Source organism: Quercus robur, chromosome 1 (assembly GCF_932294415.1).
Source record: "Quercus robur chromosome 1, dhQueRobu3.1, whole genome shotgun sequence".
Taxonomy (NCBI): Eukaryota; Viridiplantae; Streptophyta; class Magnoliopsida; order Fagales; family Fagaceae; genus Quercus; species Quercus robur.
Genome location: NC_065534.1, coordinates 27,623,868 through 27,734,952, shown reverse-complemented (window position 1 = coordinate 27,734,952; position 111,085 = coordinate 27,623,868). Strand labels below are relative to the sequence as shown.

Below are 111,085 nucleotides of genomic sequence, written 5' to 3'. Positions count from 1 at the left end.
TAAAGAAAAAAAGAAGAGGATCTCGGTCAGAGGACATGCAGTAAGGATCTTGGGCAAGACTAGAGGACATGCAGTAAGGATCTCGGCCAAGCCAAAGGATATGCAGTAAGAAGAATCAACATCAAGGCCCTATGTATGTTCAGATTTCCAGCAAAAAGGCCATTAAAAATCCAGCAAAATCCAGTGAAAGAACTGGGCTAGGATACCCAGAGGCTGCTAGAGGCTCGGGATCCTCGGAACGTGCAGCAAAACTAAAGTGGGATTGAGACAGCTCAAAAGGGGTACCACGAAATACAAGAAACGAAGAACATATATGTCTTTCTCAAGCATCCAATGGTGCAGCAAAGAACTAGAAAGCTTGGAGAGTGACAATTCATGAACAAAAGACCGGTACCTCGAGGAACTCAAAATGAAGAACTATAAGGGGAAGTGGCTGGGAAAACCTTCAACCTAACAGAAATGGTTTCCGCTCACTTGGGAAAAATGACAGCAAGGAAAGACAACCAAAAGCTGAGTCTAAAAAGTAAGAAACCTTGAAAGAAGAGAGATTGAAGGTTAGCTGCCCAAGGACGCCCCGGAATGGAAAGTCAGCAAATGACTTTTAGAGAAACAACACTAAAAGATGAAAACTGATAGGCCATAAACTGAATGACCCCTTGTGATAGAAATTAATTAATTAATTAGCCAAGTTATTAATTAATCAATTTATCATGCAAACGAGTGGTAGCACAAACAAATCACCAATAAACTAAATATGCAGCAGAAAATAAATAATACGGTGATTTGTTTACGAATGGGGAAAACCTAATGGCAAAAACCCCATCGGGTGATTTTCAGGTCACCACTCCCGAAATTCTACTATTATCACAACAAGCGGTTACAAGTAAAGGAATCTAAGTACCTTACCAACCTACAGTTGAACCCTTACCCCAATACCCAATTGGACTTATTCTGTAATGACAGTTCCCTTTTCAAATGCACGACTCCCAGTACGTGACTAACCAATTGCGTGGATCCCAGTACGCGACTTCAATCACCAACTAAGAAGGTTGTTGGTTGCAAAGTTCTTCAGTTCATCCACACGATGAAGATCAAGAAGATGCTTGGTCACAAAACCCTACGGTGCACATACACAGCAACTTCTTCAAGAGAAAGAGATGAACTAGGGCAAGAACTTCGTCTCCGGTCACAATTTGCTTGAGCAGAGTTTGCTCAAAGCTTATGCAACTTGTGAACACTTTGACAATCCTTAAACTGATCCTTTTATATGTCTAGGTTTAGGAGAAAAGAAGGCCCAAAGACACATTCACGGATCCTAAGAAAATCATATTGAAATTCTGAAAATCTTAAACCTTGATAGATAGCAGGTGTCGAGCAGCTATCGATCAGGTATCAAGCACACCGAATGAAGAACAGCTTCCTTAAGCTTAATAGATGCAGCTGTCGAGTTTTAATGATTTTGCACTCTGAACTTGTTTTCTTGAACAGACTTGAAAGTTTTAATACTTGATCTTGAAACAATGTTTCTTGAAGTATTTAAAACATCCTAAATCTACCCAAATACAAGTAAAGTGCGTTTTGTCAAAGGATAAGCCAATTACATAAAATCATGACATATGTTCTTAACAAGTGAAACACATATGTCCTAACAATCCACCCCTTTGGCAATCTGTGACAAAACCACAACAAACAAATGAACATATGAGAGAAGTCATAAATCACTCAACTCATATTCACTTGTTGAATACAATAAAATTTATCCTAACACAAATTCTTGAAAAACTTTGCAAGAAGAGAGTTTATGGCAAGTAGACTTTGATAACCTGTATTTCTGAAACACTTTTAAACAAAACTCATCAAGACATCTTTGTATGAAACGAAAATAATAGATTGCATACAAGTATAAGAAATATGTGTATAAAGAGAGAGAAGAAACAACACATGAAGGGGTAGGTGAAAGAAAAACATACATCAATATAAATAAAGAGATAAGTATAATATATGTCTAGAAATGGTCACAAGACCTCATGTACAAGAGTAATGTATCTAAAAAGAAAGAAAAGAAAAGATACATACTATCCTCACTACATCCCTAAAAAATGTATCAACACTCCCCCTAACAAAATGATCCTATACTAACTCTCCCCCTAAGATAGACTATTCTCATACCAAAACTACTTCCCCTTTTTGTCACGAATGACAAAGGGTAAAAGTGTCAAGTAGACATCTCATCGGCAGAGTTAGCATCTCCATCATCATCATCTGAAGTATCATCATCATCACCATCATCATCTTCCTCATCCTCAGAAGTAGAAGCCACGGAAGAAGGTGGTGAAGGAGTAGCCTCAGGAGTAAAGCCACCCATAAACGCCTGTCGTCGTGCAATACGACCGACACGAACGTTCACCTGATACAACTCCGTAGAGAGTGTATCGAGGTGAGCATCTATGCGCTGCAGCTGCGCCATGATATCTCTTAGAGACACATCGCCCGAAGAAGAAGGAGTGGAACGGGATGGAGTGGAACGGGATGAAGGAGTTGTTGAATCCGATTGCCGCGACCGAAGCTGGGCCTCGCTACATTTAACGGTAGCGTAATCTATGGCACACATGACTGTAAAATGGTCGGATGAGGGAAAAGGAACAGAAAAATGGTGTAGAATCCTCGTGATAGCGGAAGGAAAGATGAGCTTATCACGGGTCGTCGAATCTAGATGAACATCTATAATAGATAGAATGAAATGAGAAGAGAAGTCTATGGTAAGATGCTCAAGAAGAGACAACAAAAACCGAGCATGAGGCTCTGTGATGGAGTTATAGTGAGAGAGGGGATGCAAAACAAAAGTCATCACCATGTTCATGAATCTAGGACCTTTAGCAAAAGGTCGACACGGTGTAAAAAGACGCTCACCCCAAGAAGTAGGGCACTCACAGAAAGCAGACATGAGCTCATTCCTGGACACAGTCCTCAGACGCTCATAACCAGGATAGTCAGGAAACTCTATCCTAGGAACCCGAAGCACATCCGCAACTAACTGCGGTGTGATAGGAATGCGCGTACCCCGAACGCGAGTGAAGAAAAGAGGTACTAACTGATCAATCCCGTGCATGTTGGAGTAGAACTCCTGGATAAGCACGAGAGGACAGGTGATCGGGGTGTCACACAGTGACTCCCATCCCCTACTGTGAATGACAGAGGGAAGGTCGGTGTTTGCAAAATCTGTCAAGATGACTTGGCATTTTGAATAAATGCCTCTTCTAGAAAAGTTGCCCAAAAATGCCTTAAAGGCATCATCATCATCATGGAACCGGATATGAGATAAGGTAGGATCAGACGAAGAAGAAGCACCGGAACGAAGAGGGTTCCGGGCTGGAGTGGATTTACACTTAGGTTCCATAGACACAACTAACGTAAACAATAGAGAGGGAAAGATAGAAAGACAATCAGAAAAGTCCCAAACATTTTCAAATATATCAAATATATTGAAAAGAAATACGTATGCATGGGAAATGCATGAACATGTGACATGCAAAAGAAATTGCATCATGGGCTCAGCCCAATTCAAACCTATCAGCACACAAACATATAGCACATATCTAAATGCATGGCAAGACCATTATAATGCTAATGTGATACAATGTATGAGGTTTTAAACACATTTAAGTGAAAACCCAACCCAAAATTTCAATGAAATCTCATCAATTTTGAAAAACTCCAAATCCTAGGTTTCAAAACATGAAATGCATGAATGAGAAAGGATTAGAAGCTTACTAAGTAAAGAAAAACTTGAAAAACCTTGGAAAATCCTTGAGAACCAAGATAGGAGTAAGATTGGAGTGTTTTTGGGAGAGAAACAGAGAAGTATCGAGAGAGAGATCGATGGAAATGAGATCCGGATTGTGCAAGGGCTTTATATAGGAAAGCCAGTAAATCTCGACAGATGTAGGTATCGACAGGTATCGAGGGATCTGTCGAGGAGGTGTCGAGAAAATACTCTTCGACAGCTGAGGTGTCAAGAAGGTATCGAGGATCGTCACACTAGAATTTAGAACAGAAGCTCAATCGATCCACCAGGTATCAAGAAGCTATCGAGCATACAGACCCAATCTCGATAGATCCACTAGGTATTGAGGTGCAGGCGAGATTGCGATAAGAAAAAGCTTAAGGAAGCTCGACAAATAGCTAGCTATCGAGGAGGTATCGAGGAGGTGTCAAGCCAGCTTTTTAAAAAAAAAAAAAGTTTTTCGAGATGTGAAAAACACAAACATGAATGCAATCTAACATGCAACTCAACCAACGATCCAATCAACATATTAAACTCTTAAAATCATCTCTCAAATGAAAATTTAAGCACATGGATTTTCACAAACACACACACACACACACTAAACAAGTCTAACCAATTTTATATTTAAAAAAACAAGTCTAGACAGTTTAGTGAGCATACATTAAAACATGTAAAACCTCGTGATGGCCAAATCACATTGTAACTGCACATGTATCAAGAATAGCAAAGAATATTGCGTGTTGTGTGTGAAAAATATCGCAAGATTGCATAAGTGTATGCATGTTATGACGATTTGAGATATGAGAAAATCACTTTAACTCACACACAATCATAACTACTTGATGGGAACTATCACCGTTGAGGTACATCTTATAACTTCCACATCTCCTAGAATACACGTTTGCAATCATTTTTAAAGCATTTTTTATCTTTTTGCTTTTGAATTTTCTTTGCATATTTTTCTTTTAAGCATATCATGCATGAGCTTATTTGAGAGAGAAAAGAAATACCCAATGATATTTGACATTCAAATTTTGCTATGCCTAAGCACACAAATGTCATTGACACTGCACTTTTGCTATGCCAAAGCATACATGTGTCTTATTATGATTGGCGGGCAACAGTGGTGAGATGGTTATTTATGCCTTTCTCTTAGGAATTTTTAGTCCTTCCCGTAAAAAAGAGTGATATGAGTGTTAAGTTTAAGAGATAACTTAATTGTACTCATCACAAACACAAGCCACAAAACTCACTTGCTTAGTTGTACATAGAGATGCTCATCTAGGCTACAAAAGATACAAAGTTTAGAAGACTTTGTTTCAATGGCCATCCAAGGTACACAAGTACCAATGTACACAAAACATACACTATTTTTGTATTTTTCTGATTTTTCAATTTTTATTTTTATTTTTATAATGAAAAACAAAACAAAGCAAAAACTTGAAAAATAACCAAACAAAAACATTTTAAACAAACAAAGTATAAAAACTAGACTGACTCAAAACATGAAAGCAAAACACATAAGTAATGCACACACAAAAACAAGAAGAGAGAGAGAAAAGTGACAGAATTACTTGGAGCCTTTTTCCTTTCATACCTTGGAAAAACCTTTCCATCTAGCAAACCCTTGAACCGGCAGTGAAGGGGAAGAATTAAAACCGTTCAAGTTCGAAAGGAACATGAGGGCTTTGAGAAGATTACCAAGGGGAGCAAGAGAGGATTGAAGCTGATTCTGGTTCCCAGATGCTATCAAGCCGTTGCTCTATTGAGTGGCAAACCACTTGTAGCAATTTGGTCGAGTATGACTGGCAGCTCCACAATGATGACAGAGATGCTGCTTCTTTTGTTTAGGCTTTTGAGAGTTAGCCTTCTTAGCCCTAGGATTTTTAATATCTTTCTTCTCAAGCTTAGGGGGTTCTCCTAAGATAGATTTACCCTTATCTAAGTTCTCACTAGCTAATTCAGTTTTAATCTCATTGTTCTCAGTTTTAACATTATTAGTAAGAGGAACAAAAATAGTAGTACTAGAAGAGGCAGTGTTAGAGGAAGAAAGACCATACCCTAAGCCTGTTCGATCTGAAACAGATTTCTGAATGCTTAGCATCTCATCCAGCTTTGTGCTTGAAGTCCTCTCCAATTGAGCTCTGGCTTGAAATAGCTCCGCTTCAAGCTTCTTGGTCTTTTCAGCCAAGAAATTGTTCTCGAATCTTAGTGCTCCAATCCAATAGTCTGATTGGCCTCATCAAACTTTGTGGAAAGCTCCTCACGGTCAAGTTTCACATCACTAAGCTTCTTGGTGGTTAGCCTATATAATTTCTCATGCTTCTCAGAAAGTTTATACAGCTTCTCATAGGCTGTATGGATGTCATCTTGGTTATCCATCTTCTCAAACTTAGATTCCACCAGTTCCTCTTCTTCAACCACATCTTCAACAATCCCATAAGTAGGATTGACTGTGGCCGTGAAGGCATTTAAGATTCTGTCATCCTCATTGTCGGAATCATCCTCAGGCTCAGTGTCGCTCAAGGTAACAGCAAATGCCTTGCTCTTCCCAATGCTCTTAAGGTATGTAGGACACTCATGCTTCATGTGACCGAACCCTTGACACTCAAAGCACTTAGGTCCAGAGGAAACAGTGTACTAACCACCTTCCTTAACATCCTTCTTCCCTTCGTCTTGGCCTTTAAACTGAGAAGAAATGGATTGTCTGCGATCCTTGTCAAAACCCTTTCCATTGGCATTCTTCATGAACTTCTTGAACTGCCTAGTGATGTAGGACTTCATCTTGGAATCTTCATCATCAGAAGATTCATCTGTTTGACTGCTCTTAGCCTTCAGTGCCATACTCTTGCTTTTACCTGACTTGCCTATTCTTGTCAACCCTAGCTCGTAGGTCTGCAAGTTTCCAACCAGCTCAATCAGAGGAATCTTGTCAATATCCTTTGATTCCTCTATTGCTGTAATCTTGGCATGAAATCTCTCGGGCAGAGATCTGAGCACTTTCCTCACAATCTTGGGTTTAGGAATGGTTTCCCCAAGATTGAAGGCTGAGTTCACTATGTCCTTTAGCTTGGCATAGAACTCATCAAAAGACTCATCCTCCTCCATTTTTATCTCTTCAAAGCTTGTAGTGAGCCTCTGAAGTTTTGAGTCCTTGAAAGCCTTTGTACCTTCATAGGTTGTTTGGAGAATGATCCAAGCCTCCTTGGCAGTTTCAGTGGAGGATATTTTCTTAAACTCCTCATTGGTGACAGCACTAAACAATACATTCAAAACTCTGCTGTTGAAGTTTGCCGCCTTAATCTTGGCATCATCCCAGTCGGCTGGCGCTTCTGTAGGCTTAGTCCAGCCTATCTCACAGCTTGCCACACTTTTTCATCTAAAGACTGTAAGAAAGCTCTTATGCATACTTTCCAGTATACTTAGTTAGTGCATCAAATAAAGGAGATATGATTAATGACTGTACTCTATCTATGACAAATAGGGATCAATGGATTAACACAGCAAAGATTACACCCTAATCAGAGCGTGTCTGCTCTGATACCACTTGATAGGCCACAAACTGAATGACTCCTTGTGATATAAATTAATTAATTAATTAGTCAAGTTATTAATTAATCAATTTATCATGCAAACGCGTAGTAGCACAAACAAATCACCAATAAATTAAATATGCAGCGAAAAATAAATAACACGGTGATTTGTTTACGAATGAGGAAAACCTAATGACAAAAATCCCACCGGATGATTTTCAGGTCACTACTCCCAAAACTCTAATATTATCACAACAAGCGGTTACAAGTAAAGGAATCCAAGTATCTTACCAACCTACAGTTGAACTCTTACTCCAATACCCAATTGAACTTGTTCTGTAGTGATAGTTCCCTTTTTAGATGCACGACTCTCAGTACGTGACTAACCAATTGCGCGAATCTCAGTACGCGACTTCAATCACCAACTAAGAAGGTTGTTGGTTACAAAGTTCTTCAGTTCATCCACACGATGAAGATTAAGAAGATGCTTGGTCACAAAACCATACGGTGCACGTACACAGCAACTTCTTCAAGAGAAAGAGATGAACTGGGGCAAGAACTTCGTCTCCGGTCACAATTTTCTTGAGCAGAGTTTGCTCAAAACTTGTGCAACTTGTGAACACTTTGACGGCCCTTAAACTGATCCTTTTATATGTCTAGGTTTAGGAGAAAAAAAGGCCCAAAGACACATTCACGGATCCTAAGAAAATCAGATTGAAATTCTGAAAATCTTAATCCTCGACAGATAGCAGGTGTCGAGCAGGTGTCGATCAGGTGTCGAGCACACCGAATAAAGAACAGCTTCCTTAAACTCGAGAGATGTAGCTGTCGAGCTTTAATGATTTTGCACTCTAAACTTGTTTTCTTGAACAAACTTGAAAGTTTTAATACTTGATCTTGAAACAAGGTTTCTTGAAGTGTTTAAAACATCCTAAATCTACCCAAATATAAGTAAAGTGCGTTTTGTCAAAAGATAAGCCAATTACATAAAATCATGACATATGTTCTTAACAAATGAAACACATATGTCCTAACAATAACTATGAGAAACAGGGAAAAAACCAGCCATTAAAGTGACTGACATAACAGGAGCTTTAGTACTCAGGGAGCCAAGGGGGGAGAATCAGTGGTATCTGAACCCTAGAATGACACTATGAAAGAGGGGAAGCAGCCAACATTAAGGGGCATGATTTAGTAGGAGGAAATCATAACAGAATCATTGAGAAAATACGGTCTGAAACTCAAAGAAAGTAGAAAACAACGCTTGGTATCCCAGAACAACCACTATAGAATGTACTTGGATTTAACGGGATTCAAACTTTGCAAGTCTTAGAGGCTTAGATAGCCATCTAAGACTGTAATTTTTGAGCTTATTTAGGCCTTGTAACACATCTTAGTGAGCACATTGTAATTCACAATTAAGAAAAATAATGAAATATCTCATATTGATTTGAGGATCTCTAACAATTATTTCGCATATTTCTTTATTACATTGTCTTCCTTTACTGTTTCTTGCTACTCAATACATATATTCTTGTTTGTTAGTTTTCCTTTTACTCAGCCAAAAGTTGAGTCTTTTTACCGAGGTCCTCACTTCAACTTGGGTCTTGGACACACTTAGCCTCCAAAAAAACATATGCCAAAACATGCACACATTAGATATCACTCTCTCCCACAAAAATCCTTCTCACCTAACTATCTTGGAAGGCAATGCCCAAGCAAAGCCACTTGGACTTGACTTCCAAATCCCATAAGTCTTGTGCAAAAGCACTAAGTCTGTGAGAATTGGGGCTAGGATCCTCGTGATTAAATCATTCTCATGAAATTCATTTACATATATGTATATGTATTAAAATGTATATCCTAATCTAAGAAACTAACAATTATTTGAAGATATGTGTATTGTACAGTGTGTTCTTATGTAAGACCTATAGAGGTAAGGGAAAGAGCAAAACTTCATTGCATAATAAGCATGAAGAAAGATCGTGTAGTTTAGAGAATTAGCATTCTAGGTTTTTACAGGCCTAGTACCCCTGGGAATCATGATAGTACATCTGAGATACCAAGTGAATGAACTTTTTTAAATGTTTACACAATAAAAGTTAGGAAGAATTACATTTTGTCTTGAGGAGCTTTATGTGACTTGTGCACAACTTGGTTCGTAATCAGCCCCTATTTGACTGCGGTGAACCAAGCCCAGTCCATCAAAACAACAAGTAAAGAGCCCAAGATCCTTGTTAAAGGGCCTAGGATCCTTGTTTCTACTTGGGCCTAGGTACTATCCAAAAAAGGACCCTCACAATGTCTTTCATGGATGGTTTCTCTAGGTACAACCAAATCAAGATGGCTCTCAAGGACATGACCAAGACCACTTTCACCATAGAATGGGGAATCTATTGCTATACAGTGATGCTGTTTGGGCTTAAGAATGTAGGAGCGACTTATCAAAGGATGGCCACAATTTTATTACATGATATGATCCACAGTGAAGTAGAGGTATATTTTGATGACATGATAGTGAAATCCAAAGATAGAGAGGGCCACATAACCAACTTGAGGAAATTCTTCGAAAAAATTAAGGAATACAAGTTTAGGTTGAACCTACAAAAGTACACATTTGGAGTGACTGTCGGAAAATTACTAGGCTTCCTAATGAGTGATAGGGTGATAGAAGTTGACCTATCAAAGATCAAAGCCATCCTGGACATGCCTCCACCCAAGAGTGAAAAAAAGATAAGAGGGTTCCTAGGTCGATTACAATACATTAGCCAATTCATTGCTAAGCTCACCTCCACTTGTGAACCTATCTTCAAACTTCTGAGGAAGAACGAACCCCATACATGGAACGAAGAGTGTCAGAAAGCTTTTGGACTGTTAAGGAATACCTTCTCAACCTACCTATCTTGATACCTCCAGAGACTGGAAAACCTTTACTCCTTTACCTTTCAATCATATAGGATGTCGTAGGAAATGTGTTGGCTCAAGAGGATGATGATAAGAGTGAGAGAGTCGTGTACTATTTGAGTAAGAGGTTGCATGATTATGAGAAGTATGGAAAGTTGCCAGAATGGATCTTTTGAAGTAATTATTCGAGAAACCCGCTTTAAGTGGAAGATTGTCAAGATGGTTAATCTTATTTGCCGAGTTTGATTTGAAATACATGTCTAGGAAGAGCATTAAAGGGGTGCCATATTAGACTTTTGTGTTGAGAACCCCGTAGAGGTAGAGGGTAGTAAAGAAGATTTTCCCAATGAGAACATATTGAATATAGAACTTGGAGCATGGAAGATATATTTCGATGGAGCGGTGAACCAATATGGAAATGGGATAGGAGTATTATTGATTACCCCTGACAGATCCCACATACCTATGGCTGTCAAGTTAAACTTTGGTCATAGCATAAGTACAAAAGTTGTGGAAGGTGAAAGAGGAACACCTAAAGTCTTACCAACAATACTTGGAGGAGTTGACAAGGACCTTTGATGGGATTGAATACATTGTCATCCTTAGAGCTCAGAATCAGTTTGCAGATGCGTTGGCTACTTTGGCCTCCATGGTTGAGAAACCTGAAAGAGTACGGACACGACATTTGGAGTTTGAACAGAAATGCCAAATAGTGCACAAGGAGAAAGAAGGCCATCTTGGCCAAAGAAGAGTAAGGAGTCCTTTGGTATTACAACATCTTAAAGTTCCTAGAGTTGGGAATCTATCCTGATAATGTTGGCAAGAAAGAATACTGCCCAGTGAGGATGATGGCAATGCAATACATTTTGTGTGGAGGTCAGCTCTATAGGAGTTCCTATGGTGGAGTACACCTTCGTTATTTGAAGAAAGAGGAAGCTGAAAGGATCATGGAAGAAGTTCACTAAGGAATTTGTGGCCCTCATATGAATGGAAAGATGCTAGCGAAGAAGATTTTGAGGATGAGATACTACTGGACTACAATGGAGACTGATTGCATAAACTTTGTGAAGTTTTGTCATGACTGCCAGACACATACCAATCTAAACCATGTACCACCTAGTGAGCTACCTTTTCCCATGTGGGGCATAGATGTGATTGGAAGAATAGCTCCTAAAACCTCGAATGGACGCGAGTACTTTTTGGTTGCCATCATTTGCTTCACTAAATGGGTGGAGGCAACCTCTTATTTTGTGTCGAAAGCCAAGCATGTGGCTCGATTTATAGAGAAAAACATTATTTGTCAATTTGGAGTGCCACAAGAGATCATCTCTAACAATGGGTCTCACTTTGAAGGGGAAGTCCAAAGGATCATGGAATTATACAAGATCGAGCATCACAAGTCGTCGCCATACTGACCACAGACTAATGAAGTTGTAGAAGCAGCCAATAAGAACGTCAAGAACATCCTAGCCAAGATGGTGGTAACATACAAGGATTGGGCCAAAAAGCTCCCATTTGCTTTATGGGGGTATAGGATATCCATTCGAGCATCAACTGGGGCAACCCCCTACTCTTTGGTGTATGGGAATGAGGCAGTACTTTCCATTGAGATCAAAATACAATCTTTGAGAGTATTGGTGGAGACTAAAGCCTAAGAAGGGGATTGGATGAGAGAGAGATATGAACAATTATCTTTCATAGATGTTTGCAGAAGTTAAGATGCTTCAAGAGTTCAGTGAGTGCAGTAGGTTCCATCTCTTTCATCTCAAGCTTGCGATCACGATAATGCTTCGGTTGCTACCAATTGAATGGAACGAGGGGATGATGAATCAATTTAAGCTTCTCATACAACCATATCCGAGGGAGAAAAAAGAGAGCATGAGTATTGAGTGGAAAAAGAAAAAAAAAAAAAGGAAAAAGGAGAGATATATATAGACGATATAAGGAGCATCGATGGGTTGAAAACTAAAAGGTAATCCATGCAAAAATTAGAGGAATCCTGCTAGGTTAGGAAAACCTAAGCAAAAAATTTGGGATCATACCTGAAGAAGAAGAAGACTCCCCGCAAAGAAAGTTGCTTCCTCCTTATGGATGACATCCAAACCATTGAGAGTTTCAGCCAAGATGATGGCTACTGGGTTTTCGCTTCCCAAGTTTTTAACCACATGAAGAATTCTAGGATCCATGTGAGGTGTCTCATGCACAAAGAAAAACCTTGCAAGAATGCAAAGACAAAAGGCGTTGAGATGATGAGATTGCCCTATTCCAGTCAAAGGAACATCTTTCTTGGAAAATTACTTGAAAACCCATAGAAACATTCAACTTGTTGGACTTACACCACCTCTTGGCCATAGATAGATGGACTCCCAAAAGTTGGTGAGCTAATTTAGAAAGATTCTCCTCAAGAGTAGGAAGGATGATGGCACCAAAATCATACTCACCCATGATTGCACCAAATTCTTCAATAGTAGGGCACAACTCTACGCCATTGAATTGAAAGACATGCCGAGTAGGGACCCAAAACTTAGGCGCAGCACGCAGAAGAGGCTCATCCACTTTGGTTTGATGGATATGAGAAGTGTAAGAGGGGAATGAGAGCATCCTTGAAATTGAGATTGAGCTTGTTGATCCACAAAGAGACCTCAAAAGGAGTGAATTCTGCCATTGGGAACCTTGTAGAAGGCTTTTGTAGGCTTAAAACACGTTTTGTGAAGGTTTAGGAGCTCTCACGGTTGTTTTATAGTGAAAAAAGTTGGCTAGGGATTTCTGCTTACGAGTATGCGTGCGCATAGTCGAAGTACGTGTGTGTACAGTCCAAGTATGCATATGCATGGTCACTTGGGTTTTCAAATTCCTTTTCCTTTTTTGAGTGTGTTTCCTACATCAAGTCTCTTTTTTTAATGTTTCCTATGGTCTAAAGGATTGTCCAAGACAGATTCGGACTCAGAATTTCATCCAAGAGTATAAAGAGAGAAAGAGCAAAAATGAAAGAGAAGAGAAGGGAAACTATAGCATGCATACGTGGCGCGTGAACAACATGTGTGCAAAACAGAGGGTAAGCTAAAGAGCTTCCGATGCTTGTGTACTTTGTGTTTGTGTCTAGATGAGCATATAACAGAGAAAAAGAAACAGTCCATTGTAGAGAGTAGAATCACAAAGATTTTTCCAGAGACAATCAGGTCTTCCTTGTTAGCCTGATCCTTATTAGTGTAAGACCGCCTTGACTTATAAGTAGTGCAGTTTTTGCACAAAATTTGGGGCAACAAAATGCAAAATCACATTCTTTATCCAACAACTCTCACTACAATTGAGATATTAGATAAAGAAGGGGTAATTGTTGATACTGTATTCTGTCTGCCCTCAATTCCTCAGAAATTCCAAAATAATCATTTTTTCACTAGAGAACTGCGGGAATATCTAGATTATCATGGTTTAACCCGTTTGGGCATGGGAGAGTACTCAAAGTGCCATTTTAGGTTAAAAAGACCAAAATGCCCCTAGTCAACCCATAGTTGACCGAATGTCAAACTTGGTCAAAACTCTACCAAAATGAAATTTTCCATGTTTTCACATCAAATCTGAGACTATCGGAGATTTTTATCAACTTTGACCAAATTTGACCTAATGTTGATTCCTAGTGACAACCAAAAATGAAATTTTGATTCGATCGTTGAATTGGTATAAAAGCAACACCATTACAAAGAATATTATTAGAATTAGTTTTTGTTGTCTGGAAGTAGTAGTCGTAGTAAGTTGTTTTTGTATGACTTTGTGTGTTATTTCCTGTGTCTACGAGATTATGTGTATAACTATGTGGTCATTGTGTGATAAGTTGTTATGATATATAGCTTTTTGTTATTTGGCAGCTCCAAAACATTTTTTTTTTCTTAATTTAAAAAACTAATTATTTTTAGTTAAAATAATATTGAACTTATAATGAAATAATCAATGTCTTTTATTTGATTGGTAGACTATGAGAAAGCCAACTACAATATGTGACTTTTTAAAAAGAAATATACAAAATATTTCAGAAGCCAATACTAGTGATACAGTATTACAAATCTGTAATGGCGATATTCCAATTTTTGAAAATCCTCAAAAAAAATTTCATAAATAACTCTTTGATTATGAAAGATGATTTTCTATTAGGTTCTTTAATTCATGGAAAGGGAAAGATGGTTGCTAAATTTAGTACATGATAAATCATAAATAAGTTTTACAAGTTAAAAGATTATCAATTTCCATTTTGATAGATGATTTAGTTCAAATGTATTAGAAAAAAATGTTTTGTGTTTCCATTTTTTGATTTAGTTCAAATGTTTTGCTAACTAGTTTGGATTCTCATTATAAAAATAAAAAAATTAAAAAAATAAAAAAAATTATCACTTTTGGCACCCGAAATTTAAATCTGGGTTCTGTCCCTGATGTTGCACATTTGGTCCAAAAGTATTTACTCTTATAAATTTCATTGTTCATCACTCAAAGCCTGACTTTTTTTTAAACAAGTTTGCCTTGCCAGATTCCTTCCTCTCCCTGAAGTTAAAACCTCACAGTCACAGGCCGAGAAGCACATAGTAGAGAATTGCTATGGGCAAGGCAACCACCATTCCAAAGGTAACCCTGAGAAAATTGAAAGATGAGAAATAAATATAAGTTTTTTTTTTTTTTTTTTTTTTTTTTTTTTTTAATTATAAAAAATCAATTTCATCTGTCATTTCATAATTTTCTATTTAAATTTTGTGATGATAAATCTTTCTTAAAAGGGAAGAGACCAATAAACTTACGAAGTGCTAAGTATGTCTGCATGGACATTGTACTCCTTGGCAAATACAAAGGAAACGATTGCTTGTGGAAGGGCAGCCTGCATTCAAGAAAATATGAATAAATAATTATAGTGTATAAATGGAAAACTATAAAAGCACAAAGTTAATATATGTTTACAACAAAAAAAAATTTTAAAACTTTTTTTTAAATATTATTCTTCATATAGTTATAATATGCTGCTAATCTTGCCGCTTAAACTCTTTCACCCTAAACCTCCAGACACTTTATACATAGAAAAGTGTCAATTAAATTACAGGTCTCTTGATTAATAAAACTAATATATGTGCTATAAATATTTTTGTTTGATGGGTATATATGTGCTATAGATTAGCTACCGGTTAACTAGCACCTTTTTAGATTCTTTTATGAACTAATGGCAGAACTTTCAATGATAAAATGTTACTTGAGAAGTAACGCATATTAAGACGCATATTAAGACGCACGAATACAAATCATTTGTCCCATTTTTTATGTACCACTTCATACTTCACTAATTATGGTTTGTTATATATTTCAATTTTTTTTCCATTTTAAATTTTGGTTACTTTATAAGAAAAGTGAAATAAATACTTTTTTTTTTTTTTTTGAGAAAGAAGTGAAATAAATACATGACAAATTGTGATTAGTAAAAAATAAAGTATTATATAAAAAATGGCACATAGGATTTGTATTCCTAATGCACGCTTATATATTGGGGAAAAAAATATTTGCATGCAAACCTAATAAGTGCAGAAATTAAAATAAATAAATAAAACTCAAAGGATTTGTTAGTGGTTTTTAAGGCCTTATGATATCCACGAGATCTTGGATTTAAAACTTCTTGCCAACATCTTAGGGCCACTCCCAAAAATTTATTCCTTGTAATAACCTAGTGTGTGGAATGAGAGGACATCATATACTAAATAGAATTGTTAGATATTCGAAGGGTCTAAATACATTCGTTATTAATTTATATATATATGTAAGGACTCAATTTGTAACGACCCCAAATTGGTATTAGGTTTGCACGTTTAAGGCCCAAACAATATAATTTGTAGAGCGTGGGTATTCAAGAACTAGATTAACTTTTTAAAGTAAAACGATTCAACCTCACGTTTATGGTGGATTAGAACCAATATAACAATTTGTTTTACTTTGTAACTAATACAGCACTTTGGTTTCTTAGTTTTTTTCTTCTAAGTGTTCTTTGTGTTTTTCTTTATGTTCCGATCCTTTTCTGCATGCTTTTCTTTCATGTTATATACCGCCCTCCTCATACCATCTTCACCACACACGTGTAGGTTGGGTTCAGGGGATCTCTTTATGTTCCATCTAACACCTTCTAGAACCTCCTACTAGCAGCTGTAAGGCTGCTTCATCACTGTTTAGGCATCACTTCCACATTAATGCGGCTAGAGAGTTGGTTGAGAGGCAATTAATGTGGAGGCAGCTGTTGCCATAGATATTTGTTTGCCTTCTCTCTCTTACCTTTGGTCCCTTATCCCACTTTTAGTGGTGACGTAGCTCCGAAGTACGTTTGTAACAAGATGGCGCTCTGATCGTCCTCGGACTCATATTACCGAGAAGGATTTTGTCCTCGGATGAATACTAAACTCATCTTTCATGATATTCACTCTTCCTTTCGTTTGGTTACCCCTTCAATCTGATATGGGCCTCCTCGGACAGGTTTGCATCCTCGGATGGGCCACAGGCCCAATTAACTTGACTTTAATAATTTTAGTGACTGACCGGCCCCCACAATATATATATATATATATATATATATATAAGAAAAACGTTAAAGTTACAACCAATTCTACTATAAAATATTACATATTAACATGACTAGTAATGTGATTGGTATCATATCAATAACATTATAAAAAAAATATTAAATTAATGCACTTTTGTTTTGATACATTTGTTTGCAATGCTTATGTATGTTGTTAAATTTGTATCTCCATTGTTAATCCTAAACAAAATAAATAAAAAAATAAAATCATTTAAGATGAGATTTGGGATGGTCTACCTGAATGATTGCAACTTGCAATAGAACTCCACGAAGACCAACGGCTATAGAGGTTAAAGCAATCACTGCTGGGCCTGCCAGGAACCGAACAGCCATTGAGAATACTGCCAAAGATTTCCCACAAGCAATGATCTTTGGCTGTAAAGCCATGAATAAACCTACCAATCATGTACAAAGGTTCCATAAATTATTAATTAGCTTGCAAGAAATTAGTGTCTCATGTTGTAGAGTACGAATTACATATTGATGATTATATTAGTTTTTGAGAGAAATATATACCTAGAGCAAACATAGACATCCCCAGACCAGTATCAGATATTATCCAAATGGATCCACTAATAATAGACGGCATTTTGATGTGAAACCTAATAGAAAATAAAAGATGAAATATTTGATTAGTCAATAGTAGTGGAATTAGCAACTATTTGAATTATGTGACTATTAATGTACAAAAGAATTAATGAAAAGAAAGTAATGATAGTTTCACAATACTTATTATACGCTTTTTGTACACATGGTACAACATATCCAAAGAGAAAACTAAAATTTTATCTGAAATTATATATGGCATTGTCACATAGCCAATTATAAGTGATGATGTAAAATAGAAAGTGTGTAATAAGATTTTCTATGAAAAAGAATTGAAATTTTCTGGACTAGCATGGTAACCGGTAAATTATTTTATTTTTTTATATAAAAAACATGGCAACAATTGAATTCAGGGACGAAATCAACAAATTAATTTTAGGTAAAAGAATATTCTTCCAAACTAGGTGAGAAGCATACATACGCTTCTTACCTAGTTTGGAAGAATATTCTTACCTAGTTTTCAAAATCGCTAGAAAAAAACGTTGGTGTACGTCAGACGAGTTTTTTTTTTTTTTTTTTTTTTTTTTTTTTTTTTTTTAATGATACACAGACTTTATAGTTAAACATAATAATAATAATAATAATAATAATAATAATAATAATAATAATAATAATAATAATATTCAAACATTATCATGATATGAGGAGTAATTATTGAGTACTTCCAGAGTACTACAAATATGTGCTCCTTTCTTTTACATAACTGTGGGTCTCATTAATTAAATTTATGGTGAGACTCACAATTCATGTGAGAAAGAGATTTATGATACTCCCAAAATATTCAATAATTTTCCCGAAATTAAAACATAACAACAAACTTAAAAAGGTAGTAATAATTACAAAAGTAATTTCTTTGGAGACTTTAGTGAGCTTCATTTGAGAAGAAAATTCTTTGAGAAGTGTGAAGGGCACATGCTTATAGAATAGAGACTCTTGGAGTACCTGGGAGATATGAGAGACCATGCAATGCCTAAAACACTTGAATAGGTGTTAGGGTTTCTAATGAGCTTCCTCCAAACCATGATGAATATGAGCTTTGTCATGACACTTGCGGGAGGCATTTGGTGGTTCTTTCCGCCATTTACTTCATCCATACCTTTTTCTCCACATTTAATGATAAATAATTTAGAAATACAAGCAATTACTTAAGAATACCTTACCAAGAGGATCAATGAGAACATTGGTACACATGAACAAATTTCTGCTTATTATATTTTTGCAAGGAATAATTAATGATAGGGACACAACATTTTACATATTTTATGTTATAACGGTTAACGTGATCTTTTGCCATTAAAGTAATATTATTTTCACTTATGTTTGAAATTGACACTACTTTTGTTTTGCACTAATCATAATAGATCATTTTCATAGTTTTGTAAAAAATGTTATGTAACTAAAATTATTGTTTTACTAAAGACAGTTAAATTGAAGGTAGTATATGTAATTTAACATATAAATACCTTAATCTCGACAGTAAGGTGACTACCTTCAGTTTCAAATGCAAATTAAATTAATTAGTAGAAGACAAATATGGTGAAGGGTTGGACTGTGAATGCACCTATTGAAGGAGTTTTTCCCTGTTCAATTTCAGCCTCTGAGTTCTCGATTATGAACCCAAAGTCTGTGGAGCTGGCAGTTCCGTAGTTGATAGGAGATGATGCAGTTGGGCTCCATGCAAACATGTGAAGCTGATCCTTATAATGCTCTGAACTCTCTCTCCTTATCTTCCCAGTTTTCAACATCTCATCCTCAAAATTCAAAGAAGTTCTTGGTGTCACTCCTCTTGAAGATGGCAAGGAAAAAATATCATCAAGAGGTCCAACTTGAGAACCATTTGCATATCCACGGGAGGAAAAATCTGCTTGGTTAAAGCTTGGAGCCCTTGTTGATTGTTCTCGGAATGATTGTAGTGAATATATCTCGACACCAGATAGGTTAGAGGCTCTTGGAGGCATAGAAGATGCAGATGATTTCCTCACCACTACATGAAGATTACCATCCTCACGGATCTCAGCATCAGCTTGTAGTGGTTCAAGACCATCTAATGAAACAACATCAGAGTCAACTTGGAAGGAAGCAATGGACCCTGCATTCTTGGGGAACTTCTCAGTGATGAGAATCTTTGCTCCTCTGTATTCAAACATAACGAGCAAGAGAGTATTCCACGCTACACCCTGAAATACTACAATTTGGACCATTAGAGAGGCTGAGAAATCTCCATACATGGCCTTCAGGAGGGGGATGCCCATGACTAGAGTGTTTGGAAGAGTAGAGAGAGAAAAGAGAGTAATCGTCCACTCAAGGCTACTTTTCTTGCTAACGATTTTCCACAGAAAGAGGATAACAAGAATTACTACTTTTTGTAGAGAGTCAGCCGCGATGAATTGATAGTGCATTTTGTAAGGGTTATTGGAAGCAATGAGTTTGAAGGAAAGAAATGGAATAGCAAAGACAGCAACAAACCTGTTAATGCCCGCGCACTGTTCCGGTGTGAAGAGTTTCCACCACCTTACAGAGGCGTAGGCTAATGTCATAGCAACATACAATGGCACAAGTGCCGCAAGGACATCATAAACATCCTTGCCGGTGATCATTGGCACTAGATTAGTTGCTAATGATCAAAGATACAATGTGTGGATGTCTCACTGTGTGTTTGTTCATATTTTAAACCGGAAGAGAAGGAGGCAAAGTTGAAGAGATACTCTTTGTCCTCTGAAAACGAGAACAATGTGACGAGTGCAATGATTTCATTGTCCTCTAACAGATGGGTTCATTGAATTCAATCAGCACTGAGAAAATGCTTCATTTAATTTGATAGTTCTTATATCTTGCCAAATGTAGTTTTTTAATAAACCTTGCCAAATGTAGTTAGATGCATGAAAACTAATCCTTTCAAAATTTATAACGTGTCAGTAGAAAGCGTTGATATAGTTCAGTCCTTACCTCATCATTTCAAAACCGCTGACCGGTTGACCTCTGATCTGTTAAAGCCATGGTTTTAAAAATTGATATAATCAAAAAATCGAAAAATGACTGGTTATCGATTTTTTAGTTTAATTGGGGTTGAATTGATGGTTTAATAGGTGATGTCATAAATATTTATTTTATAATTTTAAAAATACTTAAAAATGAATATTAAGTTTACAATTGATAATATCTATTGAAAAATAGCTATTTAAAAAAAAAATATTAATGTTGTGGGGTCATAGAGCCCAGTAATATACATCCACCTTTTGTACTGAGCTTGAGGCCCATACCGAGGCCCATAATCACATATGAAGAAGACAGTGGTGATCATGGCAACTCAGGAAACCGTGCAAGCCAAAGCCGAGGTAGAAGAAAAGTGATTTACCGACAAACACAATCTTCCAAAACACTCCTAGGAAAAAGATAAGTATAACAAGTAAGCACATTGGAACATGGCGGTAGAGCAATTCTAGGAAAAACTGCTGCCTCCACATTAAATGCTCCACAACTAACACTCTGGTTGCATTAATGTGGAGAAGACCCCTGAACAGTGTTGTCTTGGCAACCGCAATACACAGAAAGCCAAAAAGGGATGTCCGATGGGACAGGTACCCAAGTAAGAGCTCAGATGATCAACAAGTGTGAGATCAGGATAGCTCAGACTCAGAGGGGACTATATAATGGGAGAGACCCTCCATGAGAAGGGGATCAGAGATTTTACCAGAGAAAACACTGTAGTAATCTGAACTAACTTTGTAACCATTATCACTATCACTCAAGAAATAATAAGTTAAAACTCCTCGGACTAGTGCCGAGGATTGAATTGCTTGCTCAAGTCCATATTTGTTTTACTTATTCATTCTTTAAATCATCTTCAACTGTTGTTACACTTATCAAAGTCTAGTTCTTCTATCCACTCTCTACAAATATATTGTATTGGGCTTGAATTCACTTATCCTTTAAGAATAGTGCTTAAACCCCGTCTCTACAAATGTAAAATTGAGCGAAAGAATTAAAGAAACCTAAAGTGTTTTTAATTACCTTTATTTTAATTGTATGAAAGTTTTGTTTTCATTAGTTCGCCAGGTTGTAGGAAAAATAAATATTTTTTTTAACATCAGGAAATACATACATTGGACAAGCTTAAATTGTTATTATTGTTATTACTTTACTTATTAAGCACTTGAACAGTTGAGCTTCACTTAAAAAATAAATAAAAATAAAAATTTATAATCGGCACTGTTAACCACACCTATCACTCTCTTCTCTTGTCTCACAAAGCCACCGCCTGCTGATTTTATTTTTTAATAATAAATAAAACACAACCCATTGTTTTGACATTTGTGTCATTAATGTTGTTGTCTTACACTCACACCTACCCTCCACCAACTCTTATCACTCCATCTAGGGGTGTCCAAACTAACCTAGACCCAATCAAAACTGATCGGACCAACTGGACCCATCAGATATGGGTCGACTCCAAATAAATTTCAGTTGACTATAGGTGTAAGCATTTAAATCCAACAAAACTCGGTTCGGATATCGGTTTTGTATAATGGCAACCTGTTATAACCGAACTGACCAACTCTCATGAGATAAGTAACTCTTTCTATATGTATAACATGTGTCTCTACTTGGTTGGCCTTTAAAATTCTACCTCTTTGCATGATTGATACGTACCAAGCCTTATCTCTTTCGTTCCCTTATTCTATGCAAACTTATCTCTTACATTTTAAAACTTATCTTTTATCTTTACCAAACATTACCTCTGATCTGAAGCTATAACTCTTGGGATTTCTCTTTGAAATTAAAAGCTAAAAACCAAATTCATCTCATTTGCAAGTGTGAGTACTGAGTTCCTTTGCCATCGTTCTCTTTGAAATAAAACACAACTCATCCCTTTCTACTTTCACTTACTCTTACTTATCACTTTTGCAATCTTTCGATATTGTAAGTGCAACAATTGGCCATGGGTAATATGAATCTGGTGAGGTGGCTGTGGTGCGATTTGATGTTGTGAATTGTACTGTGATTTGGGGTTGTAGATCTAAAGCCAACTGCCAGCCCAACTGAATCCGACTGTAAACCCGAAGGCAAATAGCGGTCGAAGACCTGATGATTCTCGGTCGACGGCAGGTGACATACTTCAACACCCGATGAGATCGGGTCGAGTCATGGGTTGATCCTCAACCCGAGTTCGACCAACCTATGGACACCCCTAACTCCATCAAAACAGAAAGGCTAATTTACGATCACCATTCTTCCACCGTACAGAGTCGATAATCTTTTTCTCCTAAAAAATTCTCAATGCGACTAACAAATATGTTGTACTCACCCATTCAACCTAGTAGATCTGGGGAAAAAAAGTAGGGTTTTGCTAAAAACAAAGTACCATTTTTTTATCTTTTTCTTTCATTTAGCAAAACCAGTTAAACCAGTCCAGTTTCCAGTTAACACGGTTAATTAAAACGGACGGTCCTAGTTAAACTTACTTTTTAAGCTATTTTCGGTTTTTAGGCATAACTGGACCGAATTAATGTCCAATTTTCGGTTGAACCAGTCAAACAGGCCAATCCGATCCGATTTTTAAAACCATGGTTAAAGCAATCATAGCATGGTACTCAAAATAACATTTAGCCAAATATATAGCTAAACTCACCAAAAAGTATTGTGTGCCAGGCTTAATATTTTAATGTGTAAAACTAATAAATGAATAGTACATCAATACATTTAGTTTGATATTTGCTGGGTTATAAATAGATTGACCCCTGCTAATTATTTAAATTACCCAAGTTGATTAATTATCTAAATTACATGCAATATTGTGGAAGCATGAATAAATCACCAATCTAAACTAGATTACAACGGAAATTAAATTGACACAGCAATTTGTTGACTAATGAGGAAAACCTTTACAAGGCAAAAACCCCCCATCGGATGAATTTTAGGTTGAAAACTCGATATTCTAAATGCTAGAGCTTGTTTAGACCCCCAATTCTTAATTACAGCTTGATTAAATTTATGCTTAACACACTTAATGCGGAATATACATGATTACCAAATTAATCAATCGAAACATTCAACAATTGCATGGATGAACATATAAGTGCAAGGCAAATATGTAAAGGGCAGTAGGGAAAGGAGACTTAAACCTAGGATAACACGACGATGTGTTATCGAAGAGGAAAACCGAAGAACTAGGCGTAAAAACCTCTCTACGGCCCTCCAAGCCGAAATGATCCATTAGTGAATAAGTTGGAGTATATAGATACCAAAAAAACTCTCTAAGCCTAATCTACCCAAAGTACTTGTACCCTCCAAGCTCTAGCTATCAAAAGACTTCTCGGAGTCTTGTCTTTATTAGCTTCCCGAATCCCGCAATACTTTCTGATTGCACTGCCAAGCCTCACTGGCTTATTTTGGCAAAGACCCAATACTTCCCAAGCTCCAAAACACTCTCTACACCCTGAATAGGTGTGGATTGTATTTGGGTACAAATCTAAGTATTAAAATCCCCAAAAACATAATCTAAGGCTTATTGTGGATTGTGTTTGCACTTTCCAACCCTCATTTGAGAAAATCCCAACTATGAACACAAAACCCCCTAAAAACATAACCTAAGGATTAAAATCAACGAAAAGTGTTAAAGTTTATCTTAGAGATGTTAATGGAATGTAAAAAAATTGAAATTGGTTGGGTTTTGATGTAGAAGCATTGAAAAAGAGGATTTGGAGAAGATGGAGTCATAATAGAGTCATATGAGGAGTTTTGGACCGAAAACTCACGTAATACCCATGTAAACACTGATCTAGGCATTTCACGAAACCTACTGCTTGATGACCAAAAATTGCCAAAAATACATTTTTCAGCTTAGAGACTCACGGCCAAGTCACGAATGACTCACGAAAGACTTGGACCCCTATTTTTCAACACTAAAATAAGCTTGAAACAATGAAAAACAAAGTAAGTACAAAAATTAAAAACAATGAGTGATAAAAATCACTTCCAAATACAAATAAAATGATAAAGAATCTTTTTGTTTCAATCATGATAGACTTAAGCATATACACATCATATTCAAACACTTACAATCACACAAATGAAATAAATATTCATTGAACATTAGACTTGTATGTTACGTGTGATTATCAAGTATGAATTAGTCCATAGTCTTGTAGACACTGCATTTTGTACTCCTTACGACTTAAGCCCCCGTTCTCCAATAATGTTGAAATTCTAAAGCCTAAGGTTGGTTTAGGGCTCGATCAAACTTAAATTGACTTAAGGAAGGTTTTTCTATGGAAAGTATAACTCTTTTATAAACAAAATAAAGGCCATGGAAACCCTAGGGTATGCGTACACATACACGCGTATGCATACTCAGCCCTGCATATGCATGCTAGGGTTCAAGAAGTTATGAAAGGCACAAAGGAGTAAAAGAAGAGTTTGAAAATAAAAAAGAAGGATAAGGCGTAGTAATAGTAGAAAGATTAATTTCTTGGATCCATTGTACTAGAGCAATCCGAGAAGAATGATTAGGATCATATTCTATCCTTTCCTACAAGTTTGAATGTAGTAGGAGCAGATCATACTCTCCTTATTATGTCAGGCAGAGGTCATACTCGCCTTACTATAGCTGGCGGTCATACTCTCCTTACTACATCAGGTGGTCAAACTCAAGGCGTAGAACTAGATCTCCTTACTACAGTTGATGCAGGTCCTACTCTCAATTTGCCTATCCTCACAGTCAATCACTTATTAGCCAGCATGATTAGTCTTACTCTCCTTATGATTCAAGGTACCACTACAATTCTATCTCTCGAAGCATGTCACCTAGGCCAAGAAGGTCAAGGCGGAGCTACTCAAGCAGTGTCTCACCCAGGCCTAAGAGGAGCTCTGGGAGGAGCTACTCACCCAGTTTTTCCCCAAAAGGAGGGACCTCTAAGAGTTATTCTAGAAGCGTTTCACCTAAACCAAGGAGCACAAAGATTCGATCGTAGGGTGGTTCGTCCAGGCATGGATACTCTAGAAGCTACTCTAGGAGTCCAAGTGGGAGTGTGAGTCCAAGTTCTAGATCGATTTCAAGGTCAAGGTTTGCGTCTGCTAGTTCTAAGTCTCCTTTCGGGTGAAGAGTGAAATGTCTTGCGCATCTAGCATGCTAGGAGTGACCCATTGAAATGTTGGCGTGGACAAACTAAGTTACTGTATTTTGGGTAGTTTATGGTTTGTCTATTAACTTATGAGGTATATGACTCATTTTCTAAAAATAATCAGCAGCTTTTAGTTTTGCGAATGATCTTTGTCCAAATCATTTGTTTGTGTCAAACGAAGTAACTTTCCATTACTTAGGTAGTGTTGGGTACATATCAAAAGGAATATTTAACTGGGTTTTCCAATTACAGAACCAGTTAGATTTAATTTGGGACATACCTTCTCAGTGTCATCCATATTCTACGATACCTATCTGATAACGATCAAGGGATCAGTGAATTTAATAGCACAGATAGTGATGATGTTGAGGGCCTGAAAGATAAGAAACAAGAGATCAAAGGTGACCGGTGAAGACCGACCAAAAGTCCTCCGATGGTGAAGTTAGTGAACTTGGATTTCTCTGTAAGAAGGGAGTGATTTCTTAAGTAAAAATGTCTGAATGTCTTACCTTCTCATTGAAGAATCCTTATATAGCATGTGTGGAACGGTTATCTGTTTAATAACCGTTCCTAATGTCGAGGAGTCCGGAGAATTTGGAGGTAACTTCCATAACCGCCATGGAAGTTACCTCAGTTAGACTTGCGTTCCATGGAGAATTTGGCACTTAGTAGTTCAATCAAATGAGCTCGTCCATTCTTCAGAAAGGACGGACGATACTATCAAGGACAAGTCGTCCTTGTCCAAATGATTCTAAGGATGGACGAGCTTCCCATGCTGATCTCGTTTGTCAACAGGGCAGCAAAGTACAAGAACCTCATGGCTAGGCAGTATGATACAATGGTGAAGCCAAGGCGTTTCAACATAGGAGATCTTGTCCTGAGAAAGGTCTCTTTGGCAACCAAAAACCCAGCACATGGGAAATTGGGCCCAAATTGGGAGGGACCCTATAGAGTTATTAATTGTAAAAGGCAAGGATCCTACTACTTGGAGGCCCTGGACGGGAGAAAATTGGAACATCCTTGGAATGTGGAGCACCTGAGGAGGTACTATCAGTAAAAGTGAGCCTGGACGAAGTATTACTATGGACGAGCTTGAATCTTGTCCGTCTACTTACGTTCTACTTATGTTTGATGCTGTTTGTGTTTGCTACTACTTATGTTTGTTGTTGTTTGTGTTTGATACTACTACTTTATTGTAATGTTGTGTCATGGTTATAGACGAAGTTATGGAGTACTTAGTAAATAAAAAGGCATTAGTATGCATGTGCCTTATCTGTAAACGATATTTATGTTATGTACAAAATGTTGTGTGAATTTTAAATCTCCATGCTATTCTCGTTCAAAGCTAACCCACAAGGTGGCTAAAAACAAAATTTTTAGTAAGACGAATAAATTCTCTGGACGCGGAGATGTAACGTCTAAGCTTTCCTAAGGGTAAAGCAAAATAAAGGCACCCTCGTCCAGATCAAAGGACGATGTAAAGCCAATACCTTGTGCAAGCCTAAGGCATATTCGTCCATAAGGGTAAAGCAAGATCAAGGCACCCTCGTCTAGATCAAAGGACGAAGTAGAACCTATAACTTGAATAAGCCGAGCCCAAGGCATGCTCGTCTATACAATGGGCGAGGTAAAGCATAATGCACGTCCAGACCATGGACGAGAAAATCCATAGACGAGTGTTTTGAGCTAAAACCCAATCCGTGGGCGAGCAGGGTATATGTCTCATCCTCATTAAATATGGAAATCAGCTTAGTCCAAGGACGAGTAATTACCATTTTATAAACAAATTACATTTGGTGAAGTTCCAATAAAAATGGTAAAGTACACATGTAAAATATGGACGAGTCAAAATGAAAGGTTTCGTCCATGCATGTATGAAAGAGAAATAATTGCATTCATTCAATTGTTTTAAGGGCGGATGACCAACGTCCAAACACCCTTATGACTCGTCCTAAAACCATGGACGAGCTTAATGTATTTGAGTTACATCAAAAGGTCCCACAACAAAGGACTAAACAAAAAAAAACAAAAAAAAAAAAAAAAGGAAAAATACAAAGTTTTGTAAAATCTTGTCCTTAAGCAGGGGGGGCATCCAACTTGGGATCTTCTTTGGACGGCTAGGTAGAGGCACCGTCCTCAATGTTAACATCCTCGGAGCTGGTTTGGAGAAGAGAACTGGTAGCAGCGTTCAAATTAAGCTTGATGGAGTTGAAGTCTACTTCAGGGAAGTTTTCAACAGCGTCCAACCTGAAATCCTCAAAACCTACTGCGTAGTTGCGATCCAATAAGTCTGTAAATTCTTTGGACGCCTTGAACTCCGCAACGGCATCTTCTTTAGCCTTAGAGAGAAGAGTACTCAACTCGTCGTTCTTCTTTTGAATATGATCAAGACGAGTATCTTTCTCCACTATATTAGCTCTCAACTCCTTGATTAAGTTTTGATGCTCCGTTGCCTTCTCCTTAGCCTTAGCAGCTATCCCAGCCCATTTCTTACTCTCGTCCCTCACATTTTGGATGGTCGTCTCCAGTAAGATCCTCGTCTTGTCCAACTCAGTAGCCTGCCTAGACGCTGTGATGAATTTGGACATGGCCTACAAGAGAAAAATACTTGGTTAGACGGCCAAAAATTATGAAATAGTAAAGACGAGACGAGACGAGAGTAAAGTTACCTTAAAAAGATCATGAACACCTGAATGTTCAAAATCTTTCAGGGACATGTCATAACAAGCATTTATGTCTTCGTCCTTCACAGCTTCCCCGAAGCGTTCCCAAGCCAAATCCTCATTTTCAATAATGTTCGAGGATACCTTCGAAGGAGGCTGAGACGAGACAGATGTAATCGTCCTAGGAGGGGTCTTGGATGAGGTAGTCTCAACAGGTGGAGACGCATCCACGTCAATTGTTTGGACGGTAGGATTGGACTGAGGAAGGTTGGGCTTGGTTACCTTGGACGACACATGCTTAACCCTTTTGTCACGACGGCTGGGGAGACTTCCCAAATCCAAATTTTTTGGCAGGGACTTCCTCTTATCCCCAGCAGACGAACGAGTCTGGGATGGAATCTCAGGACGAGCATCCCCAGCCTCAGGACGGTCCCCTTCACCTATAACCTCTTTTCCTTTGTTTCCTTTCATTGTTGCCATTCCTTAAAAAAAAGAGGAGAAAAAGAGAAGTTTTTAGAACTAAAAAAAAAAAAAAAAAGGGAAAAGTGTGTAAGGGACGTTCTAAGTTTAAAACTTACTTCTCCTAATTGTAATCTCGTATGCAAGTGCCTCTTCAAAAGGATTAGGGCCTAACCCCCACTTAGCAAGTCGTCTAAGCGTCACTAAAGAATGAAAATTCTTATCTGCGTGTAGGGGAGCTCTGTGGACGCGATTACGGTGAAACTTGCTAAGAGAAGGTCGTCCAACAGCTGTAAAGGAACAAGTTAGAATATCAAAAATAATAATATATATATAAAAAAAAAAAAAAAAAAAAAAAAAAAAAAAAAAGAGGAGGGACTTACCCTCAGGACGAAGGTTCCCTAGGTCCCCAGTATAATGGCCAAATGTGTTCTGGCCAACGTCTGAAGGATTTCCAGCCCAGAAGCCGGAGACGAAGAAAAACTCCGTCTTCCATTTTCTGTCAGACGAGGGTAGGGACCTAATCATTCTACAATCTTTGCCCCTAGCAGTGAACTGGTAAAAGCCAAGGGATTGGTGGATTTCTAAAGGTTTATAGCAGTAGAGGAACTCGTCCACCGTAAGAGGACGGTCCCCCCCGAATACCTCCCTTCATAAAACTTGCATAGAGATGACTAATCTCCATGCATTTGGATTGAATTGACATACTCCTAAACCTAGCCTAACTAATAACTCCCTAGTAAATGCATTTAAAGGAAATCTCAAACCCCCCAGAAAATAAGCTTCATAGACACCTATCCCAAAATGAGGATCACAGCACCATTCTCCACAGACGGGCAACCTAGGGTTAAGCTCGTCTGGGATTTGGTACCATGTCCTTAAATTATTTAGTCTTTGCTTGTCTGTTTTGGAAGGGATATCTATTGCACAACTGTACACAGTTACTTCCTCCTCGTCCAAAGGGACGGACGGAGGGACTTTGGACAAGGTGCCTGCCTAGGACCCCGAGGCCTTTCTAAGCTCTTGTTGTATAGCCTCCAAGGGAAATCCAGGGACGCTGGAAACATATTCCTCGTCCGTAGAGTTCCCCCCATCACTACTACTAGAGCCACTAGAACTTGTACTACTTTCGTATTGGTACTCGTCTATGGCTTTCTCTAGACTATCGCTAGACGACATTTTTTGAAAAGATCAAAGAGAAACCTAAAAGACGAGAGAAGAAGGAATACCTGGCTCTAAGACGAACGAAGGCTATGGACGCGAGGAAATTCCTAGACGAGGTTCTAGACGAGGAATGTCAAAGAAGGAAAATCTCATAAATGTAGAGGGCAGCGGAGGAATTCCCCTATTTATAGGAGATTGACCTGGGCATATAAAACGACACAACCAGTTAGGAGATGACATGTGTCGCTTGCCTCGAAAAAATGAATCAACGAGACTCATCGCCAATAAAAAGGTGACACGTGGCACATTGGTTCATTAACTAGTTGTGCACGTCCAAGGACGTGTCAACAGGTCACCCAACTCGTTGGACGACCCACATGGACGAGGGGGCAACTGATGGTGTCACAAAACACCAACTCTTGAACTCGTCTATATGGCTCGTCCGATAAAAGGCGAACCAGGCAAACAAGGTGATCATCCCAAGCGTCCATGTTGACCTCGTCCGTCTTTAGACGGACGAGATCAGCATGGGAAGCTCATCCATCCTTAGAATCATTTGGACAAGGACGACCCGTCCTTGATAGTCTCGTCCATCCTTTCTGAAGGATGGACGAGCTCATTTGATTGAACTACTAAGTGCCAAATTCTCCATGGAACGCAAGTCTAACTGAGGTAACTTCCATGGCGGTTATGGAAGTTACCTCCAAATTCTCCGGACTCCTCAACATTAGGAACGGTTATTGAACGGATAACCGTTCCACACATGCTATATAAGGATTCTTCGATGAGAATGTAAGACATTCAGACATTTTTACTTAAGAAATCACTCCCTTCTTACAGAGAAATCCAAGTTCACTAACTTCACCATCGGAGGACTTTTGGCTGGTCCCCACCGGTCACCTCTGATCTCTTGTTTCTTATCTTTCAGACCCTCAACATCATCATTATCCGTGCTATTCAATTCATTGATCCCTTGATCGTTATAAAAAAAAATAAATAAAAAATAATAATAAAAAAAAAAAAGAAGAAGGAAAGAGGCAAGTTACTACCCAGTAGAAGAAAAACAAAAAAGAAAAACAAAAAAAAGAAAAGAAAGGCAATGTTACTTCTAGGGAGAAAACATTTTGGTGGGTCCGGAGAGAAAACACTTGGTCCCACTATTTATTTTCATTCCTCTTCACTCAACCAAACACACTCCACAAATGTTTTCCTTCCAATTTTCTCTCTAAAGTTTTTCATCCATCTTATTTTACCTCCAAACAAACACACCCTAAAACTAGCTGTGCATCATCAACTTTCTTTTGTTATGTTTGAAGGAGACTCCAAATATGTTACTAAATCTCTTCATCAACCTTCCACTAGCAATCTTGATTTCCTAATGCCATTGTTTTGACTTCTTTAGATATCTTGAGGGGAAATTATTGTGTACTCTCAGAGTACCATAAATATGTATTCCATCCTCTCACATGAATGATGGGTTTTACTAATTAAATTCATGGTGGGACCCATCATTCATATGAGGGGGAGGAGTACGCATTTATGATATTATGAGAATATCTAATAATTTTCCTATCTCTTGAGGGTTGGGATTTTTGTGTCCTAAACAAAATATATTAATTTCTTGGCTCACAATATTGAATGCTGGCTTGCTCATTGCAAGTAGGATGAGCCCCTAAATATCCATTCTCTCCACGTCTTGGTCTCCTCCCTGCGCACAAGAGATGGATCTTGGCCCTCTCCCTCTCTTCTTTTTTTATTTATAATATTATTGCTAAAAAAAAAGTACTTTTTACAGTACACATTCTCATCCACCATCACCCATTAGGTGGGCTTAGGAAAAAAAAAAACCTAAAAACCTCGTCATCTCTTTTTTTTTCGTCACTTAGCAAAAGAGAGAGAAAAAAGATCCATATATTCCGTTTTGGTTGTATGTCAAATAACATCATGTATTATAACTAGCATGAAAATAACATTCTGTATCACAAACATGAAAATGATACCACATCAATCACTTAATAACCAAATTGTCATCACAACCCTCAATTTATTTTTTCATTAGTGTTAAAAGAAAAAAAAAAATGCGATTCCTCTTTAATTAGAATTATTTAAAAAAAAAAATTCTTAAGCTGAAAAAATAAATTATAGTATTAACAAAAAACTAACAATCCAACCAAACAAAGCTAACTTTGAAGTCTCTAGGTCTGATTGGATGAAGGAGGAGGGAGGAGGAGTAGAGAAGGAAAGTATAACTCATCATTCAAAAAGAAAATTACTGACCTCTTACCATATTTATTAAATAATAACATGATAAAGCAATTCGTAAAACAAATGTTTTTTTAAAAAAGTAAAACAACAATATGGTGAATTTAATTGGCAAGCACCGGGTGACTTATGTCTCTTATTGGTTCTTTTCTTCTTGTAATTCTTATTTCTTATGCACATTAGATTATATGAGGACAGGAACCAACAGCACTGTTGTTGCAATTATGGTACACGGCATTCCTCTATGTTCCAGATTTCTTTGGCATACTGAGCAATTGTCCGGTCACTGCTGAATTTGCCACTCCCGGCGGTGCTTAGTATAGACATCTTTAGCCATCTTTTCCTATCCCTGCAGGCAAATATGTATTGTAACATATATTATGACCCACCACACTATGGAAGAGCTAACTTTGAAGCTTATCTAGAACCAGAATCAGCTTAATTTGTTAAATAAGGATCAAACTTATAGTTAACGTGATCGACCCACAACACTATGCTTTGGCCGTGTTCTATATTCTCAGTTCTATCATTAGCATATCATTTTAAGAGACTCAGTTGAAAAATGAATGCAAATAATCAATCGTTGTATGCAATATTATATCCAGGGGAAAATCTATAGCTCAGTTGATATAGATTAAATCTCACGATTCCCTTGTCTACAGATACAATTAATAATGTGCAGTCCCTGATATGGTGCTTGGGTTTATTATAGGTGCATTGTTAGTTCCAATGACTACACAGGCATGCGATTTCCAGGAAGGGTTCGTGCTTTTGGCTCGGCTCATGCTCAACTCTTGAGCTTTGCTTGAATAGGCTGGTGAGGGGGCTGTCTAAGCATCCTAGTTTGAGCAGTTCATTATTTTTACCGTTCAGCAAATTGGATGAAGTTCACATATTTTATCTAAACCAACAAATGGTAGCTTCTTAGTTTAACAACCCAGACAAAGGTTGTAGTTCCAGACTACAGATGAGCTTGACTTATTTAGGCTGGTGCCTGGTGGAGCTGTCTAACTACAAAGCTTAAGCTTACATGTTAACAAGCCTAAGTTATAGTCTAGTAGGTCTAGTAGCATGCAGAGTGATGATAAAATTTAGGGGTGCTGATATCTTACTTGTAAGCTTCATCTACTCTAGCCTGAGCATCCATGTAGCTTGGAAAGTCTTGACCGACAAGAAAATAATCACCACGACCATAACCAGAGTTCCCCTCTAGAGAGTCAAGGAGTGGGTTGAAATCATAGCTTCCAAATGCTCCGCTCCTAATAAACTCCTTAGCCTCCTCAAACCGAGGGTCTGGTTTGAACTGTGTGATTCATAATAAGAGCCAATTTAGATCAAGAAAATATCACAGCTCACTATTAAACCAAAATATTCAAATAGAAACAGGAAGATAAATAGTAAAATTGTAGGAAAATTATCATAAGAAACAACCATTCTGTCATGAAATAATGTGCAATTCCTGTGGTAATTATCTGATTATGGAACTCAGCCTATCATAAGTTTGGCTTTACTTAACCATAGTAACGCTTTGCTTGAATCTATATCAATTAGGCTTTGGCAAGTCTTTCAGCCACTCTAAGCTCCGAGGCACTAATGCCATTTCTCTAATAGTATAAGATATAAAAATTTGTGTGACAACTTGCCTTTTTAAAGATAAAACCCTTTTTTTAAACCAAATTTAAAGAAATTGCAAACTTTGTACCTTTCCATTCTCTCTTTCCTTGCGCAGCCTAGGGACTTCATCTGCTGTTGCACCAAAGAGGAAAAAGTTCTCCTCCCCAATTTCCTCCCTGATTTCTACATTAGCCCCATCCAGTGTACCTATAATGAGGCAACCATTGAGTGCAAATTTCATGTTGCTTGTGCCACTTGCCTCCATGCCTGCAGTGCTAATATGCTGTGACAGCTCACTTCCTGGAATAAGTATTTCTGCTACAGATACATTGTAATTTGGTACAAAAACTACCTGGAAAATGTTGCCAGTTATGAGCAGATTAGTTTAGAATAGACCTTGATAGCAATGTTTATGTATAAATAGACACCTATACAACATGCAGAACATAATAAGAAAGATTATAATATTAAATTAAGCGACATATGGCATGCCAAAATTTTTGACAGCAGCATAGGTCTTAAAATGTCTGATATTGCTTTACAAGGAATGCTCATTTATAGTTCAATTTTCACGTTAATTGACTTTCGCTGAGTTCTAAAAATCCCAATGGAGAAGGTATTGCTAATTTTCCAAAAGGAAAATAAAGAAGAAGAAAAAAAAAGGTGAGAATGAAGTGTACTGCATGCTGCTTCTATGCCATACACAGGTAAGGAGAAAGAATAATAAGGGTTGAGAAAATCTGAGAGCATACTACACTTATTAGTATTCTATAGATTCTGTACTCTACTTTCCAAATAAACCATTTGATCAAAAACATTCAACGAGGATCTTAACACCCCATGCCTTGCATTGATATCAATGATCATCTTGACTATGAATGAGTAAGAAGCATCATAAGCATACCTTTAAGCAGGTTCATAACAAATCTCTCTCTCTTTCTCTCACACACACACAAATGGAAAAATGAAAAAAAAAAAAAAAAATGCATGGCAGACCAACCCCTTCCAAAACATCTAAGCAGTAATTCTGGAGCCATAGAAATGCTTATACATAGCAATCCCATCAACAGAAGGATCAAACCCTTTTTCCTAGACAATGCTAGGAATGAGCATAATCTGTATGTTTTAACCATCCTTGTCAACAGTGCGGGAATGATGATTTTATATGTAAATCAAATTTAAATAAAATTACCTTCAAGTAGCTATTGACCTCAGGATCATTGTTGACAACAGCACCAACATCATTCACCAGTTTGACTATTCTTTTAGCATTTGTATATGTTGCAAATGCCTTTCCACCAATCATGATGGTGCATGAAGTTGTCTTTTTCCGCTCTTCAGGGCTCATCTCCTATCATATTCAGTTTCAAGGAAGTTCTCAAAGATGGTACAAGAATTATGCTAAATCAAGGATGATAACTACATTCTAATTAATCATGAGATGTCTTTTATACCTTTAAGTTCTTGTATCTATAAATTGCTCCCAGAATATTCAGCAACTGTCTCTTATATTCATGGATCCTCTTGACTTGTATGTCAAATAGACTATTTGGGTCAATGCTAACCCCTGTGACCCGTTCTATGTACTCTGCCAAACGCTGCTTATTAGCCATCTTGGCAGAGGCCCATTCAGCTTGGAGGTCCGCATTGTTGGCAAACTATTGGAGAAAGCATTAGTAATGAGTATGAAATTTTTGTGATTGTTAAATAGCATCCGCACCCAGTGGTTCTTTAACCCATCTATCGCATTATTGTGGGAGTGGGTAGTGCCATTTCAAACATTTCTAAAATATATATTTTAAACATACCTGTCGAAGACCTGTGAGGAGGTCAAGGTTGATAATCCATTCTTCAGTTTTTAACCATTTGGTTATTATGCTACTGAGCTCAGGACTGCAGAATCGGAGCCATCGGCGAGGAGTAATGCCATTAGTTTTATTTTGGAACTTTGTTGGCCATAGAGAAACATAGTCTGCAAATAACTCAGACTTCAAGATATCACTATGTAACTGGGCCACACCATTTACCTACAAAGAGACAGACAACAAAAGATTACTAAAATTCAAATAAATTCAATGCTTAAATAAATAGAAGCAGATGGGGTTTCCACAAAAAAAGGGAAAGAAATAGAGAAAAGAAAATCAAAAGATAAAGCATCTGAGTAACATTAACCAATAAAAAGTGTCTCCAAATGTGATAAAAACAAGACTTATTTGGACAATCTCAAGGGTGCAAAGACATTGCAGCTTTTGGCAGTACTATCATACATGGATGACACTTAGACAAGATGTATGAATAATCCTAAATACCAATAGTTCTGTAGAAAACTAAAAGACTCTGCCAAGTAAGCTACATGAGATGCTCTCTATGCAGATTTTCCCAAGAATAGACCTCTTACCGTATGTGCAGACACCACACATAAATTTGCCATCCGCACAACTGGCTTTTGGGGATCGTTATCCAAAATGCACATGCTAGGAAGCTTACTTTCAAGGTCAGGTCGTGCCTTACGTATCATTGCAATGAACTGCATGACATATACAATTTCATACTTAAAACTCAAATACTATATACATGAAACATCATAGATATATATATACATATATTTTTTGGGGGCGGGGGGGGGGGGGGGGGGGGGGGGGGACGATAGGGGAAGAAGAAATGGGTAAGGAATATACTCTCTTGTCTATTTCTCCTATAATCTCCATATGGCGAGGAAGAAGCTTCCACATCACAGCTTGTGACCATTTCTCAAGTGCTTCAGGAAGCACTGTGTGATTAGTGTAGGCAACAGTCCTGGTTCAATCATTAATGTATGAAATTGAGCTACTAAAAAATGCACAGCTAAAACATGCTGAGAGACCAATAAAGAAAGAATGTTCTTCTGCAACACCCTCAGTGAAAATGCTCTAACAAACATAAAACACAATGCACCTTGTTGTGATATCCCAAGCTTCATCCCATCCAAGTCCTTCCTCATCCATTAGTAATCGCATCAGCTCTGGGATTGCAAGTGTAGGATGAGTATCATTCATTTGTACTGCAACCTTGCTAGGAAACTCAGACCATTGCCGTGATCCCTTCCCTAGTTTCCTCTCCTTAAATCTGAATATAATGTCCTGTAATTGGTCCCATGATTAGAGCCAAAGATGGTAAAAATTGCATAGTGGAAAAACAACTGTACATGGCTTTTTATCAGTGAATGAAAGGAAAATTAACTTGAAATAATTACAATAATCAACAAAGAAAGTGTTAAGTACTCGAATTAGGGCATCCATAATGCAAGACGACTGTACATTATTTCAATAGATCCCATAGAAGCATAATTTCAGTGTGATGACCTCCCTTGGTTCTTATATTTAAGAGAGTTAAGGATACTACATTATGCATCCTCATGCACTGACCTTCATACGATTGGTTTGCAATTTTCCCTTACATTAAATGGTTTTTTTTGTGCTTCTAGATTACATCACTGGAAGAAGTATTCTATGATATATGAGAATTTAGTAGCACATCAGCATATTCTAAGTGAGAAAGTCAAACTGAAAGAAAGAATGAAAAAAAAAGGGCAAAAAGAAAAAAGATAAGGAATTAGACAACCTGAAGTGATGCACTACATAGAAAGAATTGTTGTTTCAGCCGTAAGAGCTTTCCATTTTCTTTAGTATCCCCAGGATATAGAACTGCACAGATCTGCAAATGCACCATTTTGTTCAATTTTTTTCAGGAAAAAATCAACATGAATATGCGAACATATGTAATTGTATAAAAGTGAGTTCACCAGAATATTATCTAGTTAGATATCCGGTAATAGGCATAAATTTAATAAATAGAAAACCAAAATTTTTAGCAAGATGAGAAAGTTAATTATGAAATTTATTTTTTCATAAACTGAATGGTGCCTATTCTTTGATTCAAGGGGTAGGTCCACAAATGCTTGGCAGACTACTCTTTTCATTAAAAGGAATAACCATTAATCAATTCTCCTGATCACTATAGTATGTTTGTGCAACTACCTCTTCCTTGGCTGAGTAACCATATCTTTCATGGTTACAATAATTGATAACCAACCTGTTGAGCACGAGAATGAAGTTCTGCAGCAGATTCGTATTGTGAATCATTAAATTGGAATAGGTCAAAATCCTCAGCGCAAGCTTTTGCTTCCCAGAGGCGAAGACTAATGGTGTTCTTAGTTTTGTATCCTGGAATTGGCACATCATAAGCCAAAGCTTGCACCACCTCTCCACCAACCCAATTTCGGCTGTAATACACACGGAAGCATTATCAGTTGTCTTGGTTTGAAATGGCACATTATTAATGAGAAGGTAAAAATATATTGATCCTCCTAAAAATTCCTTTATATGACAGGTGTTATGACTAAGTTCTTTGTTCGCTTTTTGGAAAAAAAAAAAAAAAAGAAAACAGAAAAAAGAAAAAGAAGAGTACTATAAAAAATTGAAGTAAGAACTTCCACCTTTAGATCGTGCACATGTATTTTGGTATGTCCCAAAAAAGAAGCAAGAAATTTAAATTGGGATGACAGGGAATATTAAGTACCACATAGTGAATATATAAAACTAAATGACAGATCTTCAATTGGCACTTACGATCCATTGGGATTAACCTCAACAGAACCAAAGAATCTGACAGGATATTTTATGTCATGCCTAACAACTTCCCAAGGACTAAACTTCTGCATAATTTCCACAAACATCATTAGTGTTCCATAAATAACACAGTATTTGACAGACATTTTGGGTGAAATCAAACCTCAAGCCAATCCTCGGCAATTTCTTCTTGGCCTTCCTTGGTGATCCGCTGCTTGAATAGCCCATATTTGTATCTCAAACCATACCCCCATGCAGGCAAACTTAATGTTGCCATTGAGTCTAGAAAACATGAAGCAAGCCTTCCCAGACCACCATTTCCTAGAGCAGCATCTTTCTCCTACAACAAGAAACTGAATAAAACCACTGTCGAGATCCATTTGAAAGTGAAACAAACAAAAATCCAATAAAGTAAAGATAATTAGTTCTTATCAAGAGAATAACAGAATGAGATAGTGGAATCAGATTTATGTTTTTGAATGAGGCACAATGATTATTGACGGCTCATGTCCACCAGGTAGTAGTGACAGTTTATATATGTGGAAAGTGGAATCCATTTTATTCATATGGAAAAATATGGACTCAATCTTCATAAGAAAAGTATCAGACAGGGACTTCATTTTTTTACACCTAAAAAATTATACATAACTTGACAAGACCAATTGCACATCATTTAACTAACTGGAATTATCATAATTGAACACTTGCGTTAGATTTTGCACAAGTGAAAAGTGTAAAATCCTCCATTTCGTTGATTAGGATATATGGACAAAGGCTCCACAAAACAAGTCTTAAATGACCTTTTTAGACCATGAAAGTTTAGTTACTGGAGAAAAAGGAGGGCTACCTGCTCAGTAATTTCCTCAAGTTCATGTCCCAACTTTTTCAAAGCATCACCATATGCATCTTGAATGTTAAGATTCCCAATTGCATTGGTCAAAGCTCGTCCTTGAAGAAACTCCATTGACATGTAGTATGTTTGTTTGGGATCAACATTGTGAAAATGACGGTAGGTCTCATTCCATTGCTGCGACCAACAATGAACAGTAAAAACACTAGTCTAGCTCCATGAACAATGAAATACAAGTAATCTAATATTTAACTGCTGAGAATGGGCACAATCATTATACGAATTCAAAACCATGCACCAACTTGCTTCATTGCTACTTCCCGTGTTTCTTTCATTGAAATTTTGACAGTCTTATTCTGCTAAAAATTCAGACCATCCCTTAATCAAAAGCAGTCGGTCCACATACTAATAGCACTGCAGTTTAATACTCAATGCGCCTATAATTGTACAGACCGCTATTCCTAAAACCATTACAAACTGAACTTAAGATCACCAAGTCATGTATAAATATCTGTAAATAAAAAAAAAAATTCCGTTCATTTTATTTTGTGAATGATCACAACATGTATCCATATTGCTGATAATCTATTAAGCATTTTTGTCGCCTATATTGGCATAAGAGAAAAAACAAAAAATGTGCACGGATCGAATCGGAGACGAGAATTTCACACTACAATTCTACCAATATTTACACATAAGGAAGCAAATTAGGTTGTAATCAGCACGAAATTTAAACCAAATTTAACTTCAATGGTCAAATTAGTTCTTAAGATTCACATTTTGTCAGTTTAGTCCCTCAGTTTGGCAAAATGAATCAATCTGGTCCTTCCGTCCAAATTTGCTGGCAAATGAAGCTGTTTAAACTTTATCTACTAAATTACAAATATTTAAGCAACAGTCGTTTGTTAACAGATGTGGACAGAAGGACTAGATAGACTCATTTTCACTAAGCGAGGGACTAAATTGAGAAAAGGCAAAACCTTAAGGGACTAGTTTGAGTAAATTGAATTATAGTGATGAGAAAAGGTACTTGGATGAGACGATCGCGAACACTCTCAGCGGTGGCGTAGTAGGCTTGCTCAGGCTCGAACTTGAAAGGCGAGAAATGAGGGCTGAATTGCGCGTGGTAACTGATATTCGAGGCAATCTCCGATGGCTTCTCCGCCAGTGGATGCGCCACCGCCGGAACTTTATGAGCAGCATAAATGCCACCGCCATTCTTGTTAGCTTCTTCTGCCATCTCTCAAATAACAATCAACAATCAATCTGTTCTGTATATAAAACAAAGAATCAAACTACTGTACATATAATAATAATGATATAAATACAGTGAAGTGAAGTGAAGTGAAGTGAAGTGACGTGAAGTGAGGCTAGTAGAGAAATAAAGAGAGAAGATATTTTTAAAGAGAAATCAGAAAGTAGAAGCAATCTTACGTAAAATCCAAGAGAGAAAGTGAAGGGGAGGAATATGCGAGAGGATACTTATTATATTTAAGGGAAAATGGACAAAGAGAGACGAAAATATCTGAGATTGAAGGAGAAGATAGGTTATGAAGGGAAGGGAAGGGAAGGGATTGATTTGATTTTGAATGTGAGGATCACAATGATGTTCACATGGAAATTGGAAATTGGAATGGAAGCAAGCAAAGCCAAAAGCCAAAAAGTGTGTGACTGTGTGACTGTGGACTGAGACTGATTGTGGATTTTTTGTATATTTAAAAAAGGAGCGGTGGAGGACACGTGGTCGCTTTCAAGTTTCAACCCGTAGCGCGAACCACGAGAGTGAATCTGAGCCTGAGCCTTAGCTGACGGTTGTTATTTATTGTATATAACTATATATATAAAGTGTGTTTGACTTCACGGATACAACTGACTCAGCTGAGATTGAGAGATTCATCTGTAACTGGATAGAACGCGCGATTCATCGAAAACAAACGGTTCTGATCATGGGCCGGACCAGCCTACAGATCTCAATAAAGATTATTAATACAGGCCAGAATACACGAATTGGGCCTGGCTCTTAACCTCGAGCCCCAGCTTTAGCAACAAGGATCTGGACTTAGGACTACCCATACCATAAGCCTGCTTAAAACTTAAAACGCTAATTATTATTTCACATGGTGAGTTACAATTCCGTACACATTCCAGCTCAAATCACAATTTCAATTATAATTGTAAAATGATGAAATCGTGTTTTCAGCTATGTGTCATGCACACACAATATAACTATCACCGCTCAAACTTAAAATTCAACATATTAAAAGCCAAATGACCTATAGCACACCTCTTTGCATCTTCTTTTATCATATAGGTAAACCTTGACCACTGTAACTAAAATTTGTGGCTATTTTGTAAAAAATAGTGTCAACCTATATAAAAAAATAAAAGCTATTTTATAAAGTTATGGAAAACTATGTACTCCATTATAATCTACAATTATGTACTTGTTCTATCTTCCTTATTAGTTTATATTTGTCTTTATTTACTACTCATAAAAAGAGAACAACTCTTTCTGTAAGAACCAATGTAAGATAACTCTTCTCTACAAAACCTAAGGTTTCTCTTTCTTTGTCACCACCCAACAATCCATTGGGTTTTTTTTAACCCTTTAATTGAAAGTTTGGATTCAATAATTTAGTACTAGCATTGCATGTCTTTCATGTGAAGTGGAGAGTATCCATTTAGTAATGGAGATTTAGTTTTTCATGGATCTGACTATATACATTATACCATGTCATTTAAAATCTCAACATAATCCCTCTCCTCCCATTCTCCAAAAACAAAGGGGGAGGGGAACCATGAGATCATCATTCTAAGCTATGATACCATATATGATTTGCAAGAAATCTCAATGAACAAATCTAACTTCTTCAGATCAAACTTTCAAATAGTCCACATTGTACATATGTCTCACTTTCTATCATAATCAAACGGAGGTTGTCTTCTTCTTCATGCTATATCATTAGAAGTACAAACAATTTGGCATATACATTACATATCCTCTTAGACTCAAAAAGAATGAACAGTCTCTTTGAACTAATAACATTTGATTTTTTTTTTTTAAAGCTTGCTTTGCCCTAAGCTAACCTCTGGGTTTATACACAAGAAAAAATTGCAAAGATGCAGGATAACATTGTTTATCTTAAATTCACACTTGCCACTCGATCAGGCAGAATCAAATTTGATGTTCTCACCATCTTCAATACTAAAAGATCCCTGGGCATCTCTCTCAGGAAAGTTTGCAGAATGATGAGAAATAAGAGTAGTAGAAGGAGGAACAAATCTTTCTTTAAAATCTTTTCGTATTTCCCATAATTCCTCAGCACATTCTTTCATGGAAGGTCTTGATTTTCTCAAAGGTGCAAGGCATGTTTGAGCTAATTTGAGTACCTTCTCCACTACCATGTTTGATGCCGGGCACCTATTCAGCCTTGGATCCATGGCAAGTACAACCTCTCCATCTTTCAATTTCTGAATAGCCTGCAAACATGAATTTGTTTATCTCATTAGGAGCTTCTTTGACATGTCATATATCATAATATTAAGCGAGTCTTTGACATTATAAGAATTTCCATTACTAATTCAGTTATTGTAATAATAAATGTTCGAAGATACAGTGCAACGCTATGCAAGTTTATTCTCCTCATTGACTAACATGGTAAGGCCCTTTTATCCTTCAAAACAAAATGCGTATATATTTTCTGTTGTTTTCATAACAAATGCCATTTGATGTTGTTCATAATAGGAGCTGAAAAAGTATCACTTCCTAACCAACATAAGCTAATAGGTTTAATATTTGAGTTTAAACTTTAAAATGATTATAAAGTAAAACTTTAGTTGTTTGTCAGCGTAAATAGTGAAGAAGCTGCATTAAATGGCTCTCAGTTGATGGCAGAGGATTGGTTGCACCCTTGAGCCAAAAAGATATAGAGAGTATTGAATTTTTTTTTTTTTTTTTTGGAGGTAAGGCTCTGAAGCTTTAGCACAAAACAAATAGAGAGCAGAGACATAATGCTGTGCATTTGAGAAAATGCTCAGCCATTGTTATTCGAGCATAGAGGGGGTTGATTTTTTGCTTCAGCTATTATTTGAAGCAAACAACAGAGAAGTTTGAGCTGAGGTTGAGCTCTTAAGCTCTGTAACCAAATTTGTGAAGAAAACCAAAAGTGAGATTTTGCTAGTTTATCCCACTTCTCTCTCAATTTGGTTCTTGATCTCATGCATTTGTTCTTGCATCCCCATGATATACCCAATATCCTAAAAGAATCATGCCTAGTGCTTCAGAGAAATACCCATTTTATTAGCACAATCATATTTCATTCCTATGGAGAGTGCTTGAGAAATTGAAACCATAGAGCCAAATATCTAGTGAGGTTCACTGCAGTCAAATCTTCAGGGAGGTTTCTTGGAGTGCCAGAGGTTTTGGCTTGGAGGAAGGATTCCAGAGGTTCTGGGACCATCAAGGTAGAAAAGCAAGCGGAGTGTTGGCAGAGGTTGCATAGAATTTAGGCGACAAAGGATTTGTTAGTCACTGACTATTGTAACTGTTTCTTATATAGTGGATTTTCTTTGAGAATGTTTGTGTTGCCGTAGTGGTTTTTCCATTGGAAATGTTTTCCTTTCATTTTTCACTTGTAAGTAAATCAGGTGTATTTGTTGTGATACCTGATGATTGTCTCTAAGACACAGGAGCAGGACATATGAAGGGGTAGATGAGACTGGTCATGGCAACTATAATAAGTTCATGTGATGAATGTCTCATATGCAATACTAGAAAAAAGGTGGATGACAGCAGAGGTTGAATGATGCGACTCCAGTTTTATCTAGGAAGTTCCATGTGACAAATGTCTACAAAAAGTGACAGGAAAAGTTTGATCTTTTCATCTTGATGATATAATAGTTTAATACGTCAAATGTATTATTATTTTCTTCCGGTAACCAAGACTGTGTCAAACAGATAACCTAGAATTGATCTGGTCATCCTTGAGTTTAGATTTGGTTAAGATAAGTTTTTTAAACTTGAAAGAAGTCAAAAGTGAAAATTTATAAATAATTCATCATCATGAAGATGAATGCAACTGACAAGCCAGTTTATAATTGCATGAGCAATGGATTGTGACTGCCGGGGCATATCCAACCTTTGGGCATTATGAATTTAGGCCTTATTTTCAACTTGTAAAAAGAAAAAACAGGATCAAGACTGTAATATGCATTTTTCTGCTTCTAGATTGGTTTCTACCCTCTCTTGCTTTTCCATCTAGGCATCGCTAAACAAACTTCCTATATTTTGTTTAGAATAGAATGCTTTCTTACGATATTTTAGTATTTCCATCAATTCTCTGATTAACCAAGGTACATGTGCAATATATGAATCAGCAGTTAACACAAAAAACACAGACTACTAGTACTGCATATTGATTATACAAAGTGAAATCATATATTATATCATAAAAAGTGTGTCCAGTTATACATGCAGGTGTGTCTTACACGCTGTGATTGCACCAAATGGATGCCCTCTCTCTTTTTCTTTATATTTTTTTTTCATTTTTTTTATCCTTTCACCAATGCGCCACACTATGAGTATATTAAAATTATTAACAAAGTTTGCTCTAAATGAAACTCTATAGTCAATGTTTAAAGAAGTGAAAAGATATTACTTCCATTAGAATTATATTACCAAAAGTTTCTAAAAATTAAAAGAGTTTTCATTATTTATTTTAATAATCTACCAGGTGTCTCAATGAAAGAAATACGTGTCATATGATGTGCATTTGCTATATAGTGCACTATAAGTAAAAATTAATTATTAAATAATTTCTCTAAGTAAAACTCTACTACAAAACTTTCAAGAAATTTAAGATATACTTCATTTAAAACTTAATTATCAAAAGTTTTGAGAAATTTTAAAAATTCCAGTATTTTTTTGGAAGTTATTTAATAGTTTTATTATAATTTTTGGTTTTTGACAAAAACTCGGTCTTACACATTGTGCTTTACAGTGTAATTTAAGGCAATATTTGTTGTTTCATTTTTATTATCCATTTTATTGTTCAATTTAAATTTTATTATTGAATTATTTTGTTTAATTTACATATAGTTTTTATTATGCATGGTACAAAATCAGTAGTATATATCAACTATCATATCTACTTATATGTGACTTTAAACATTATATGGTCCTAATTAAATTATTTTCAACTCTTAAAATCAAATGACTAGGCATGGCTTTGGATCTTGTACTTAAATAAAGAAAAATAAAAAAGGCATGGCTTGCATTGTGTTCAAAGCAATAGTTATGCTGTAACTAATTCATTAGATACTTGGAAAATTTGGCACATCTTGATGCAAATAAGGCTACTTCAGAAAATTACTAGGTAGTATTTGTAGTATTTCTGGGATGACAGAATACTTACCCATCTTATTGTTACTCGCTCAAGCGATGGTCTCTTTGATTCAATGGGTTGTCTTCCAGTCATCATTTCTACAAGCAATACACCAAAGGAGTAAACATCACTCTTGTCAGTGAGTTGATTTGTCCTGAGGTAGTCAGGATCCAAGTAGCCTACTGTTCCTTTGATTTGAGTTGAAACATGACTTGTATCAGGATCTTTTGCAGCCAATTTTGCAAACCCGAAGTCTGCCACTTTGGCACGCAGTTTCTCTGTTATGAGGATGTTTGACGCTTTAATATCTCTGTGGATTATTGGATGATCTGTTAATTACATGAAAGAAGTTCAGATCTTCAAGTGCTGTCACCAAAAAAGAAAAGAAAAAAGGTCTCGCAAAGAGTTTTGTTGTTGACTAAGGAGTACACTTCTCAAAAGGCCTACATTTTACTTTTAAATGATTCTTTATTTTTCAAAATGTAACAAGTGGAAAATTCCCAAGGATTTAATTGTTTGGATCTGTATATTATAAGTCCATAAACTGGTATCAGATGGAGAGTAAAATTACTAAACTCTTAGACATCTTTGCACTATTCCATGAGTACGGAAGTTGCTTAATGTTAATTTTTGGAGCTTAAGTGGCCCAAGTTTCAACTAAGTTCTATGCATACCTGTGTACATGTGAAGGTAGGTAATTGCATGGGCTATATCTATTGCAATCTCCAGCCGCTCTGCCATTTCAAGTCCGTTTCCCAGTTTACCTGCATAAAAAGATGATTAATCTTTTCATTTTCTTTTCCTAGTTAACATTTCAGCTGTTAATTGAGCAACTGCACTTTCTGCTCATAGGAAAACAGTTCAAGTAATTGTTACAAAAAAAAAAAAAAAAAAAACTTCTTCAAAGAAGACGGTCTCTGATTTCTAACCTAACCATCATAAGATCCAACCAAATACTCAAGTATCTGATTCTAAATTTGCAGTTGGAAGTGAATTGGAGTTTCGGCATTGAGAGTGAAGCCAAAACTTTATCACATGATTCTCTTCTTACAGGAAACAAAGATTTTCCAGTCAATACGAATGAAAGAAAGAGCTAGTTCTTTAGTCTAGAATCATACTCTTAGAATGAATTTTCTTTCATTTCTTATCCTCATTTGATTTATACTGTTCATCTGCTTCATGGAATTGGACAAAAGCTCAACAGGAATTAGTTGTGAACTATTTAGTTTTTCACATACAGCACACATGTATACTTGACTTCTGCTTATGTTTTCCTTGATTCTACTCACAATTATCCTTCAGAGTTATAAATAGTTGTTGCTTGACTTACCATCTAAATGTTCCCGAAGTGTTCCGTTGCTGATGTATTCAACCAGAATCATCTGCTCATCTCCATGCTCCAGATATCCATATAACCTTACCAAATTTAGATGCTCAATCATTGACAAGGTAAGTATTTCATTCTTGAACTCCAATGATAAACGCTTGTCATACTTGTTCTGCACATATTTTCAAGTTGTTATGCACACCAATGGCAAATGACCTATATTTATACTTCTAATACATTTTTGTCCCTTAATCACATCAAATCATTAGCTTTAAATATGACAATTCAAGCGATATTTTATAGTTAGGTTTTACATTGTATCTAGTATTACAACATTATCAATCAAAGGCACCACTATTAATCTTAGTATACCTGTTTCATGCGCTTTATTGCAACTAGTCTTCCATCTTTGAGCCTCCCCTTGTACACTGTTCCAAACGCACCTTCCCCAATTTTATTAGCTGGAGAGAAATTTTCAGTTGCCTTAAAAATCTCTTCCAAGGAGAAATTTCCAACCTGGCCATTGGAAAAAACAGACGAACAATTTGAAGTAGAGGATGCGTATGTTGATGAACTTATAAGGCTGCTTTCTGAAGAGAAATCTGTTGAAACAGCAGAGCATAGGAAATACGAGTGAATTGGTGCCCATTTACAAGAGATATTATTAGTTAAGAGATTCTGGCTTCTTTAATAATGGTAATGCTTTCATTCTAGTTTCATGAATCGACAAGACTGTTATAATAATAATTAAATAATTAAATTTATCATTTTCCAACCGCTTAAGCTTTTGGGACAAATAGAAATATATCATATTAAGATCCTCTCCACTTGAAATTGATCCATTTCATGATTCTAATTATATATTTGAACAAATCTAAAGGTGCATCTAGTACTGCTTCATTAAACTTTCAAATAACGTGACACTTTGTACACCATTAGATCCAAGAAATAAATTCATCATGGTATAAGAGTAGGTAATCTGAGTTCGAACTTGACTCTATAAAATACTGGTGCTGAAGTTGTAACTTGTATATAAAGCTGTACAGGAGGTGTTGTTTGACCAATGTAGATGACTACTATGGGTATGAGATGTTTCCCTGAGGCTCCAATACTATAGTTTAGAACAAAATGAAATCAGAAAACTTACAGGAAGTCCCTCTTACTGGAGCTGTATTTCTGCCGGAATCAGGTTTAAGAATCTCTTCTGGGTGGTTTTGCTTTCTCCTCCTGAAAAGAAGTTTGGTGAAAACTCCAGCAACTTTTTTGGCTGCACCTTTGACATAATCCAAGACAGAGCTGTGAGTTGTATGATTGTGCTTGTTTGTGTAACCATGTTGCAGGTTCAAGTTTTGCCTTCTTTGGTTTGAGGGTGAGGGAAAGTTAAGGTGGCTTGTAGTTTTCTTCATCTGTAGAGAAAATGGACTTTTGGGTTTTTGTGAGTTGTGAGTTTGATCAAATCATTTCCCCAAGATTTGATCTGGAATGGTCTCTCTTGTTGTCTTGGTTGGTTGCTCATATTTAATGTGAGTGAGACTGGTTCAAGCAACTCATGCCATGGTGGTTATTTACTCGTTTATAATTTTACAGTAACGTTGAAATGTAAACTATGACATGGCCGAACGACAGAATTCTAAATTATTAAATTTTGAATTAATCAATGAAGTTAAACTTCTGAATTCGTCCTGGTTTCTGTAGTTGAAGGTTCCAATTTTGGCGGGCTGACTTTGATGACGCTAAAGAGAATGTCAAAGTTGGTGTATTGGGATGCATTTGCGCTATGGGCTGGGCTGGTTTGTACGACTGTACATTATAAGCCCATTGTAATAAACATTAAACAATTTATGTGGATAACTAGATCAACGCGGGAAAGACAATGTCATCACATGTGCAAATGGGTTTTTATTTTGCTTTTGCACTTTTGCTTACAAGAGTCAAGAAGCGGGTGAGGAATTTGATTCCAGGTTGTCCCTTGTCCCCCATGAGGGGCACCCGAATATCACTGAGTTATGAATTCTTAGCATACACTAGAATAAATAACTAAATGAAACTTTGTTGTTGAGTGACATAATTAAAATTATATAACTATCTTTAAATAGACAACATTGTTTGTGTTTTATTAATCAATGTAATCAGATATTTGAATTTAATTAACTAACCTAATATACTGCACCTAAAGTATTGAATCTAATTTTTTTTTTTAATTATTATGAACGTGAATATAATAATAACCTATTTTTATTGTTATGAACATGAATGAATATAATAGTTAACTTATTACCTCTCAAAGAATTAATGCTTTGGGGGACCTAGACGGTAAAAAAGATGTAAACGCTTCTTTAGGTGAATCAAGCACTTCAACCTAAAACGCTTCTTTAGGGTTTTTTTTCTTTTGTTTTGGAAAGCTTCTTTAGATTAGGTGAATTAAGCATTTCAATCTGAAGAGCTGTAAACGAGCTGTAAACGCTTAGGTTAGGTGAGTTGAGCGATAGCCTAACTTCGAATCCATCCAGAATCCAGTGATTTCAAGCCATGGAAGTTTCAAGCAATGGGAAACAAGCACAAGTTTGCGTTGAACTAATTTCACACTGTCGAGACAATGAGGGTTTGAATTCAAGACCTATTATTCCACACCAAAACCCCACCCGTGAGGCTGAGTGGTTGTGCATGTGCTTATTTATTAATTCTTACTTTTAATCTAATAGCCTGACTAAGTCCTTCCTTCATATATCGTAGATCATATGCAGTAAATCATAGCTCGGTGTGTGATATCATGGCGTTGAGTATTGAGCCCCAAAACCTTTAATTCTCTGTTCTTTTCGGTCATTGCTTATGCTTAAAGCCTATACGAAACTTCATTTTCATTCTCCACGAACCTCTTCCTCCTCTTGACAATTTTTAGGAAGAGGGGACTGAAGCCTGTTCTCATCTCATCTTCCCATTTTATGGTTGATCCATGATACCTGACTAAATTAATTTTCCAGAACCAGCCCAGAATTTCGTGGGAGAGTAAGATGCTTAATAAAATTTTAACCATTGTTACTCATTAGCTAACTGAATCAGGAATAAAATTCTCAATCTCACCAACTCTTGTTGCTTGTCTTTTGGGTTCATCACCTTAAAAGATTGTGAAACACTTTTAAACAAAAATTTCTACGGCTCTTCTGAGAAAGCTGGTTGAGATGGAGGAAGATCTGACTTCTCCAAATAAATTGAGAAATCTTTATTTGAATATGGGGACAAGCAAGGAAAAATAACTGTGGATGATCCCAGTACAATACCTCCTTGGAAGATCTACATTTGGTAGAATTAAGGGGAAAAAAAGAAGTAAAGAAATTAAGAAAGAAAAAACCCAGATGCACCTGAAACACAGACCCTTGCTACATGATGCGTAAAATCCATCCACTGTACATCACTTTGAACCTGCATGCTGCATGCTGCACGCTGCACTCGCCTCCTGCTTGGAGAAAGGGGGATGGGGAGGAGGAAAAATCCCACTTTTCAACATTTTCAACCATCCTTCAGGTCCAATCCTTACAGTTGATACAAACCATCAACCACCTATGGGGTGTAGCAAGAGTCTTAGGATCTTATCATCTCACAATAGAAACTGTTTAGCAATAATATAATATAGAGTCCACTAGGAACAGAAAAAAAACGTAAGTGAGAATTCTTAACTACGCATAAGAAAACTAGAACATAGTGGTAACACATTCTGTTAATGCTGCATTAGTTTTTACATAGAATGTACTTACATATGAGAATATCATGGAATTAAAGTTCTTTCATATATCATCTGAATGCTTTGCCAGTGAAACTATTAATAGTGTCCATAAGATATTATGTTTAAGTAACACCATCCAGAAATAACCAAAACATAAATTTAGAACTCCAGAGGGAAAAATAAGCAAGTTCAAAGAATTGACATAACTAGGTATGCAACAGACCTGTTTCATCAAAATTAACTCTCTCTCCAGTAGAAAACAGGATGTAGAAAAGGGCAGAAAGAAAATATAAGATTGATGTGAGCAACAGAAATCCTTGGAAAGAACCCACCAGCTCAACAAAGAAACCAGTTCCAACTGTCCCAAGAATAGCAGCCAATGTTCCAGCTGTATTCGAAATTCCTAAAACCACAATGAAGTTGTTATCATATATCACACCCTTATAATGCTCAGAGACACTCAATACTTGATTTCTAGTCAGGTTCAAAGGCAAATCATATTTTTTGAATATTTAGTCCATCTCTCTATATCTTATATTGAAAGCTCATGCATCAAGGAGGGGAACCTGAGATATTGTCAGTGGAAAAAGCCAAGCAGTATGCTTCACTCATGCACAGCATGTAGAAGCTACTCTTTAGTATACAGAATTGAGTTCAAAACAGGGGTGACTCCAGTATAATACCACAACTACAAAGTCTTAAGTCCCATACTTAGATGTGCCTATAGATTCTCAACAGATTAATCAGGGTTGGCCATATGTATTCTTATCTGCATACTATCCTATCCAAAATTATACTCTGCATCACATTCTTAATTAACATGACCTTTTTTTACTAAGTGTGTGTTTGGAAGCTTTTATTTTGCTGCCAGCTCATTTGCCTAAAGGTCACATAAAAAGTAACTTTAAGCAAATAAGTTGGCTTAGTTGCTTAAAGTCACTTTTGTCTCACCACATGCTTTGTTCTCTCTACTTGAATCAAGTCACTCTTTCTTACAATGCATTCAGCCATTTTTATACAATGTTTTTGTACTTCTTTCACAGAGTGGAATTTTTAGAATATGTAATTTCACACTATCAAGACAAGAAGTTTTCAAAGGAAGTGTGGTTCTGTAATACATTAGATCAAACAAATTAGATATTGATGAGGTATAAGATGAAAGTACCATGCAGTACACCAGAATATTGTGGAGCGATCTCCTGATAACAAATAGTCAAAGTGGAAGGTTAGAGGGAAGTGAAACATCCATTGTAGCTTAAAATTAAAATTAAGAGTATTCACTGCATCAACCTGAAGATTCACAAGAAAGCCAGAATGACTGAAAGATTTCAGTCCAACAGCTAAAGTAAGCCAAGCAGAAGCGATTGATGGACTTTTTGCTGAAATTAAACCAATAAGAGCAATCCCAGGACCAACAAAACCTATTGACTGCAGAGAAGAAGCAGATTTAATATAATTTAACACAAAGTAAGGAAAAAAGGGCACTGGTTAATATACACAAAAGATAAAATAGAAAGATGAAATATGCCATCAACAACCAATTTTCCATCTTCAGTATCACTAGAAATGGGGAAAAGACAAAGAAAGGCAACCATAACCAAGAAAGATATTGATGTTGCAACATGCCCATTTGTCCATTTCATTAGCTGTGACCAGAAATTTAATTCATGTTGAAGAAAATAAGTATTCAGGAAAGTTCCCTTCTAAAAGAAGTTTGAGTTTCACAGACTCGCTTCCATGATATAGTAACTTGATTTTGATCAATATAAACTTTGGATCACAAAAGTTTTCCACATCACGAGATTAATTTACCATGCAACTCATATATATATATATATATATATATAAGATCTTACGAGAGAAATTAATTACTCTTTGATATTAACTTCTTCATTTTGATCTAATTTTTAAAGAAATACTAGTAGATATTACTTACTCCCTTGATTTCTTAATCAGATGAAAAGCAAGAACTTTTCAAATTAAGCATAAGAGTGAAAACCGACCCTGGATTGCAAATTAAAGTAAGGATACAGAAAAATGCTGCACCTGAAAGATCTTGCGAGTTAAAGTGACACTTGTACCACTTTGTATCAACATATCTGACCACATACCACCAAAGTATCCCATGATAGCCATCACACTCCATGGAACAGCACTAAACCATGCTGCTTGCCTGAGGTCAACGTGATATATCTGCAGATGAAATTGTAGTACATAGTAGGTAACATTCAAATAGGCATTGACCACCCTTAATAAAGAACCATAAATCATAGCCAATTATTTGGACTTACTGAGTTAAAATAAATGGGCATCCAGGAAAGAATAACAAAAAAACCCTGCAGAGAAAAAGAAGAAAGATGAAACTTTGCATAAACACACATAATCTACAAATAACAGTAATGAGATTGCATAGACATAGGGTGAATAAGAGATAGATGTATGCACAACACAAACACAAACACACCCACACACACTCAGCGCTTCCCTCTGCACCTGCTTAAACTAGTACTTCTGGGATTTATTCTACAGATGTTGGGGGAAGAGGTGGAAACAAAGCTGGGACACACCTAAATGAACTTCTTCACCTTTCTTTGGGCACGTACAATGGGCAGAAATATTAGGAAAAGGCTACTTTTAGGGCTGAGGAGACTCTTATCCAGGGTGGAGAACAATAGCTACTAGACAATACAATCATACCAAAAGACTTATTTAGCATATATTAACAACATGATCCTTAGCAGAAACTAGTGCAAGATATGAATGCATTACCCAGCTATGCATGGCATTTGCAACAATTAGGGACCATGTTGGCAGTTTACAAAGCAAGCGCCTGAAAGGAGGGATCACTTTTGTTGTCTTAGTTTTATTCTCCGTTGGAAAAGATTTCTGCCCCTTGCCCAATATGTACTCCAATTCATATTTTGATATCTGAGGGTTTCGTTCAGGAGTACTTGATGTTGCAGATAACCATACCAAAACCCACAGAAATCCAGATAATCCAAAAATCACAAACGGACCAAATATTCCACCTTGTGACATGAGGATCGGAGAAAGTGTGAGTCCTATAGCACTTCCAAGCTGAAAACCAGCCATTGCAAGTCCAACAGCCCTGGCTCGTTCTGTTTTAGGGAACCATCTAAAAGACAAAGTTTAAACTTTTTCAACATTTTAGCTTGACCAACTTCTTAAAACTACCAAAATGGTCTGTTCAGGAACATATTGTTTTTTTCTTTTTTATTTTTATTTTTAATAAGTAAATAAACATTGTCAATATATTGTTAATCATTGTGAAGAATTCAGTTTGTCAACTATCTATACCTTGAGACCATGTTGTTCATGCAAGGAAGAGCCACTCCTTCAGCGATGCCAAGCAGAGCTCGCATAGCAAGCAGGGCCCACAAAGAAGTCTCCGCAGCCCAGGGAGTTAGAAAAGTTGCTAGCGACCACAAAGCCACACCCCATGCCATGACTGCCTTACCTCCGTAATAATCCACAAGAGTTCCTCCAGCTATTGGTGAAATCAGGTAACCCCACAAGAAAGACGACTGCCATAAATGTTTATCAATGAGTCAGGGGCAATTAAATTTAAAAGAAGAAAAAATGTTATTGAAAAAAATAATAATAATAATAACTATTCACTTTCAGAACCCATCAGCCAAGTCTGGACATTTAGTTCAATCACTTCATTGTGGAGTTTAATCGGCATGGTAAACTAAAAATTATCTGTTGAAAATTTCATCAACACATAACCTACTTAGTTTTTTTAACATATCATCGGCATATCATTCATCATAATAATTATAATTCAAGTCTAACGTTAAGCCGCCAACAGCATCGTAGCTCAACTGGCAATTCTTAGTATTTCCAACGGAAATGTTCAAATCCCCCCATAGTAACTATCAACTTTGTTCCCCCCCCCCCCCCCCCCCCAAAAAAAAAATCTAACACTGAAGCCAAGAAACAAAATAAATAAACACGCACACACACAAAAACTAATGTTTCATAATTTCTAGTTACCAATCCAAAATTTTCAATTATTATCTAGATTTTGCGAATTTGAACTTATAGCATCCGCTCGAGGATGATTGCTCTTTATCATTATGCTAAGACGCTTAGTATTCGAACCCAAGTCCATTGCTGGACGAGCTAACTAGAACCCACAATAACCAATTCAGTTAATCACTTCCAATTTATTCTAAACTATTATAGAGACTATATAAAAAAGTTTACACATTTAACATGCAAAAATATAATCGAAATTTCCAATAACGAACGAAATATTAGTTTCTCAGCAACCAAACAGAAACCACCTGAACAATACCAGAGAAGGATCGGCTCCATCCACGGGAGAGCGATAACGGTACAATCGCCACAGACATGACAACTCGGTCGGCATTGCAAAGCGCCAGAGCCAAGCCAAGCATCGCCACCACTTTCACTCTCTCCGAAGTGATGAACTCGGCGAAGCTCGACGGAGGCGGAGTTCCCTCCTCCTCCTCCTCCGGCAACGAATTGAGCCTGGCGGCATCGTCGGAAGAAACCCTAACTCGGGACGAGCGAGGTTGAATTCTGAGCCGAGGCGAAGAAGAAGTAGTAGGAAGAAGAGGAGGAGTAGTTAAAGAAACGTTTCTGAGGCATGCATGTGAGTTTGGTAATTCGGCGAAACGCGAAGAGTGTTGGAATTTCGGAAACTCGGGTTTGGTTGTTTCATTGAGATGAGTGTTTGGGAAAGCTGTGCGATGAAGAGGTATTGCAATGTTCATGGCGAGTTTTTGGTCTTGAGCCCTCTCTGGGAGAGAGGAACAGAGAAATGCTTTATGTTAGTGCAGGGAAAATTTTAGAACCTTCCTCTCACATTTATGACATGGCCCAATATAAATTTAACGAAAATGATAGTAAAATAGTAATGGAAGAGAGAGAGAGAAAAACGTGTAATGGATAAGAACGAGAGAGCATTGAGGAAAAATATACTTATATTTTGGATTAAAAATAGGTATAAAATGTTATATATAAGAATAATAAATATGATCTTTATCAGAATATCAGTATTAATGAGCGTATTTTTTTAACGGTTAGATTTACTTAAATTTAATAGTTGAACCCATCTCATTTAATTGAGTTGTAGATTTATTCAATTTAAGTAATTTGTCTGTAAAAAAATATGTGGTTAAGTATGTAAATAACTAATTAAAAAAATTCTCACATAAAATATTTATAAATTTTTTTATGTCAAAATTTTTTTTTTTACTAGCAATTTTTTATAAAAAAAATTAGACAAAATACTTGAATTGAAAATTTTGAAATTTATAAGACTCAATTAAAGTAAAGTTAGAGAATTGAAATGAACTTCCGTCAAACTTAGTATGCAATTTGCATTTTATCCTTTTTTTTTTTTTTGATAGAGTTTCAACCTATGACGTCCACTCCTAATAATAACTTTTTATCATCAAACAAAGACCACTAATCAGTTTTTAGTGTAGGCGGGAATTGAACCCCAGATCTCTTATACAACTATCAGAGATTTTAACAGTTGAGCTAACTGGAACCCACTATTCCTTAAAATAATTGTGAAGGTTTATTTAAATTTTTTTATTATAAATAATTTGATAATTTTGGGTGGAGGATTTAAAGTTGTTTCTATTAGAAACACTATATATATCGTATACTATATAATAAAAGTTGAGTTTAGATGCTGTGGTTGCGCCAAGTGGTTTTACCATATTACAAAAAAAAAAAATTAGATTTTAAAAAGAAAACATTTATATATTTAAAAAAAAAAATCTAATGCATTTTATATTGCAGTAACGAAGATGTAGTGTAATCTAATTCCTCTTATTTTTTAGTTACTACACTAAAAAAAAGGCTAATGCATCTTAAATAACAGAATTGCATTTTTAATCCCTACATTTTGACCTGATTCTCATTTTGGTCTCTAATTTTTATTTTTACCACATTTAGTCCCTATTTTGAAAAATGACATCCATTTCAGTCCATATCGTCAATTCCCTAACAGAAATATTCTACGTGATTAAAGGAGTGCACTGTTGGCACTTAGAACGCCTACGTGACCATTAAAATAATAATAATAAAAAATTTTAATTAACATTAAAAAAGTCCATGTCAGCTTTTAAATAAATAAAAAAACACATTAGAAATTTTTTAAAAAAAAACTGAAAATTTCTAACTTTTTTAAAAATAAAATAAGATAATTAAATCATTTTTTTAATTCTATTCATTATTTTTTTTTTTTTTTTTGAAGAACATCATCATGTTCAAAACATGACTTATATTCTTAGCAAATTAATCCTTATTTTCTTGTCTTTTATTTGTCTTTTTTTTTTTTTGCTTTTCATTATTTTATTAAGTATTTTCTTGGCAACCAAACGAATTCTTATTTACAAACCCAAAAAATTCTCACACACACTCTAAGGAAAAACTTCAAACCCTAACACTACCTTATCAAACCGGTTCCCCTACCCTTCCAAAACTTTCTTAAACCTTCCTCTCTCTCTCTCTTCCAAAACTCTCACAAATATCATTCGAACTCTGTGGCCGGCCTCCTTCACTCATCACTCCACCACAATCGGTGCTGATTCTTTCTTTTCTTTCTTTGACTAACCCTCTTTCTATCTCTCGATTCACTCAAACTCATACCCAAATGGCTCAAACTTAGACCCATGGCTCAAACTTAGACGCAAATGGCTCAAGCTCATCCTTTCTAGATTCTATCTTGCAGATCACTCTCTCTCCCTCTCTCTCTCTCTCTTAGATCAGTGTTTTTCTCTCTCAAATTGGTGGGTCTTTGTCAGATTGGTGGGTATTTTTGTTTCATCTCTCTATCTCTCAACTTGGTGGTGGAGATAAATGGTCGTGTATTCTGATGGTGGGTTTGTGGGTTGTGAGTTTTGTTGATCTGGGTTTGTAGGTTTGTGATTCCAAAGTCCAATTCGAGAGAATGGTGAGATTTGGAGGATGGTGGAGATCAGTGGGTTTGTGGGTTCAAATTTCTGGGTATGTAAACGGTTTTTGGGTTTGATTTTGGTTGGTGTATGTTGATTTCTGGGTTTTGAATTTTGGTGGGTGTATGTTGATTTTTGAATTTTGGTTGGTGTATGGTTATAAAGAAAGTACTAGAAAGACAAAGAAAAGAAAAGAAAATAAGGATTAATTTACTAAAGACATGAAGAACATGAACATGAACAATCATGGGAAGAACACAAAGAACATAAACACAAACATGATCTTCCAACAAAATAATGAAAAGAAAAGAAAAGAAAAGAAAAGAAAGTTTTATGTTAATTATTATTTAAATAATTAAATAATAACTAAAATTTTATTTTATTTTAAAATAATTAAAGAAAAGTAAAAAGAATGACGTCACTTTTTTAAATATTAAAATGCTAATGTGGCATTATTTAAATGCTAAATTAAAATTTATTATTATTATTATTTTAATGGCCATGTAGGCGTTTTGAGCAATGTTATGAATACCGTTTCGGACCCCGTTTCGATTTATCTAGTGGAGCGGAATATTTCGGTACCGGTCTATTTCGGCGTACCGTTTCAAGGTGTTTTGGGTTTTCTAAAAAAATTAAAAATAATATATATTTATATTTTCTTATACAACATAAAATTATTGATCCAAATAAGTAAACCTCAAATAACACAAATCATTTAGTTATTACATAACAAATACCATTTTAGAATATTAAAATATAAATATGTAATTAAATAATGAAAAATAACAACTAAAAACAGTACAATAAGTATATATATATATATATATATATATATATATATCTCTTAGGTTGGGAATAGGTAAAACTCAATAAATATATGTTTGAAATCAAACTCTTTTATCAGCTTTTTTGAGTTTTGTCATTTCCAAAACTTTGTCACGTGGGTGGGGTCAGCAAACTAAAAGTCTACCAAGCAAACACAAATATGAAACAAAGCAAAAACTTGACAAAGCAAAAACTAAAGTAAAAAACGAAAGAAGAGCAAACTGGTAGAGTCTGAGACGGAGCAAAGAAGAAGAAGAAGGGGTGACCTCTGGGATGGCTGGGTTTTTTTTTTTTAGGCGATCGATGCTAGGTAATGACATGCTGTGCTAAGTAACAAGTTTGTCGGTTTAGGGATTTTTCTTTTTTCCTGTTTTTTCTTCTAAAAAATGGTACCAGCCGAAATTTACATTTCGGCCGAAATTGACCCAAATTTGCCGGAATGATCCAAAACTGACCAGAATTGGACCCGAGGTGGAACGAGTGGTATTACCGTTCCGGATTGCATCCCGGTACGAGAAATTCCGGCCAGAATGGAACGGATTTAATAACAATGGTTTTGAGTGCCAATAGTGCACTTCATTGGCCACGTAGGATATTTCCGTTAGGGAACTGACAGTAGAGACTGAAACAGATGACGTTTTTCAAAATAAGGACTAAACGTGGTAAAAGTAAAAAGTAGGGATCAAGATGGAAATCGGGTCAAAATGTAGGGATAGAAAATGCATTTCCACTCATCTTAAATTGCAGCAACGTATACTACACTAAAAAAAGGAGGCCTAATGCATCTTGAATTGCAACAACGTAGACATAGTGTAATCTAATTCTTAAAATAGTGACTTTTTTTAGTGTAGTATTTGGTGGATTTAAGAAAGCATTTATTAAAAAAAAAAAAAAAAGTCTAATGGTGTAATCTAATTCTTAAAGTAGTGACTTTTTTTTTTAGTGTAGTATTCAGTGGATTTTATATATAAAAAAAAGAAAAAAAAAAGAGTCTAATGTTGTAATCTTTTTTATTTTTTTTTATTTTTATATTTTTTTTTATAGAATCGTCCAATGGTGTAATCTAATTCTTAAAGTAGTGACTTTTTTTTAGTGTAGTATTCTCCATTCGGTGGATTTAAGAAAACATTTATAAAAAAAAGTCTAATGCATCTGCACCATCTCTCTATATCTTAAAATCCTATATCAAATATCACCGCACACTCTTGGTGCAATGATCACTCCATTATACTTGTAGAGTGTGGTGGGCAAGAGCTAGGGTTCGAGTCTTCAGGAGGGAGTTTTACACACATATACACTTAGATTAGGCTAGAATAGAATTTTTATCTTGTATTAAAAAAAAAATTATATATCAATTTCTTTTGTTAGTTACTACTCTTTCTATAATAGGACTCTTTCTATATATGATTCTACTTCAACAAACCAAGTATGATAGGACTCTTCATTTATTTTTAAAACTTAGTTGTTGTTACCTTTTGTTTTTTCCTTCAATCTTTTTGATAACATTGCATATATATCAGACTTCATTCTCTCAATTTCTTCTTCGTAACTGTTTTTTTTTTTTTTTTGGTAATAGGATTTGAACGCATGTTCTTGAGGCATCAAACGAACCAACTAGATTTGCTAAAGATGAAAATGATGTACACATATGGCTAGAGGATGTTTCCCCAATAATTTGAAACTAGGTTCTTGAATTAACATATATATATTTTTTTTTGTAGTTAATTTTCTTGTTCTTTGTAAGACATTGATTTTATTGCATGTGTTTTTTTGATAAAGTTTATGATTGCAATTTTTTTTTTTTTTTTTATCCCGAGGGTTTGATATGGTATTTCACTATGATTAGCAATATGTATTTTAAGAGCTTTAATCGGTAACATATATTCTTCCATGAATATAAATTAAAGAGAAATTTTTGAGAAAATAAAATAGTAAAATTGAAGAACCAAGCTCGTTGACTATTTGAAGCCCACCTTGAAGAAGTAAAATTAGTAACTATTTTTTTTTTTTTGAGTTAAGATAATTAAACATTTTTATTAATTTTAAAAAACAATTTTGAAATTATATATAAAAATAAATATCTTATATGTGTGTGTCTGTGTGGGGGGGGGGGGGGGGGAGGGGGCATAAGAATTTAAATAAGGTACTTGTGTCACATGTCATACCCATGGCTGAGGAGTTTATTATTGCATCGAGGAGGCCACACGCTTGAACAATGAGGCCACGTCAATGGCACGTTACCAGAGGAAGTCATACTATAGAGAAAAAGCTTCGGGGAGGGGGTTAATCCTAACATAATTGGAGAGATGGTGACTACCACCACATTTAATGCATCCCACCTAACCTCACGACTGCATTTATGTGGAGAAGACCCCTAAATAGTACTGCTTTGGCTGCCCCAACTCATAAGGGTCTTGGGAAAATGTTTGATGGGACAAGCACTCAAGTAGTGGCCTAGACGATCAATAGATGGAGGGCCAAGATCATCTAAAGGGAGTTATATGATATAAGAGACCCTCTAGGGAGAAGAGTTGGAGAATTTTGCAGAGAATACACTGTAGCATCAAGAACAAAAATTGTATCCAAGTCCAAAGGAACTAAATTCAATAATCATTCTCCTTGGATTTTGCCGAGGAAGGATTTCCTTGCTTCAAACTTGTCTTTCTTTGCTGTCTTAATATCTCTGATTCATTGTCCGCGTTGCCTGATTCATTGAGACCTATCTTTTAAGCACACTCTCTACAAATTCATTGTGTGGGGCTCTTTAGGCCTTAACCCATTCATCATTTGGGCTTGGGAGCCAAAAACTTGTCCCTACAATTGGCACAGTTTGTAGGGAGCTTGACCTTCAGTAAGGCCAGTGTCTAACCATGGTAGGATTAGGGCAAGAATGGGAGGAGTCCATTGGTCCCAACGTTAGGACCAGTTCCTCAACCTTGAGCGAAGGAGGGACCGTGAAGTTAGTGTGCACACCACGCATACTAGCAAGAGCCAGTCTTGAGGCGGGAGTTACAGCTCTCATAAGGAAAATACCAGAAGCATGCAGTTCGAGATTGATCGACTTCGTAGGAAGCTACACTACGAGCAGGGGAGAAAGACTCCTTCAAACTTTGACTCTTCCTCTAATGATGATGGAGATGGTAGCTATAGGCCCAAGTCCAAGACTCCCCCCAATGAGTCTTTTTTGTATGATGAGTACCGTCATTACAAGCGGAGGAGCAAAAGTCCATCTCGCAAAGGTATGGGCAATGATGCTATGAGCAGGGCTTTTAACCAGATCTTTAAATCACCATTTACGCGTAGAATGGAAGGGGGGAAAGATTCCTCGGCAATTCACTTAGCCAGCATTCACCATGTATAATGGTAAAATGGACCCTGTGGAGCTTGTCAGCCACTTTAACCAGAGAATGGCCGTCCACTCTAGGAATGAAGCCTTGATGTGTAAAGTGTTCCCATCTAGTTTGAGGCCCGTGGTGATGACATGGTTTGACTGCCTGAAAGAGGGTTCTATTAGAACCTTCAAGGAGCTTACGAGGGCCTTTTGGGGCTCGTTTCGTAACTTGCAATAGGGTTTCTCGACCCTTGGGCTCTTTGCTGTCCATGGTAATGTGGGAGGGGGAGTCCTCAATCCTTTGTCTAGCCCCTGGCCTTTTGCTCAATGGGGCTTGGATATTGTAGGGCCCTTTCCTAAAGCAGCAGGAAATAGAAGGTGGCTTTTGGTCAACACTGACTACTTTACCAAGTAGGTTGAAGTTGAGCCACTGGTGAACATTAGGGACGTGGATGCCAAAATGTTTGTGTGGAAGAACATCGTCACTCCGTTTGGGATTCCTCATACCCTCATCTCGAACAACGGACTTCAGTATGATAGCAAGGCTTTCAGAAGATATTGTTGTGAGTTGGGTATCACGAATAGGTATTCCACTCCAGTTAGGTATCACAGCTTATCCCCAAGGGAATGGGCAGGTCGATGCTGTCAATAAGGTTATAGTGAATGGACTCAAGAAGAGGTTGGATAATGAAAAAGGCAAATAGGTGGAGGAGCTTTCATACGTCCTCTAGACATATCGAACTACCCCTCGTAGGTCAACGAGGGAGACACCATTTTCAATGACTTATGGGGCCGAGACTATGATTCCTTTGGAGATTGGATTCCCAAAGCTAAGGACTAACTTATTCACTCCAAACAGCAACGACCACCTACTAGAAAGGAGCCTGGATCTAGTGGAAGAACGGAGAGAAAATGCCATGGTTCAATTAGCATACTATCAATAGAAGCTCAAACAGGGGTATGATTCAAGTGTAAAGTTAAGACCATTGGCCCCTGGGGACTTGGTATTGAGAAAGGTTGTGGGAACTGCAACAAACCTAACATGGGGAAAGTTAGGACCCAATTGGGAAGGGTCATAACGTATCACCTCGATAGTAGGCATAAGGGCATACTTCCTAGAGGATCTAAACGAAAAAGTTGTACCACGACCCTGGAATGTAAATAACTTGCGAAGGTAATATTATTAATGAAAGGCAGCTTTGCAAAATTTTCATTTATAACCTTATGTGTTACTTTAACTACTTATGTGAATATTAAACAGAATCTTGGCCATGCCTGGCTCCTCAGACCACATGCCTTGGGTAAATTAATATTTCACATTATTTATCTAAGTATTAAACAGAACCTTAACCATGTCTGACTCCTCGAACCATATGTCTTGGGTAAATTAATACTTCACATTATTTCTCTAAGTATTAAACAAAACCTTGATCATGCCTGACTCCTCGGATCACATGCCTTGGGTAAATTAATACTTCACATTATTTCTCTAAGTATTAAACAGAACCTTAGTCATGCCTGACTTCTCGGCTCACATGCCTTGGGTAAATTAATACTTCACATTATTTTTCTAAGTATTAAACAGAACCTTAGTCATGTCTGGCTCCTCGGACCACATGCCTTGGGTAAATTAATATTTCACATTATTTCTCTAAGTATTAAACAGAACCTTGGCCATTCCTGACTCTTCGAACCACATGCCTTGGGTAAATTAATACTTCACATTATTTCTCTAAGTATTAAGCAGAACCTTGGTTATGACTGGCTCCTCAGACCACATACCTTGGGTAATTAACACTCTCCATTATTTGTTTGAGTGTTAAACAAAATTTTGGTTATGCCTGGCTCCTCAAACCACATGCCTTGGGTAAATTAACACTCTCCATTATTTGTTTAAGTGTTAAACGGAGCCTTGGTTATGTCTGGTTCCTTGGACATATGCCTTGAGATGGGACCCCAGCCCATGCATCATCACATGAAAATAGGGACTCATCCTGGGTCTCGGTTAAAGGGTCCTAAGGACACATTTGTAAGGTACTCTTGAAAGGAGAGACCTAGGACACCCTTTTTTCTTACTAAGTGTTTTGTTTCTCTTCAAAGACTTAGACCTTCCTGTTGATTACACAGTTTTCAATACCAACACATAGTCTTTTTTTTTTCTTTTCTCTCACTGTTTATATGGGAGCAATTCATTTAAGTTAACAACCATTCATTACCATTAAGCTTTTGTTAAAGTATGGGAGTTCACCCTTAGAAGCATCATCAATTTGAAATCTTAGCAAAAGGTAAAACGGTAACTACAGCCAACCAAAGACAAATATTACAAGAAAAACAAAGGTCCACATGAGCAAAAGTTAATGTCTTTTCATTCAACAAAAGAAGAAATACATCTTGAACATGGCAAACTGCCATAACGAAGGAAAATGACATTAATATATATATATATATATATATATATATATATACGCACACACACACACATAACCATAAGCAAAAGAAAAAGATCCTAAACTATGGCTTGGCTGGAAGGGGGTCAACCTTGTTGCCTGTCTGGGAGATAGGAAGGTTGGTGGCCTTGGGATCAGCTTCCTTAGGTTTGGGATCAATCTCCTTGGCTTTGAGAATGGCATCCTTGACCTTAAGGGTAGCCTCTGGACCCTTGGCCTCTAGCAAGAACTTGACCTTCTTGACCTCCTTGCCCTTATCCTCTGACCGAGAGCCACCCTAGCCAACCCCTTTACACTTAGCCACCTCAGCCTCCTAGCTTTGGTCATCAGCCTTGCCAGGCCCTTTAGAGACCTCAGCAGGAGGAAGAGGGGCCTGGGTGGTAAAAGGTTGCTCAGAGGAGGTTGGGGCTAGGGCAATATGAGGAAGGAGTGCAACTGGAACTTCACAGATATCTGTAGGGTAGAAGATATTCTCAGCCTTCCTCCACTCGGAAGTAGCAGGGTCTCCTGCCCGGTTGAGCACCTTTGCCCACACTTCCTGGCAGTAGTCCCTGTAGACTTCAGCTAGCTCGTCTGCCAGACGAATCTTAGTCTCCTGCACCCCGAGGTATTAGGATGCCTGCTCCGCAGCCTCTGGAGTCTCCTTGGCCATTCGAGCAGCCTCCTTGGCCTTTTCTAAATCTACCTTCAGCTCTAAGACCTGCTGTCTAGAAGTGGCTAGCTCTATTTCAGCGTATTGAAGCTTTTTGTGTTGCTCTTTAGCTTGGTCTTGGGCATTCTTCAGGTCTGCCTCAACGCTCTTTTGCTCCCTCTCCTCAGCTGTCAACTTCACCGTGAGCTCCTTGTTCTTTTGCTCAGCGGCGCCTAAGGCCTTGCTAGTCTCGGTGCGAAGGTTGGCCTCAACCCTAGCCTCGTTTTGGGCATCCTTCACCCATTCCTCGGCTGTAAACACCTCCTGGATGGCTTGCACAGAAATGACGAACGAGCATGTTATTAAAAAAGGGGAGAATAACCCAACATGACGTCAGTAAGGCATGCCGTGGAACTTACTAGGGCTAGATCCCTCTTTAGGGACAAAAAGAGGTTTGGCTACCTCATGTTCTTCAATACAACCATATCCTTCGATAAAAGGAGGGGCTGCTCCAAGGCCTCGGCCAGATAGTGGGCATGCCCTTTTTGGAACTCCCTGATGGTGGAGTTCCGTGGAATGGCCGCCCCGTCCACCTCCAATCGAGGGTCCCACGCAGGGTTTTGGTGGCACACCTCGGCCATATTCTAGTCCTCCCAGCTCTCGACCAAGAAGGCTCAACCAAGAAGGTTCGCCCTTGGTCCTTAGCTACCTTCTTCCCCTTCCTTTTCTTCTTCAGGTTGGGCATGGGGAGCAGGTTTACTATAGGCAGAGGAGGGGAAGAGCAGGAAGAGGTTGGCACCCTGAGGTGTCTTTCTATGCTAGCCCTATTCGCAAGAAGCTCCTTCAAGCCTTTCTTTATGTTCAGGGCCATCTCTTCTTCTTCCTCCTCGGAGCTATTGTCTATGTGTGCGAGGACAAGGCCGGAGGTGCGAACACCTGAGTATCTATCGAGCTTTCCTTTTAAGTTCGAGACTTAAATAACGGGTTCTCCCTATTCCTCTCCCTCCTCCTCGAGATAGAACTGGTCTATCTCAGCCTCGAGCGATAGGCGTGAAGAGGCTGTCTCTTCCCTTAGAACTGTCGCTTTGTGGGGAGAGCGATAAGCAGGCAAGTCAACTTGCACAATGTCTTTTTGGGCGAGGAACCTAGGCGCCAAGGCATTAATCTGAGCCAACCGCAAGTCACCGGCTTTGATCGCATGGCCCATGTCTTGGAACTTGTCAGACAGGGGTTGGAAGTCAAGGATGAGGTGGACAACTCTTAGTTGTCTATCATCGCTCACGAACATCTCGGACCTTAGCACCTTGTTAAGATCACGAACATTGACAAAGTTTATGTTGGGCGTTACGTACCTTTTACTACAAAACAGCCGAGAAGCAAAACCATGGTTAGAATAATGAAGCCCTTCGTCAGAAAGAAACAAAATATTAAAGGAAACGAGAAAGCAGCAAACTACAGAACTAATGCCCATGGTAAAAGACCTAAACCTAAGGTACCCCACCTGGCTCTCCCTCCCTGACCGGGCAGTGAAGACTGTCGTGCCATTCACCTGAGACAATTAGAAAGTCGCCTTTCATGCCCTTGTTGGATTTGGGGAGGCACGAGACGAGCCTCACAACAAAAGACCTAGACTTGAGGTAATACACCGAGTTTGCAAAGAGATGACACTCGTACATCCAAACGACATCGTGCCAGGTGAGGTTTAAGCCCATTTGCTCATTGAAAGCGTCTACACTACCCAAGACTCTAAATAGGTTGGGCGTGCACTGGTGAGGGTAGATCCTATGGTTTATCAAGTAATCCCTAGTCAACCTACCCATGGGAAGCCTTATCCCACCTTCTTTGAAGCCGATCATGGGGATGGCAAACTCCCCTTCCTCTCTGTGGGTAAGCCACCCACCTGGACGGCAATATCGTAAGGAAACGCCTTGGGGAATGTGGTACATGGCCCTAAACCCCTCCATACCAGTAGGAGAGTCTAATAGGTGAGCGAATCTACCCATCTAGGCAAGCTAAGGTGAGGTGAAAGAAAGTTTTGAGGGAAAGAGATAGAGAATAGAAGGCCTAGGAGAAAAGAGCCTAAGAACGAAAAAACTTACGAAAATAAGGACAAGGGTCACTACAGAAGCTTCTCGAGATCTTGAAGATTTAGGAAGTCTTGAGAGTTTGGAGATCTAGGAAGTCTTGAGAGCACGAAGATTGGTAAAATAGGAGGAATGAACCTCCCAGACGCCTTATATAGGAGGTAGAATTGGGTGGGAGTTATCCCACCCAAAATTTGAGGAGAAATGTCAACCGTAGGATCTCCATCTCACCATAGGACGTGGGGAACAAAACACCGCCTGGAGCATTTAATGAGATGTTGCGGACTTCGAAGCGCCAGAACGGTTGCGAGACACGCAAAGTGACACTTTCACGTGTGGAAATCAAAGAAACGTGTAGAATAAATTATCCAAAGTCAAAACCCCCATTTTTCTCATCGGATAAGAGGAAAAAAATTAGAGTTTTGAGGGGCTATTGTGGGGTACAAGAATTTAAATAAGGTACTTGTGCCATGTGTCATACCTATGGCTGAGGAGTTTATTATCGCACTGAGGAGGCCACACGCTCGGACAGTAAGGCCACGTCAATGGCATGTTACCAGAGGAGGTCAAACTATAGAGAAAGAGTTTTGGGAAGGGGGTTAACCCTGACATGACTGGAGAGATGGTGGCTACCACAACATTTAATGCATCCCACCTAACCTTTTGGCTGCATTTATGTGGAAAAGACCTTTGAACAGTGCTGCCTTAACTGCCCTAACTCACAAGGGGCTAGGAAGGTGTCTGATGAGATAAACGCTCAAGTAGTAGCCTGGATGATCAACAGAAGGAGGGCCAAGATCATCTAAAGGGAGCTATATAATGTAAGAGACCCTTTAGGGAGAAGGGTCGGAAAAATCTGCAGAGAATACATTGTAGCATCAAGAACAAAAATTGTATCCAAGTCCAAAGGAACTAAATTCAAGAATCATTCTCCTCGGATTTTGCCGAAGAATGATTTCCTTACTTCAAACTTGTCTTTCTTTGCTGTCTTAATATCTTTGATCCATTGTACGTATTGCCTGATTCATTGAGGCCTAGCTTTTAAATCCACTCTCTACAAATTCATTGTGTGGGGCTCTTTAGGCCTTAACCCATTCATCATTTGGGCTTAGGAGCCAAAAACCTATCCCCACAATATATATACACACACAAGTAATAACTTATTAAAAGAGTGCAATAAATATGTTTGTTTGTAGAATGCATAAGATGACTTATTCTTTTTTTTTTTGTATATTATTTTTTGCCAATATCATGAAACAAAATTTGTAAGCTTTGCTTCAAACTTACATTGATTTGAATTTGTCATTAGTTTTTGGGTAAATTGCAAATTACGCCTCTAAAATTTGAAGGTGTTTGGGTTTTACCACTTGTGTTTGGATTTTGCGAAATTTGTCATTATTTAATTTTTTTTTTTTAATAATTTAGATTGTTCTTATTATTGAATTGAGGTTTCCACTTAAATATTGTAGGGACACGATTATTTAACAGCCTAGAAATGACGTTGGGCTCGTACATAAAAGATCCCTCACAATATGATTTGTAGAGAGTGGGCTTAAAAGGCTTGCCTTTGATCACGGGGCGATGGTCCGGTCCTGATTTTAGGGGGGCTCATGTAGAAAAGGGTTCGGTTTGAACATCCAAGCCCTACAGCGTCGTAGCCTGAGGGGTTGGACTCCTCGGACTTAGTCCGAGGAGCATCAAGTTCTTCCCATTCTTCTCCCCCTTGTCTCCCTCCCCCTTTTCTCTTGGCTTTCGTTTCCTTTTATACTCGTATTCCTTCCTCTCTTTAGGGTCCACGTGTAAGCTTTACCTTCGGGGAAGAGGACTTGTCCTATCAGCCCATACCTCAAGTGGTTGGGAGTAGACGTAAAGGTTGAATAGCATGGTCAAGAATAGGGGCCTGTCAGGCACAGAGTTCTCTACTACAGTATTGGCAGTCTTTTCACTTATCTTATCCGTGCATTAAACTCATCCTTGACAATAGGTCTCCTCAGATCAGGCCCTAGGCCTTGATATAGAGCGGGCCTGGGCCATGAATTTTCTGGCCCACAATAACCCCTCAAAATCCTGCTGCCTGACTTTTAGTTGGGGAGGAGGGTTTTGGTGACTTTGGGCCTACATCACGGCTCGTCCAAGTCCTGCACTCCACTCATACTTGTGTTTTTACATTCACATGGGAGACGTGTCAAGTCAAGAGTCATCCCTTCGTTCGCGAGTACTCTGAAGTTTCAACAATCGAAGCGCGCCTTCCCGAGGATCTTGAGATCCTATGGTTGTGGATGGTGTGGGAAATTGAGCCAGAGCTGCCTTGTCTGCAGCGCGTTTTGGGAATCTGCTCAAATTAAATTAAATGACACCTCCTTACCCTTTATATAAGTAGGACAGGTGGTTGCTTTCTTGGCATATAAACCCTTCTGCTCTCTTCAGAATCATAACCCTTTGTCCATACCCAATTCCCTCCTCCGGTGTCATCTTCCCTTTGCGCCATATGTTTGAGGCTTGGATGGAGATGGAGGAACTTCACCCGCCACAGAGGCACCGGACCCTTCAAAGACGTAAAGTGATGTGGCCTGGGCAGGGGAGGCACAGATTTAAGGTGTCTTCCCGCTTAGACATGGTGGGGACGGTACCCTCCCCTCTTTTTGTCAAAATCTGAAGCAGGTTCTGGTCACGTCAGATTTTTGGTGTGTCAAAAGAAAGATTTTCCGCCATCAGCGCCGTCTGCCTTGTCGCAGGCAAATTTTGGTGTAGGTTCCTCAACTTCCGGTTCCCGACACCTTCTCTTCAACGGTGTGGGGCCCAAGTTGGGTTCCCTGCACCTTTTCTTCAGCTGCGCTAGCCTGAAGCTAGGCTTTCTCTGCACCTTTTCTTCAATGGTGCAGGCCCCACGTTGGGTTCTTTTGCTGCCTGAGTTATGGGCATGTAAAAGTATTGAGGAAGAACAAAGTCTTGAAGCAGCAGCCAATCTCTCCTCTGTACTACCTCCTCGGCTTTATCTTATTATCTTGTATTTTTCTTTTCGATTATGTAGTTAGCTTTAATATAAGCTGATTCCAGCTTTTCATTGTACGCTGTACTATTTTTTTGTTTTAATAAAAGGGAAATTTATTTACTTGTTTTGAATATTTTTCTTTTTTGCAACACTACTTTGTGAATGGGTGTGCTCCATGTGTGTTTTTCTTCAATAATACTTAGAGCAGGAAACCTTGAAACATAATCCAACTAATTTTAATTTACCGACATTACCAGGCATAATAACGATAATTTATAGTAAATTAAACTTAGGAAACTAACCGAGATAACAGCTGAATATTCTGTAATAAGTGCGAGGAGACCATCCGAGAACGATAAACTCTAAATAATTCATCCAAGGGGGTAATCGAGCAGTAAGGGACTCCGATTGTGTTTTTGGTAACATATTGCTCTATATTGCATCAATCCCTTTGGTATTGAGGATCCGAGAGCAGACTTGAGAATCCATGCAGTTTAGGAATTAACCCAATTGTTAATGGAGAGTTCTCCTCGGATAGATTCTAAGGTCCATGTAATGTAGTTTTCTTTTAAGTAGTTGGTTTCTCCATAGGCTTGAGTCCGAGGACCATGCAAGACCTTGGTTCTGTCCAAAACTTGTGGCTTTTCTTTTGAGTACTTGGTTTCCCCATAGGCTTGAGTCCGAGGACCATGCAAGGCCTTGGTTCTGTCCAAAACTTGCGGTTTTTCTTTTGAGTACTTGGTTTCCCCATAGGCTTGAGTCCGAGGATCATGCAAGGCCTTGGTTCTGTCCAAAACTTGCGCTTTTTCTTTTGAGTACTTGGTTTCCCCATAGGCTTGAGTCCGAGGACCATGCAAGGCCTTGGTTCTGTCCAAAACTTGCGCTTTTTCTTTTGAGTACTTGGTTTCCCCATAGGCTTGAGTCCGAGGACCATGCAAGGCCTTGGTTCTGTCCAAAACTTGTGGTTTTTCTTTTGAGTACTTGGTTTCTCCATAGACTTGAGTCCGAGGACCATGCAAGGCCTTGGTTCTGTCCAAAACTTGCGGTTTTTCTTTTGAGTACTTGGTTTCTCCATAGGCTTGAGTCCGAGGACCATGCAAGGCCTTGGTTCTGTCCAAAACTTGTACTTTTTCTTTTGAGTACTTGGTTTCCTCATAGGCTTGAGTCCGAGGATCATGCAAGGCCTTGGTTCTGTCCAAAACTTGCGCTTTTTCTTTTGAGTACTTGGTTTCCCCATAGGCTTGAGTCCGAGGACCATGCAAGACCTTGGTTCTGTCCAAAACTTGCGCTTTTTCTTTTGAGTACTTAGTTTCCCCATAGGCTTGAGTCCGAGGACCATGCAAGGCCTTGGTTCTGTCCAAAACTTGTGGTTTTTCTTTTGAGTACTTGGTTTCCCCATAGGCTTGAGTCCGAGGACCATGCAAGGCCTTAGTTCTGTCCAAAACTTGTGATTTTTCTTTGTGTACTTTTTTGTACTTATTTGCTTTTTCGAAGGTCAGCCCCTTGACCATGGCGGGGAGAGTTGGCTTGAGGCCGGAAGCCCCTAGAGCTGCCTGCGCCGTTGGCACTGCAGGGCGTAACCCCTGGCAGAAGTTTATGTCGGAACAACAACTGCATGTCGCCGGAGATGGAGGAAAACCCGCGAATCTCTGCTTGCTAAAGAGTTGACTCAAACGCCACCTGCGCCAACGCGCAAGCCTTCCCACAGACGGCGCCAATTGTAGGGACACGATTATTTAACGGCCCAGGAATGACGTTGGGCTCGTACATAAAAGATCCCTCACAATATGATTTGTAGAGAGTGGGCTTAAAAGGCTTGCCTTTGATCACGGGGCGATGGTCCGGTCCTGATTTTAGGGGGGCTCATGTAGAAAAGGGTTCGGTTTGAACATTCAAGCCCTACAGCGTCGTAGCCTGAAGGGTTGGACTCCTCGGACTTAGTCCGAGGAGCATCAAGTTCTTCCCATTCTTCTCCCCCTTGTCTCCCTCCCCCTTTTCTCTTGGCTTTCGTTTCCTTTTATACTCGTATTCCTTCCTCTCTTTAGGGTCCACGTGTAAGCTTTACCTTCGGGGAAGAGGACTTGTCCTATCAGCTCATACCTCAAGTGGTTGGGAGTAGACGTAAAGGTTGAATAGCATGGTCAAGAATAGGGGCCTGTCAGGCACAGAGTTCTCTACTACAGTATTGGCAGTCTTTTCACTTATCTTATCCGTGCATTAAACTCATCCTTTACAATAGGTCTCCTCAGATCAGGCCCTGGGCCTTGATATAGAGCGGGCCTGGGCCATGAATTTTCTGGCCCACAAATATGATTTCAAATATTATTTTGGATAGTTTTTAATTATTAAATTCAAGGTTTTTCTATTTAAATATACGTTGGTGATTAATTGAGCCTTAAAGCTATATATATATATATATATATCGAAGGTTAATCAAAATTCATATGTAATTTACTTAAAATTAGATAATAGAATAGATAATAAAAATAAATGAATATTTTATTTTTAAGTTATATAATGGATGCTGTGGGGAGTGAAAGAGTCCCCATCCAGGCCTTAAGCCCAAAAACTAATTAGGCTATGGGGAATGAATTGGGCCTGGCCTATGTATTAAAATGAAGGCCTAGAGGGCAATAAATTATGGAAGAAAGGAAGTTGGATCATCCCAAGTATCACGAAAGAGAAGAGCGATGTAGGAAAGTAGTTCCCGTGGAAAAAGTAAAAAGTTAGCCTACCCAAGGCATGGTGCACAGATGATCCATATATGGCTTCTAGAAAACACCTGTAACCACGAGAAACTTCCAGAACACACAAAAAGTTTGAAAATTTTTACCTTCGCATTAATGAGGGAGTCTCACCAAACCTCTACCGCATTAAATGCATATGAGACACCCTAAACAGTACAAACATCCCCCAAAAGTCAGAGCTCCAGGACAAGGGAGGGGAGGAAACCGATAAAGTAAAGAAAAAGATCTCTGATAGTTTAGCTAGCAACAAGACAACTATAAATATAAGAGCAAGAGATGTGCCTATAAAAAGGGGGAGATAGGCAAGAAAAAGGGGATTGGAAAAAGAAGGGAAAAAAGAGAGAGAAGGCAAAGATATGTACTATCTAATAGAGAGAAAGTGTGTGTACTACCACGGGAACAAGAGAATTCCCAATTGTAATATTGTAGCTTTATCTGAAAAATATGTCATCTAGGAAATTAATTGTTTTTTTTCCTATTGTGAAGTATTTTTTTCCCTATTACTTATTTATAAATAGATTGTGACAGACATTTCACTTTTAATTTGTGGGCCTCACCACGGGTTAGATTTTGTCCCCTACAGATACATATTGTATGAAACTAAGGTATTATAAAATGCATATATATATATATATATATATATATATATCAATTGAGTTACAAGACTCACTGTGACTCATCTATAGAATCAATATCCAGTGGAGTACTTTTTTTTTTTTTTTTTTTTTTTTTTTTTTTTTTTTCTCATCTTTAAAAATAATAGTTATCATTTAACCCGTGATAAAATGATTTTAATAAAAATTATGATAATATGATTATAATGTGTGGCCTTTCAGCTAATCTGCCCCTCACGTGGGTCCAAAGTTGAATAATCCCCACTTACGAATAAAATTATTTTCATTTTTAAAATTAATGAATTGGTCGGATTAAAACTTTTAAAATTAAGGGACTAAAATGGTATAGATGTTATATTTGAGTGACAAAAATGTAACTTAATCTTTAAGAAAAAAAATAAATTATACTCTCAAAAGTTAAAAAACATGATTAAAACTCTTATAATTTTTTTTTTTTAAATGATTAAAACTGCGTCAAATCCAGGTGAAGAGGTCAATGGGCCAGGTACCACAGTTTCCTAGGCCAAAATGGCCCAATACCATGTTTTTTTGAAATTTTTAGCAATAGAGCACTGTTTCGGAAATAATTTGGGATCTACCACTTTTTGTGGTACTCGAGCTTGGTGAGCTCGAGTACCATCTTTTCATTGGTCAACATCTTCTCAAAAAAAAAAAAAAAAAAAAAAAAAAAAAAAAAAAAAAGTTGCCCGAAAACGGCACTATAGGGCTTAAAAACGCCACTATAGGGCCCCTTGAACCTGGTATGGAGACTTATAAAAAAATTTTGCAGGAAAACACCGCTATAGGGCCCGAAAACGTCACTATAGGGCTTAAAAACGCCACTATAGAGCCCCTTAACCTGGTATGGGGACTTATAAAAAAATTTTGCAGGAAAACGCCGCTATAGGGCTTTAAAACGTCACTACAGGGTTTAAAAACGCCACTATAGGGCACCCAGAATATGGGCCAATCACACTTTTAAAAAAATTTGCAGGAAAACGCTGCTATAGGATTTTAAAACGTCACTATAGGGCTTAAAAACGCCACTATAGGGCTCCTTGAATATGGGGCGACGGTGGAATGGAAAAATGTGGTACTCGAGCTCACCAAGTTCGAGTACCACAAAAAGTGGTAGATCCCAAATTATTTCCGAAACAGTGCTCTGTTGCTAAAAATTTCAAAAAAACATGGTATTGGGCCATTTTGGCCCAGTTTCCTATTTTCACCGTGGGACTGGGAGAGATATGGCTTTGTAGTTGGGATGCACATCAATTTGGACTTCGTCCTTTGTGGGCCAACCACTGAACTTTTACTTAAGCATATTCATTCCCCCCGACTAGGCACGTCATGTCATAACAACATAGACATCTCACCAAATTTTCTTTATATGAGTATTGATTTTTGTATGTTTGCTTGTCCTTACACCAAATTTCGTACCGGTGAGTTTTCATAATCTTGTCCTTGAAAATCTTCTATAAACTTATCTGACTAAAATTTTAGTTCTAAGATACCAAAAAGAAAAGAGGGTCATGCTTTGGACTTCTCCCTTACAAACATCAAAATATGCTAATTAAGCAACAAGATTCTTAATGAACTATTAGTTACTTTTGACATTTCTAAACTTTGAAAATTACAGCTGTTCTCTTTTTGAATCCTTTGCGGTTGAATGTGAAACTCATATTTATAAGTATTTTTCTTTTTTTTTTTTGTTCAATACAAGCTTGCTTAGTATGAGATGCAGTGAAGCATTGCAGCACATGGTTGGGATTGAAGTCGAAGTGCATTTCAATGAACATGACAAAGGGGTTTTAGTTTTTGGGTGAGCAATAGTCCACCTATGGTGTCTTATATTCTTCTCACTCATACTTCGCTGTCAATGAATCACAAAATCCAACATGGGGGCATTGGGCATTTCTTTTTCATGTCATAAGGCCAGCATAAATTTATAGTCCAAACATAGTGGCTCAGGTGATAAGTTCTGAGTAGTGGAGTAAAAGTGGGAAGTCACAACTTACCACATGAGCAAGTTGTGGTAGAGAAGAAGCAGGTTTAATATAATTTAACACAAAGTAAGGAAAAAATGGGCACTGGTTAATATACACAAAAGATAAAATAGAAAGATGAAATATGCCATCAACAACCAATTTTCCATCTTCAGTATCACTAGAAACGGGGAAAAGAAAAAGAAAGGCAACCATAACCAAGAAAGATATTGATGTTGCAACATGCCCATTTGTCCATTTCATTAGCTGTGACCAGAAATTTAATTCATGTTGAAGAAAATAAGTATTCAGGAAAGTTCCCTTCTAAAAGAAGTTCTAGTTTCACAGACTCGCTTCCATTATATAGTAACTTGATTTTGATCAATATAAACTTTGGATCACAAAAGTTTTCCACATCACGAGATTAATTTACCATGCAACTCATATATATATATATATATATATATATATATATATAAGATCTTACGAGAGAAATTAATTACTTTTTGATATTAGCTTCTTCATTTTGATCTAATTTTCAAAGAAATACTAGTAGATATTACTTACTCCCTTGATTTCTTAATCAGATTAAAAGCAAGAACCTTTCAAATTAAGCATAAGAGTGAAAACTGACCCTGGTTGCAAATTAAAGTAAGGATACAGAAAAATGCTGCACCTGAAAGATCTTGCAAGTTAAAGTGACACTTGTACCACTTTGTATCAACATATCTGACCACATACCACCAAAGTATCCCATGATAGCCATCACACTCCATGGAACAGCACTAAACCATGCTGCTTGCCTGAGGTCAACGTGATATATCTGCAGATGAAATTGTAGTACATAGTAGGTAACATTCAAATAGGCATTGACCACCCTTAATAAAGAACCATAAATCATAGCCAATTATTTGGACTTACTGAGTTAAAATAAATGGGCATCCAGGAAAGAATAACAAAAAAACCCTGCAGAAAAAAAGAAGAAAGATGAAACTTTGCATAAACACGCATAATCTACAAATAACAGTAATGAGATTGCATAGACATAGGGTGCATAAGAGATAGATGTATGCACAACACAAACACACTCAGTGCTTCCCTCTGCACCTGCTTAAACTAGTACTTCTGGGATTTATTCTACAGATGTTGGGGGAAGAGGTGGAAACAAAGTTGGGAAACACCTAAATGAACTTCTTCACCTTTCTTTGGGCACGTACAATGGGCAGCAATATTAGGAAAAGGCTACTTTTAGGGCTGAGGAGACTCTTATCCAGGGCGGAGAACAATAGCTACCAGACAATACAATCATACCAAACGACTTATTTAGCATATATTAAAAACATTCACAACATGATCCTTAGCAGAAACTAGTGCAAGATATGAATGCATTACCCAGCTATGCATGGCATTTGCAACAATTAGGGACCATGTTGGCAGTTTACAAAGCAAGTGCCTGAAAGGAGGGATCACTTTTGTTGTCTTAGTTTTATTCTCCGTTGGAAAAGATTTCTGCCCCTTGCCCAATATGTACTCCAATTCATATTTTGATATCTGAGGGTTTCGTTCAGGAGTACTTGATTTTGCAGATAACCATACCAAAACCCACAGAAATCCAGATAATCCAAAAATCACAAACGGTCCAAATATTCCACCTTGTGACATGAGGATCGGAGAAAGTGTGAGTCCTATAGCACTTCCAAGCTGAAAACCAGCCATTGCAAGTCCAACAGCCCTGGCTCGTTCTGTTTTAGGGAACCATCTAAAAGACAAAGTTTAAACTTTTTCAACATTTTAGCTTGACCAACTTCTTAAAACTACCAAAATGGTCTGTTCAGGAACATATTATTTTTTTCTTTTTTCTTTTTATTTTTAATAAGTAAATAAACATTGTCAATATATTGTTAATCATTGTGAAGAATTCAGTTTGTCAACTATCTATACCTTGAGACCATGTTGTTCATGCAAGGAAGAGACACTCCTTCAGTGATGCCAAGCAGAGCTCGCATAACAAGCAGGGCCCACAAAGAAGTCTCCTCGGCCCAGGGAGTTAGAAAAGTTGCTAGCGACCACAGAGCCACACCCCATGCCATGACTACCTTACCTCCATAATAATCCACTAGAGTTCCTCCAGCTATTGGTGAAATCAGGTAACCCGACAAGAAAGACGACTGCCATAAATGTATATCAATGAGTCAGGGGCAATTAAAATTTAAAAGAAGAAAAAATGTTATGGAAAAAAAAAATAATAATAACTATTCACTTTCAGAACCCATCAGCCAAGTCTGGACATTTAGTTCAATCACTTCATTGTGGAGTTTAATCGGCATGGTAAACTAAAAATTATCTGTTGAAAATTTCATCAACACATAAGCTACTTAGTTTTTTTTAACACATCATTGGCATATCATTTATCATAATAATTATTATTGAAGTCTAACATTGAAGCTGCCAACAGTCTTGTAACTCAACTGGTACCTCCTAGTATTTCCAACGGAAATGTTCAAATCCATCTAACACTGAAGCCAAGAAACAAAATAAATAAACACGCGCACACATAAAACCAATGTTTCATAATTTCTAGTTACCAATCCAAAATTTTCAATTATTATCTAGATTTTGCGAACTTGAACTTATAGCATCCGCTCGAGGATGATTGCTCTTAATTGTCATGCTAAGACGCTTAGGATTCGAACCCAAGTCCATTACTGGACGAGCTAACTAGAACCCATAATAATCAATTCAGTTAATCACTTCCAATTTATTCTAAACTATTATAGAGAATAAAAAAAAAAAAAAAAAGTTTACACATTTAACATGCAAAAATATAATCGAAATTTCCAATAACGAACGAAATATCAGTTTCTCAGCAACCAAACAGAAACCACCTGAACAATACCAGAGAAGGATCGGCTCCATCCACGGGAGAGAGATAACGGTACAATCGCCACAGACTTTACAACTCGGTCGGCATTGCAAAGTGCCAGAGCCAAGCCAATTTCGCCACCACTTTCACTCTCTCCGAAGTGATGAACTCGGCGAAGCTCGACGGAGGCGGAGTTCCCTCCTCCTCCTCCTCCGGCGACGAATTGAGCCTGGCGGCATCGTCGGAAGAAACCCTCACTCGGGACGAGCGAGTTTGAATTCTGAGCCGAGGCGAAGAAGAAGTAGTAGGAGGAAGAGGAGGAGTAGTTAAAGAAACGTTTCTGAGGCATGCATGTGGCAATTCGGCGAAACGCGAAGGGTGTTGGGATTTCGGAAATTCGGAATTGGTTGTTTTATTGAGATGAGTTTTTGGGAAAGCTGTGCGATGAAGAGGTATTGCAATGTTCATGGCGAGTTTTTAGTCTTAAGAGTCCTCTAAGGGAGAGGCATAGAGAAATGCTTTATGTTAGTGCATCGAGAATGCCTTACAGACAGACACACTGGGGAGATCGTAGGAAACTAGCATTAAAAAACTAATTATTCAGTTAGTTGGCCCCGTTTGCAAACAATTTGTGATTGTAACAACTCGAGCCTTAGAGGGTCGATTTAGGGCCTCTAAATCGGGCCTCTAAGGCTCGGTTTACCTGATTTTCTATGCCAAAAGTCCACGTGGAGTACACGCAGAAATTGAGTGTCTAAGACTCGATTTCCACGTGTACTCCACGTAGAAATCGAGTCTATGAGACTCGATTTACTTAAAGTAAAATCGAGTCTCTGAGACTCGATTTTCACACAGTCAAACCCCACACTCACACGTCTTGGTCGTGTCTATGTTTTTTTGTCTTGGGCGTGCAGATTATATCTGACATCAAGTCTGTTTTTGAACCTTACGCTGACCAGCTACTGTGTTGTATTTTTGGTCTCTTGCGTGCCATCAAGTCCATGCAGAGAATATCTGACATCAAGTCTGTTTTTGAACCTTATGCTGACCAGCTACTGTGTTGTATTTTTGGTCTCTTTTGGGCGTGCCATCAAGTCCATCAAGTCTGTGTTTTTGTGCAAAGCTGACCAGCTACTGTGTTGTATTTTTGGTCTCTTTTGGGCGTGCCATCAAGTCTTTGTTTTTGAGTGATTGGTCATGTCATTTTGAATGTGCAAAGCTTATAAAGAAAAGTCTGACCAGCACTGTTTTGGCATTGGTCATATCCGTGTTTTATTTTTGGGTGATTGGTTTGTAATAAAAAACTCTCACACAACCTCTCACACAACTCTCATAAAATATTTTGACTGCCTCACACAACTCACACCTTCAGCAACTTCTATCACAAAACCTCTCTCAACAACTCTCACAAAACATCATACAACTCTCATAAACTCTCATACATCAGCAGCAAAACATTGCTCCTCTCACTCTCATACAATCTTAGCAGTATATTTGCTCATCCTCATGTCAAGTAAGGGTCTCCTCCTCACTATCTAGTTGGTTGTTTAGTGTATATAGCTGCTTTAAAAAGTGTTGCTTGCATTGAATTTGTCATGCCATTTCTTGATAAAATATTTGTTTGTATTAAATATTTATATTTGTTTCCTAATAAGATATTTGTTTGTATTAAATATTTATATTTGTTTCCTGATAAGATATTTGTTTGTATTAAATATGTATATTTGTTTCATAATATTAGTTTTTTTTTTTTTTTGAGTAACCGGCCTGGAAGCCCAAGCAGGGCTCCTTATGTATATTAGTTGGTTGTTTAAATATGTATATATATTTATATTTATACAACTATATGTTTAAATATTTATATATATATATATATTTTATTTATTTATTTATATTTATTTATATTTATTTATATTTATATTTATATATTTATAGAAATATATTTATATATTTATACAACTAAATGCAAATATAAATATAAATATATGTATATATTTATATAAATATAAATATATGTATATATTTATATTTATATATTTATATTTATATATCTATACAACTATATATTTATATTTATATATTTATACAGCTATATATTTATATATTTATATAAATATATAAATAATAGACACATAAGGAAAGAAAAAAGAAACAGGTTCAAAGAATTGTGCAACCTCCAACTTTTATGAAATTCCAACCATGAGAAAGACATTATTGAATACAGTAAAAGCTATGAAAATAATTGGGTCACCGGTCCAGTTGCACCTAATTAAGTAGCTAGCATTTTTCCATTTTCTGGATGACATAAAGCTGATGACATATTAGCAGATTCGAAACAAATTTACTGTCATGACGGATTTTTTATTGTATGATTTTTATGATTCAGAGTCAAAATTTGAGTTTGTATATCACATCTAGTATATTTCACTGTATATTAATGCCTTGATTTTCAAATTAGATGATATGTCTAATTTGATTGATCATGATCATATTCACATTAGTGTTTTTTTTTTTTCTTTTGTCTGATGAACCCTGCTCTATGTTATTTCATTAATAGTAGTGTAATAGGGTATGCCATTAATTTCCGTAGCACTGGAATGATGATATTTTTATTTATATTTTTGTTAGAGCTGAGTTTAAAATTTGTAATGGGGGTGAGTTTTGTTTTTAGTTTTTTTATTTGTTTGAGTACGAAATTATAATGATTGAGTGTGTTTGTATGTGATGTGGGGTGAGTATATGCAATTGTTACACTTTTAGATCCCTTGTAATTTTTGTACTTTGAGTAGATAGAAAAGGTTTTGTAATTCGAACATAAATGAAAGAGATAAAATATGTCACTAACATAAATTTCCTTGGCTTGGCTCTCTAATAGGTTCACAATCTTTGAAGAATATTGATATAAATGTATACTTCGGTGGACCCCTTCACAATCCTGAAGGGATTGACGGATTCCCATTTAGAGGGGAGGGTATCGAATGCTACTACATGATGTTACGTCGTAAGTTGAAGACGTTGAATGATTTGAAGAGGAAAATAATGGACGAATTGAAATTGAATCGTACTTGGTATGACATTAAGATTATTTATCGTTACCCACAAGAAGTCCTTCATGAACGGATAAATTATGGGTATATGGCGATCAAAGAAGATAAACATGTAAAGATGATGTTTAATAGGATCCAGAAAATGCCCCAAGTAAATGCTGCTGAGTTGTATGTAAGTTTGGAGGCGCTTGCAGATAACACTACTGAGGTGGTGCAAGAAACAACTACGGCTTTACAATTTACAGCCCTAGATGATAGATGCACTATAATGGGAGGGTATACAATGGGAGGGTATACGATGGGAGGTTATACGCTCCCATCTCAAGATCATGTTGCTAATACTAGTGAAACCCTCTATCCTCAACAGACACATTTAGAGGAGGAAGACGAAGACGAAGATCATGTTGCGAATGATGGTGAAAATGTTGAGGTTGTGGATGAGTACGAAGAGAGGATTGAGCAAGGCGACTTTGAGAACGATGTGGATGAACATGAAGTCGTTCACAATTTTGAAGAGGAAAATATGGAGCACCATGATGAAGGTGATGCAAATGATGATATTGGTGTCCAGCATAATAGAAATACGACCACTGGCTACAGACCTCCTGCTGAGTCATTCTACTCAAATACTTGGGAAGATATAGTTGATCCTTCACGTCTTCAGATACCATTTGTCTCTACTTGGGAAGATGGGATGCATTTTTCTAAAGGGTTGGCTTTTGCAAATAAAGAGGCGGTGAAGCATGCATTGATAATATACGCAGCAAATGATAATAGAAATTTTATAATCTGGAGGTCGACCAAATCGAAATTGTGCGCCGCATGTGTTGACGACAACTGCAAGTGGTATGTTGGGGCATACATGAAGACTAAATTCAATGGTATGTGGATGGTCACGTCTTATGTGGGTCCACACACTTGTATACCCTTTGGCCTAAAAAGAGATGGTAGAATGATGGATTCGCATTTTGTTGCATCAGAAATTATGGGAAAATTGCAAAAAAATCACACTGCACGTATTGATGAGCTGTGGGAGATCATACATACTAAGTATAATCATGAGCTTTCTTACTATAAAGTATGGGACGCAAAACAAAAGGCAATTGCTAAGATATTTGGGGATTGGGAGGAGTCTTACCAAAAAGTTGCGAAAGTTGTTGTTGGCATACTTGGATGAGGACTCAGGTACCCAGTACAACTATCACACCATACCTAGGCTAGACGAAGGTACTGCGTTACTACGCTATGTATATTGGGCATTCGCTCCATGCATTGCTGCATTCCAATATTGCAGGTCACTGATTAGTATTGACGGGACTCATCTGTATGGTAAATACAAAGGGGTATTGATGATTGCAATGGTAACCGATGCTAACCAAAAGGTTTTGCCTCTCGCCTTCGCTATTATGGACAAGGAGTCAGGGGCTAGTTGGGGGTGGTTTTTAGAGTGTCTCAGGATTTCCATAGAGCATGTCATACCTAACGATGACATTTGTATTATTTCTGACCGACATAAAGGTATTAAATGTGTCATTCGAGAGTGGCCTAGACGTGAGGACGGAAGAGAACAGGTATATCACCGATATTGCCTTCGACATGTTGCTAGCAACTTCAACAGACACTTTGATTACCCGATTCTAAAGGCATTGGCCTTGAAAGCTGGATATGCGAGTAATGAAGCTAAATTTAAGTCCATAATGGAAACCATTAAGGAGGCCGAGATTAATTTACTGAGGGGTGTAGACCCTACTGATACGCGGATTGAACGTTATATGCTGTACACATATCTAGTGAGTGAGGATGTGGAGAAATGGACCCAGTCACATGATGGTGGAAGACGTTACGGGGCAATGACAACCAATATCTCCGAGTGCTTTAATGGGGTACTTAAAGGTGCCCGCGGTTTGCCCATTGCTGCAATGGTTCATTTCACTTGGTGCAAACTTGTTGCATATTTCCACGATCGACATAAACAAATTACTTCTGATCTCTCTCGAGGTAAGCTGTGGAGTGATTATGCAATGGAGATCTATAGCAGAAATGAGCAGAAAATTGCAGGACACACTGTGAGGAATTTTAATCATGCAGAGGGTGTATATCAGGTGGTTACCTCGTACAATGACCATAGAGGTGGAGGGGGAAACCACAGTCATGAAGTGCGCATATTTGCTAGAACATGTGGTTGCAGAAAGTGGCAAAACTTGAAGATCCCTTGTTCACATGCAATTAAAGTTCTTTAAGGTCTGCATCTCAATGCGACCAACTATATTGACCCATGTTACAGTTTGAACAACGCCATTCTCACATATTCACATAATTTTGTGGTACCAAAGTCAGAGTCTGAGTGGAGGGACGTTTTCGGACCACAATGGGTGCCTGACCCACTGCTGTTGCGGGGCATAGGTCGTCCTGTGAAGTCAAGAATAAGGAATGAAATGGATGGGGTACGGCGAGAACGGGGAAGCCGGAGGGAAGATCCGGACTTGAGGGAGACTCAACCGAGGCAATGATGCGGAGTGTGTCATCAAGAGGGGCATAACCGTAGAAGTTGTCCCAATTCCCGTGGGGCATCGACAAGTGGTACTGCTATAAACTAGGCAAGTGCCCTCACTGTTTTTATATAATATATTCAGAATTTCATTTTGTTATAGTTCTTTGCATTTGGAAACTAATGACCGTATTTTAATTTTTGGCAGGCAAGCGGAAACTCGATTTTGCTAAGTGACATTGTACGTGGGACTTGTGGTTATATTCTGTATGGACAAGTGCTAGGTGACTATGTAGAGTCTGTTGTATCAGTATGGAGAAGTGCTTGGTGACTATGTAGAGTATGTTGTATCAGTATTGTTTAGTATGGACAAGTGGTAGGCAAATATGGAGACTATGTTGTATTTATTAGTTGTTATTTTGGTAATTGTTGAATGTTGTTGTAATTGAACTATTTGCTGTCTATTGTACTTGTTACTATAGTTGCGTTGTGCAGCTTTTGCCTATAATGCCAGCAATTATATTACTTTGGCATTAGTAGCTACTACTTTGGCAAATTCAACCACAGGGCCCTCCTTTGAAGCGATGATAGCTAGTATTGAATGTTTTTTGTTCGTTAATAGGGAACCTATAATGGGTATGAATAGTAACTGTTTGAATCCAGTTGTTTGCATATGATGTACGAGCCATTTACCAGTATCATATGCTTGTATCTGCTTGTTTACCGTTGCTCATGTTATGTGTTCTGGATTTAGTTTACTGCTGCAGGGGAAGGGAAACCAATTATGGTTTACTGCTGCACGAGTAGGTGCCAAAATTTCAACTCAAAAAAAAAAAAAAAAACCCCAGTGGAAATCGACTATAAGATGGTCGACTTCCACTGGGGGATTTTTTTTTTTTTTAATCCCAAGTTGGGAACTAATTTCAACAGGCAAGTGAAAAGGGATATTTTTATAACTTATTGCTTTAAATAGAAACATATAGATGTAAAAAGTCACGACGGATATAACAATGAACTCAACTTTCCTATTTTGTGCATAAAACTAACTACAATGCTGAAATTAAATTACAAGAGTCAAATTAAATGAATTAGGTTATTTGTCTCCATATATTGCAAGGACATACCTTAATGAAATTTTAGACTAAAGAGAACCACACCAAGTCTAAAAGCTCAAATTTGAAACTTTCTTACTTTATCACACAGGCTTTAATGTAAGACTTTGATAGACGGTATATTGTAACCATTAAAAAACAGGTACTAAGCATAAAAATAGAATTCAAACGCCACTCATCTCAGCGAATCATGCTATATTATTCAAATATTTGCATTCATATTCACGATAAAATCACAAGGCTGGTACAGTTTAAGTGCCAAAAGAGAAAGAAAAAAATTTCAGTAATGTTTTTTTACACATTAAAACATGTTATTTGAAATATAGTACCAAACACATTGACGTGTCTCTACGCCCCTTAGCATTCCAACTGTCTCCCTAGTGGTGTAAGACATTGACGTGCCTAGAGAGACCGTCCTCACACATTCCACCGATGAGATTGAGCTATAATCCATCATTGATCCATTCTTCACCAAATTGACCCCAACATTCAGCTCTCCACAATCAGATTGATAGATCAACTCATTATTGAAGATTTCAAGCTTCCACTGACCCTTACGTGCCATCTAAAGCCTTGAAGTCACATCCTATGCACTACACATGACACCACCCAAATAGACTTATGGTGGGTTAGGTTGGGTTGTGTTGGTGGGTTGGATACACACTCTACACAGGAAGAGCGATAACGATAAATTTGAACTTAGAATATTATAATATTCTCTTATATAAATGGAGAATATGTTATTATAGTGATTTTTTTAAAAATATATTATAGTTAGTTGACTAATTTAAACATATCCAAGAAGATTTTTAAAAAATTGTACACCCCCATTCTATGGAATACATGTTACATATTACAATAAGTTTAAATTATTATATAATTTTAGAATTGTAGCATTTTTTTTTTCTTCCCAAATATAATTATTATACCTATATTGTTGAAATTTTAATTTTCAGGTAATTTTTTGAATTTTTATTATTTTTATTGCTTTTCTAGGGCCCATATCTTTATTTCCAATACCTATTTTGTTTGTATTTTTTAACCTAAAACTAAAGAGTTTGACAGAAATAGAATAAAATTTCATGCTTTTCAACCTAAAAATGAAGAAAAATAAAATAAAACTTCGAGCCCAAAACTGAATTGGACTGAATGGACCTAAGTGGACCGACTAGGATTGAAGTGGACTAAAATAGACTGAATGAACCTAATAGACCGAATTGGACTGCAGTGAACCGAATGAACCTAAATGGACGGAATGGACCTAAGTGGACCGAATTGGACCAAAATAGACCAAAAGGACCAAATAGACTGAATTGGACCGAATTAACCAAAGTGGACCTAAGTGAACCAAATTAGACCGAAATGGACCAAATGGGACTTAACATAAAGTCATAACCCTGGTAGGTCTTGCATGAAATACATATGCCAGATCAAACGAGAGCTAAAGTTGATGCCAAAGTTGGCACTTAACATAAAGTCATAACCCATGTGTTTATAGTTTTGATCTTCATGGCGGTCAACATGAGACCTATTATTGCCCAACTATAAAATGCTCACTGCTTGTTCCGAGAAACTAAAACTGGTTTTTCAGTAGTGCAAACCATCTTGCTTCTACAAAACATACCTCATAAATGAATTGCTCAAAATGATACTGTCCCTTTTGAAACACTATTTGAAAGAATCTTAACACAAGCTGATCGGACAAGTTCACAAAATATAAGCCAAACAATCTATAGAGGAAGTTCATACATCAAAAGGCACCATGCTATTCTCTCATAACTTGACCAATCAAAGACTTAAAAATAAAACGTATTATGCAGATCTTATATTAGTTGCTGGGAAGCATAAGCAGGTCTCCGTCCATTAACTTTACGCAGAATATGGTATCCTCAAGGCCATTCTCTGGGCAAGCCAAGGTCTTTGTGAATCTGGGTCAATGAAACAATGCATGAGGAACTGTTCTGCTTCTTCGTCTATCAATTCTCTAGCCCATGCGACCCTCTTTGATGGGCAACTACCTGGCCCATAGCACCTGTATTTTTAATTGAAGCATTCCATACTTATTTAGTGTGCTATTAAGAATAAACTTTCATAAAGACACCAGCATCCATTTCACAAGAAAAGTCAAAGAAAAGAAAATACAACCATGGGATTTTAAACATTTTTGACAAATACTCATTAAGTAATATAATATTTGAGAAATAAGCTTCAATTATTTACGTGCCATTAGAAAAAGGGAAATTTATAATACTCATTAAGTATTGTAAAATTTTAAGATTAATATAATTTAGAATATGAACCTATTGTAATATTGCTTGCATAAATTGGCAAATATTTAATTACTTTTCCAACTTAAGAACATAATTATTCTTATTATATTCTTGATTGTGTGTTAAATTTTTTTTGTTGGATTTTGTTTAAATTTGTTTTATTCTCTAAGAATGCATCACATGGTATAACCTTCGGCTACTAAGGTATTAAACAGAATAAAATGAAAAACTTTAAGTTTGATGGACTAAAATGACAATTATAGGGTGTAAATTTTATGTGTGTCTGTGTGTGTAGAGAGAGAGAGAGAGAGTCATACGAATTCTTTGAACTTTATTAATAAATACATTGAAATAAACACATCTTCCATTAATTAATACTTTGACATAAATGCTAAACTTTGAAGAGGTGGAAGCTTAAATAAAGATAATCTCAAGGAATGTGCCATGTAACAAAACCTCATACAAAGTAAAACAAAAAGTATTTAGAGTAACCTTAAAGCTCTATGTGCAGCCTAGACTACTTTCTTGTGTTACAAGGGAATCTTATGCAATCCAACAAGTATTTACCTTGTGAAGTATGCGGTGAAGAGCTGGGTCATGAAGTTTTGATTCAGGGCTGCAACATAAAAATGAAACTAGTAATTATATGATCCAAAAACAAGACGGCATACAAATCAGAGTTAAGATGCTGCAACCTGCAGAGCCATCGATATAGATGTTGCAATATTGCATCAGCATATACATTTCCAAACGTGACTGCATCTGCAAGGCACCTTTGGATCAACTGTTTTAGGACACGAAATGCAGGTGCACATGCGGTATCCTCATCAAAGCCAACATGTTCATTCTGAACAGGTGCTCCAGAATGCATGTCCTGGTCATATCCTAGCAAAGCACCTCCTTCCATTTCATTCACTTGGTTGCTTTTCAAAAGAGCATTTACAGCCAGGTGATGAATCTTTAGCTCCACTGTTATTTGTCTATATGCACCAGGGTATGTAAGAACAGGTTGATGGACCTCATCAGCAAAACAGGTATCTTCCTCATTAATGCCACCTAGATCTGGAACACCATCATCAGATATCCAAAGTACCTGTTGTTGATCACGTAGTGCTCTTGAAAAGATGAGATCTGCTGTAAATACAAGCCAATCAAGTTCAAAATTCCCCACTGGTACATGGGCATATCTTGACAGAGAGATTCTGTCATTCAACCACTGGGACGATGCAGCACAACGTTGCATTCCAATTTTCGCAGCCACTTGCTGCCACCCAAGAACCTGATAGTGACTATCGCGAGCATTGGAAGGAATGGTCACACATGGGAAATCATCTAGAGCTCGTATACCTGACTTCATTGATTGAGCATTTGGGCATTCAATAACAGCAATTGTAGGTCCGTGATGTTCATGTCTGTACTCATTTATTTCTCTTCGCAGAATCTTTTCAGCATCCTTGATATATCCAATATAGTCCACCTTGAAAATTACACCATTTCTAGGAGGAGGTGGTTCAACAGATAGAGCTTGGCAAGCTTCACGGAATTGTTTTTCAAGAAAAGACGGTGACAAATCTTTATTTTGATAAGGATTAACCACCACAACAGATATTGTTCTTGATGCAGGAAAATACCCAATATATATAGCTCGTCCTTCAGAGGTGCTGTGATACAAGTAAAAGACAATATATGGATTGCTCCAGATAAGAGCATTCGGTTGTTGTCTTCATTTGTAGTTCACTCAGACTCCAGGCATCCTGGATATTTCTTTTCTTAGCTGTTTTGTCCACTTTACAGACACAACCAATCTGGAGGATGGCATTAAACTCCAATGGCACCTTTGTTTCATATATCCCTTGATCAAAGGATTGCATTCCAGTCAAACCACTTAAGTAGATATCTCAAATAAAACTGGTAGCATATGAGTCATTTTAGCCCTATTAAACAAACCAAGTTCTGAATTTCAATATTCCAACCCTTAGAGTGGACGTTAAAATACATATAAATAGACAAATAACCATAGAGGGGGGAACTATTATGTCTCAGAATCACTTAGGAAATCGTGAATTCAATCACTTAACCATATTTTTTAACACTCCCCCTCACGTGTGAGACCCAACACATGGGATTTTAAACATTTTAAATGGGAGAAGAATACAGACAATGATCAAACTCAAGATCTCCTGCTCTAATACCATGTTAAATTACCAATTGTCCCCATAAGCTTAAATTGTTAGGAGATGGTGAATTCAATCACTTAACCATAATTCTAACACACAAGGATGAAAAATAGGCAAACAAAATCAAGAGACAAACATGTGCACTTACATTTGCAAATGCATTACTAGGATCATTCATCTAAGAGTTAAACCCTTTCCAAATGTGTTACAGCAAAGAATACGGGAAAGAAATCCCATAGTTTAGAGTAACTTAAGATGCTTGGAACCAATAAGTTCACAAGAAATTTCTATTGCCTATACTCACATTTCAAAGCTAAGAAGGAAATTCATAAAAGCCCTTAAAAATTAGCATTGTAGAGGGACAGGATTAATAAGTAATATAATTTTTACATAGCATGCAATAAAAACTTCCACACTATTTGAGCATTATTGGGAGATCTTGCATATACATTATCCCTATGATATCTACAGTTTCCAAAAATAGAAAGACCCAAAAAGAATGCCTATAATGCCTTAAAGCAATTTTAAAGTCATCTTAAACAAAAGTAGATGTAACCTGCTATACTTATTTCATGCAACTTACACAACTGATCATGAAATCGTAAGTTGTACTCATAGAGTCTAAAATTTTATGTTTGGCATAAGTTGTACCCATTGTCTCTTTGCCAGCTGAAAAAAGACAATATAAAGCGCTAAAAAAATATAAAGTTGCTGATGCAACACCTCATACATTAAATTAATCTAGTTTTGATAGTTTGCAATCTACAAATAAAATACCCCACATTTCTGTTAATGCACAAGCAGAAAACATCAAACTTCAAACCATATAGGAGATTTCCTAACCAATCTCTTTTTTATTGGTAGCCAACATGACAACACAAGCGTAATTACCATTTAAAATAAAGGGTAAGAAACTTGTGACATTAAACGGAAATGAAGACCAGTAATATAACTATATAAGAAATCATGCACAAGGTATGCAACAAGAACCATATATGCCTTTTTCAATTTCTTAAATGATTATAGGTTAGCATACTGACCTCAACTTCAGGGTCTGCAAGGAGGGCTGCAAGTTTTTTGCTATATTTTCTAAATTGATCTTCATCAATTATAACCTATTAATAATTCATCAAAGAAGAAGGAAATTAAACCTCAAATACCTTTCATATGAAAAAATCTGGTAGAAGCACCATTATTGTAACTTTAAAAGAGCGAACAGTAAACATACCTCATACAAGTTAAAGCTACGCCTTCCATGAGGAAGAATCTTGCTTACGCGCCTTCCCAGAAATTCTTCTGTTACAGGTGCTTTTGAGTTGAGGTAAAATACCCTACGAACAGTCATGGGAATCTTAAGCATGATTCCTTCTAAAACAACCCAAGCAAAAAATTGGCCATCTGAACTCGGAACTGGCTGTATAATCTGAACCATAGAAAGAAGAGATCAACCTTCAATTCAAACCATTCCATCTAAGTGTTTAAAACGAATTAAAACCAATACCTGCCAGTGGCAGCGTGTTAGAGATGCTTCATGCCTCTTAAAATATGAACTGACACCAGATCTGCCCTGAGTATCTTTATGATTTCTCACATCACCCAGCACTTCAAGAAGACCTTTACCACGGCGTGGGGTCCTTGAATTGCTCAATCTGTTAAAGTCAGTGCCATTTTACCAAGTAGTAGATTAGCAACATCATCAGGACAAAATATCTAAGCTCACGTTAAGAGACTTGCATACATATCACAGTTCATTTGAAGTTCTACATATAGTTGGTGGGTAGAACCACATATTTGGCCAATCAAATAAAATTTACTAAGGACCTGTTTGTAGTCCCATGGAAAGTGGACAGTTATATTCTCATACGACCTAAATGATGCGGAGTCATCCACCATAGTTGTTGGGGTGGATCAATTTTTAAGAATTAAGAAACTCCCTTATTTAGCTTTTTATGTTTATGGTTGCCACTTTTGAATTGCTTCATTGATGACTATATTTTTTCACAAAATCATATCACATAAACAACAAAACAATTCATTGTCCATGGGAAATAAAAACAGGCCCTATTTTTGGTCAGCCTAGTCTTTTTAGTTACACAATTCTATGCCAAACTCCAAATGGAAAAACAATATCATTTTATAAATAATAAAATGTAAACTGGTTCTTTCAATGTTATTATCAGATCTATTGTATGGAAGAAAACTCAAAACAAAAGATGTACTAGGCAAATTGTGAATTACATTTGTACAATATCCAATCTGTATGAACAATGCTAAATCCATCAGATGGGCCTTTGTACATAGGAAACAAAGAGCATACCTTTGCCTCTTCCTTCTCTCTAGAGTATCTTTCCACTTTCTTTTCTTCAGTTCAAGCCATCCTCGATAATCTACATTTTTGTCAATATTTTCAGAAGAAAGGGCAGGTAGCCTATGATCAGTTTGTTGTTGCAGGCAGCCTACTTGGTCATTTGTCTTGACAGAGTTTTGTCTACTATTAACTTCATAGCAACGAACAATTGGTCTAGGTCCAGTTACAGATTTTCTGCTTTTGTTTCCAAAGTCCTCCAAGTCTTTAACAATTTCTTCATTCATCACACCATTGGCGCCAGCAGCATCACTATTCTTTTTCAAAAATTCATCCCTGTTCAACGAGCTGAAGATATCAACTAATTTGCGTTGTCGAAACTTGTCCTCCTTCTCACGAACCTTCTTATGCAGCCAATCAGGATGTACTACCCTAGGGACGGGATTCGCAACCTGAAAATTTCAACTCATCTTACTTCAGATCACACAAAAGAAAAAGGGAGATATACAAAGGAAAAAAATAACAATGAACAAGCAACAAAACCTTTTGCATTGCTGCAGGAATGGTAATAACTTTCTGAATTGCTGAACTAAGCCTTTGCTTGTAATAAGACCAGTCAATAATGGATCGAATGCCCACATCTGATGAAATCTTGCACCATCTCCGCACATAATGCTTCATTATTTCTGTGAATTCAAATGTGTACATGCTTTCTTTAGTACATAAACAAGAAGCAAATGAAATTTAAGAAAACCATGGCAGAACTTTACCAGCATCAGTTTCAAATATTGCAACAGGAACAGCACGCTCACTTAAGAAAACCTTGGATGATGCATTTAAATTTGGCTACATGCAAGTGGTATAATTAAAATAAATGTCAGATAATTGATGAGGATTTTGACAGTTGACATAAAAAAAACAAACACCAATAACTATGTAAAGCATGAAGAGCAGAATCGTACTTGGTTTTGAAAGTAAAGTTCCTCGGAAAAGATCCAGGGAGCACACACCAGATACCATCTGTATCTAATTCAAGTGGTTTTCCAATTTTTTCAACCAATACGCGAGCATTCTGAATTATTTTTGCTCCTGTATACGTAACTACTCCAGCCATTTCCATTGAGTACCATCTTGCACCCCTGGAAGAAATAAATGTTTGAGAGATAACATAAACACAGAAGCCACTGTAACAACAGGCTCCATACAATTAGTTTTCAAACCAAATGGAAATCACCAAACTCAGTTGCGCATGACGTAACCATAGAAGGAATTCAGTATACACTTATGGGCAAGTTGTAATGAATCATAAAGCACTACCATATCCTGCAAAAACAATACGAACATAAGACACTCATCCCCAGTAACAATGTGACTCCTCTGCAAAATCAGACCAACAATTGGTGCATTTGGACCCTTAAGCTTCTCATTAGCATCCTTTCTAGTATCATACCAATTCAAATACTCCTTCACATCCTCATACATACAAGGAGCCAAAGGATGCCAAACCCCACTATCCAAATATAAAACCGGGTCCGAATACTCAATCTTCATCCCCTTCAGGGCAGGCACATAAGACCCAGAAATCATTTTCAAGAAATTTTGCAGGTTATCAGGTGAGGCTCCTAGCCAAAACTGCAAACTAAGTATATAAACCCTAGCATCCTGAGCCTTATCACTAGGCAAATATTTCAAAACCTTAGGCAAAGTCCTTTCAAAGTAAGTTAACATACTCTCTGCAAACCCAGCAGACTGCTTCTTTCTCTTAAAGAGCTGGAAAAAGGGGCTCTTTGACTGTCCCAGCTGTGACATACTGAAAGACCCCAGCTTGTTGAGTCTCATTACCTCAGGCATTGAAGGAAACACCAACACTGCATCAAGTCTTTCCCTTTCTTTTTCCACAGCATCCTTAACCTTCAAAGCAAGCTCCTTTTAAAAAATGAAAGACCCAATAAAGATATTGGCATCCTCAAGGTCTTTACAGAAGGCTTTATATGTTGATTCATCACGAAGCTCTTCAACCAAGTAACCAACAACTTGAAAGGAAGCGTTCCTCTGGTTTTGGTTGAGAGCCTGAACTGCGGCTGTGAGTGATGATTGGTATTGTGCTTCTAAGACTACATAGACAATTTTGACTGTAGGGAGGCCCTGTTTGTTGTCTGGGACAATTCTACGAACTTCTGGGCTGGTTTGCGTGAATAGGCCATTGCCAATTGCAGTACATTTTAGGTTTCTTGGGGAGGAAAGAGTGAAGAAAGTAATGCTTTGTAGAGAGAGAAGAAAGGTGGTCAGTTTTGGAGGTTGGTAACGTAAATGGTGAAGATACATATAAAGATTTGTGTATCATTACCTCATTTCTCACATATGTCACTTTAAAATACCCTTCAAATTCCGGTTTTGGAGTATACTCTAAGTCCTATATATCATCTCCAACACACTGAAAATAAACACAAAAATGTTGCAGATATTTATTAGCAATTGCGAATGAAGGATTGAGTCTATCAACACAGAACAAAATCATGGCTAGGGGATCAATGAATAACAAGCAATGGCAATAATGGGGCTTACATAGATGCAAAAGAAATGAATAATAATTCATTTTCATCAGCAATCACTGGAGGAAATCAAACTTTTATGAACATATACTGGCCACAATCTTAAAAATCATTGATTTGGTTAATTAATTACAAAGGTAACATAATATTGGAACTCGAGAATATAACATCTGTTGTAACCAAGAGTAAATCATAGATATTATAAGGAGATAATCTTCAATGCTTGTCAATGAACTGAATTAGTATTGCCAAAATAGTTAGGATATATTACTTATAAAAATAAAAATAAAATAAAAAGGAAAGCTCTGGCTGTCATTCACTAGAAACATCCATACTAGAGCCTGACAGAAAGGACTTCATATAACATCTCCTGGCCAAAAATCAGTAGTAAAATGAAACAATAAGTTTGTAAGAGTTGAACTCCTATGCAGTCATCTTTTACAAATACATCCCCCATCCCCCCCCCCCCCCCCCCCCACCCCAACCCTGCTCCTCACCCCCAGGTTCTTTAACATGCATCTGTGAGAGCCATTAACTCTACCAATATGTCCCAAACTTCTTAATTAAAAAGCAGATAATTCTCATTTTATACATCTTAGGCTGATAAATCACAGTTATACTGGGAACGGGGAGAAGCATACAACAACCACCCCCCCCCCCCCCCCCCCCCAAAAAAAGCTTCAAATGCAAATAACTAGTTATAAAATTAAGCAACTATTATACCTGAACATAAGACAGACCAGAGGAATCACAAAATCTTATTGCAAGACAGATAAAGAATTCACTGAAAGAGCACTAAGCTTAAGCCAATCATGTGTACCTCTCTATTAATAATCAGGTACCCTTGTCCATCAACCATGTACGAAATCATCATTATTAAATCGTATTCAGCATCAGGAAATTTCAAAGGAAGCTTTGTAGTCTCAATATCAAATGCACAAACATGCACTTCAGCACGTTGCAAAAGATCTGTCCTCTTTTCCAGCATAAGACCAGTACTGGATACACTAACGTCATACCATTGCCCACATCGTACATCTGAGTCATGAATTTCTTAGTGTCTCTAAAGGAGATAGAAAAATAAAAATGAAATCTCAAAAGAAATAGAAAGAAACAAGAAATCACCATTATCAATGGCAAATCGAACATGATAAGGAACATCATACTCGCGGAGATCAACAATACAGTCTACAAAATCTTGAGGCCTTTGTTCTCTGCAGATCAAGTACCAAATATTTTGGGATAAGTAAAGAGATACCACATGTAAGAAGAGGTAAAAGGTCAGTGCTAGGGAGTAGAACTGCAGAAAGAAAACAATAACCTTTTCACTGAAAGGGCAATAATGGCTGGTTCAACGCAAATGGAACCTGAATGAAGAATAGAGCCTTACCTTTTCCCTGCTATAATGGACTCATATGCTTCTGCAGCATCAAATTTTTCCTGGTTTCTTTGAACGACATGCAATAGGTCACTCTTCACATTCATTAATTGTTGAACCGTGTCAAAAGATAGCTTCAAATAAGGTTTGTGCAAGCCAGACAAATGGTTTTTCTGTCCAGAAGCATACAAAGATATCAGAATGCATATATAGGGATACAGAATTATAATACCAACTCAAGAATAAATAATGATAATGATGTGCAAGGATATGACAATTAAATAACCAATCATAAGAAGCCCACTATAGTAAATTAAGTCTGCAGGTTAATGATATAGATTATAAAATTATCTGCAACAATTATTTTTGCATGGTACGACCTAACACTCCAGAAAAGATGATTAGCAAGAAAATGGGTTGAATAGACAACTATACACCCTAACTGCAAATTTGATGTATTTTTTTGCAAAACATAATGGTTATTTAATCATGAAGCATACAAGGAAAGATAACAAAAAGGTGGAATGATATAGTTTAAATATTCTTTGTCAATCATAAATAAATCATGCAATCCTATGCATACTTCCAGAATTTCTACAATTTAATGATAGGCTAACAAGAAAAGGCTAATGACCAAAAAGCATAGCATAAAGCCCAACTTCTGCATGAAGTACAAATTCAAGCAATAAAGATTAATTACCTGAGCCACAGAAGTTGCACCATGCCGTTTTGACAGCTTACTCGGATCAATTGCATCAATAATTGGGTTCTCAAAGTTACTCACCAGTTCATCTTTCGGAGGTTCATATGGAGGCACGTTTTCAAGTTCTGCTTCAGCAGTAGCAAGATAAAGTTAGCTTTAATGATTCTTTGTTACCGAGATTCTTCTTGCAACCTCACGTGTTCCACTTCTTTATATTTCTTTCTAATACCCCTTAGGAAAAAATATAAAGAAATGGAAGACCTGAGGAAGCAAGAAGAATCTTGGAAACATAGAATAATTAAAGCTAACTTTATCTTGCTGCTGCTGAAGCAGAACTTGAAAACATGCCTCCATATGAACCTCCAAAAGATGAACTTGTGAGTAACTTTGAGAACCGAATTATTGATTTAAGCCTCAGGTCGTGGGTTATGACGTGAACCCACGACCTGAAGCTTTAAGCCCATTTTGACGAAAATACTTTTCAGTAAAAAAAGATTAGAAACCTATTAGAAATAAGTCATGCCATGGAAAACAACGCACCCACGAACCATTTACAAATTTAATTGTATGAAGTAACCAACCTCAGTATTAATCCTTGCTTTGGATATGGCATCATCCTTGAGCAACTTCTTCAATACCTGCACAAAGTTCACTAACCATTAGCATCACAAGTTGAAAATCTCTATACACTGCCAATAACCAAAAAACCTCAAAACATAGTCACTTGCCTTACGAAATGGAGAAACTATAAATAAATAGAAGAGCTGAGGAAACAAGAAGAATATTGTCAACAAAGAATCATTGATGCAACAAGTTTGTAGCTGCTGCTGAAACAGAACATGAAGCAAGATAGTTAGTTCTTGTTAATGCATGCACATGGAAGAGGGAATTAAACTTCTTTTCATTAATAACAAGAGAACCATAGATAACCACAAACACATGAATATGTACCTCGAAGATAACAGCAACAAGAATTGTATCATTCACAAACACATGAATATCTACCTCCAGCTAATGTCCCAACTGTACCTTTCACCTAGTTCCAATAATATACATTAAAACCATTTTGGCCACAAAAATAATTTCATGAACTTTTCAACACCAGCTTGAAATGTCCAGTTAAAGGAATAAGGTATCATTTGAGTTACCTTTTTTGAACCTTACGCTTTCTCGTATAATAAGGAGGAGGTCTTGCATGTCCTTCGTCAGATGCCTCGGGCCCAGCGTTGTGTCCATGTTTGTGCCCCCCTGTCCCACAAGGAGGTGCCTTAGATATGCGTTTTGGCCGACCTTCTGCCACTGTAGCTAACCTAACAGGTTGCTCAGGCTGAACATGGGGTGGGTCGATGGCTGAAGAAGGGCCAGTGGACGTACTGTGGGAAGGTGGGTCCTGTTGCAAGTCAGAAGGGGTTTGATCAAGACCCAAGTCAAATGATGGAATAGGTGATAGCTCAGGAAATGACCGTGGGGTGGGTGGATGAATGTCAGACCCAGGATAGGCATGTGGGGTGGGTGGAGGAATGGTGGGACTAGGCGACTCATGTGGGGTGGGTGGAGGGATGGTGGGACTAGGGGACTCATGTGGAGTGGCTAAAGGGATGGTGGGGGTAGGGGATGGATGTGAGGTGGGTGAAGGGATGGTGGGGCTAACGGATGGATGTGGGGTGGGTGAAGGGATGGTGGGGCTAAGGGATGGATGTGCGGTGGATGGAGAGGGATCGAGGGTAGGGACAACTTGAGGGGTAGCAACAGGCGGACGAGAGCAACGTCCGGCAGGAGCTGTGCTCGTGCTTGGGGTCTCAGTAGTGCTTGGCCTCTGAGTAGGCACTGCCGCAGGAGTAGCTGCCTCCTCGTTCGGGGCCTCAGGTTCCCGAGGTCGTACACGGCCAATCTCATGCACTGCCTCCAGCACATTAATAATGTCATTGTGGTCCTCCGTGCCCACTGGGTGACGGTGCATCATACGGACATATCCTTCAATCTGCACATGGAAAAACCAAGTATATTAATAATGCAATATCAAAATGAAGAAAGCCAATCAATAGTATAATAAAGGTTGGTTCCAAATTGATACGGCAACTAATAATTGGAAATTATAGGGACACCAAGTGTTACATTGGACTAAATTGAAATTAGCTTTTGTATTAAAGATGTAGTTAGCGGATATCGTGTTCTCAAAAATGCAAATTAAAAATTCAAATGAGGAAAAAAATTAAAAATAATAAAAATGGAAAGAAGAATGTATACCATAACTCTAAAGGTTGAAATACGAGATATGAGCTTAGAGCATCCCAAATTAGATTTGTATATGAACAAAGTTCTCAATAAGGTAAATCAACAAGATTGCCTATAAGCAATCTTAAGCAGACAACAATTTAAAAGGGAGGTTTGATGCTAAGCAAACATTGGACCACATAAGAAGAGTTTTCTAAACAGTGGTAAACTAAGTAACAAGTACGGTAAGATGTAGAACACGTGGAGAAGTTACCATTAGAATGAATCTAGCACCGGGGATATCGATAAACCTTCGAGTTATCCTTGTGAACCAATCGAAGTACTGGTGCTGTAGAGGCATATCACCAAGCACTGCTTGACAACGCCGTTGAAGGCGATGACCCCACTCCGTGAGATGCATAGCATGTCTCCGCATCCAATCAACACCGATCTTCCCCCTCAAATCAATGGCATGAAGCACCGGGTCCGTGTTAACATGGCGGGGAATTTCTTGGATCATCCCAAATTGCCGAACGACACGATCCGGTGTATGTTTCTCTACTAGATGGAAACATACAAGCGGCACCATTGCCGTCCACACTGCCCTCCCTGCAACGCACCACGGCGGAAGGTTCTCGTATTCATCTTCATACGGCTGCCACACCACCTACAACAGCCCAAAAACAAATATGCAACACATTAGGCAACTATCTTTCTATTTCAAAGTTCAGCAAATATATATCTTCTTCTTGAACATGTTGAACAAAGCATTTTCATACCTGGTTTGGCAACATTAAAGCTATTTGCTCCCGATACCTGTCCCTAAAGACCTGGGCGGGCCTATTTTTCTTGTTTGGGACCCACACCCACCTACAATCAAGAACAGGGGATCAATATCTACAACTTCCCAAGTAAGATAATATTATGATTAAAACTATAATGTAATCAGATATAACTACTAATAGAATCTTATAGAAATTTACTCAATTAATAATATCACTAGAATAAAAAAAGTCCTTATCAAAACAAAGCACATACAAGGCATATGACAATGACAAAATTAGAGTATATTAACGTAATCATATATATTGAAACTCTGTTTAACATTTTTAAATGTTGACATAAATGATTCGTACAACCCTTTTAAATAAAAATAAAAATTTATATTTTAAGTTACATGATTGTAAGCTTAGGTAATGATCACATATTGTAAATGAAGTTACTAAGGTACAGACTTACTTAAGGGACAGTGGACCACGCACTGGAGGACCATAAGCACCCACTGGTGGGCCACGCTCAACTGCCGGGCACAAATAGGGGAATCTGGCCCACGCCCAATACTGGACCAACAATAAACACCCACCAATCTGACTGGCTTTCTTATCGCTTGCCCTGCATAACTGTTGGTACAGCCATGCAAGGCAAGCACTTCCCCAACTATACCTTCGTGGGTTGCGAAGGTCTTCCAACTGCTGCACCCACATTAGATGCACCCTATCACCGGATTTGTCCATGAAGATTGTGTCCCCCAATAGCGCTAGGATGTAGCATCGTGCATACCTATGCACTACATCGTCTTCAGCATTAGGCGACAGTGAATCGGCAACTTGCTCCAAAAGCCGTTTGATGAGAATCCTCTGGCCAGTACGTTCCAGATGGTCTTCATTGGTAGGTCGAAAGCCAAGGTACTCATCGCACATATTCTCCCATTCTTTTTGTGTGCTCCCTGTTACAGCATCACCATCAACAGGAAGTCCAAGAAGAACCTCCACATCCTGCAATGTGATGGTGACCTCACCATGCGGCATGTGGAATGTGTGAGTCTCGGGCCGCCATCGCTCCACTAAGGCCGTTATCAGGCCATGATCAATCTCTCTACCCGGAGTCCTGAGAAGTCCCTCCAAACCAAGTGCCTTAATGATGTCAATCACTCGATCATCCACCATTGGCTCTCGATTCGAGAACTCTTCACTACGGGCACGACATTTAAGGGACCCTGGATCCTGCACAAAACATAACCATGGATTAACATATGACAACAAGTTGAGTGCAATAGAAGTTGTTTATAGTATTTATAACACCCACCATGGATTAACGGGGCAATGGATTAACATACAACTTATTATTAATTTCTAAAAGCTAGTTAATGACTTGATGCTAACTAAGAAAATTACACTTTAAAAATATTTAGGTCATAAAATCTCTTATTGGCATCAATGTTAACATTCGTTTTTTCTAAATAAACATGTAATATTCATAGAAAGAAAAGACTTAGAAACAAATCACAGGGGGAGGGAATTAATCCCTTCTCTATCTTGTGATTTAAAACGAAAATTTAGTGAGGAAGAGATAGTGTTAAATCTCTCATTTGGCTCCATTTTATGGGCAAAAACACTAGCCTTCCTAAAAATATGATTTATAAACCCAAAAAAAAAAAAAAAAAAAAAAAGAGATAGATATTAGAAGGATCCCCCTAATTAAAATACAAATAACCTATTTTCGACTATCTAGCTCCAAATCACGACATTTCTTTATCTACCAAACTTATCTTGCTAACTTGCTAAGAAAACCACTTCAATTTATTGCCAAGCATGTTCACAATGGCACTGTTGAAGCAAAGATAATGCTATCAAATTGTGATTTTGTATGGCAGGTCCTGTTTGAACTCCAATTCCCTAAAGCAATTGGATCATGAAAGCAGTGAATGTTCTCTTTTATAGATTTTTGAACTTCTTTAACTCACATTGTGCATGGTTGTCCGACATATAGTTTCCAAATCTCTATTTTGCAGTAATACTTTGGGTTAAGTAATGTGTTTGAGCTTGGTGAGAGAGTGTAATTAAAGTGTGTGTGTGTGTGTTTAGGAATTAGTTTGTGTCTCAAAAAAAAAAAAAAAAAAGCCCTATGAAGGAAAAAAAAAAAAAATACTGACCTTGGTACAAAACATTGGCGTAAATATTAATTGACAACAATAAGTCTTGATGATTGACACTTATAATAAAATGAACCAACAGATTTTGCAGTTCTTTTTCTTTTTTACTTCAGATCTTCAATTACATGTTCAATAAATTTTCAATGTTAACAGTTATTTCATTTTAATTTCTCCAGCTGCAAAAAGTTGGCAAACCTACAAGCGTAAATTACAGAACAACTTTTGGTATTGACATGAAAGACAGAAAAACTTGGTTCATAGATAAAGTATGAAAAATGAAGTAAAGTATATCATATACTTTACAAAGTCAATCTAGAAAATAAAAAGGCAGTATATAGTGGTACTGTGGTAGCAAACCATAAGGTTTAAAGAAAAAGATATAAATAAGGAAAGAATGCTTCTGAGATTGAAAGTTTTAGGGCATTGGTTATATTGGTATGCATAGGGAAAGAATGCTATTTGCTAACATCCTCCTCCATTACCATCAGCTGCAACCAGTCTTGTTGATTGGGAGCAGCATCAAGTTGATCCTTTAGTACATGGGCACATGATTAATGCACACGAGCTGATTAAATCTGAGACAGGTCTATAATGTGAGAGAAAGGGTGAGAACCAAATGTAGGAATTTTTTTTTATTTGTAATTTGTAAAAGAAATGGCTCCTACTGGGTCTGCATTCATTGCTGATGGGTTCCTACAGGCTACAAAATGGGAAACTAAAATGGACGAAGCACATGTCCTGAACAATGAAGTATAGTATATAGTTGAGAATCCCAAACCATGAAGGGAAGTATATAGCTGGAAATTTTAAATGATGCAAATGAAAAGTGTTTAATTCAATATAATATAGTTTAAAAGTCTTTGAAAATTAAGATGTTAACATGGAGAAGCTAGTTATTCTAAAGCTTCTATGGTGGTAGTCATATAAAGAAAGTCCAGAATAAGCCTATTGCTGCCATTTTACTATTACCAATAGGTCATTCTTGTCTTTCCTGACATTATAACTTATAAGTATACGAGTACTTCTATCTTTTTTCTTGAGCTGAATACTTACCCTGCTTAAACTCAATAAAATCATTGCTTGCTTTTAGCCTTAAAATAATGTAATGTGGAATTTCCCTATGAATTTTCATTTGCTAAAATTAGATCAGACTGTATATATCTTTTCTTAGTTGTCTTAGAGTTCCAAAATGATTTTAGAGGTGTACTTGGTCATTATTGTGGTGCTTCCATGTAGTGAGGGTCCAGATAGATTGCAATGGTGTTTGAGAGGCATTTGGGTGTTTGATGTTCTGTCTTCTATGGTTTGTTGTGAGGCGGCCCAAGGGAGATTTCTTTTCCCTGAATAGAAAGTTGATGGACCCCAATGGGATACTGAACCCATATAAAGTTCTTCCATACTCAATTGCTTCTTACAGCTGAGATAAGGTTTGTTTATTTTATTTTTTATTTTTTTTCTCATTTTGAACTTTCACACTTGCGTTTGAAGTTTTACTCCTGAAAAGGGCTTGCAAATTTGCTTTTGAAGTTTTTGTGAACTAAGGCAGCTGAAATATGGAATGACGGGCCATTTCTTCTTTTTTTCAATGATAAATATAGACACGAAAAAAGAAATTTGCAAAATTCTCCAAATAAAAAATTTCACCTGTTATGAAGTCCATTCAACCCATAAAGCAAATTATATGTGTACACAGGGAGAGGGAATCATTTTGTTCATTTTTACACTGAAAGTTTCTCCAATTTTTAAGAAAAAAGATATCCTTCTCTTGTTTTTGGGCCTTTCTCAGCAACTAGCAACTGAACCAGCAACTGAGGAAAAGAGATCAAATATTCACATACATTATTGTTATTATTATACTAAAAATAGATGGACTAAGGTATTCATCAAACTTAAGAATACTAAGCCAAGTAAAAGTTAGTCCATGTGTTCAATACTTAAGATACTTGAATGAGTGTGCTATTTAAAGAGGAAGAAACATAACATCTTCCTCTATTTTTCCAACATAGGATTTGTAACTCTTCTTGTTTAAACCCTACCTTTTTTTTGGCTAAGCAATCCTACCCTTATAACAAGGAGAATCATAACGTCTTCTTTCATTCTTTCAATACGGGACTTGCAACACTTCTTTTTAAAACATTTTCCCTTCATTTTTTCAATGAAAGACTGGTGTGTTCTTTAATTAGTATTTTTATTATTATTTATGATGTTAGAACTTCAATGGGACATTAATCTTGATTCTCTCTTTTTCAGTTCTTTTAACAATCTGGATTTTAAAACACCATGTGGCAAATCAATTGATAATATGCAAGATGCATATGACTCATATTATATAACTAGTTTAAACTGAAAGCACCAAATAATATTGTTCAGGCCTTTCAAATGTAATACTTTAGAGAATTATGTCTTATTTTGTGTTATTTTTACCTGATGTCATTTCATGTTTTTCTAATGCGGTCCAAAGCTGAAATTCAACATTCCCTGAGGTAGCAAGCATGATGGTTTTGTCTCAAGTTGTAGCAAGTGGACATAACTGAGCTACAGCTCAGTGGGATGCAATTCTATTAAACTATGAAGTTAGAGATGTTCAATACTATCTGGCATCTGATTGGAGAAGGAGCAAGTTCTATTAAATAGAAAGCACTAGTAATTGTATGGCACTTGAAGATAGTAATCTCCATGTCGTGGCAATGAGTTGTGTAGTTGATGAGTACCTAAACAGTACTGAAGATTAAATGAAATAAAAGCATATTCCTATGAATCCACTATGTTCAGGTTCACTTTAATCTTTTGACTGAGGCTTCAGTCACTTTAAATTTTCTCTTCGATTTGATAATGCCTCTATAAGCTATTTTCTGAGTTCATATAGACCGGTCGGTTGTTGGCACAGTGCTTTACACAGAAATTTGTCACAACCTAGACATGTGCGATTGTGGCGGAGAAGAAAGTGGTTTGGGGGATGAGTCCAAATTTCATTTGGTCAAGTGGTGCTCCTCTACAGTATGGGGGTTTGGCTATTAGGAGTTTGCGATGTTTTAATGAAGCTTTGTTGGGAAAATGGTTGTGGAGATTTGGAATTGAGAAAGAGGCGTTGTGGATGAGGGTGATAGGGGTTAAGTATGGCTGTGAGGGAGGTGGCTGGTGCTCTAATTCTGTTACAGGTCCTCATGGAGTGAGTCTGTGGAAGACTATAAGATGTGGTTGGCCTAATTTTTTACAATACATTTAGTTTGATTTTAGGGATGGGTTTGGAGTGAAGTTTTGGCATGACCTGTGGTGTAGGGAGAGCCCCTTAAAGATGTGTTTTCTAGAGTTATTCAGAATCAGTCGTGATAAGAAGGCTTATGTGGCAACTGTTATGAATTTTTCCAAAGGTCCCATCTAGAGTTGCTTTCTTTGTTTGGACTGCAACTTTGGGGAAAATTCTAACGGTGGATAATTTATGAAAAAGGAATGTTTGGATTTGGAGTTGGTGTTTTAGGTGCAAAGGCAGTGGGGAATTCAGTAGACCATCCGTTACTTCATTGTCCTATTGCTACTGAGTTATGATCTATGGTTTTTGTAATGTTTGATATCCATTGGGTGACGTCGAGGACTATAGTTGATCTATTAGCTTGTTGGCAAGGAAAGTTTAGGCATAATTGTAATGGATATTTGGAAGTTTGGGCGTCATCATAAGGGTGATATTTGGAAGGCTGACCCTCATCATTTGATGTGGTGTATTTGGCAAGAGAGGAATAATTGGAGTTTTGAGGATTTAGAGAGGACTTTACCGGATCAGAATTTTTTTTCTTTCGAACTTTATTGGATTGGATGTCAGCTGTAAAAAGTCACTCTTTATTTTCAGTTTGTGATTTGATAGATGATTGTAATTTTTAGATGCTTGACTGTTTTTGGTCCCCAATTGTATACATCCTATATACTTGGGTGACTATATTTTGGTTCAATACTTCATTATTTATCAAAAAAAAAAAAAAATTCATTCAATTCAATCTCTCCATCTATTTTATTGACTATACAAAAGCCTTTATACAGGTTATTGCCAATCCCTTTCCTAGAAAGACTAGTACTCCTAATAATGCAGCCATGGAAGATTAACTTGCTACCATTTCACAAATTTGTCTAGTCAAGGTTTCTTTTGTGGGGCCCACATTTGAAGTCCAATTAAAGTATAATTTGTATGGTTTTAAAGGTCTAGTTATTTGTGTTTTAGAGATAAAACAGTTTTTGATTTGGGTTTTAACTCTATTAGTTATGGTTAATTTTGTAATTAGGAGGAAGATTTGTAATTTCAGCAATCCCTGTGAATTAAGGGTATTTGGTAATTAAGTTCACCACACACAAAATTCACCACACACAAAAAAAAGTGAAATCTTTAGTGGTGTGTTTTACCTGCCCATTCCAAATGGCTTCTGATCGATGGTTGGGCTGCAACGTCAACACTGACGTGTCAATGGGGCCAGGCTGCGCATGGTTAATCTGTCCAGCATTTGCAGCAGCCATACTGCACAAAAATGATAAGCAATTAGCACATACTAGACATTATTGAAAACAAAAACAAAAACGACCTAAAAAATAGTCAATAATAATACATAATGAAACAAGGTATGCATTTGATGTTACATCTAACTTTTTCTTTTATATAGGTTATTTGAACAAACCTCTAACAAAACCACAAAATACAAAATATAAACCAGCATATAATGTAGAAGTTGCTTTATATCACTGTAGGAATCAGCTAGCAACATAGAAGTTGCCTCAAAGTATGTATTACAATTTCCATACTTAGAACCGTTACCAAGAAAAAAATAAATAAATAAATAAAAGAGATTTTATGGAATTCATGCTGAAATTACTTTGTAGATGTCAATGAATACGGTTGGTAAAGTCTATTATCACTGCATAATGGGAGGCTCCCATTGTGTGGTCTATTGTCCCAATAAGCCTAATAAAATAACTTCTGGGAATGAATTGAAGCAACAATCTGGGAATGAAGAAGAATGCTTCTTATACAAAAAAAAAAAAAAAAAAAAAAACAAACAAACAAACAAAAAGAACTGATTACATTTCGGAGGTTCATAAAGGGACTCACCTTTTTTTCTTCTATTTCTTTCAGATACCGCGTAGGTGAGCGAGAGAGTGAGAGGGTGACTGAGACTGGGTCGGTGAGGCTGAGAGGGTGAGTGGGTTGGGGCCGGCGTCGGTGACGGTGACGCTGAGAGAGTGAGAGAAGGAGAGGGTGAGTGAGAGTGTCGGTTTGCTGACACTGAGCTGAGAGGGTGACTGGGTTGGGGCCGGCGTCGGCGACGGTGACGCTGAGAGAGTGAGAGGAGGAGAGGGTGAGTGAGAGTGTCGGTTTGCTGAGACAGAGAGGCGTTTGACTGATGAGGGAGAGTGAGTGGGTGGGTGACTGAAAGAGAGGGTGACTGGGTTGGGGCCGGCGTCGGCGACGGTGACGCTGAGAGAGTGAGAGAAGGAGAGGGTGAGTGAGAGTGTGCTGAGACAGAGAGGTCTGATGAGGGAGAGTGAGTGGGTGGGTGACTGAAGAGAGAGCGTTAAATTCAAAAATATCCTATTACAAATCGACTTTCATAGACTCGGTTTCCAGGTGGCTTCCACGTGTGTCCACGTCAGTCCACGTCAATGGCACGTGACACCAACATGGAAATCGACTCTCTGATAGTCGATTTTCAGATGGCTGCCACCTGGCAATAACGCCACATCAGATGTCACCGACCATCAAAACCGACTCTGTGAGAGTCGATTTACACACCCCAAAATCGACTGTCATAAACTCGAGATGTTACTAACCCAATTTCTTTCAAAACCAGACCTATTAACTAAATAGTTGGGAAATTATGCCTATTTTCCAATTTCGTTCACACATTGGATTAAAATACGGCTAAAATTAGTTGTTCTCTAATTTTACTTTGATTTAATTGGAGGTGGTTCAAGTTACATCTTACACATTTTTTAAACTATTAGATTTAAATAGGTTCTGTGGGGCCCAAAATCTGAGGTCCCAGTCCACTTTGTATTAAGGGCCCAAAGCCCAGGCCGAGGAGCCCTACTGCCAAGGACATATGATGAAAGCCCCTTAAAGGCCCAAGGATGTGGCCGAGGACGATCTCATGCTCAACACCTCACAAAACGCCTGAAGAAAATGACAAACTCAGTACAAGAGCATTACAAGGGAGAAAGCTGCCAACACCGTAATGTGGAGCCCTGCACCTGACAAGCCCATACTCCAGACCATGCTATTTAACTTTTCCCAACCACCCCCAACCACTCTGACGTATGGATTGATAGGACGAGTCATTACTCTAAAAAGGAAAAACTGACACGTAGATGAAGAACGGGAAGTAAACACTAGTATAAAAGGGAAAGAGAGCTAAGAGAGAAGGGGGGGATAGAAGGATCCTACAAAAAAGAAGAATGGTGAGAACGCGATGCTCCTCGGACTAAGGAGTCAAACCCTTCAAGCTACATCGATGTAAGACTTAGTTATTCAGGCCAAACCTACCTTGGTATGAGCCATCATAAAATCAGGACCAGACCGTTGCCCGGCGACCAAGGGCAGGCCTTTCAAACCCACTCTCTACAAATCATATTGTTCGGGCCCTTTACATACGAGCCCAACGTCATCCTTGGGTCGTTAAAAATCGTGTCCCTACAATTGGCGCCATCTGTGGGAAGGCTTGCGCGTTGGCACAGGTGGTGGTGGAGTCAAGCCTCTGTCAAATAAGGATCTGCGAAAGCTCCTCCGTTTCCGGCAACACACTGTTGTTGTCCCGACATAAATTTCCGCTAAGGGCAACGCCTCGCAGTGTCAATGGCAAGGGCAGCTCTAGGGGCTTCCAATGTCAAGTTAAAGCCCCCCCCCCCCCCACCTTGGTCGAGGGGCTAGTTTTCGAAAAAAAAAAAAAAAAACTAAATACAAGTTTTGGACAGAACCAAGGCCTTGTATGGTCCTCGGACTCAAGCCTATGGGGAAACCAACTACTTAAAAGAAAAAATACAAGTTTTGGACAGAACCAAGGCCTTGTATGGTCCTCGGACTCAAGCCTATGGGGAAACCAACTACTTAAATAAAAAATAAATGATGCAAGTTTTGGGCACAACCCGGTACAATCAAACCTCGGTCCTCGGAGTAGAGGCCAGGTATTATCGAAACACAGCCAAAGTTCCACACTACTTGGCAACCCTCTCGGATGGATTATTTTGAATTCCTCATTCTCGGGCACCTACCTCACGGGCGTTGCGGTACACTCAACCGTTATCTCGGTTAGTCTCATAAGTTTAATTTGCTATCGATTGGTGTTATTACATTTGATAGTTTCAATAGGTTCAAATTGGTAGTTTTTTGTCACAAGGTTTCCTGTCCTAACTATCATTAAAGGAAAATATACATGTAGCATACTCATTCACAAAGTAATTGCCGCAGAAAAGAAAAATATTTAGAGGGAAACAAATTCATCTTTTATTAGCACAAAGAAACAGTACAACGTACAATAAAAAAGCTTGAATAAGCTTATACTAAAAGCTAACTACATAAGCGGAAAGAAAAGATACAAGAGAGTGAAGAAAAAGCCGAAGAAGAGGTGCAGAGAAGATGGATGCTGTCGTTCTGAAATGTTGTCTAAGGAGACCATTCCTCAATATTTTTACATGCCTACGACTCAGGCAACAAAAAAACCAAACTTGGGGCTTGCACCGTAGAAGAAAAGGTGCAGAGAGCCCGACTTCGGGCTAGCACCGTTGAAGAAAAGGTGCAGGGAACCGGAAGTTGATGAGCCTCCATATAACCACGCCTGCGATAGAGCAGACGGCGCTGATGGCGGAAAACCTTACTTCTGACGCACCAAGAATCTGATGCGACCAGTACCTGCTTCGGATTTTGACTGAAAGAGGGAGAAATACCATTTCCCCCTTGTCAAAACGGAGGATTATCTTGAATCTGTGCCTCCCCTGTCCAGACCACATCACCTTAAGTCTCGGAAGGATTCGGTGCCTCTGAAGCGGGTGAAGATCCTTCATCTCCACCCATGCCTCAAACATATTGCTCTGAGGCTGGATGGCACTGGAAATGGAGATTGTGAGTATGGCGGAAGGATTATGATTCTGAAGGGAGCATAAGGGTTTATATGCAAGGTGAGTGACCCCCTATCCTATTTATATAGAGAGCAAACCGGTGGCATTTAATCCATGCAAGTTTCCAATAAGTGCTACAGACAAGACGGTCCTGGCACAATTTCCAACACCATTTGCAACCGCAAGGTTTGAATAACCTCGTGAAGGAAACGTATTAATGGCGCGCCTTGAACACTGAAACGTTGAGGATGCCGCACGAGAAAACCTAGAGGGATGTCTCACAAATTTGGCGCGCCCCCCATGCAAACAAAAAAACCCCAGCATTAAAGAAATGTTGAGCTGGGCCAATCATGGTTTGGGCCTAACATTACCAAAACCCTCCTCCCCAACAACAAGGCCGGGCAGTAGGATTTTGAGGGGCTATTGTGGGGCCCAAAATTTGAGGTCCCAGCCCACTTTGTATTAAGGGCCCAAAGCCCAGGCCGAGGACGTATGATGAAAGCCCTTTAAAGGCCCAAGGATGTGGCCGAGGACGATCTCACGCTCAACACCTCACAAAACGCCTGAAGAAAAGGACAAACTCAGTACAAGAGCATTACAAGGGAGAAAGCTGCCAACACCGTAATATGGAGCCCTGCACCTGACAAGCCCATACTCCAGACCATGCTATTTAACTTTTCCCAACCACCCCCAACCACTCTGACGTATGGATTGATAGGACGAGTCATTACCCCAAAAAGGAAAAACTGACATGTAGATGAAGAACGGGTAGTAAACACTAGTATAAAAGGGAAAGAGAGCTGAGAGAGAAGGGGGGGATAGAAGGATCCTACAAAAAAGAAGAATGGTGAGAACACGATGCTTCTCGGACTAAGTCCGAGGAGTTAAACCCTTCAAGCTACATCGATGTAAGGCTTAGCTATTCAGGCCAAACCTACCTTGGTATGAGCCCTCATAAAATCAGGACCAGACCGTTGCCCGGCGACCAAGGGCAGGCCTTTCAAACCCACTCTCTACAAATCATATTGTTCGGGCCCTTTACATACGAGCCCAATGTCATCCTTGGGTCGTTAAAAATCGTGTCCCTACAGGTTCAAAGGTCAAAAAAATACACTTATTAATGTTGATATTCTGATAAAGATTTCATTTATTATCCTTATTTATAACATTCCATATCTATCTCTAATTCCAAAAATAGGTATATTTTTCTCTATGCTCTCTTTTTCATCCACTACATGTTTCTCTCTCTTCTATTGCTCTTCCACCCTCATTTTCATTAGGTTCCACCTCCATATTCAAGCACTGCAGGCTCCAATTAATCAGGATTTGGTGTTTGACATGCTTTACGACAACTTTGTTGGACTTGTGTATGGTTATGCCACAATCATGCCTTCTAACCTTATTGTGCCAATGGCTTCTCACGCAATAAACAATATGGTTGGAGAGATTTTGTGGCGATACACCTCATTTTCAAAATCATTAGAGAAGTTATAAGACAATAACGATTTGCCTCATTTTTATTAGTTAGAAAAAAATAAAAATTCTATTCTTCAAAAGTGGTTAATGGTGCATCCTTGCCTAGCTAGTTTGGTGTAAATATGTGGTATGCATGAATTTGTCACCCACTTGTGCTGTAAATTCTTGTAGATAGAATGTTATAAATAAAGATAATAAATAAGATCCTTATCAAAATATCAACATTAATGAATGCATTTTTTTGACCGTTGGATCTACTTAAATCCAATGGTT

At 37.6% G+C, this 111,085-nt stretch overlaps 6 protein-coding genes, 1 long non-coding RNA gene and 2 pseudogenes across 9 annotated transcripts; 3 read left to right on the top strand and 6 right to left on the bottom strand.

The window, feature by feature from the left end:
• Positions 1 to 14,714: 14,714 nt before the first annotated feature.
• LOC126728042 (auxin efflux carrier component 2-like) lies at positions 14,715 to 20,064 on the bottom strand. Its single transcript, XM_050433928.1, has 6 exons — positions 18,987 to 20,064; positions 18,368 to 18,521; positions 17,336 to 17,421; positions 17,057 to 17,214; positions 15,009 to 15,085; positions 14,715 to 14,844 (listed from the first exon to the last, which is right to left on the bottom strand). The coding sequence occupies exons 1-6, from the start codon at positions 20,020 to 20,022 to the stop codon at positions 14,778 to 14,780; spliced, it is 1,578 nt and encodes a 525-aa protein (XP_050289885.1). The 5' UTR covers positions 20,023 to 20,064; the 3' UTR covers positions 14,715 to 14,777.
• Positions 20,065 to 32,087: 12,023 nt separating this feature from the next.
• On the bottom strand, positions 32,088 to 40,841 carry LOC126728006 (alpha-glucan phosphorylase, H isozyme). The gene is made up of 16 exons (XM_050433893.1): positions 40,599 to 40,841; positions 40,195 to 40,435; positions 39,162 to 39,341; positions 38,478 to 38,654; positions 38,315 to 38,400; positions 37,779 to 37,968; positions 37,308 to 37,400; positions 36,642 to 36,826; positions 36,386 to 36,503; positions 36,106 to 36,234; positions 35,516 to 35,734; positions 35,162 to 35,365; positions 34,900 to 35,058; positions 33,796 to 34,059; positions 33,206 to 33,396; positions 32,088 to 32,442 (listed from the first exon to the last, which is right to left on the bottom strand). Exons 2-16 carry the CDS (start codon positions 40,402 to 40,404, stop codon positions 32,316 to 32,318), a joined length of 2,532 nt encoding a protein of 843 aa, XP_050289850.1. The 5' UTR covers positions 40,405 to 40,435; positions 40,599 to 40,841; the 3' UTR covers positions 32,088 to 32,315.
• A 1,171-nt stretch (positions 40,842 to 42,012) lies between these two features.
• On the bottom strand, positions 42,013 to 48,424 carry LOC126728000 (calmodulin-binding receptor-like cytoplasmic kinase 1). Its single transcript, XM_050433889.1, has 6 exons — positions 48,022 to 48,424; positions 47,247 to 47,476; positions 46,878 to 47,046; positions 46,222 to 46,311; positions 45,578 to 45,876; positions 42,013 to 42,644 (listed from the first exon to the last, which is right to left on the bottom strand). Exons 1-6 carry the CDS (start codon positions 48,278 to 48,280, stop codon positions 42,330 to 42,332), a joined length of 1,362 nt encoding a protein of 453 aa, XP_050289846.1. The 5' UTR covers positions 48,281 to 48,424; the 3' UTR covers positions 42,013 to 42,329.
• Positions 48,425 to 50,048: 1,624 nt separating this feature from the next.
• LOC126727980 (probable anion transporter 4, chloroplastic) lies at positions 50,049 to 78,415 on the bottom strand. 3 transcript variants are annotated; one of them, XM_050433877.1, is made up of 9 exons: positions 54,906 to 55,461; positions 53,914 to 54,140; positions 53,365 to 53,731; positions 52,887 to 52,931; positions 52,642 to 52,788; positions 51,886 to 52,023; positions 51,761 to 51,794; positions 50,819 to 50,998; positions 50,049 to 50,432 (listed from the first exon to the last, which is right to left on the bottom strand). In XM_050433877.1, exons 1-9 carry the CDS (start codon positions 55,356 to 55,358, stop codon positions 50,425 to 50,427), a joined length of 1,599 nt encoding a protein of 532 aa, XP_050289834.1. In that variant the 5' UTR covers positions 55,359 to 55,461; the 3' UTR covers positions 50,049 to 50,424. The 3 variants fall into 3 exon arrangements, with proteins under 3 accessions (XP_050289834.1, XP_050289838.1, XP_050289831.1); XM_050433881.1 differs by lacking the exon at positions 50,049 to 50,432 and adding an exon at positions 78,285 to 78,415 and having other exon boundaries at positions 50,560 to 50,998; positions 54,917 to 55,095; XM_050433874.1 differs by lacking the exon at positions 50,049 to 50,432 and having other exon boundaries at positions 50,560 to 50,998; positions 54,906 to 55,462.
• Positions 52,030 to 78,627, bottom strand: LOC126727994 (probable anion transporter 4, chloroplastic; annotated as a pseudogene).
• A 2,482-nt stretch (positions 78,628 to 81,109) lies between these two features.
• On the top strand, positions 81,110 to 82,294 carry LOC126695806 (uncharacterized). Its single transcript, XM_050392638.1, has one exon. It carries the CDS (start codon positions 81,110 to 81,112, stop codon positions 82,292 to 82,294), a length of 1,185 nt encoding a protein of 394 aa, XP_050248595.1.
• A 181-nt stretch (positions 82,295 to 82,475) lies between these two features.
• On the top strand, positions 82,476 to 83,357 carry LOC126695724 (uncharacterized). The gene has a single exon (XM_050392574.1). The coding sequence runs from the start codon at positions 82,476 to 82,478 to the stop codon at positions 83,355 to 83,357; it is 882 nt and encodes a 293-aa protein (XP_050248531.1).
• Positions 83,358 to 86,154: 2,797 nt separating this feature from the next.
• Positions 86,155 to 100,016, bottom strand: LOC126695637 (uncharacterized; annotated as a pseudogene).
• Positions 100,017 to 102,610: 2,594 nt separating this feature from the next.
• LOC126727974 (uncharacterized) lies at positions 102,611 to 104,006 on the top strand. Its single transcript, XR_007656393.1, has 2 exons — positions 102,611 to 102,675; positions 103,710 to 104,006. It is a non-coding gene; the product is annotated as an uncharacterized LOC126727974 (long non-coding RNA).
• The last annotated feature ends 7,079 nt before the right edge of the window (positions 104,007 to 111,085 follow it).

What these genes read in the sequence shown, in the direction of transcription:
- LOC126728042 (XM_050433928.1), bottom strand. Translation starts at nt 20,022, where the DNA reads ATGATCACCGGCAAGGATGTTTATGATGTCCTTGCGGCACTTGTGCCA. An exon ending in GGGAAAAACTCCTTCAATAG is followed by an intron (nt 18,522 to 18,986) that starts GTGCATTCACAG and finishes GTGGAGAAAAAG; the next exon opens with GTATGGATGAAGTAAATGGC. An exon ending in GATGTCTATGTTTGCTCTAG is followed by an intron (nt 17,215 to 17,335) that starts GTATATATTTCT and finishes CATGATTGGTAG; the next exon opens with GTTTATTCATGGCTTTACAG.
- LOC126728006 (XM_050433893.1), bottom strand. Translation starts at nt 40,404, where the DNA reads ATGGCAGAAGAAGCTAACAAGAATGGCGGTGGCATTTATGCTGCTCAT. An exon ending in TTCATTCTCGTGCTCAACAG is followed by an intron (nt 37,401 to 37,778) that starts GTTGGTTATCAA and finishes GTGCATTTGCAG; the next exon opens with ATCTGTGCAGTTCTATATCC. An exon ending in TATGTAGTGCATCACTTCAG is followed by an intron (nt 36,827 to 37,307) that starts GTTGTCTAATTC and finishes GACCAATTACAG; the next exon opens with GACATTATATTCAGATTTAA.
- LOC126728000 (XM_050433889.1), bottom strand. Translation starts at nt 48,280, where the DNA reads ATGAAGAAAACTACAAGCCACCTTAACTTTCCCTCACCCTCAAACCAA. An exon ending in TCCAGTAAGAGGGACTTCCT is followed by an intron (nt 47,477 to 48,021) that starts GTAAGTTTTCTG and finishes CTGTTTCAACAG; the next exon opens with ATTTCTCTTCAGAAAGCAGC. An exon ending in CTACCTTCACATGTACACAG is followed by an intron (nt 45,877 to 46,221) that starts GTATGCATAGAA and finishes TGTAATTAACAG; the next exon opens with ATCATCCAATAATCCACAGA.
- LOC126727980 (XM_050433874.1), bottom strand. Translation starts at nt 55,358, where the DNA reads ATGAACATTGCAATACCTCTTCATCGCACAGCTTTCCCAAACACTCAT. An exon ending in ATGAACAACATGGTCTCAAG is followed by an intron (nt 53,732 to 53,913) that starts GTATAGATAGTT and finishes TTTGTCTTTTAG; the next exon opens with ATGGTTCCCTAAAACAGAAC. An exon ending in TAACTCGCAAGATCTTTCAG is followed by an intron (nt 52,024 to 52,641) that starts GTGCAGCATTTT and finishes TCTTCTCTGCAG; the next exon opens with TCAATAGGTTTTGTTGGTCC.
- LOC126695806 (XM_050392638.1), top strand. Translation starts at nt 81,110, where the DNA reads ATGGACGAATTGAAATTGAATCGTACTTGGTATGACATTAAGATTATT.
- LOC126695724 (XM_050392574.1), top strand. Translation starts at nt 82,476, where the DNA reads ATGGTAACCGATGCTAACCAAAAGGTTTTGCCTCTCGCCTTCGCTATT.